The sequence below is a fragment of the Alternaria rosae genome (genome assembly GCF_020736505.1).
Source record: "Alternaria rosae strain MPI-PUGE-AT-0040 chromosome Unknown BKA58scaffold_10, whole genome shotgun sequence".
In the NCBI taxonomy this organism is placed as follows: domain Eukaryota; kingdom Fungi; phylum Ascomycota; class Dothideomycetes; order Pleosporales; family Pleosporaceae; genus Alternaria; species Alternaria rosae.
In genome coordinates, this window is record NW_025763579.1 from 899,737 (window position 1) to 1,011,188 (window position 111,452).

The following is a 111,452-nucleotide window of genomic DNA, read 5'->3' on the forward strand; positions in this document are numbered from 1 at the left end:
GTATGCCTTGACCGGCATCCATCAAAAGCAGGCGTACAAACCTGTGGGTGTTCGGGAGAGGCTTTACTTGTTGATAACAGCATCTCTGATTGCCTCTACACACCACAAATTGCGATGCTTCTTTGCGAACTGTTCAACTAACAGCCTCCGCAGGTATGGTAAACTCTCTTCTCCAGCAGTCGGTCCATCATTATAATGATGATTATTATATTCACGCTGTGTGAGAGGCGGCGTTGTAACGAGCGTCCGTCTTACTGATCACTACAAACACAATCTGATTTAATGAGGTAAGCCTTGATAAAAGCCATCGGTCTTGCAAATATTCGCTAACATGACGCAGGCTGATTCTTGATGGACTCGTACTTGTTCATCCTCTATGGATGTCGCATGTCTGTGTGGACTCACGCTGACACATCGACACCAGTTACCTTCTCATCCTTACATGTCTCTCATGCTGCATCTCTCGGTAAGTTCGATCAACAACCCACCTTCCACGCCGCCCCTAGTATGATGAACAACATGATTCGCTGTGTTCTTTCTTAATTATATTGAAGATAAAATCACCTTGGAGAACTGATACCTACACCTTACTTCCGTCGCTTTATCTCACACATGTGTTGGGCTTGTTGGCTAACCATGAACAGTAAATCATCCCAGTTGGTCGATGTTGAGCAGCTTTGCAATGCTAGAGGTGTACATAGTCAATGCAATCGTACATGAACCATATCTGATTCCTTTTGACGTGACTATGATGGCGCAATGTTTCAGCTACCATGCTATTGGATTGGCGATCCCTGGATGAGTGCATAGATTCTAACGGCCCACGGTGACCGCTTTTCTCACCGCATACCATCCGGTGTACCTCAACATGTTCACTTGCCCGCACCCGCCAGCTCCCCGAGATCAGATTCCCTGTACCGGCATCTACCAGCATCGTGGGTCTTGCGTGCGTCTATGCAAACCACATTGGGTCTGGTTCGCAGTTAAACGCGCATGCGATACGCGACACCTGCATGAAATGGCGGTCAAGGGACAGGATGTCCGCTGTTGTCAAAATCGCTGCAAGAAAGAGCTTAGCTCTGCAGGTACCCACCTGTTGTTTTCCTCTCTCGCCGGTGTGAATTGCTTGCAGTAGCATCTGTTTATCTCCCGAGCAACCAAAGCTTTTCGCACTTGTTCAGAGTTTGCATTCGTGAAGCGGGGAAAGCTTGGAAGCTGAGGCCCGTTTGGGGGTTGGGGTCTATCGGCACTATTGCTATCAGATGGGTGCACGGTTGCTGGGTTTTCACGATATCGACGATGTTTCTCTGCTGCAAGCGAAGGATATAGAGTGTTGGATTTTCGAAGTAGTCACGCGGGTAATGCATTGGAGAAAGCCTGTTCTGGTGTTGATGAAACAGTAGATTGCGTTGTCTCGTATTGTGCTGTCTCTATGCTGTGTTGTCTCGTCTTGTCTTATGAGAAAGAGGTTTAGTTTTGACGCTCTAGAATATTGGTGTGAGATGACGTGGTGCGTGTAGTGTGGGGTGTGCATGTTTCTCGGTTTGTGGCGGACTCGCATCGAGAGACACGACTAAGACGTGCATGTATTGATGAGGCGGGGTTATGACAAAGTTTGATATGGGAGCTGAGGCAGAGATTTGTTTGAGTCTATTGGTGTTGAGCGCTGTAACTTCAGTCACGAGACCGCATGTGAAATGTGATGAGAGCTACATAACGTATGAGTTGTTCAAGTTGCGAGGGGAGATGAAGCAGGTGACGGCAGATCTACGGAACAGACAGTATCTCATGCAGAGGATATGCAAAGATTTGCGGGGGATACATCGGTGGTTCTGCTGTACACAGGTCGTCGGTTGCTCAGCTCACATAAACACTAGCTCGATGGGCCGAGGGCCAAATTGCGATCGCAACAACGGTAGTTCACTCGCAGAAGATTTACATGTCCTGTGTCTGATTCGGTCCGAAGCCTTGCGGAGTCTGTGGAGCTGACGTTGGATGAGTCTCCGATGAGAGATGCCGATAGGCAACGTTCGGAAAGCGGGGAGGCAGTGGTGATCCGTACACTGCAGAGACCCTGAGATGGCGAGATTGATAGAATCGGCGATGATATGGGCAACAAGAGGCTCGTTGGCCGGTTGAACTCTGGTATTCGCCGAAAGCTGGCATCGTCAGCTGAGCGCGCTGCTGATGTACAGGACAGTAGCTGAGATGTTGCGAAACGTGAGTGGCTGTTTCAACGCAATGAAATCAATAAAGACAAATATGACTGCGCAACCTGACTTCCAGGCCGAGTACCACCTACGTCGTCGTGCAGCAACCAGCGCCACAACATGAAGCAACGACAGATTGTTCTATCGTAATCGGGAGAACGGTTGGCTCGAGGCTCAGCTACCGTTGCGCTAGCACGTTTCTTCTACAACATCTGTCTCCTTACTTGTTCCGAGACAAAGATGCTTTTGACAAGAGGCATGGCAGCTGAAACAAAGCAAGTGTGCCGCGATCGAGCGGTGCCATCTCTCTCCTGCGTCAGCGCCCGTCGTTTTGGCCAAGTCGGCGTTGCAGAACGGCCCCAGGAACCAGGTCGTTTAGGTCGGGTGCGCAAGGAGAACCGGTTTTCACGGAGGAGCACAATAGCACGACGTTGTTCACGGGTGACGCAAACGGACACGGGCTGCTCTGAGGTAGGATGCCTCCTATGTTCGTGCCGTGTCGCGTGGGAAGGCTGATAACGATGAGCGTTGCAGACCCTACCGATGCGGAGGGGCAAACGAATGCGGTCTTTACACTGATGACATTTCGGTGTGCGCACCGGATAGGGTACGGAATATGACTTGCGGTGCACCGCACTCGTCTCTGGTGTAAGCTTGCTGGGCTACTGGGGATGGGTGCACGATTGGCTGGGTATTAGGATTTCACAACTGCCTGAATGCAGCGCACTCATAACACGGAGGTTGCCAGATGACATAGCCAACAATAGTTGGCCTGGTGATACTGCCGCGCACAACTATGGGTGGTTGAATAGAGAAAAAGATGGTCGTCAATAAAGCGTGCTAGTCAGACTTTGTCGTACGTCTCTGAGGTGATGGGCGAGCGGGGTGAAAATTCGGAATAGGAGAGCTCGTGTCGGAGATTCTGTGCCCATCTGGCATCAGGCAGCATTCAGGGTGGGCCGGCAATCTACTCAGACAGCCTGTGACATGATCTCAACACGGGAGAAGGATTCTGGAAGAATGAGGGCCCCGTCGTAAATCTTGATGTTCCCTGGGCCCAACAGCTCGCCCAGCGAAAGACGAAACCATCGTCGAGTGCGCATGGACTGCAGTTCTTGGGTGTCACTCAGGGTCCGTCGCTGATAGCGCAGGGACTGACAGGATGAACGACGGAATTGCGCGCGTCGGGAGGGAGCGGCCAGCTTGCAGTGGCCGTCGAAAGTGTGTTTTACTCGTGCAAACTCTCTCGAGGCTCGAATGAGGCGCGGTCTATTGATGGGCAAAAGCAACTTTGCCGCACCTCCGCAAAGGCTCCCGCGCAGAATAGAGTTGGGCCTTGCGCTCGCTGCCGTTTGGTCGATCACAGGAGGTTACACGACGCGTCGGGCACTCCACAACGCGCCGCGCCCTGCATCGTTCTCGAAGACGCTTGAGATGATAGTTTATTGATGATGACATGTGACGCAGCTGCTCATAATCCTGCCTCAGTTTCAATGTTTGGTAGAGTGCGTCCATGGCTGTGGAGGAGCAAATCGCGTGCGCATCAAGGACGGTCCTTTCACTACGCTACTGACTCGAGCAGGGGATGAGCCTGACGGTCTATCTCGCCGTCGTTGTTCCGTGGTGCCGCGGGAGGCTAGAGGCACGCCTCGACAGCGAAACCACGTTGACGGGTGCCCACGGCGGATTCTGCCAATGGCGGCATGCGCTAAGCCCCTGACGGCCAATGGAATAAGGCTGCATGACGGCCATCCAGGAACCTGCCACAAATCAGGAACCGGCGCCGGAGCGAGGATGAAAGGGGTGGAAACGTGGGCCGCAGCGAAATGACAGCTTGATGCTTGCTTGTGCCTGTGACGTTCCTGATGCTCCCTTGGGATCGAGGGCTGGTTGCAGGATGGCTGCAGGCACCCAGGGGGCAGCAGCGCAGGGCAGGCGGCGCGAGGGCAGGCAAACCGCAGCTACTTGAGTGAGGATATTCCGAGAGTGGCTTTGCGGTGTGTGCGCTGTACAGACGTGAGGCTATGTCGCGCGCGCGGTGAATTAGTCGTGGCCGTACATAAGACGCGTGCATGGCTAATGCACATGTATGCGCGCAGGATCAAATTGGCACTGCGCTGCACGTCACGTCACGTGGGGGGGCATAAAGGCAGAATGGCAGCAAAAGTCGGGGCAGGGGGCCCAATGAAGGGCTGCGATAAAAAACATCTTGCAACAAATTCGTGCCATGGGCTGCCCGACAATTGGGCGCTAGGCCGCTCCGGGCAGCCGAACGCTCCTTCCTGCTAAGCTTGGAACCACCTTCGCGCCGTCCTTCACCACTCGCCCCGAGCCTCGACTGTCAGCCCCCGGTGCTCATTTCGCGCCTATTCACTCCACCCCCCCCAGCGCCACACTTGCATCTCCCCCAAAAACAATCGCGTCGCCATGCTTCCTGCGCTGACCGCTCTGCACTTGCTCTCGCCTCCCCCACCACGTCTTGTCGCTGCGCATCGTGTCTCGCCCCAAGCTGCTGCTAACTAAGCCGTCTTTGCCTCTCTCCGCCCAGCTGCCGCCTCGCTGCCAACGCACGCAGCAGCGACCGCTCTCACCATAGCAACAGGCCGGCTGCTGGCCCTCTGACCGCACTTGTCCCGTCTGGGCCGCCCGATCTTCATTGTTACGACTCACAACGCTCCCCGAGCGCCGCTTCCACTCTAATCTCTCGGGCTAGCCTGGCGACCCGTGCAAAGACCCAGTACCGCACCCCTTGCTGTCTCTCATTACACGCGCCGTCCATCAATCACAGCACCCTCCTAAAGCCGGCGTGTTTTCGTTCGTGTGGCTCTGACCTCCATCACATCTCGCTCCCGCTAGATCGCTCCGTCTTCTACTCACCAAGCCGCATCACTGGACCTGGCCAACTTTGACCTTCTTCACGCACCATTCGGAAGTCCACATCCCTACTCCCCCGAGCGCACAGGCACGCTCAAATCTCCCAGCCCGATCATTAAGCCACCTGCGCTATGGTCACAAAGTCATTCCTCTTTCAACCTCACTAGAACATCCTGACCTGCGGAATACTACCCGTCTACCGTGGTCCTGGGCTTGACTCCACACGCCCTCCCAACCGTCGTCTCTCATTTTCTCGACATTCCCGCACCTGCATCAACCTGGACCCTTACTACACGCTCCTATCGCATCTCAAACCCTCGATACGCACTGAACTCCCCCTCCCCCTCAGCTCTCAACCACACCTCCCCTGACGTCTACCTACCAATACCACCCTCTGCAACGCGAATCTTCACATGAGATGAACTAAAGGACCCTCGAGAATCGAGCATCATCGCCCAAGGACTACATCATTGGTAAGCCTCATCACTGCTCCATCATCACGCCTCCTAACGTCAACAGTCCTTCCCATTGGGAGCATCTGCTATAACAGATCTTCAACTCAAAAGGGTACATTCACATCAATATGCATCCAGAATCACAAGCACAGCCGCATGGCTGGGCCTCTCTTGAGGAGAGGTATGAGGTGATGAAAGAGATTGGCGACGGCAGCTTCGGCAGCGTCGCGCTCGCACGCGTTCGAACTGCGGGATCTCACATCGCTCGTCGTGGTACTCTGGTACGTACAACGTTCCACAGGAGCTAAGACATCGAGTCAACTGACGCGTCACAGGTCGCGATCAAGACCATGAAGAAGACTTTTGACTCATTCTCGAGCTGCCTCGAGCTGCGAGAGGTCATCTTTCTACGGTCGCTACCACCGCATCCTCATCTGGTGCCGGCTCTGGACATCTTCCTGGACCCCTACAGCCGAAGGCTTCACATTGCCATGGAGTTCATGGATGGCAACCTGTACCAACTCATGAAGGCCCGGGATCACAAGCCAATGGACGCGCACAGTGTAAAGAGCATCCTCTTCCAGATAATGTCCGGACTGGAACACATTCACGACCGCGAGTTCTTCCACCGCGACATCAAGCCAGAGAACATTCTTGTTTCGACATCTCAACAGAACGACACATCGCATCCCTTCCGCCGATACTCAGCAATGATGACCCCTCCTTCGACACCCCCAGCATACACAATCAAGATCGCCGACTTTGGTCTTGCGAGAGAGACCCACTCCAAGCTCCCCTACACCACGTACGTCTCGACCCGATGGTACCGCGCCCCGGAAGTGCTCCTACGTGCCGGTCAATACTCAGCGCCAGTCGACATTTGGGCAGTTGGTGCCATGGCCGTCGAGATTGCAACCTTGAAGCCCCTCTTCCCTGGTGGAAACGAGGTCGACCAGGTCTGGAGGGTGTGCGAAATCATGGGCAGCCCTGGCGGTTGGGTCAACAAGCACGGCCAACGTGTCGGTGGTGGTGAGTGGAAAGACGGTGTCAGGTTGGCACAGAAGCTGGGCTTCTCATTCCCCAAGGTAAGTCACACGGAAACCATGATATCAGTCCCCAGCTAATGGTCGTCCAGATGGCCCCTCATTCAATAGACACCATCCTGCCATCGCCACAATGGCCTGCCAGCTTGGCACAATTCGTCACATGGTGCTTGCTTTGGGACCCCCGTGCCAGGCCTACTTCCCGGCAAGCCCTCGACCACGAGTACTTCCAAGACGCCGTAGACCCTCTACGGCTGAAGTCCTCATCTTCTCGTTTACTGGGTCGCAAGGGATCCGAACTCTCCGGCACCAACTCCCCAGATGCATCGCCCAAGCTCACATCGAAGACCTCATCGTGGCTCCGTCGATCATTGGTCGCACGTGAAAGCGCACCAGCAGTCCCACAGCACACCACACAGCAGCCGTTGTCGCCTCGACCATCTCCAGCCCACGCAAATTCTGGTGATGTGAGTGGGTCAACCAAGCAGCGTCCTGCTGCCACTAAGCGAGCTACGTGGACGAATGGGGCTTCCAACAACGGAGCTCCTATCCCCATTCTGCCCTCCATCAAGCCGATCTCTCCACTGTCGGCGGAAGTTACTGCACAAGCCAACGTACGTGCTGCGAATGGAGAGCAAGCCGCCGGCAAGATTGGACGACAACTCTCTCTCGCATCACATGGCAACCACTACGCAGACGTGCATCGTCAAGAAGCAGAAAGAGCTCTGAACGGTCAATCAGAAGTCACGTCTCCCTCGAACGGACAGAAAGAAGGTTTCTTCTCACACCTACGGAAACGTGCTCGACGCCTCTCTGGTCGTTACCAGACACCCATGTCACCCAACTCTGACGATATCGAGGCTAACGCTGGATGTGCACCATGGGCTGCCACCAGCGCTAGGCAATCGTTGGTGATGGACCAGTCACAAGGCGCAGCATCCGGTTCTACTTCAGACTTCTCTGAGCTAGACAAGGCATTGCAACATGTCAGGGACAGTGTCGAAGCGCACTCCCAACAGACTGCCTCAACGAAGAGCTCGCGTGTAGCAACTAACCCTATGCTCAAGCGCCACCACTCAGTGCCTCATGGCCCCGAGCCACGGAATGCTGAGAACGGCCCGAATGCACCAATCTCCAGCAGGACACGACGCGCGATGCAGAACAAGTCCAACCCATCGAATCGGTACGAGACGCCTAACGAGGAAGAGGAGTTGCTTAGCGAGGTTCTTGCATCCGCCACAAAGGCTGCAAAGAAGCTTGACAACCCGAAACCACAAGGACCGCGTGGTCCTGCCGCATCCTACCTGACACCATCGTCATCAGCGAACCGCAACAGCGTGGGTTTCGGACAGTCTGACTACATGACACCAAGCAAGCCTATGGACATCTCTCAACATCAGAGCAAGAACGAGCAGCCTGTTTCCAAGTGGCCCACACCACCCGATGATGGCTCCGACTGGGCTTCAAGTGTGGCTGCCAGCCTCATGGCAGCACAGACCCGACACCGATGATATCCAACATCGCGGGACCCATACTTCTTTTCGCCTTGCCTTCGTTGCATGCTCTTGCATCCATATAATTGTAATTTGGGTCACCGCACCCGCTCTTTGTCGCTCCCTATACGACCGTACGACATTGAGCTCTCCCGTCTGGAACGGTGCACGATTACAGAAAGATAGACACAGACGCGACGCGCTGCAAAGCCCTCAAAAGCAAAGCGCACTTTCTGGGACGGTGTTACTGGCGTCATAACACATCATCGTCCTTTTGCGCATCCACCATCGTTTATCATCTCACAACGTTAACGTTGTCGTTTTCCAATATCAGCTCCACATTCGCTCTGTACCACCACCACCACATATTTCCTTTTACTGAATCATCATCTCGGGCGGCATCATACATCATACTTGCGGCGGATCGACGCGAGATCATCGTCTGTTCATCTCGTGGGAAATTGTCGATATCTTGTCATCAAGTTACTTGGGTGTTGCTGCAGGGATAGTCCGTGTTTGGGAAAACCCATGTACACCTTGCTTCTGTTTCAGATTCTCTTTGGCGCGCCTTGTTGGCGCTATCCCGTACTATACTAGACCGAGCTTTTTCCTTTATGTGCTTCATTTCATCGGCGGATACCCCCCAATTTGAGCATTTGGCGACTACATCATACCGTCAGCTTTTATCTCCTCTACTATATATCCTTGTTGGTTAAAAGGGAAGGCTGGTGAAGGAAGGGAGGCAAACCATGTTTTCTTGGGATAAACTTGGTAACAACATGGGAGGTGGGTAGAATAGTTTTTGAGCGATCAACTGGCCCTGTTTCAACTCTTCTCCTTGCGTCCCGTTTTCTACCTGCGTTCTCCTTGCGTACTCTCAACTACTATCTTGACTTTTCTTGCAAATCCCCACACACAACCCGTTGTAATATGTAATAGTACATATAGCCCAGGATGGCTAGTCATTGTATGTTTCTTGCCTCGCGTCCACCCAACGCGTATGGCTCATGGGAAGGAGTTCGATACCACCTGGCTTGTTTTTCCATTACTACCAACAAAGCGATTCTGGCAGTGCCGAACGCGCATCTCCTATGTACCATTAGTTAGTTATCTCCCTACCATCAATGAAAGCTGCTCGCTTGCCTGCCTCCGCCGCGGCACCAGACTGCAAAAAACCATACTACATCTCCGCTCTTCATCTCCATGCCTGATCCTGTGAACCCAATCTACCAGCCTGTTCGATTGCGTGCTCACTCTCCACTGGACACGCAACGCCACTGCGTAACTCGCCTACTCGACCACTTCGACTAGCCAACGCATCACTCCCGCCCCTGCCATGAACCCTTCTTGCGTTCACGAGCAAGCGCACTAGCCACGTCTTCAACTGTTCACAAGCATCTTCCCTCATCAAATCTTCCAACTCAGCTCCGAAAGATCTCCATCGGTCCTACTCGTGATGTTCAACGTGCATGTACATGGCAGTCGTTCCTTACTTGGTCTTGACAGCGTCTTCCCAGAAAGATCGCTGGATACATGGTACTGGAGTGTACAGCGGTGTCCTTGCCCACCATGGCGAGGGATGCAGGCATACGCTGATGGCCAGCCGCAGCGTCGAACAAGTCCATGGCCGTCGTGATCTTCGCCTACACATATCACCTCCTTTGGTACTACACCCAAAGCACAACAGCGCATTTCCACCACTCCGTCTACCCTACCTAAAGCGAGGTGTCTTACAGAGCGGAAATGAAAAGTAGCACGAGCACGGTAAGGCGCGGAGGGGACGGCCCGCCGCATATGCAGGTCTGTGTACATATGCAGCCACCAGCCATAACCACTACGGAAAAGGAGATCGTATGACGTCGGTTGTCGCGATTGAGATTGCGGTTGCGATTACGATCACTAGTACGATTCAGCATGTTCAAGTGAAACTCTTTTTGCTTTTGGGAGTGGCAGGGTTTGGTACGCATTAAAGGGGGGATATTGGGATAGAAAAAGAAAGTATGGGTGGACTTCGATCTCGACGAACATGTACGTCATAGTGTCACTTGACCTAGAAGACTTCCGGGTGATTAATCACGCAATGTTTCAAGCGATGCCACATCTGGTTGATTCAATGAACGATGAAATGTATTGATTCTTGGATTGTCTTTCCAACCCTCTATGGAGGCGATACTGCATAGCCGTCGCAGTAATCCCCATATGTAAAACAACGCCATGCAATGCTCCTTCCGATATCTAATGCTGTCTACTTGTACGCGACGCTTTACCATCCACCACCAGCGGTAACAGCCAACCCAGCAACGCGTTCCATATCACTCGGCTTCTTCTTGCCAACATCGCTTTCGACCTTGATGTACGATGTGTATATCAGCTTCTGCTGATCGACGCCCGTGATATCAGCCCAGTGTGCCATGAGCTGCTTCATGCGTGACCTCGATATTCCATCAACGACATCTTGGTCGGGAGAGTCTCCATTCATCTCCCCATCTGTCGTGTGTTGATCGTCGTCCCCGTCTGTCTTCTCGTCTTCCGAGTCTGTACCCGAGAAGTAGGCTTCATCCACCCTTGCCAGCCACTCTTTTTGCTCCTTTGGGCCGGGCTTGGGCGTGGGCGCATCTACATTCGCCTCTTGAATGCCTTCGTAGACCCGTACTTCGTCTACTTCCTGGACCTTGACCTGTCCGCCGCCGTTTGTGCATCCGCCAGGACAGGCCATGACCTCCACGTACGCATAGTCCTTGACGCCCTCGCCTGCAGCAGCAACTGCACCACCTGGTCTTCTGCTAACTCCCGTCTTGCCGCCAGGTAACCTACTAGCTTTTGCTGGCTTCAGTCGCCGGACCAAGTTCTGGATGTTCCTGAAACCGTAGAATCGTGCTGCCTTGATGATTGTTTCTGAACCGCGAACTACTGAGTATTCTACTACATCAGCATTACGCCCCCGAACGGTTGATATGGAAGATCCTGGGTTTTGAGCTTGGTACGTTTGTACTATGTGGTATAGATATCCACCAGATGGGCCAGCAGCTGCGCTTTGGTTCTTCCGGCGCGAAGGAGGGAATAGGAAAGCATCTAGCTTTGGGTCTGGGAAGGGCGTTCGGTCGGCAGATGGAAGCGGTGTCCGAGGAAGGGAAGCAAAGTTGATGCCACGGGCTGCTGCAAGGTGTAGTAGTTCTCGAGCTGTGATTACGCAGTCGGTGTCGCGAATCTTTTCCTGTGACTGGTCATAGCTAGGTAGCCACGCAGCTGATGTTAGCTCTCCACGGCTAGCTTCAAGCTTCTTATCAAAGCATGGCATAATAGCGAGGTGCCATATCTGAGATGGTGGCACGTTATAACGTTCGCTGAGGACCGACTTGATTAAGGTGCCGGTGAGGGCTTGCGGCGACTTCAGCCGCGAGAGATGCGGGAGGACGTATGGATGCGTCTTTTCGGCATAACATATCCATCCAGGGCAGGCAGATGTAAGTATAGGAGCTTTTGGCGTCGTATCAATTGCGCCCTCAGATCCAGGCTTTGGTGTAATCTTAGATACTTCGGGCGAGAGGGCATTTGTAACCTCGTCTGCTGCGGCAACGAGACAAGCTTCGCGCATTGCGTTGGTGTCGATAATCCACGTGAAGTCGCTTCCTTGATGACCACCAGACCTCAGACCTGAAGGTCCACTAAGAAGCTGTGCGATCATGTTCCCAGCCTCTACCTCGGAAATGTTGAAGACGGCAGCCAGACTTGCGCGTGATTGTGGTGAGACGCTTGCGACGAACAGCTTTCCTTCAGCATTTTGCTCGTTCACATCTTTTTCCAACCCAATACTCGCATGTCCATTCGTTGCTCCATTTGTACCATTGTGTGCCAGCCATGGTGCGCGTAACGACGGGTGAGTATCAAGCGTTGTGAGGACCTCGGTATGCGATTGCAGCGATACCAATACGGCTTCCGCACTTGTCACACATCCTGAGCATGCGAGGCAATCAGTAAGCGATATCGACGCGGGTGGTGGCGGTTCTGAGGCGGCGGCTTTCTCCTCGGTCGTAACTTCGTATGGATTCTAGCATCTGTCAGAATGCGCCCGCGCATGCCGCAACGCGACAATGTAGCATACCGAGTTGTCTGCCTGTTGTACTGGGAGCGTCTCTATAGGCTTTATGCACGCGACGCCCGGCGATATGAAGTCGTTAAGGTCGTCGGCTGAAAGAATGGCGCTCATGTTGCGCCGTGTTCTAGTGGGGGAGGGGTGGCAAGCGGTATTGCGATGTGAGTAAGGAAAGACCACAAAGACAGCAAACACCGAACTATGCAGGTAGAATTCCGAAGAGTTAACGAAGGAAGAATGAAGAGCGCAACGCAATTAGGAAAGTCCAAAACTCCCGCCCCGATGTCGCGGAGAAAGCAGTCACGCAACGCGCCGGCCTATCGATAGGCTCGCATTTCCAAAAGATTCCGATGACAAACCTCCGCGGCGAGTTGCCGCCACACTACCTAGGTATCCACATCTTCTGCGCACCTTTGCTTCTCACGTGCTTACACATGCCGATGTCGAGTGCAACAAGAACACATCCACACGCTTGGGTACATTAGTTGCCGCAATATAGTCGCTCACGGACTATAGGAGCATACAGCATGCGGGGCGCATGCTGTTCGGCAAATCGATTTAGCCTGGCAAACCGCGCATCGAATGGTCGGAGGAAAGGCAACAAACCTGGAAATGACCAACATGAATATAGTATTTTGCTTTACTCCTCAACATGTCGTACCATAGGAGTCTGACTTGCTCATCATGTTTTGCTTCCTTACATCTTCGCAGTGTTGCTACTGCTACGTTCCGCCCGTATGCGACGCATTTCCGTTGATACCTTGGGACTGATGTCTTCCAAGAACGGCACGAAGTTTGAGGTTGCGAGGAGAAGGGGTGGGTGGATCTCGGCGCCTAGATTGCTGACGACGTGTGCCTTCTTTGGTATTTTGTGGCTGTGGTTCAATGTGAGGACGTCTGAAGTTTTGATTCCAGAGGATTCATTCGCCTATGTACAGGACGAGGGTTTGAGAGATATACTGAACACGACTCTAGGGGTACATCATGAAAGCTCTCATACTGTGCTCCAAACTAACACAATCCAAGTTCGAGAAGATTCTCGTCCTCAACCTCCCCTTCCGAACCGATCGCCGCGACGCAATGAGTCTTTCAGCTGCAATCTCCAACACCAAACTCGAGTTCGTGGAAGGTGTAACTGGGGAGAGTATCAAAAACAAGGCCTATCCTCTACCGGAAGAGAACAGGAAGCTTCCAGCAGGTATCCGAGGAAGTTGGAGAACGCACATGAACGCCTTGCAAAAGTGCACGCCCTCCCCCTTTGACCGAATGACGCCACTGAACTAACAACATCCAGGATAGTCGACCAAAACCTAACCACAGCCCTCATCCTCGAAGACGACGTAGACTGGGACATCCGCATCCGTCAAAACCTACAACGCTTCGCCCTCGCCTCCCGCTTCCTATCCTCAAACTACACATCCATTCCTCTCTCGAAACTCACCTCCCACCGAAATACCGAAACAACATACACGGCCTTCAAAATTATCGACACATCCAACCTCGCCAAGAAGCTCATCTCCCTCCCTCTATCCTCCCTCTCGCGCCAATCCCACCTTACCCACACATCATCACCATCACCCTATGGTGGCCCATCAAAATGGGACATACTCTGGCTAGGCCACTGTGGAACCGGTATGCCGCGTCCAGCCCCCAATCAGCAATCCCCAAACTACGACCACGCTGTTCACCGCACGATAACCCTAACGTACCCCAACGACTCCACAGTCCCATCTCCTCACCACCTGAAAGCCCACCCCTTCCAAGGCGATCCCGACGCCCTAGCCACCGCTTTCCCACCACACACACGCATCTACCACCGCGCGACCGGCGGCACCCTCTGTACAGTCGGATACGCCGTCTCGCAACGCGGCGCCCGTCGCTTGTTGCATCAATTCGGAGTGGCGGGGTGGAATGGGATTTTCGATAGTGAGCTGGGGCGGTGGTGCGCTGGGAATGATCCTGATATGGGTCGACAGGCTCAGCATTCTTCGGACGATGCTAAGGGTGGTGGTGGCATAGGTGTGAATGGGGATGAGAGGGTTTGTTTGACGACTCAACCACCGGTCTTCGCACATCATCATCCGAGTGGTGGGGAGAGTGATATTGGCGGGGTGGGAGGCGGGTTCGCGAAGAGGTATGAGACGAAGTATTTGAGATATAGTGTTAGGATGAACTTGGGGGCATTGGTTGGGAGGACGGGAGGGGCGGTTGGAGCGGAGGGTTTGGTGGATCAGTGGCCTGATGGGGGAGAATGAAGGTATGGCTAGGAGACCGGGTTCGTGTATGGGCATGAATGCGGGTTGGACAGGGACGATTGGGTGAAGTGTCATGAGTAGTGGTTGTTCTTCAACTACTCTGCCGTAGCTATTGAGATCCACCTACTGTGGCTTTTCTTTCGCTCTTTAGATCACCTCTCCTACCTCTTCTACCCTCTCCAACCAATGCACCCATCCATTGCCTAACACAAGACTTCCCGGTACCCGCCGAGGCGTTCTTCCTTTCTCCATCCAACCTTGTTATTAAAATAGGAACGAACGACTCGAAGGTATCATGAACAAACAGGCGGCCGTCCCGTCGTGCCCTTCCTTGTAACGCCAATGAAAAGCCAAAACAATGCTCCCTATAAACAATGCACAAGCTCACTGGGTATAATGACCTTGCGCCTTTTGTGTTCAAATAGACCCAATGCGTGCTGTAGATGGTAGCTTCGACATGGCTCCGGGCTCCGCTGGTTGCATGATCGGTATTGCGCCTGTATTATATGCTATCGCCTATGCGCGATCCAGTGCTTTGCGTGCAAAGTGGTGCAAATCGTCTGTCCTGGTCGGGTCGGCTGGTTGCCGGTGGCTTCATGCAACAACGTTTGGTGCTCGAGTCCGTCTCGACCCTCGAATCGCAGAGACAAAACGTGCGGAGTATCGAACACAAGTATCGTACGCATGGCAAAATCGCGTCCCTCAAAATCCTCAATACTTTTGCGCGCCCAGCTCTTCACTCGATCAGCGGTTTCCGTACGCCTCCCACAATTGCGATACCAAGTGCGCGCAAGCCTTCTGGGTCGTTGGATCGAACAATAGTACTGGCGGGCAACATCGGGTTGTCAGGTGTGACGTGTGCGGCGTCCTTGGCTGCCTGCTCAATGGCCTCCATTTCCTCTTTACAGCCTGCATGGTCAAAAGGACATACCACAATAGGCTGACGGAGCAGAATGTCTCGGGCTGACGACATTTGCGCCTGCATTCAGTCAGCATAATTTGCAAGTTGCAATTCACCCAGTCTAGCCTACCTTGACTGTGAGGTAATACTCAATCTTGTATAGAGTACCAGTCGTCGTAAAACCAGTGACAGCGTACATGGGAAACTCCTTCTGCCCTCTCGGAATGACACCTGCGTTGTCCCGTAGATCTTTTGCGGGGAAGACTAGCCCGAGGTTGGTGAAATAGCCCGCTTCGGGCATCCTCACGCCGACGTGTTGCTGCGTTTTTGCCAACGTTTTGACTTTGCGAGTCGGTTCATCTCCTTCGTGGTTGAAGATGATCTCTTCGTCAATGCCGACTGTGATCTTGTTGATTGTGACCTTCTTCGCCTTGCTCAGCCAATCGGGATTAGGACTCAATTTGATGTATACCGAGACTGGATCCATCGGGCCATAACTCCATCTCGGCAGGCTTATCCCAAGGGTGACGAGGTGGTCCGTCACTCGTTCTGCGCTTTCGGGTCGATTGTACATGCCAAAGGTAGAGAGGGTGTCGTATCGTTGTATCGGCACGGCAAAGGGATACTTTTTCTGTTCCTGGGGCCCTTGCTGTACTGTCACGACGAGTTCGTAAAACGTCTCAGCCGTCCGACTCGGTAATTGTAGACTCGCGGGCGGGACTCTCCTCGCTACCTCCTCGCCTCCCCGTCCATACGGTATGAAGATGACGAACGGTAGGTCCATACATAGTATACTCTCATGTTCTCTTCCCGGCGAACATCGGTACAGGAGCATTTCCTTACCGACGATGTCGGTAATCTCTTTGCGCGGGGCTGCCAGATGCTTCTTCGTAACCGAATCGGCGGACGGGTGTATGGTTTCGCGACGGTGTAATGCGATAGTGACGAGGGAGACATTGACAGGCGCCGATACTCCAATGAGTGGCCGTATCTCGACTTTGCCTTCTATTCGAGGCTATTACATGTCAGCAATGGCCAGTACCCTTGTCGAAGGGGAGTCGGTCATTCAGCGACTCCACGCGGCTGGGTGGAGCGCAAGACGTCCACTCATAACGGAAACAGATTGGAGACACGTACTAGTGTTGCTGATATGCCCGGATAGCCAACCAGAAAGTTACTGTTTGGCGGTCCTGAGACGCGAACGAAGGCCGACATGTTCGTTTCTCGCAGCGCAGGCCTGGGAGGGCAGCGGGCGCTGCATGGGCGTGAATGTGGCCTTTCAGAATGCGGTGCCCTCGTCCAAGTCGCGCGTTGGAGGCTCTAGGGTACTGATGCGCCGGGCAGCTATGCCGTGCTGGGAGCTAGGTAGCCTTCCGGGCAGCCAATTGTGGGGTTGAGATGATGTAGGCGCCTCGTATCTCGAACCCGCGGGGCTCAGCGTGGCAGTGAGGCCGGTGGATGCGCGGCGGGCCGACGACTAAGGTTTGCGATGTAGGAATGGGCGTGTCTGCAGTGAATACGCGGGGATACTGTGGTGGATTGCGTCCCGAGCGTCGTAGGGCTGTCGCCGAGTGGAGCTTATGCGGCGGCGCTTATGATGAGGTCCGACGTCTGCCAGTGTCGCGAGCGGAGAAGGCAGCGTGGGCAGCTGGCGGTAGCAATGATGATGACAGCGGATGCAGGGCGATTGCACACAGTAAGCGCAGTCGGATAGACGCGCGATGTTCTAGGCGCGACGAGGTGGAGGTGGATGGGCTCTCGACTTCGAGGGTCCGATTCGTGCGCCATCATCGCTCCTTCCAAACCACAAACACCACTGATCTGCACCCACCACCATGTCCGTCACAGTGAGTCCAACCTCCTGCCTACTTCAAGCCTGCTACTAACAGTGACTAGCTGCATACCACAAAGGGAGATATAAAACTCGAAATATTCTGCGAAGCCGTCCCCAAGACCGCGGAGAACTTCCTCGCACTCTGCGCGTCGGGCTTCTACAACTCTTCACCTTTCCACCGCCTGATTCCCTCTTTCATGGTCCAGACGGGCTCGCCAGCCTCCGACCCAAAGTCCAAGACTTCCACTTCCATCTACGATACGCCAAACCAGCTTTTCGAGGATGAGCTTCGGCCCGCGTTACGACACAATGCGAGAGGCATCTTGAGCATGGCGAACAAGGGAGCAAATTCCAACGGCTCGCAGTTCTTCATCACGTTTGCGCCTGCGCCGCACTTGGATGGGAAGAACACCGTCTTTGGAAAGGTGCTCGAGGGATGGGAGGTACTGGATGATATGGAGGCCGTTCAGGTAGACAAGAAGTCAAGACCGCAGGAGAAGATGGAGATCAACAGTGTTACCATCCATGCAAACCCACTTGCAGGATGAACAATATGTTACTGGGCACAGCGGTAGTAATGCGACATATGTCAAGCTGGAAGCGTAGTGTTTGATTGGAGCCTGAAGGATGTCGCGTCATCTGCAGAAAAAGAAAGCGCGGATCAAGATCTGAAAGAGTGGACCATTCACACTATCGGTGTTGGGCTGAAAGATATCAAGTCGCTATAGGCATCACGAAGCATGGACGCAGCAAAGAGTAGGAAGAAGATCATGTCACACTGATCATGGCTGGCGAGGCCTTGGTATCTACGAGCGCCGACCTAATGCAAGAGTCAAGGAAATCTAAGAGACGTCGAAGTTAGCCCTACGCGCCATTGGTCGTTGTCCCGTTCGCTGCCATGCTAGCCGCATGCTCCTCCTCATAGCCCTCCGTCTTCATGTCGAGCAACCCAAGTTCCTCCTCCTCCGCCTCTGTCCTCTTATAGTCCTCGACCTTAATCTTTGGATCGGGCTCCGGTGCCGTGAAGCTCTGAACGTAGCTGCTGGCGAGAGGGTCTTCGAGAACAAGAGTGAACTTGTCTTCGCCGTTGATGGCTGCAGAGAGGTTGTGGAAGAAGGTGTTCCACTTCTGCTTAGACTCTGAGTCCATGGAGTCTCCTCCACCGCCAGCGTCGAAGATGGAAGATTTCAAGTCATCGCGTACTTGGGTCAGTAGACCTTCGATCGTGGTGAACCTGCCACCAAGAGTACCGGGTTCGACGCTGAGGTTGAGCTCGAGGCAGGACATGGCGCATGATTCGGCCTTGAGGATATCTCGCGATAGATCTTCCTTGCTATCAACGGTGACCGTAATACGACGACCCAGCTCGGGAACTTCGCCTCCGGTTTTGACTTCGTTACTTCGGTCTGCATTGCATTAGCAGGTAAACGTTGATTGTTCCATGATATAAACTTACATCCACAGTGATCGCATACTGTGCTCATCAGTACCACCTGCTTGAAGTGGGGGATGTTGACCATCTTCATGTTTGTGGTACACGACTTGGTACATCCTGGGCAGCTCGCAGGGAACGAGTACACTTGGTTCTCAACGATATCGTCCTCGTCCACATTGTTGACCATAGGGGCATGAGAGGATGGCATCTCTGGGTACATTTGTGAAGCGTGGTACTCTGGTCGGATCTCTGTGGCAGGCGCTTCGCCGCTGGTGTCGCCCAGACCGAGCGCTTCGTTTTGCGCCGCAGTTCGTGGGTATTCGTTGCGAGAGTATTTTCCTGCGCCAAGCACACTGGGAGGTTCGATTGACGAGTTGCCGGCAGGGTCGTCGATTGTGATCTTGAACGGCAGCTTCTCTCCGGTGGCCATCTGCTTGATCGTAGTGATGACTCCCTGCAACTGCTCGTACACCTCTGGCACCACCGCCTTCCTCTCCTCCTGCTTCTGCTCCAGGTCTTGCGCTACCATTGCGAGTATGCCCTCCACATTTGTCAGTTGTCCTCGCCCTTGTGGTATCTCTAGATCGATGTCCTCGATTCGGAACACTGCGGTGTCGCTCTTGATAACCTGACGGCTCAGATCGTCGGCCGTTTCGACTTTGAGAGAGAACTTAATGCCTCGTTGCTGGATCTCGCCAGCGGGTTGAACCTCGGAGTTCTTGAAGTGGCAATGCGGGCATGAGAACGACATGAGAACGATCTCGCGGAAGAAGGGTATTCTCGTGAGGAGGAGACGCGTAGTACCCTTGAAAATGTCAGCAGCTGAATCTATCATCAATTTTCGAATGCACCTACATCTTCGTGACAGTTCATGCACATGCTTTCGATCTCGTCGACAACCTTTGTATCGTCGTTGTCTTCCTGGGCGCTCGCCTCGGCGACCTTGCGGCCCATGTCCTCGAAGAGATCCTTCGCAAGGCTCTGTTGTTGTGCCATGTTTGCAATCGATTAATATTGGTGTAGGGTAGTGTTCGACAAAGTAATTGTGCCTGCGATTGGATTGACTTTCGCAAGTTCTGATGACATAACTTCTCGAAATTTTTGAGCCCCGCGCTTGCATAGCGGGGTGTCCACGGGTCGCTAGGCCCTTCTATGCAGGTGGGCTGCATTCACTCAGCCCTACGGGACTTACAGCGCAAAGTCCATAAAATCGAGTCCGCCTGTGCCCGAGTCTTGTGTCTTCTTCTTGTCAAGCATAGCTTGCAGGCCGCCTTTGCGGGCCCTCTGTCTTTGCTTGCTGCTTGCATTAATGGTCTTTGGAGTTACATCGTCTTCTTTCTTGGTCGTAGTCGGGGCTGCGGACGTTGTGACTGTATCCAACAGAGACTGTGATCTCTTGACCTGTCTGCGAGGCCTTCGCTGAAGCGTTTGACGTGTCTCTCGTTGGCATCGCAAGCAGGTATACCGAACACTTTTCTCGGGCACCGACAGCTTCTTGCCAATGCTTTTGCGCTTGTCTCCGCTCGAAACTTTGCACGACCATCCTGGAATCATGACATTCCCGCATGCGACGCAAATACTTCGTCGGAATGTATCCGTCTCCTTGCTTGAAATATCGACTTCAGCATCTTCGATTAGCTTGTTGCATGCATTACCTAGAAACGCTGCTGTTGTTGGCGAGGGAATTGCGAGGAGATGAGCGGCTTCTCGAAGGAACTTCGCCCTCAGCTCTGTTTGAGTTGCTGAAGCCATGTGTTAGAGGACCTGAATGATCTCTGCGCAGATCTTGGGAAGCTTCCTGCAGGTCCAGTATCTACACGTGCTCGCTAGCTTATCGATAACTCCGACTTCCGACGCTAGTGCTGCAGGGCCGTGCTCTTACTTTCTTCTACGGCAGCATTCATTGCAGTGTTTACTCTGCGCGTATATCGCGATTTCTGCGCTAGTGTACTGCGCAACGAAGCCCTAGTAGCAGTTCTGTGGGCGCGCTGCTAACATTTCCTGCTCTCACTAACTACCAGTTCACCAAACTCCAAGTATGGCCGCCCCAGAATTGGTAGAACAGCAAGGCGTGCGCATAGCAGTCGAAGGTTGCGGCCATGGAGTGCTACACGAGATCTATGCGTCGGTTGCAAAAGCTTGCGAGCTGAAAGGATGGCCAGATGTGGATCTCTTGATTATTGGCGGTGACTTCCAAGTACGTCAAACCATTCATGGTGCTCATGCAGTGACTAACTTTGTAGGCTGTTCGAAACGCGTCCGATCTCAAGGCAGTATCGATGCCCTCCAAGTACTACGCCATGCACGACTTTCACGAATATTACTCAGGCTTGCGCACAGCCCCGTATCTCACCATATTCATCGGCGGCAATCACGAAGCGAGCAACTACATGTGGGAGCTCTACTACGGCGGGTGGGCCGCACCGAAGATATACTACATGGGCGCAGCCAATGTGATACGGCTGGGACCATTGCGCATTGCTGGTCTGTCTGGTATCTGGAAGGGCTACAACTACAAGAAGCCACACTATGAGCGTTTGCCCTACAACAGTGACGACGTTCGGAGCATCTATCATGTTCGAGAACTCGACGTGCGGAAACTGCTTCAAATACGAACCCAAGTTGACATTGGACTGAGTCATGACTGGCCGCGCGGTATGGAGTGGAAAGGCAATTACCGGCAGCTCTTTAGCTGGAAGCCAGACTTTGAGCAAGAGGCTAAGGACGGTACGCTTGGTAGTGTTGCTGCAAAGGTAGTCCTTGAGCGCCTGCGACCACCTCATTGGTTCAGCGCCCATATGCATGCTAAGTTCCCCGCTGTCTGGGACCACGCAGAAATTCCGAATGCTACGCCACCGAAAACAGGTGCTGATGATGTTATCCTGCAAGTCGTAAACGACGGCGAGATTGATCTGGATGTTGCAAATGGCGAGTCGATACCAGCACCTAAGAATGATGCCGAAATTGATCTTGACATGGATTTGGACGACGACGAGGTACTCCCTGTACCCGTCGCAGAGCCTAAGGAGCCTACCCAATCTGCCAATACGGAGAGCGAACCTCAAGTTCCTGAAGACATTCGCAGCCTCTTACCGGAATCATTCTCACGTCCGAAGGCTGAAATAGTACAGACCCTCCCCTTTCCTGAAGACATAACGAACAAGACGACCAACTTCCTCGCACTTGACAAGTGCTTGCCCAAACGGAGTTTCCTGCAATTGCTGGAAATACAACCACATACATCTACAGAATTGCAACGGCCTTTGCAGTTGCAGTACGATAAAGAGTGGCTTGCCATTACTCGTGTCTTCGCCGATCACCTTACTGTAGGGGACCCCTATGCGCAAGTCCCTGTAGACAAAGGCGATGCAGTCTACCGACCTCTTGTGGAAAAGGAGATTGCTTGGATCGAAGAGAACCTTGTCACAGCTGACAAGATGATGATACCTGAGGATTTTACAGTAACTGCGCCGACATACGACCCCGCACTGGGCATCCATGTCCAGGCTACCCCGCAGGAGTACAGTAACCCGCACACTCAGTCATTTTGCAACTTACTGCAGATCCCGAATGTGTTTCATGCGTCAGATGAAGAGCGGGCACAACTAGCGCAAAGCGGTCCGAGACCGGAGCAACAGCGGTCCAATCGAGGCGGGGGAAGAGGCGGAGGTGGACATAGAGGGGGTGGGCGTGGCCAAGGGCATAGAGGACGTGGGAGGGGCGGAAGGGGTGGTCGTGGTCGGGGAAGATGGTGACGACTTAACCATATGCCTGAGCCGATACGAAAGTTTAGATGGTGCGGAGGAAGTCGTCATCCATCCAGCTTATCCAGAGCCACACTACCAAAACTTCAAACAGTCTAGCAGAGTGCGCATTTTTCGTTGACTTGCAATATGCTCCACGACACCAGTGTAGCCTCACGATGGCTCGATGGCCACGACATTGTATACATGACAAGTGCAATTGGTGCCCAAGACTAGCAAATTGCACACGCGGCTAGCGTCGTGTGTCCGCTTGTATCTGCAACTTAACCTCGAAAAGTCGGCTCCGCGCACCACTTGACATGACGGATGGCGCAGAAGTTTGGGGTCTACCGTTGTTACAGCCCCACAAGGGTCCGGGCGTCGGACAGTTTGAATGAGGACCCTGCACGATGATGTCGACTAGCTGCCGAGTATGGCATTTCGCATACACCGCAAACCTAGGCGAGACCCTCTCATTTGAAGCTTGTACAGTTGTCGCAATCGTTCGCTGGCAAGCGGAGCCGGGCGGCGCCATAGACAAGGCCGTGGTTTGGAAACTATAGCCAAAGTGGTGGCTGTAATATTGGATGGCTCTCGTCCTACGTCAGAGGCCGGCCATACTCGCGATGGACGCAGCGGACCCGACGAGAACACCGCATGCGAGCTGCCGTCGTGCGGACACAGTTTCAATATAACTGCTGCGGATAAAGTGCTCAGGCTCGGTCTTGCCTCGCGACTGCCTAGTGATCGTGCTGATCTTAGGCGCGAGTTTATTTGACGCGGCGAGCCGATATTCGCAAGCTGTGGCGAAAGGGTTGCGCGTGCTGAGCAAGAATACCCAAGGCTCACAAGGTCGCCGCTGTCGCGCTGCGCATGACTGGGCAGAGGCTGGAGGCGGCGGGTCGGATGCGCAATCCTGCCAGCAGTCGTGCGAAGACGTTCGTAATCTGGTTGACGCTTTCAAGCGGCTTGGGAGAGCCCTTGCGGATATGTCAGTCCTGCGAGCGGTGCTATTTCCAGTACACTCACCCATGGGACTGTGCGACCTCGACACTTGTCGCACGCGGTTACGCGCCCGTTTTGGCCGCACGAAGACTGTGTGGCTGCCAGCGGAACGCTGTCCAGAACGTTTTGGTACGTCATATCCTGACCTTAGCGCCACCGTTATATGCATCGAGGCTTCGCGATCGGCGGGACAGACCCTGGATCGCATGTAGCAAGTCCCTGGCCTCTTGTGCCGTGGACACACGGACCTCTGTCCACATGCTCGTCCACACACGCCCTGGGACGAGTTTAAAAACCTTTCGCCGCCCTTGCATACCTAGGCTTTGTTCATATTTCCGGCATATATCGTCTACTATCGCTTCTAGCATTCACCCTTTCCACTTTCGCTACTACCCTATATCCGGTCCCCGCGACAGCCTGCTGTCTTGGTATACTATATCCGGACGTTGCCACATCGAAGTCTGGACCATACATCAGAAGCCTCCCGGGACACATCATCCGCAGATCATAACAGCCACTCGAACCTACATATCGATACTGGTGGTATAAAGATCTAGACTTCCCCACTTCTGCTCACACACCGATCGTCCACCCACTACATCACTTCACTACCACTATCGACACGATGGCCTCACGCTTTGTCGAAAACCTCGAAGAGGTCCCGATCAGCCATCCCCACCTCAACGTCTCACTGGACGACATCCTCGCAGAAGAGAGCCGCAAGAGGTCCTCTTCTCAGTCATCCGCTAGCTCAGACCCTCGTCGGTCAGGCAGCAGCTCTACACCAAGCCCTACATCGCCCACTGCCACCGAAAGCAAGCTCAAGCGCGCATTCACTCTGGGCAGCAAGAAGGGCCGCCGCACATCATGATGAATCAAGAACGACGCGCGTTCATCTCTTGAACCAATATCCACATGCCTGTACGAACAACAGTTATCAGACCATTACGACATCACCAAGACTTTCTCGACCAAGCGTTGGAAGAGAATTGTCATTGCCTGACGAGCGCCCAGCCGTCAGTTAACCTTCGCCTAGCCAACATCCGGATGAATATTGAAACGTCATCATCACAACATCCATAGTGTGGTCGCTAGTGCCACGAGAAGCACGCGCCCCATAAGACACGCACCCCATCGTCGTCATCCTTACACCGCCACAATGTGCGCTTAAATGATGGAGAGTTACGATGGGATCAATGCTTGGAATACCTGGTGGTGGAACGGAAATGTCGTCGACGTTATCTTTGTCAGAAGATATATATTCTCATACAAGTCGCTCAATCGCAGCACACATGTACCTTATAATCATACACTTCTTCAACAACCATGTGCTCGATGCAATAGTCTGTCAATCTAGAGACACATGATGAATGCAGACAACTTAATTATGTTGGTCAACCATTCAAAAATAGTCCCACTCTCACAGCTATGTTGGCAGTACCGATGTCTACAGTTGTACTTGCACTTACTGGCAAGTGTCATTCTTACCTCGCCAGCTTGGATCGCAACTACTGAGCACTAAATGCGTGACTCCCTTTTTCAGAAGTCTAGAAGAATGATGCCTCTGATACCTTTATCTATGCCAACCCTCCAAGCCCCGACGTCCTGTATCCGCCTCGACCACCTATCATTATCTAACTCCGTCTAACCACCCACCACCAAGCAGACCTCAAGCCACAATGACCACAACAACACCCGCCTCCCTAATCGCGTCCTTGGAATCCCACCTCGCGCCAACCCTAGTCTTCACTTCCCCACCTACATCACCCAGTCAACCATCCCTCCATCTAATCCCCCCGGCTACCCTCACCAGACTACGCAACCTGGGCCCCGGCCGCGTAAAAGACATGCGTGCGCTCGGCCACTCGAAACAAATCATCAGTCACATTCCCATTGCAGCCGCACCGCCGATCTGCAGCAAGATCAACGACACCATGCATTCGGCGGTCATTATGAACGGGGAGAAGGTCGCTGCGTTGAGTATGTTGCCTACCGAGGGCAAGGAGGCGGCTAAAGAATTGGCGAGGTGTGTAGGTAAGATGAAGTTTATGGGCGGTTGCATTGGGATGAGTCGGAATATCAAGTTGGAAGAGGTGGAGTGGGAGGAACTTTGGGATGTGGCGGAGAGGTATCGAGTGCCCGTTTTGCTGAGGGAGACGTGGCCGGTGGGATCGGAGGTATGCTGCTTTTCTGTCCTTCAGACATCAATAGGAAGAGAAACGATGTAGACTGACATGCGCAGATACCAGATTACCAACACGGTTTCCCTTCTTCGGTGTACGCGCCGCTCCTGACACACATTCACTCGTCGAAAACTACGTCTCCTCTCCCGCTGTTACACCTCTACCTCAGCTGCGTCTTCGACCGCCACCCTGCTCTCCGTCTCATACTCGCGCACCCCGGCGCGCTACCCTCCCTTATTCCACGCATCGAGACGCTCCTCACTACTATCCCCTCCGCTGATAAACCGAAGCGAGGTTTCCTAGACGTCTGGCAACACAACATCTACCTCACAACGGCGGACGCACAAGACATGTCGAGTCTGAGAGCGCTGCTCGAACGGATACCCGTAGATAGGGTGTTGTATGCAAGTAACTACCCGCTTGAAGAACGAGGGAAAGAGTTGATGGAGGAACTCAGGGATAGTGGGTTCTTGACACAGGTAGAATGGGATAGAGTTGCCTGGGGGAACGCAGAGACAGTATTTAATCTGAAAGGAGCGAGTACGAAGACAGGGAGGAGATAGTCTGTGTGTGGAAGATGGGACAACCTAAATTGCAGGTAGCGCGAACGTAGAGAACAGTCACCTGGCATACGCAAAGGTCATTGATAGCTCATTCCTGTGCATTCATGGTATGTGTATATGAACGCCCTGCCAAGTCATGACTCTCAGCCTGTGGTATCTTTCATGTCAAATCGTCGTCGTGCCGCACTGCCGTTTCTCGTCGCTCGATCGCTTGCTCCTGGGTATGTCGGGCGCTTATTTCTTGCCGGACTTCTTGATGCCTTGAGAGCCAGTGTTGAGCGGTCCCTTGCCCTTGCCGACCGTCTTGGCTAGGTCCTCACGCTGCTTCTTCTCTGTACATTGTCAGCACGTCTATCCCTGTCCTTCTGAGCCTTGTGGTGGCGCTTCGGGGCTGGTCGCAGTATAGGCGTTGGAGAGTGGGATGTAGGGCATTACGCACCGGCAGCGAGCTTTTGCTTGTAGGCGAGGTCGTCCTCGTCGAGCTCGACGGCCTTCTTCTTCTTCTGCTTGTTGTGGATGGGGTTTGTACCGGCTGTGGTATTCTGTCAGCCTTGACCCCGCTTCAGTTTGCGCAAAAAGGTATGGCGCTCACCTCCTTGTCCTGAAGGCATCTTGTAGAAATCGGTTTTCTGGTTGGTCCGGTCTTCGGTGTGTAGGTGGAAGGGTGGAGAGATTTGGTCGGAAGCGGCCGTAGAAAACGTTCGGTAGTCGCAGGCGGTGGGAAAGGGTCTCGACGCCCGAAAAAGTGGGATGCGCACTGCCACGGAGCTGTGGCGCATGAGCGACACGTGATACATCACGTGCTGCTCCCAGAGCTGGAGAAGCTGGAGCTCATCTCAGCGCTAATGAGGCTCATGTATCGAGCCGGGATACCGCGGCATGTCATATGCACCTGTAACAATTCATTACCGAGAGACATATGCGCGTCGCGTGGTGTTCACCGAGAACATCTTAGGGGCGTGTTGGCTTAAGCTCGTTCGATCGTTGGCTCCCCGCGTGCCCATCTCTGGAGGATGCGATATGATGGTCACCGCCCGCAACCAATGTGCCGACCCACCCGAACTCCACAGCTGGCTATCAAGCGATACTCTCTAGCATGATTCATGTGACATCTGCTCTCCGCTCACAACATGATGTTGTCCAAAACGACCATTCGCTCTCTCTACGCCTCGACTGTGGCACCGGCGCCACACATGTGGTCCTCACGAACGACTCCCGCAGTATTAAGCATCAATTAATCAGTAAACAAGAGAACCCAGACGGCAGCCAAAAGCTTTGCTCCTCTGCGTCTTCCTTGTCTCTGGACTTGGCATGCTTGCGTCCACGAGGAAATTCTACCCATTATCGACATTGTCGCCGGCAGACCTAGCTACTCACGGGCTAGATGGCGCCCTAAACACCATCTCGGCATGAGTCGGTCTCGCTTCTCCTCAAAACAACGGCGCCTCAACACTTAGCTCGATTACGCCCATTCGTGGAAAAACTCCACGACGCCTCTCCGTCCATCAGATGGACAGAATCTCTCCGTTGACACTCACGTCCCAAGCCCCAGATTCCCCAGATTCAGGGACTACGGAGAACGAAGTCCTAGGCGTGGATACATTTGGCACTAGAGCAAGCTTTCGAGGCGGTCTGGGCATGTTGATTCGTGGTGATATTCTGGATAGAGGCGTCTGGTAGCGGCGTAGGCATCGGATCCTGGGTGCTGGAACTGGCGCTTCCCCGAGCCCATGGGGTTGACATGGGGCAAGATAGTAATCCACAGGGTGGCTTCTCATGTGGCATGTATATATGCCCATCGCAGTCTCCGCTACTTGCTCTCCACTCCAGAGCTCTACGAATCTCTCGCTGTATCCGTTGCGGAGTTCGAGCTGGAAGCCTTTGTCAATCGCTACGAAGTCGATCACTATTTCTACTTTCGTTTTGGGAGAAATCCTAAGTGACTACCGTCAAGATGGTCGACAAAACTAGGGTGTACAACTGGTACATCTCGCTCGTTGCAGCATCATGCATGGTGCTCTACGGTTACGATGCGTCCGTCTTCAACGCATTGCAAAACTCGAAGCATTGGATTGCCTACTTCAACAACCCCGGACCCAACATTATCGGCGCTATCAACACATCATACACAGTCGGTGCTGTCGTAGCTGGTTTCTTCATGGTGCGTCTTATCTTCCATATTATCAGTCCGCAAAACGTATGCTAACTTTGCTTTGCGCAGGCTGGACCACTCGCTGATTTTGCTGGCCGACGAGTTGGTATGGCTGCTGGATCGGTATGCGTCATTATCGCGACTATCATGCAAACATTTGCTCCACGCGGACAAATCGGTGTCTTCATCGCTGGTCGTGTCCTCATCGGTATTGGACAAGGTCTCGCATTGACAGCTGGCTCTATCTACATTGGAGAACTTTCGCCTCCCGAGATCCGTGGAAAGATCATGTCTTTCTGGCAGATGTTCTACTCCGTTGGCTCCTTCATCGCATATTGGATCTCCTTCGGCACCTCCAAGAACCCTCAGAAACTCGGCGAGTGGGACTGGAAGATGGTAGTTATTTTCCAGATGATGGTGCCCATCCTCATCCTCTCCCAGGTCTTCTTCATCCCAGAGTCACCCCGTTGGTACGTTCAGAAGAACCGCAACTACGAGAAGGCTCGCCGCTCGCTTCGCCGCGTCCGTGCCACCGAGCAGGATGTCGAGGATGAGATCACCACCATTCGCGAGGCTATCGAATTCGAAGCGGAAGCAATCTCTTCCGGCTTCTCTGCTCTGTGGAAGGACAAGTCTGTCAGGAAGCGCATGTACATTGCGATGATTGTCAACGGCGGTCAGCAGATCACTGGACAGGGCACGCTCAACTCTTACAGCTCCATCATCTACAAGAAGGTCTTCACAAGCGCCGACACCATTTCCCTGATCAACGCCTTGAATGCCACTTTCAGCATCATCTTCACGCTCAATGCCACCTGGACTGTCGATCGCTTCGGACGCAAGTTCTTGTTCATCGTTGGTGGTATTGGTATGGGCATTTGCATGCTTATCGCTGCTACTGTGGAGACACAGACACCTACCCTACCCAGCGGAGCAAAGTCGCAACCAGTTGGTATCGCGATTGTGTTCCTCATGTTCCTCTTCGCTCTCTTCTGTAAGTCATGCCCTCCCAACGCCACCTCAACACAAACACACGCTAATAACCACCACAGACAAGCCATCTTGGGGCGCAACAGTATGGATCTTCACAGCCGAGATCTTCTCCATGAACATCCGTGCGCAAGCCGTGGGCATGTGCTCGCAAACCCAAAACGTCGTAAACTCCATCGTCCAGCAGTTCTTCCCCGTCTTCCTCAAGAACGAGGGCTTCTACGCCTTCTACATGTTCGCCGCCATCAACATACTACTAGCCGCATTTGTCTGGTTCTTCGTTCCCGAGACTAAGAAGGTCAGTCTCGAGGAGATGGACGCCATCTTTGGTGGTCAGAACCACGTCGTTGAGGGCGCGGCCATTGAGGAGAAAGACCCGGCAAGGCACCACAGTGTTGTTGTGGACAGTGACGCCAAAGGTGCTACTGAGAGGGTCGAAAGGGCTTGAATTGATGATTGATGACTGTTGTTTGTTACGTGGTTGATCCTCATGCTTGGGGAGTCATATAGCACATGGTACTGCGATAGTGTACCAAGGTTGAATAATAATTCTTCAAACCAACACTACCATGGCTGCCTATCGTATAATTCTTCAAAAGACTGTGTCGCTTCTTCTTCTCTTCTTACCATGGTCTACTATCACAAGAGTTTTCGCACAGTCTTCGATATGTCTTCTTGTGCCGAGTCGTTCTTCCCTTCGTGATATCACAACATCATCTCAATTCAACTTTCAGATACATCAACATGTCGAGCGCAGGGAAAGCTGCAGACGCAGCTAGAACTTCCCTCCAACGAGCCAACACATCCAGTCAAAGTCTGGCATCGATATCATCTTCACTAATTCCCCTCGCTGGGCCACAAGACTCCTCCTCAAGCAATCTACCACCACATACAACCTCTTCAAACCCAACTACCTCAATTCAATCTACAAGCCAGCCTCAAATTCGGCACAATAACCCTGCCCCTCCACCCGCAGCGAACCCAAGCACCACAACCACCGTACGTACACCAGTTCAAATTTCTCAACTTCCCCACCGCCAACAACACACATCCTGGCAACTAGTCGCCGCACGTGTACACCACCGCGACGACGACGTACGCGACTACTGTGCGCCCGGAAGTAACGGCTGGGCAGAATGGCAAGAACGACGCGTAGCGGACAGTCAGGTCGAGATTGGCAGGATAGACTACAGTTGGAATGGAGGTGATGTTATTGACTTTGCGGAGAGGCGGAGGGAGGATGGGATGTGAAGGGGAAGAGGAGGGGAAGGCAAAGGTGGAAAATTGGGGAGAGATGGAAATACGTGAGGAAGCTGTCATGTGGCAGGACATTTACGGAACGGAGACAGACTCTGAGACAGACTCTGAAACAGTGAAGGAGAAAGTCTGGAAGGGGAAGGAGAGGGCGATAGAGGAGTCGGAGGAGGATTCGTTCTATAAATGTCTGGAGACGATGGAGAAGACAAAGGGGCAGGAAAATGACGTTTTAAATGAGCGCAAGAGAGAACAGGACGATGAGAACGATGATGACGAAGTGTCACGATCAAGCTCAGAAATATACCCCAAATGGATAGGCAGTTGGAAAATTGTCGTGATGGCGTCTAGAGCACAGGTTGGCAGTCCTGCGTATAGAGCGGCCGAGGAACGGCTCTCTGGTACTAGGCTCTCGTATCATCGCGAGGGCCAGATTTAAGATTTGCAGCCTACACCATATTGAGTGAGCAACAAAATGCGGATACGGGTGTATGTAGCCAGCAAAACAACGTATGACTATTAACTAATACCTGATTTATGCTACCAAAGATGGAGGAATGCCTGAGTAATCGCCAATACCAAGTCATTGGTGTGCGTAATGATGGGTAACGAGCTGATGAAACCGTTGATCATATTGAGTTTGTTGTGTTGTTGCGGGCGTCGTAAACCGAGGGCTTATCCGGGTTGCTGTTGACCTATATATTATCATCATTAGTAGGACGAACTAAAGACCGAATATTGGGTTGCTGCATACAAATTCACGTTCTCCATCTTTCGTCACAGTTAGACGACCTTCGTATCCTAACATCGGGTTGGTCCTGCCGACGCTAGTCAGATTCCAGCCAGCGTTTTGCTCATTGACATGGTCCAACTCGAATGTAGCGATCATGGACGCATTGAAAACGACCTCGTTCACCACTTCGACCCATAGGCCTGCGCAAAGAGTGCATCTGGCGAAGGTGAGGGTTCTAAGGGTGTCCTTGTGTCGGTTGATCAATTCACACAGATCGCGCTCCCTGGCGTATAAGCCTTCGAGCTTCAATGAGCGGAGCTTCCGCCATGTTGCTCCAAGACCAATGAAGTCGACGATGGAGCGTCCCTCTGGAATGTCGCCCCCATCCCACATCAGCGCGTTGAGATACCCCCAGTTTAGTATGCCAAAGGAGAGGTGCCGCAGCTCCCGGGCAGCCTCGAGGACTTTGGCCAGGTTCTCAAGCTGTCGTTCAGGAGGATCGATCTGAGTCATAGGATGCGTCGTCTGACTCTCTATGTTGAGGATAGACAGACTTATGTCTAACTTAACCAAATTTTGAAAGAGATGTTTCCCGGCGCTCAGATCATTGGTGTCTGGGAAACTGAACATATCCAAAGAAAGCTCAGTACGCGGGTGGCCTTCGCGAGGTGCTTCGATCGTGAGCTGTCGGATTCCAGTGTAATCTGACAAAAAGACGGCACCAATAAGTTGGCGGAAAGGGTGATCCGAGCCAGTGGTGCGGTTGTCGGTGAAGGTGCCGGGAAGAGCTCCTCTTGGTAGCAGATCGCGCAGTGTCTTGACCTCCATAGGGATGGTGTGTTGATATGGCGAGTAAACGATGGACGAGATGTTCTGCATGTTCTCAAGGCCTCGTGCGCATGATTGTAACAAGACACCATCTTCCTTCATGCTCTCTTGTTCCTTGTGAAGGTCTTGGTATCTTCTCCACCTGGTTCGCATTGCGTAGAAGGATCCTGATTGAAATTTGCCGCTAGCCTCTTCGGCTCGAGAGTAGTTGCGATGGTCTTTCGCGAGATGCCCATCGTATAGTGTTCCATCGAAGATGATCTCTCTTACATAGCCCGAGTATATCGAGTGTAGTGATACCTGTTCGTGTCATTAGCCAATTTGTCCATGCTCTACCTACTTGATACCAAACCGCGGTCTTGAGATATACATATGGCTTACTACCGACTTTCTCATCACGAAAGATAGTACGGGTACCTTCAGGGTTCGTGTTGAACTTACGTTTTGGAAGGCGCCTAGCGCTTGATATCTTGCACAAGCCACGATACTGCGAAAGAGCGCAGGTGTAGCGTTGTTTCGGAACATTCTACTCACAGCTCTCGCAGATTTGACGTCGGCAGCGTGGAGGTAGTCGAAGATCTGGATTTGGATTTCGGCTGGCAATTGCGTGAATTGGCCCATCTTGGGGCGATAGTGACTGGTACTATTGGGCTGCTAAAAGATTTCTGTTGTGTATGGCCGAGCTTGACGTGCTCACAGTGAGAAGCAGGTCTATCGATGTATCTAAAGGAATGGTGGTTGGGCTGAAGGAGTAAGGCTGAATGTGTTTGCTACCAAGTGAAGTAGGTGCATGTGGGCAGGCTAGGCTGCAGCTGCAGGGCGAGAACCAGAGTGGGGTCACCAATGAGGAGAGAGCGCATGACAGCATGCTGCACATGGAAGTTGTTCGTTGTAGCCCTTGCAAACAACGCTGTATTGATCACAGCGGACTTTAACAAGTGATCGTCTGAAATTGATTGTTGCCCATTCCCGCCACAGGCCAACAGTCTCGCACTTGTGTAAAGTCACATATTGCATTTTCGATACTTTCGCAGGACATTGTTCATTGTTTCCTCAACTTGCTGAGTGCAGCCATGACGCCTTCGCTCATGTTTTCCTCTTCTACCTGCTTCCGCTTCACTGGCGGAGCAGAGGGTTGAGTCTCATTGCCTCGTGGAACTGGACCCAATTCTGCCTCACGAATTGCTTCTTCATCGTCTTGATTGAGATCTTCAGCGATGCGATGATCGGGTCTTTTATCTGCGTCCGACCCTGAAGTTGCAAAAGGAGCGGATCTCTCCAGCTCCAGTGCAAGAGGCCCGGCATCGTCTACCCTGCGGTGTGCTGTGTCATCAGCATCCGCTGTCGGCGGCATCTGGCTTTCGCCTTCTGCCATGGAGATGTCGCGTGACATGGTCGCTGCACTGCTGTCTTGACCGACCGCTCGTCTCGCTGCCTTCTTGACCCTAAAGGGCTCTCTGACGGCGTTGCACCACCGCTGAACCTTCTTGTCACCCCAGCCTGCTATTAGGCCAATTTCTTCAGGCCCGGCGTTGATTGCAGTGCGGATGCTACCAAAATTAGAGACTAAGCCTACTGCATCCGTCTTGTTGATGCTGCGTGGTACGGTGATGAATTCGACCATTTTCTCTGAATAAGTGCCTGCTTGCTGAGCGCGAATGCTGGTGGGTGCAGCATTCTCAAATGTCTTGAAAAGTTCCAGATAGCGACCGGCTTCCGGTGCGCTCCAACATAGCATGACTGTGACGTTGTTGACTAGTGACGTCTTGGATAGCTCCCTCAATGGATCTTCATGGTTTTCAATATCGACCATGGTGAGGAGGATGCGAAGACTGTACTGGCCCTTCAGGTCTCGGATGCGGTTGTAGATATACTCGGGATGCAGACGGTGGTACTTGAGTGACAGGAAGAGCGCACATGTTGTGGCGCCGACGACATAGTCGGCGGGAATGTCAGAGTACTCCCATGCGACGGAGCGCACGCTGTTGAGAATAGGGTTGCCTTTCTGTCGCGGCGAGACCAGGATGGCGCTGGGGCCGGATCGCGATGGCAGAGCTTGGGGTTTCGGCTGCTGGATCTTGGGCGCATTGCTCGGCGCGGGTGGATTCGATGCCTCGGAGCGCGCAGTCGGCGCTGCACCAGGTAAGGCGGCCGCAGCAGAGGCACCGGCGCGCGGCCTGTTGTCATCCATACTGGCCAAAGACTGGCGGTGCAGGCATTGAAGTGCGACGACGCCTTTGTTGCCTTGTTGTCTTGTTGTTGCAGCGTCGATGGATGGTTGACACGCCCTAACAAGAAAGGCGGTTTTAGATGGCGGACCCATGGGCCCCGACACGTCACGTGAGCAGTCGAGACAGCGCTGAGCCCAAACCGCCGGTCAACCCCATCATCTCCTTCACATCTTCGCACCTCCAGCCGCCCACCACCCTCCTGCGCATCCCGCCACGCCCACGCCGCCGCCCATCACCCAAAGCCGATCATCGCCATCGCCGCCGTCCGCTCTCTTCGCATGCGCACCATCGAGTAGCGCGCCCACCTTGCTGCCGCGGTCGACCCGCGCGGAGGACGCCAAGCGCTTCAGTACGAGCCCTCCTCTCACCCACCGCTGCACGCTCCACGCACGCCTACGAGCTTTCCACTCTCGCTCCACCCCCGAAGACGGCCTCTATGTCGGATCACAGCGCAAAACGGCAACGTTTGGACTCGATAGGAAGATTCTCACCCGCCAGCCCGCCCTTTGACGTCGCTGCCAAGGCGAGCGGCCAGACGACAAAGACGCTCATTCACCCTCGAACGCCCACCTCGCCACCCTACTCGATGAATTCGCAATCCAATGGAGGCTTCCCCACGACCAAATCCGCCGTGTCGGACCGCTCACCGCAATCCTCCCTGCCCATGTCCAACTCGCTCTCCCAGTCGGCAACATCGGCATCCACCCAGCACCCCTTCCCGACCCCCGCGAGCACTGCCGGCTTCATGTCGAGCGCTAATATCGACAGCGATGGCGATGCGACGATGGAAGAGAGCGCAGACGATGACATTACGCGGTTGCGTCACCACAGGCTGTCCAACCACAACCGGCAAGCGGAATCGCCATACACCGAAGACGGCCGACTCAAAGCTGCCCAAGGCATTAGCGGCAGCCAATTGTTCAAACTCAGCAACGAGAAGATAGAGATATCACGGCCGCACCCCTCGCAAAATTTCATCTCACTCTACAGGCTCAACCCGCTCGCCAGCTCTGTAGCTCGCAATGACCCGGTAACAGGCGAGAAGATTAACAAGCTTCGCAAGTCCTACGAGGGTCATATCAAGCAGATGCAAATCGCCGGCAAGCCAAAGGCGACTAAGATGGACGGCGTTTTCCGGGATCTGCTGCTAATGCCCGAAGAAATTTGGCAGTCGCAACATGTACAGAACAGAGAGCCCGAGAAGCAGGGATTGACATCAGACGGCACAGCGTTGAGTTCAAACCTCAGCAGACTTCTCGACGACGCCTTCGCCGGCACAGCTCCTGGACCTCTCCCCAGCGCAGATGCTGCCAAATACAAGGCCTATCTCGGCACAGACGATGCCGTAAAACCCAAACCACAAGACATACCACCACAGCGGGCAACATCCTTCACATCCTCTGCGCCAACACCGACCAACCACATGAACAGGGGTGCCGTAAGGCCAGAGCGGTCGAGCTCAAAGCGCGGCTACACAGACGCTGCATTCCAAGGCTACGGCGAAGGTTTTGGAGACGACTATGCAGACTCGACCGGAGGTGAAGACACACCAGGCGGGAACATGGCGAACAAGCGACGAAAGCTCCAATTTGAACGAACATCACACTCGGTCGAAGTAGGCGGCGCACGACGATAGCGACGTCAGTCTTTTCTTTCGCACATATCAACTTAGCAGCATCAGGGTTACGGATCTCTCTCCACAATCGGCGTTTAACGGAAAATTCGGTCACGAAAGCAACGGCGACATTGAGCTCGACTGAACATGCTTCTCTACACCAACCCTCCCTACAACAAACTATTCTTTATTGGCATAATGCGCGGCAGGAGTGAAGCGAGCGATCGAGCGAATTGGGATATGACGACCACGACATTCCTATACCTCTCCTATATACGAGGAACCAGATTGGGGCGCCAGGACGTTTTGAGTTTGTGTCTTTTTTTGTTCGTGTGTCTGCGCGCGCGCGAGTTCTGTCTCGAAGAAAGAAGGGGAGTCTTTTATTTTCCACTACAAATCTTTCGAAGTGTGCATATTTGGGCAGGCAGATCCCTCATGATACCCTTAGGATACCACGCAGCATATGTGGATACCTATATAAAACGAATCGAATCGTAAAGTATAAAATTGCTTTGTCTTGGGAGTGGTGATTGTGTTATATTCGATTATATGTCCAGTTACCTAATACGGCACTACACCATGTCTTGCACTCCTTCCACACTCTCTGTGACCTCCGCGGTGAAGCGATCATGTAGTTCACCAACGACATCAGCACCAGCACCCCGAAGAATGCAGCCCATGGGTACGTTGGTGTGACGAAATCCATGCTGAAGAATGCTGTCGTGAAGAGTAGGGGGAAGGCAACGTACTATGAGGGTCATAGTTAGCTATTAGTGTAGCTGTGTAAGAACGATGGTTTAGTATGGGGTGGCCTACAACGGTCATCTTGGTAAGCATCTTCAGGTCGTCGCCTTGGGTTACTGCAGTCTTTGCTTGGAGGTTCCCTGTTTCTGTTTGGCTGAGACTGGAGACCGTGTGGAGCTGTGTGGCATTAGTTGTCTGGCATGGCATCTGATATTGAACTTACGCTATCGAGTTTGAACTTGAAGCGATCTCGCTTTGTAAGAAGTGTCTTGCGCAGTCGGTCTAGTTCTGCGACGTTTCGCATGATGCTGTTGATATAATTTGGCCACAGCGATCTTTCGGGTATGTAGCTAGTGAAGAGCGACAGCTCAGTCCGATGGAAGGTTTCCCAGGCGTCGACTATAACGCCGAGGCTGTCGATGAAAACCTGTGTCGTTTCGATAACGTCGCTTATTGTTCTTGTATTTGTTCTTTTGTTGTCGTCTTCGAATACGCGTCTAATCGTTTGTGCCTTTAGACATCCTTAGTCATAGTCGTTTGTAATAGATTTGGGCGTCTTACGTATTCGTCCATTCTCTTGTTGAAGGTTTCAATAAGTGTACTGTACTCCGTGACTACTTGTTCAGTCCGAAACTTCAGCTTGAGAAGAAAATACTCTCTTGGGTCAAAACGCGGAGCGGTCATGTGAATGCGACCACCACACGGGGGGTCAAGTCCATCTCCTTCCTGACACCCAGTGAAGTAGGACTTGTGTTTTTCCTCGGAGCCAAAGTATGTGTCTACCAGACATAGCTCCGTCCAAAACCACTCATCAGCACCCCATGAGAGAGAAGACGTCAGCGCCTCATGATAATAGAGATCTTCTTGGTCGCTAGGATGATGTCCAAGTGGTAGAGGTTCTGTCTTGCGGAGACGTTTGTCACCTATCAATCTTGGATCTTCGGTGACCGTAAGTGGTCCGCGACGCATTGCATGGTAGGGTATATGAAACTCGAAGAAGAAGCCCCAAGTCTTAAGCAGTCAGTAAATGGAGAGCATGGCGTAGATGGACGTACCGTCGTCGCGCTGAATACAACCTCCCGTTTAAGATATCTGTGTAAGAAGTCCCGGAGAGTGACCGCTGATCGCTCAGCGACTGTTGCTGCCAAACATACAGCTGCTGCAGACGTGAGGTTGGGTATGAATCTGTGAAAGTCAATACACGTGGTGGCGCTGGTAGAACATGGTCAAGTCGACGATCGTACATTATCCGCTTTTCAGCCTTAAATGTCCTTCTCTATCGTAGCATGAGCGAACGTTTACGTACTACTGTTGCGAGGATCAATTTACCTTTTCCTGCAACCTTGCACAGAGCTCAGGAATGCAAACTGATCTCGAGAAGATAACGCAGTCGTTACAGGGCTTTCCGCTGATCTTTTCGCATCCTTCATGGTTTTGCCGATCATCTAGAAGCGCGATACTATCGTCGCTGCTGTATCTCTCTACGTCTTGCAAGTAGGGGTAAATTCTGCGCGAGGCTGCTGGAATGACTTCACGCAAGAAGTCTCTCAATATTTGCCGTTGGCGTGGAACGACCTGATCTAGGTGAATCTTGTCTCGTTCGGGTGATAAGAACCTCTCAATTACCTGGCTGCTTGTCTGGCCCGGATTACACAGCCTGAGATCGTCTTCGGGGCGATGCCTTTTCTCTTGCCGATAAGTGAACTTCTGCCATCGACTATGCGGATGATGGACGATATGCTCCATGCGTTATCGCTTTGCTGGGGAAGTGTGGATGTCCGGATAGTGTCCTTCAGAAAGCGGTTGTAGATACGGTAATCATCCCGGCGAGGCATTTCGCAACCATAATAGAGCGCGGGGCGAATTACGAGGCTGAACACCGCAGATTCCTATAGGTCTATTGGGCAGCACAGTAGGGCTACGTGCATGTATATAGGTAGGTGCCTTCCAGCGTTGTTCAGGCTCCAGGGCTGATTGATTGGCGCGCTTACCCGATATGTGTCTAGGAGTTAGAGTCAGCAGGTAGGAACCTAAGGCTTCGCTGGACCCGACAGTCATCAGCGACACCTTCGACATAATGCCGAGTGGGTTTCACGATGCCTGCTGCTACCCTTCGTCGTGCGTGGTTAGTTCTGGATGATGAGCTACCCACGATACAGGCTGACTGGCCTAAACTACAGCAGGCGGATCGGATGTGCAGATATCATCTTCACGATACACAAAACTGGAACCAATCAAGTCGAAAAGTCAAGAAAACCGTATGGTCTTCCAAAGACTGCTGCCACAACATTCGAGAACATGGGGAAGTGGTGTGGTATTGCGTAAGTCGACGGCCAGAGATGCTTTGCCGAATCCGAGCTGATCGTGCAGAGCGAATGTGGGGATGGACCAATACCATCGTGGCAAAATTACTGTATATCTTGCGACTATCAGAAATGCAGTGCTTGTAGTTTTGAAAAGCTATGATGGGAGGATCTCAACGATGATGTTGCCATAGCGGAAGATCCAAGCCTTTGTAGATATGACCAGCGACCTAGGGATTGGGTCGCTAACCCAGGGGTTACGACTGTTTATCTAATACTTATTGCAGCACTCATATAGACCAGCAGAGCTGTGCATCGGGTCATTCAATCTCGCCGATCATATTGTACATACCTCAAACTGACTCTATGACGATTTATCTTCCTCAACAGGACCCTTCTCCTTCTCCTCCATATCCATTCTCCTACCCTCAACAGTAAAGTACAAACTCTTGCTCGCGCCCTCCAAAGCACCAGTAAGACTTCCACCAACACCCTGCAGCATATGTACAAGCTGAGCCCGGAGGCCGTCGATACCTCCAGCAATGCCACCAACCCACTTCGTGCCGTCCACATCGAAGACCTTGCCCTCTACCCTCGCACCCAAAAGCATCAGCTTCTGGAGACCAGCTTGGACGGCTGGTTCGTAGTAGTCTGGGTTCGCTTTTCGGCTTGGAGCGGGGAAGCCAGGCTTCGAAGGCGAGAGGATGGACAGGACGGTCTTGAGGTATTGCGGCGCAACATCGGGGAAGGCTACAACGGCAAGGGGACCCGAGAGCAGAGGCTCCAACTCCAACTTCAATTTCCTGTTGTTTGCAATCTCGTATGCGCGTCTCGAGAGACCGTGTGTAAAGCGCTCGTCCTCAGCGTCATTACTCGTGTTCGGTATCTGCGCACTCGTCGGTGTCCGCGGGTCCGTAGGATGTTGTGCGTGATCCATTGTCGAAGTTTCCGGGTTGAAGAATTCGACGACTCGCAGTGCGCTTGCGAAGATGTTCGTCTGGATGACCTGCATCTTAACCTCCTCTGCAAGCGTCTCTTGCCCGTTCTTCGCTCTCTCCGCATCCAGCTTGCGAAGGGCAATGGCTAGCTCCCGCCTTATGCTCATCCATTCTACTGCTTTCACATTGTTGTGCTGGAATATCAGGATCAGAGGGGAGGACCGAAGCAGCGATTGGTATTGGCGGTGGAGTTGTGTTTTGCGGACCTCCGGCGGCTTGTGAGAGGGTGGTTGCGTCGGTGGGTATCGTAGTACTGGCGGTGCGGCTTTGTATGTCTGCTGAATTGGGGGTGCGGGGGTAGTCGCTGCTACTGTGGCGTAGGCTGCGATTGCGGGTAGAAAGATGGGGTGGGTTGGGTTCGAGGTGCAGGCGCGGAGGGCGCGTGGCCTGATGCGTATCCGTGGAGGCATTCTGGATATCAATTAGCACCTTCCTAAGGGACACTGTCCTAGTAAAGTAATTGGAATGCTTACGTGAGATGTGGTCGTGGAGCAATTGAGAGATGGGTTAGATCTCCAAATATTTCCATGCGCTTTGAGATTCGGGGTGGTCTGTGCTCGCCATGTTGGAGGCAGATCTCCCGCTGTCGCGCACCATTTACGGAACATACAACATTTCCACTCTTTCTTTTTCGTCCAAGGGTAACTAGACGACTGCAAGATCTCTGCGTACCTTTGATCAGATACTGTCATTGTGGTGCGCGCATGGCGGCGTATATCCGTAGAGCTGCATGGCAATCGCGAACACAGCGAACACCGATACAAGGCTTTCGATATGCTAGATTTATAGCTGTAAGTCGTCTCAATCAAGATTCACGTTCTTGGTGGCAAGACTGATGTTTGAGTTAGACCGACTCAAGAAATCGATTGTCCAAATTCTGGGCACCAACTGGTGGTATATCACCCCAAGACAGCGAGCAAGGTAAGGATAATGGGGGCAATTTTCACATGTTGATTAACAATTCTTCAGATGAGTCTCACTCTCTTCTCGTTAGGGGTGGCTTTCTACGCCAGGTATATATCTACAACGTCTTGACTCCTAGCACTTGTCTCATCATGCGCAGGCACATTCGGGAGTCTTCCATCTTCTACCCCTAGGTTTACGCGTTCAAAACAAGCTTGAATCGCTAATCGACAAGCACATGAGCTCGATTGGTGCTTCGAAACTTTCGCTCTCCTCAATTACTACGGAATCGTTATGGCGGCAGTCTGGTCGCTACTCCGCGAACTCGGAACTCCTGCGCATCAAAGATAGGAGAGAATCTGGCTTTCTATTATCGCCAACTCATGAGGAAGAAATCACAGCACTGGTAGCTAGTATGGTACATTCGTACAAGGATCTGCCACAGAGGTTATATCAGATCGGACGAAAGTATCGCGATGAACGAAGACCAAGACAAGGACTGTTACGGGCTAAAGAGTTCATGATGAAAGACCTTTACACATTTGATCACTCAACGGAAGCAGCGCTCAAGACTTACGAAGAAGTACGGGGAGCGTACAACAATCTGTTCAACGAGCTCAGACTGCCGTGCCTAGTTGCCGATGCCGATTCTGGTAACATGGGAGGCAAGCTGAGCCACGAGTATCATTTTGTATCTCCGAAGGGTGAGGACAATGTGTGGTCTTGCAACTCATGCGACTACGTCGCCAACGAAGAGCTTGTGGAAAAGAGCAGCCAATCTGTAGCGTCAGGTACCGACAGCTGGTTGACGTACACAGGTATAAGCGTCGATAAAAAGACAAAGATCAATGTGTGGATACCACGTCCATCTGAGAGTGAGATAGATCTGAAACAGAGACATGAGCACGTCAATCTTCACGCTATCAAGAAAGCACTTCCAGAGGAAATCGAGCTGGACACCGGCATCGAAGCCTCATCGCTCTCTACTTTGCTCCAAAAGAGCACAAATACCGTCGACCTCTTCGACCCCTCCCTTACCTTCGACAAGAACGACGGCTCTCTCTCAAACCCTCTGTCTTCCAAACTACATCTCACGCCCGTCGAAATCGGCGATCCATGTCCTCGCTGTTCCAATGGCAAACTCGACGTGCAAAAAGCCATCGAAGTAGGCCACACCTTCCACCTCGGTACCCGCTACAGCAAACCCCTCAACGCGGTCGTTGCGCTACCAGATCAGAATCTCTCTTCTCCAATACAAATGGGCTGCCATGGCATCGGCGTGTCGCGCATTATCGGAGCCGTCGCATCACTTCTCTCAGATGCCAAAGGCCTAAATTGGCCGAGAGCGATAGCTCCTTATGAAGCTATCATCCTCACATCTCCAAAGGTCGATGAGAGCGACGCGTCAGAGGTGTATGACGCGATTTGTGGTGAAGGTCGGTATGGAGATGTGGATCTTGTGTTGGATGATCGAGCAGCAAAGAGCTTAGGGTGGAAATTGAAGGATGCGGAACTCATTGGATACCCGGTCGTCGTCGTACTGGGCAGAAATTGGCAAGACAGGAGAGAAGTAGAGGTTCAGTGCAGGAGATTAGAGTTCAGAAAGGATGTCAGTTTAGGCGATCTGAGGCAAGAGGTCTTGAGACTGTTGGATCAGTTGTAGTATATTTGTACAAGTAAGGTTATAACATCACGACAGGACTGCACAGGAACGCTGGATCACCGTTGTATAAGAGCCCAGACGCAGATCATGTCAATGCTATAAATACCCGCTGCAGCTCGTGCAGATCAGAGGAAGATCTGGTTCGTTCTACTGTTGTTCCAGAATATGCAGCTAAGGCATGCTGATACATCCAAAACACCGCGCTAGTACGTCAGCTCTATACCTCAAGCGCCTACATACACGGATCCTGAACATATCACTTCGAACAACATTTTTAAAACCCTTCAAACGAAGAGTTTCTTTCACTGCATGTCAAGCTCCATCACATTGCAACCAACCGCGATGAGCGATTCTCTCATGCCCATCGTGCCCATCCTACAAGCGATCGCAACCATCGCGCCAGCCATATACACAGGTATATCAGCCTCAAACCCGTCCAGATCGTCCGCTAACAATACAATTCGCCAGGCTTCACGTTTGCATACAGTCATGTCGTCATGCCACCCCTCATCACGCATGCCCCACCAAAACTCCTAGCAAAGCAATGGCTTCAAGCCTACCAATTCGCACCCGTTTTCGTCGCACCTCTCATCATATCTGGCGCTTCAAGTAACGCTCTCGTCGCCTACCTTTCCAGTAACTCTGCTTCTCCCGCAAGGCTGCTGTACGTTTTTGCAGCACTTGCGAATGCTATTATCATCCCGTACACAGCACTGTACATGGAACCTGGGGTGAATGGCGCGGGAAAGTGGAAAGCTCAAGAGCTACTGCGTGACGAGGAATTTGTGCTGAAGGGTATTGGTCAGGGTACGGACAGGGATACGGCAAGTGAAGCTGCGAAGAAGTGGGCTGACAAGGTGGATATGAAGACTATTGCCGAGACATGGGCGAGGACGAATGCGTGGCGATATGTCATTACTGCGGCTGCGACTATAATTAGTGCGACAGCTACAGTTATGCGACGTTAGAACGGTTCATATGTAGTATCTGTTCTCAATTCGTTCTATCAATTCGACCCTCCGCTGCCATCTCCGCATCAATCATCACAGATACTCGCTCGATACTTCTCCACCGCCTCCAACGCCTCATTCTTCCTATATCCCTCTCCAGGCCACCCAAACTTCCGATAAATCCTCTTAAATACCTTCACATGCTCCTCATCATAATCTTCCAAAGACGGGTCCGCTGTCTCGGGCACCGGCCCATCATCCTCCACTTCGGGCACGCCCTCGTAGAACTCGCCTCGCACGGGTACGCACTCCAAACTTCGTAGCTTGTCCTTCATATCGTTGAAGAAGTCTTCTATCCATACGCCAGAAACTAGGTTGCAGCGAACAATATCTTCGTGGATGATGCCCTTGTGCACGTCTAGGAGGAGGATCCGACCGCCTGACTCGTAGCCCATGGATAAGAGAAGGATGTTTTTTATGTCGACATCATCCGGATCGTCACCGTAGTCTTCTTCTTCGTCAGAACTGTAACCTTCGTCATTCGGAGCATCCTCATCGTCGCTATTGGTTTCTTCTTCTTCGCTGCCCTCTTCATCCTCGTTGTTGTTGTTCTCTTCATCTTTATTTGTGTCGTTGTTCTCATCCTCCTGATGATTTTCTTCTTCTTCTTCTCTTCTTCGCTCCTCCATCTCTTCAACGCAAACTTTGAGTCCGTCTTCCCCATACGATACATCATAGCTCTCGAAGTCCTCTGCTGTGTATGTAGAGTAATCTACCACGTCGCTCTTGTAGTGTATGTTTGTGATCATTTCGCCTGATTCTGCCTCATCGATGTACGGCAAATGCTTCATGACCTCAATGACAACAGGCGATTTGTCCAGGTTTATTGTCGCCTCCGCAGTAATGTTTGGCCATCCTCCTGCAGGCGGGTGTTTCAATGCTGAAGACGGTATGTAGAAAGTAGTCAAGAAGGTGTAGTAGTCGTTCATCATGGCGGCTAATTGGGTGGGTGTAAGTCGTGGACGCTTGTGGGATGCCATGTTGAATTGAGTTGTACAAATTTCTTGCGTTGAGGGTTAAAGCGAGGAATATGGCACTTTAGTAGATGTTTCGCTGTGCCGCGGGTAGAGAAGAGGTTAGTACATTCGAGGTTGCCGCCTAATGCACAGACGCGATGCGAACTTAACCAACAACAATTCGTATTGACGCTTGGCGACATGTTCAGTAGCTCATTAATTACTAGTTTCCCGCGAATTTGATCAAGATAGATGCCTTTGCCAGGCTGCAAGACTTCAAGGCAGACGTCAATGGCTCTAGAAGCGGGTAAATGCGGATTTGCATTCCGGATCTCGAAATCGGGACAAATACGTTAAACGTGCTCTTCTAAACATAAATATACAACTGTAAAGGCATCTCTCGCTGAGTTATCATACATTCAGACAAAATTGTACAAATACATCGACATATACACATTAGTGAATAAGCAGCTGGCGTACCTGTGGCCAGGAGCAAAAACAATCATGATTGTTTTGATCGACGACGCGTGCTTCGGTTGGAACGTTTGGAGAATAGCCTCCTTGCAAGTGGGGTGGACGATTCCTCTGGCCTCTGGCAGGAGTCCGAAGATTGCATGTCAGATTCCTCATGAGGTTTCGGTTGAGGGGCGTCGGACGCTTCTGAATCGTTTTGCGTAATGTTCGACATGAACCTGTCCGTGTCCGATTCGAAAAAATCGGATTCGGTAGATGGCTTCTCCGCCAGACCTCCCGTAGCAGAATGGCGTGCATGAGTTGTGCGTCCGGTATGCTGCTGTGATGTTGACGTATCTACGGCATCAGCCGTTTGCCATATGTTGTTATGCGAGTTAAGAATCTCTGTTTCTATTGATTCAACGTCCTTGGTGCGAACTTGTATGTTCTTGTCATCGCCCATCTCTGTGATGGCAGCATCTGCAAAATGGGATTTCTCCGATGAGTCTGAGAGTCCTTGGGCTGGCTTATCGTTGTTCATGCTAGTATCTGGTAGAGGCTCTGCTTTTTCTAGTACAGTGTCTGCTATCTCCAGCATAGGGTATGTATCTTGTCGTGAAGGGTTCGCTTTCGTTGCCGTCGCAGCTGTCGGCTCTGGTGACAGGACCACCGGTGCCTGTGTTGTCTCTTGACTAGGCTTGATCGGAAACTTTGGATCGGCCTGACGATGTGTATCCTCATGTTCTTCTCCTTGGCCTCGGCCTCGAAGCCTTGCTTGCAGGTGGAGAAGCCTCCCCGTTTCTTTCTTTCGGCTTGATATTGAACCAGCATTTACCTTGTCCTGTACCAATCGACTCAATCTATGTGCAAACGTTCCCTCAAAGTCTCTCTTCTCGCCTCTTCTGATGCTGTCGTTGCATTTTAGTACCGCCATGTTCCATGCTCTTCTCATGATGTGTTTATCACTGTCTTTCAAGCCCTCAGATGATTCTATTTCCGCTGGAAACTTCATCGATGCGACGAACTCAGTCGCTTCTTCCACCGGCGATAGTTTGATGCCTCGGGTAATTGCCTTTTTCCGATTCTCGATGCGAGAAACTGGCAAGTTTTGGCCCTCAGAGACCATTGTCTTGCCATCGTGTTCCACGACATCACGTAATAGGTAGCCTTCTTTCGATAGCTTGTTGGCAGCTGCGACAGCACGTCGTTGCATTTTTGCATCTGGTGCCTGACCGGAATTTTGCGATGGCGTTTTCCCCTTCAAGCTTAGACTTTGACGTTGCGAGTCTTGTGCATTAAGTCGATCTAGACCCCTTTCGTTACTCGGGCGACCATGTGTATGATATTCAATCACGGAATCAGCTAGATTTTTTGAGGCCTCCGCATGTGTGAGCGCAACGCTGCTTTTCTTCTTAGTTTGGGGCTGAACTGTCCCCGAGTGCCCGTCGTGTGTTTGACTTTTGGTGGACATGTTGTCTTCTTGCACCTCCTCCCTGGGCTGCTCTGCCATCTGTTTCTCCGCCAGTTTTGCTGCTTCTTTGGTTGCCAGTGCTGCCTCTTTGGCGTGTCTCAGTTGGGCTTTCTTAGTATTGGCAGCTTGGTTCGACATATAATTAGAGTACTGTAGCGCCGCAAGCCTTTTACTGTCCAGTCGATCCTGGGCTGTAACCTGCTCTTCCAACATCTTGTGACTGTCGAGCTTGATTCCGGTGACAACTTCCTTAACGGTTTCTATGTTGTTTCCAGAATCCAAGTAGATAGCACCAAGAACAGCTTCAAACGCCTCAGCAACATGATTGAATGTGCTAGGTTGCCAATCGTGAAGCAGCAGGTTGTCGTGTATACCGAGTGCGTATCCTTTCTTGCTCAAACCAACTCTGCTTTCTATATCCGGCTGCATCAAAGTATATTCCGCTATTCGCTATGTTAGCTCAAACACGAGAGCTATAGGCAGTACATACCAGGAGTATTTCCTGTCTGGAACCAAACATCGCATAGAGCTAAAGAGAGAACTCGATCACCTAGCAGTGCCATGCGGTTGTTTTTGTCTATATGATGAACCACCCCTTTGAAATAAAGCGGTGTAGCCGCCGAAGTGGTCTTGAGCGCTTCGATGCAAATCATCTTGTCTTTGAATTTGTATCCCATAATGCCTTCAATACGGCCCACTCTCGCCGCAGCGTCAAGCAGATCATGATAGGCATACGGTGGGGGCATATGCCATTGCAACCGCTGGGCCTCAAGCGCCAGGTAAACTTGATCTCTCCGATCAAAAAGGTCGGGTATACGAGCTTTTCGACCAAAATGTTCAGGTAGCCGGCTGGGTCGCCCCGATAGCAACTTTTGAATGTTCCACATGCTTTCTGGTCGACGATCGTAGCCTAAGAAAACCCTCAAATGGTTTGTGAATGTGTCGGAGCGGCCAAAGAGCTTTTGAGTTAGATGATGACGAAAACGCCTCAATCGCAGGAAAGGCTTTCGTGGCATTATGGAAGAAGCACGTAGCCTATACTACGGAACGACTGGAGTATGTCAGCAAAGTGCTCTGTTTGGTACGCGACATACTGATTGGACCACAGGACACACGTCACATGGTGCGTACCGGCGCAACGTCAACATATGAATGAACAGCCCATGACCGATTGCTTAAATTCTTAAGCTTTGGAGAGACACGCTCAATATAGGTGAGCTCGGTACTTGGTTCTGATGATATCAATGGAAGGGGTAGTGGAAATCATGCAAGGGTCCCATCGGCGCTGGGGACGAAAATCTTTAGTGCATCGACCGCACAGACAAGCCTTGCCACCTCGTAAAGTCACACATTCCTTAGGCAGCACAGGGTTTCTATCAACAACTCTTGTCATGACAGTAGCAGCATTGATCTTCAACGAAGCCCTGAAAATCAGAACACGTGAATTGTAATATTTGAGGGAGTCGCGTCATCGATGTAGAAGTGGCCAACTTCTACGTCCCAACGCACCGACGCCACCGTTCACGAGATCAGGATCATCAAATCAGTTTTGCGAATAACTTTTCTCAGAAGCAGCAGCGACACCCTTCTGGTTGATCGACGTAATCGTGTTGTCAGAACATCCGCAATACACCCATGTAGGAGCCAGCCTCTGTCGTTCATGCACACTTGGGCAACCAGCAACCGCGACAGCGAAAGGATTTTCAGGTCCCAACCCAACACGACTCAACGTCTGCTCCATCAATCTACTTCTCTCAAAAAATCCAGAACCGCGCGGCTGTAGCAATGATGACCGCAGACGCGCTCAATGCCCTAGCGTTCGCCACAGCGCGCGATGCTTCAGACCCACCGTTACAGCGATTCCTGCTCTTCAACTCCTTTTCTCGGTCAATTCTTTCGCGGCGGTAACATCGATGGGGTGCGACAGGCTTCCTAGGTGGCCTGTCGCCAACCGGTGTCGTGAAGCGGATGTGTCCCTTAGGCATTGCCGACTGTTGATTAGTCACCACTTCTGCAGCGAGGGCGACCATCCGCGTCTCAAATTAAAGGTATTGAACTAGCGAATGTAGTATTTGTATTGCAGGAGAAATTCCTCGTTTTGAGGCGACGATGGGAAGGCAGATCAACGACGTAGCTCATAATATATCTCAATGGTTGGTCCATATCCTCCGTTGCGCATGAGATGACCGGTCACAGTTGTGCTACATTGGGTAATACATATAGTTACATGTCAGTTCTACAGTCCTGTATTTGTACAATACCAAGTATTAGTGCAGAGAAATTGGACCAAAGAAAGCTGTCAAATCGGAAATTGTTAATGACATCGCTCACGTATCACCATACTAATCGCGACATCGTTGCACCCAGCTAGATGTCCAACATCCTGGAAACAGTCTTTATGAGAAGAAAAGTTGTTCCGAGCCTAAGCCTTTGGCCAGGCAGAAACATATCACCAAGCCTTGCCTTCTTATCTATAACACCATTCTCTTCTCCACCTATCTCTTCGCCGGTCGTACACTCTGCGGATTAGAAAACACATCCAACGGATCAACCTCCGCCTTAATTCGCTCCAATCTCTCCACATTACCGCCCCAATACAGACTCGCGCTGTTCTCGCCCAGTGCAGGATCTACATATCCCGCATACGCTCCTTGGTCGTGGTTGGGCAGCGCATCGAGAACGACATTGTTGAAGCCGGTGAGGAAATTGCGAGTCTTGTCGTTGACCTGGGGGATGTTGTTAGTACGCTTGCTAATTTGTTTGAGATATGGTGATGACAGACCTTGCCGAAGAGGTTGACGGCATAAGCTTGATGGTAGAACAGCGCGTCACGATGACCGTAGGCTGTAGCATCAGGCGCGACGTCGTTGATAGCGCCGCCCTCGAGATCCCAAATGATAAACCACAGTGCACCGCCTTTGTCTGCTTCGTCGATGTACTTGAACACCTTGTCGATAGTCTCGTCGGGTATGATATCTTTCTCGGTGTATGAGAGGGATTTTGCGTAGAAGTTGGATGGTATTCCGCCCACGATCTCTAAAGCAATATCTTCGCTCCAGTGGCCTACCACACCCAGCCAGTCTTTGAGTTCTATCGATTCCAGAGCCGAGCCGGTTGGGAGACGGGAGGTGATGTTCAGGCTGTCGAATTCGGCTTGGCTGCCGAAGAAGGTGCCTGTGATGATGGCGCCGAGCTGTTCGGTTAGTATGTACTGGCTCGCAAACTTCCTGGAAAGGTTCGGGTCGGATATCAGCTTCTGCCACTTTTTGAATGCGTCAGCCTTTGACGCAGACGAGCCGCCGTGGAAGTTGTACGAGTAGAGTACTGCTTCGCCAGGCTCGGCCTGTGTGCGCATCTTGAACTCTGTGACTATCCCGAAACCGGCTGCAGCTCCCTTGGTTGCGAAGAAGATGTCTGAGTTTTGCTGTTCCGAAGCACGCACGACTGTCGAATTGGCCAAAACCACTTCCACCTCTTCTACGTGATCAAGTGTGGAGCCCCACATGCGTGAAGTCGGTCCCAGGCCACCTATCGTTGCATGGCCTCCGATTCCAACTTGTGGACAAGTCCCGTGGGCGATGGCGCGTTTGCCGTTGTCGTGAAGTCGCTCAGTGACGTCGCGAAGGAGCGTACCGCCGCCGATTGTGGCTTGCCAGGTAGAATTGTCCATGGCGAATTGCTGGAAGTTCTTCATGTCGACTACAATGGTGTTGTCTTGACCTCCGATACCATAGTTGGCGTAAGAATGTCCGCCGCAACGTGGCTGAATTTTGAGGCTGTTGTCGACTGCGCATTTGACAATCGCGGAGACCTCGTCGGCCGTCTTTGGGTAGGTAACCGCCGCTGGTGTCACCGGAACACCGAGGTTGTAGGGCTTGACGTGTGATATCTGGTAGAGTGGTGTGTTCTTGAAGGCGACATGATCCTTTCCGACAGCTTGCTCCAGACACTGTTGGACGGCGGAACTTTGTTGGTTACCCATCGTTCAGTGGGAGGGGCTGTGGTCAGAGGAGCTACTGCTGGCGGAACCGGACTCCGGTTCGAATGTCAAGAAAGGCAAGTGTTTGCAGGCTAGCACTTGTACATCAATGTGAATGAGCTAAGCCACCACTCTCACCTGCTCCTTAGTTATGTCGCTAACGGAACCTTACGAAACGAGTGTAATGAGTAAAGTGATATTCGGCCGGAAAGGAGATTCTCTAGACATACAGCCAAGTGCCTAGATATTTCAAGTGATACTGCTGACATAGATCGCGGTTCACACGTGCTCATCGTTGCGCTGCTACCGTGCAAACACCGTCCAAATCACCGAAATGGGCAAATAGGACCGTTTGTCAAACCCTTGCTTTACTAAAAATCAGGCACCGGCGGCTTTATCCGTGCTATAACGATCACCAGTATGATCACAATTTGTTTACGAATACTGGGGACCAGGGTACGGTAAGGCCGTTACGGGGGTTGAATGGCCAGCCTTACCGTAGGCGTCTAACGATGAGTGGTAAGGCGTAACGGTGCCAAGAAAGCGTTGCATGCCCCAGCCCCAGCCTGTCGCGCGGACAAGACATGATAGCGAATCCAGCGGTCGGTGATGTGCCGTTATGCGACGACTGAGATGTGCGTTGTCCCTGAAAATTGCGCAAACTTGGAAGTGGCGAATGTTTGGAACGACCCCACCACCTTTGACGTCTCTGCGAAGTGTCCAACTACTGATTCGCACCGACCAGAAAATAATAGGGCGCCCAAGGGTGTTGTTATTCGGTTTCATGTGCACCGCTACTCTTGGCTCTCAATACCATATGCTTCTTGTCCGATGGTGTGGTATGACATCCGCCTCCTCTTTCTCCTTCTCCTTCGCAAGATCATACAGGAAGAAGTCGATGAGAATAGCGTTGACCTTGGCGTCCGGTTTCAGCCTCAGAATCTCCTTGCGGAGAAGTTCTACAGCCCAGATACTACAGCCTCGTATCTGCATCTCCCAGGAGTGGCCAGACTCGATGGTCTCAAGGCGGCGTACCTTGTTCTCGAGAGGCGGGCAGTACCAGATTATGCCTAGTGAGTGTAGCATTTGAGGAATGCGGTAATCTGTAGATGCATCAGTCAGTCAAAATATAGGTTTGGTCAAGGCAAGGCTACGTCATACCTGCGAACATGGTGATTTTGTCAATGTCGTTGAACTCGCCATATCCCTCGCCATCGAACGCAGCCCACAGGTCTGCAACGAAGATTTGGGCTCGCTTCAAGAAGCGCACCTTCTTATTCTCGAACCTACCTTCATCTCTGAAACAGTTGAACTTTTCGGCAATGAGATTCACAAGGCCGGCAGCGGAGTTGTTCGCATCTTCAATAAGTGTGATGACACTACCATCAAATTCCTGCAACGTCAGTCATAAGTTAACTTGCTCTTCTGTGTTGGCGTTTCATCACGAACGCACCTCCTCTAGGATTTGCCCTGCTTCTCTTAAACATCGCATCCTTTGCTCGAACATGGGAATCTCCTCGTCGGTACCAGAAGAGAATACGGTTCGCAGTACTTCATCTGAACACAGTTCTTCGTCGACCCAGAATTCCGGACTAGTGATTGGTATGTCTTGCTCTAACGCTCGTTGTAAGATTGCAACCAGACTCCAGTAGCCAGTCCATCTCTTTCCCTTGTAGACTACTGCGAAGCGCTCCTCGTCACTCTTCTCGCTCCAGAAGCTAAAATTCAGAAGATCCATTGTGAAGATGAAGTTGACAGTGCTCTCGTCTTTTGCTTTGGGATGCAGCTCATGCTCTGACCAGGTTCTGGTGGAATACTCCCGCTTCTCCATCTCGTCAAGAACAAGTTGAGCAGCGACCTTGGTGGAACGCATGTCCAAGGCAACGTCCATACTGTTATCGCAGATGAACTGGGCATTTTCGAGGACTTTTGTTTCTGGCGGACCTTCCTCTTTGGCACCACCACCCCAGTGCTTCCGCATGAGGTCTAGCAGCTCATGATCAACTTCGTCGTCGGACATGATGATGGACGGATGTGTGCGCTAGCTCCGGTTCCGGTAGTCGTGATGAATGGGACTTCTGCGGCGGCTCGTATATGTCGTTAGTAAGCTCCACCAGGTCCTTAGGCAAGTTTTTTGTCGTAGCGAGCAGCGACCAGAGAGTGTCCCGGCAGTTCAGAGGCCCACGATCCACTCATAGGGCGCTCGTTTAGGCGCCAAGCTCCGGAGGCTGAACGCGAGCGGCGCAGGCCCAGTGGAGCGGCGCTACGCAGCTGCACTGACGTCTCTCACCTGTCGCCTTCACCTGAGACGGGCACCTCGCCAACTTTCGCATGTCGTAGCCTCGCCCGCAACACAACCTCGCTTTCGCCTATCCCCACCCCCGAACCCGCAATGGCACGCGACAAGTTTGCTCGACAGAGCCTCGGTGGCACGCTCCATCAGCGCATCAAAGAGGTAGCTGCAACCACGCGCAAACATGGCATAGGGCAGTCGCTAATGCGCTCTAGTCACGCGTCTTGATGGTAGGAGCTGGCGGCATTGGCTGCGAACTCCTCAAGAACCTCGTTCTCACCGGCTTCGGCGAGATACATATTGTAGATCTCGACACCATCGATCTCAGCAACCTCAACCGGCAGTTCTTGTTCCGCAATGAGCATATCAAGAAGTCCAAAGCACTGGTACGGCAGAGGCTACCTCCTCAAATAGGTGAAAGGCCTTGCGCTGACGTCTCGATAGGTTGCGAAAGAGTCGGCCGGCAAGTTCAATCCCGACATCAGCATTGTTGCGTACCACGACAACATCAAGGATGGCCAGTTCAACGTCGCGTGGTTCCAGAGCTTCAGCCTCGTCTTCAATGCGCTGGACAACCTCGATGCGCGGCGACATGTCAACAGGATGTGCCTTGCCGCCAACGTCCCCTTGATCGAGAGTGGCACGACTGGCTTCAATGGACAGGTCCAGGTTATCAAGAGGGTGCGCGACCTCAATTCTACAATGCTGTCGAACTTTTGTGCTGACTGTACTACAGGGCGAAACCGAATGCTATGACTGCACGCCGAAAGCCGCGCCCAAGTCCTTCCCCGTATGCACCATTCGAAGTACACCCTCGCAACCTATCCACTGCATAGTATGGGGCAAGTCATATCTGTTCGCCGAAATCTTTGGCACCTCGGAAGACGAAGCGCCCGAACTAGATCACAGCGAAGACGCCGACAACGCAAGCGAAGTCGCGAACCTGCAGAAGGAGGCACAAGCGCTGAAGCGCATTCGCGATTCCATGGGCTCACAGGATTTCCCACGGCTCGTGTTCGACAAGGTGTTCAAAGAGGACATTGAGCGGTTACGGAGCATGGAAGACATGTGGAAGACCAAACGGGCGCCAGAGGCGTTGGACTACGACGCGCTCATGCAGGAATCGCTGGGTGTGGGCACGGGAATCGCGCAGCAAGACCAAGTCACATGGAATGTAGCCGAGAACTTCGCCGTCTTCGTGGACAGTATCAAGCGACTCAGCACCCGCCTGGAAGAGACGCGCGCAAATGCCGACGTTGGCAATGCGGCACCTATCCTCAGCTTCGACAAGGACGATGTGGATACGCTCGACTTTGTCGTTGCGAGTGCAAATCTGCGCTCACACATCTTCGGCATCGAGATGCGGTCCAAGTTTGACATCAAGCGTAAGGAAGCGCCCACATATGGCTGGAATAGCTGCTAACAGGTTACAGAAATGGCTGGCAACATCATACCCGCCATTGCGACAACAAATGCCATGACTGCCAGTCTCTGCGTCTTACAAGCCTTCAAGGTTATGCGCGACCAGCTCGACAAAGCCAAGATGGTCTTCCTCACCCGCAGCACTGAGCGCGTCATCTCAAGCGAATCACTCCGACCACCGAACCCCCACTGTGCGACCTGTGGTGTATGCTATGCCACCCTGCACGTCGATACACCGCGCGCGAAGCTAAGCGATCTGATCAACATGGTCCTGAAGGAAAAGCTCGGCTACGGAGAAGAGTTCAGCGTCAAGCGCGATTCAGATATACTCTATGACATGGACGAAGACATTCATCTCGACAAGACATTCGAGGAACTCAGCCTGAAGAACGACACTTTCCTCACGATTTCTGACGACTCGGAAGAAGAAACAAAAGTTGATCTAGTGCTCTGCATCATACACACAGAATTCACCGACAACGCGAATCCACTCAGGTTACCCGATGAGATCAAGATTCCGGCCAAACCCAAGGCACCTGCGCCAGAGACCAACGGTCATGCAACTGTCAACGGCACCGCTCCCAACGGTGTCACCAATGGAAGCACGAACGGCGCTGCGAAGCGCACGGCCAGCGAAGCAGGTCTGCAGGATGACCTTATCCGGAAGAAGGGCAAGGTCATGGAGGAGTCGCAGAAGAAAAACGACGGCCACATAACCATTGAGGACGACAAAGACGGAGCGATTGTCATTGATGACGACTGAATAAACCCACAGCAAAAGTTTTGTTGCTGGCCGTATCCTGGCGTATCGTCTTTACCTTGGACCTCCTGATTGTTTTGGCCGTCTACAAACGATTTTTGGAGTATCCGATATGCTTCATTCTTCTTGCCCCGCCATTGGATCATCAGCGCTCAATCGTTCTTGACAGCCATTCTACTCATCCCACCGTATCTCCGCACCTCGAGCACCAGTCCCGCAAACTGCGCGCCATCAAAGCGCAAACGGCATATAGATTTTCTTTTTCTCTTGTACTATACACCAATCAGTCGCATGGAAACGTTTGCAATGGGCGTATTTGGGAGACTCACTGGTTACATACCTCAGTCTGGATCATTTGATGGAAGGAAGCACATCTGGAGAACGCCACAGGGCCGTCTTGCAAGGCCGGAATGGCAGTTGAATGGGAAAGACATCAACAAGTGTAGTAAAGTTAATGCAATCAGACGGCGGATAAGCCGCCATCCAAATTCAACACACAGTTATGTGCATATCGGTTTTCTGCGAGGAACAATGCTGCGTGAGCGATCTCGGAGGGTTTGCCGAAACGATTCAGTGGAATGCGCTGTTCAAGCTCAGCGTTATTCAGATCTGGCTGTGGTTAGAGGAGTCCTTCTTTAACACGATCGTGACTCCACGCACCTTTCGTCATATCCGTTTCCACGTATCCGGGTACAATGGCATTAACCCGCACTTTGTGACTCGCATACTCCGTAGCCAAAGCGCGAGTAAACCCCAAAACACCTGCTTTCGACGCCGCATACGCAACGGCTCCATAACCGCCTTGCAAGCCCAGTAGCGAACTGACATTGATGATGACCGGATCCTCACCTTCATCTTGACTCCTACCTCTCAGATACCCATTTCTGTTCCAAACGTAAACAAGTCAACAAACCGTACATAAAGAAAAGAGACGAACATAACTAGAGTGAACGCAGTTGGGGTTGGCATGCATACCGTAATAGAAACTTGGTCCCCAGCATCATAGAAGTAAGGTTGATCCTAACAATGCCTTCCAGATCCTCTTCATGCAATGCCGAGAAGAGCTTCGCTTGCGTAACACCCGCACAGTTTACCACAACATCGATGCGAGAAGGATGTGTCGGAAACGCCGTGCGCTCTGGCTTGGGTAGACGTGCGATGAAAGGGCGCGAGGGGTGTAAGTGCCAGAAGTTTGAGCCTAGGGATATATCGCCTGCGATGTAGCCGTGTTGGTATGTTGTTGGTTCCGGCGTTTCTGCTTCGGGATGTGGAGGTGTGTCTTGGGATGAGGGGGATGGGAGAGGTGTTAGGCTTGCTACGGCGGCTTTTAGATTGGATTCTGAGCGTGAGATCAAGGTGCAGCGGTAGGCGTTTTTGGAGAAGAGTTGTGCGATTGCGAGACCGATGCCTCGGCTGCCGCCTGTAATGAGGACGTGTCGTGGGCGATTTGCCATGGTGATGGGATAGGGTGACTTTGTGTTTGTGGAATGCGCTCAATTCAACGGTGGGGAGGGAATTGTCTCTGGGTTTGAATCTTCGTTCAGAACTGATCCTCGTACTTGTTCAAGGGATTCGTTCTACGAAGCAAGAAAGTAGAGTTCGATGTAGAAAGATGATGTAAGCCATCCACTCCCAATCTCAACGTTCGCCCACGCGAGAAAACGTGACAGCGCGATCTTTCCCCGCGATATCCACCATCTCTCTCACTCAGCATCCCACTCGACGATCCATATTCAACACCCCGCCTCCGGATCACAACCCCAGAAGCTATCAGACTCGCAGCATATACCGCACACCACAATGGCCGACGACAAACCCACCGAATACGTCACCCTCGTCTCAAACGACGGCTTCGAATTCAAGATCCTCCGCTCAGCAGCCTGTATAGCAGGAACGATCAAGAAAGCACTGGATCCACTGTGTAAGTCGCTCTTCCTCACATATATGATTACACAACCCGACTAACACATGACAGCTGGTTTCCGGGAAAACGCACAGAACCGCGTTGACCTGCCTACGATCAAGTACGTTGCCTCCGACCATGCCTCCCTCCCGTCCCTATGCACCGGCACTCCTTCACCGGATGGTATATCACAAGAGAGTAGGCTAACAGTGGTATGCAGCGGTGTGGTGCTGGAGAAAGTCTGCGAATACCTATACTACAACCAGAAGCACGCAGAGAGTAAAGACGTGTCGGACATGGATATCCCGCCTGAGCTTTGTCTGGAGTTGTTGATTGCTGCGGATTATCTTGATGGTATGTATGCCTACGGAGGAGAACTTGGGAGAAAGCGGATCGTGCTGACGTGTATAGTGTGAGGTTTATGACTGAATAATCCGAGATACGCTTCTATGTCCACGCGCCCAGCGCCTATTTTCGGCGCAAATAAGAGGAGAAGCTTGTGAGGCAATGTTACATGCATCGGCATGAGAGTCGTGGTGGAAGGTTGATCTGAGACGGGCCTGAGAGCTGCCTGGGGCGCTCATGCGCAGGATACTATAGGAAGCGGAGACGTCGAGCACAAGGGCATCTCGAGTGACCCGTACACTGGAAGCAAAGAAAGCAGCACCTTCTCTAGCTGTTGATCCACCTCTCTCTTATTCAAGGAGGTGCTGGCAAGTCTCGAGTAGATGAAAATCATTCGAGTGCTGTCTACAATTAGGAGATCAGGGCTTTGCTGCCACCTCATACAAGACACAAAACTTGAACAGATCTGGGGACTACATCAAGATTAAAAACATGCAAAGTGGGTGACCTAACGTCGATGCAGGCTCCAGGGTGGAGTCTTGACTTGGTAACAGTCGCATAACGAACGTGCTCTAAGTTGGTATTAAACGTGCTAAGCGTGTAAAGAAATGGCGAACAAGGTGAGTGCTCTAGCTGATAGCGAACAAGAAAAGGAAAACAAGGCGCCCGCCCTATGAACAATGAAAAGCATGTTGAATGTTCAGCCGAACCAGCTTTCTCCACTCTCTTGACTCCTCAGCATACCATGGTGGTAAGTTACTCCCTTTCCTACTCTTCCTGCGCCCAAACCTTCTCTCTCAGCACCATACGCTCATTCTCCGTCTCCACCCCGCCATCAAGCGTCTTCTTCCACGCAAAGTATTCGCCCAGCCTTATCTCAGCGTAACTTGCATAGTCGAACTCGATGAGCGAGATCTGCGCCTGGATCAACGCCCAGATGCCCCAATAAAACCCTGGAACCCCACGGAAGCGATCAACTTGCTCAAACAGCATCTCCAGCTCCTCCTCCTTGTAACTTTTATTCTGGTGCGCGCTGAAGCTGCGGAGGTATTCGCGGAGGAAAGCGCGGCGGATGGTGCGTGTGGGCATGGCGGAGTAATCGCAGTCGAAACCGCCCCATTCGGCGAAATGGTTTGCAATGTCAAAGGAAGCAGGAGCAGGAGTTGCGTACTCGTAGTCGATAAAGGACACGCATGCAGCAGCAGTCTCTGGTGAGTCCGACCCGCTCGACGCACTAGAGCGGCGGGAGGCAGAGGCAGAGGACGGTGTAGGCTCGAGAATCACGTTGCCGGAGAGGAGGTCGCAATGGGCGAAGACAAACGGATTCGAGCCGCCCACACCGGGCGTGTCACCCAGCAATGCTACTAAGCTCTCGAGTTCCTGCATGAGCTGGTCGCGCCGCTCGGCCTGCGCCGTTGTGTCGGTCGGCAGCGCGAGGATCCATTTCTGCATTGTTGTCCACACATTCGGGATGGGCTTGCCTGGCGTGAGGGTCGCCATGGCGGCTAGAGACGCACGCTTGTTGTTGTGAGATGTGAGTTGTGCGGGCGCGGGACATGTGCTGCTAATACTCGATATAGGTAATGTGGCATGCCATTCTCCCAGCCTCTGAGCTACTCCTCGCCATACGTCTGGCCGTCGCAAATCTTCAGGCGTACATACGTCGCCTGGAATGTACTTGTATAGGAGACCATTTTCAAACCGCGCGTAGAGAGAGGGTGCGAGATTGTGGCGTGCGAGCAGCGAGTGGGAGCGGGTTTCCTCTAGTTTTCTTGTTTAGTCTCGGGGGTGACGGCGGTGTATGGTCACGTACTCTCGCGGTCTATGAGGACGTCTGTTCCCTTTCCGTATGCTCGCAGCAATATCGCGTCGTCGTCGACCTCGGTCTTGGACAGGCCGGGCAGGTTGTTCACCGCTTTCAGAAGCTATCCGTCGTCTTAGCCATGCGTGTAGAAAGGGGGCCGTTGCCAGTGCATGGCTGCTAATGTATGCATACCGTGTTCGTGATGCCATCGGTAAACCGAACAAACTCAATTGTGTCCTTGGTTTCCTCCCATTCTGGCCGCAGCGCAAGTATGAGGTTGAGGGCCGAGTTCTCCGAGTCCGAGTTGTCGTAGTACTGCGGTATGTTCCGGAGTGAATCGTATGGTGATTGTGCTTTACTCATGATGATGCGTGAACTACGCCATGGTTAGTCTTTTGGTGTAATGTGGTGCTGGCTGGGCGGTGGAAGAGTTGGGAGGTCATGGATAGTGGCTTCGGCGCATGTGAAAGGGTAAATTCTGAACAACAGCACTCGCAGGCCAAAGGAGGAATGACGTACCAATTGGGGATAGCAATGCCTGCGCGCAAAAGAAAAAGGAAGACACCTGCGGCTCTGGGCGGTCGGGATGTCTTGTATGAACGGAGGGTGCAGACTTGAGCATGTGCCGCGATTCGATCGACTACCCACGGGGGTCGCGTGGGCCCTTTTCTCAAGGGCTCTTCCCCTGTTCTAGCCCCGCAAAACCACACCGTCCTCAGACCCTGCCCTTGCACAACTGCTCGCCTCAGCCACACGCCACATGACGTCCCTCGGCCTTCGTCCATCAATGCAATGTACCCCAACGCGCGGTCCAAACCAAGCTTGATCCTGTCCTTCGTTGCTACACGCGGCGATGCAGCCTGCTCACCACTGCCGTCTGCCTAGGCGGATAGCCGGCTCGGTATGTGCGACTTGTGGCTGTCTATGCACATCGACGTCTGCTGCGGGGCTTCCACTGTCGCTATACAAGCTATAGGTGCGCTTCATCCCGCCGATTGGGTGTCGGCAAACCACCTGCTTGATGGAGCATTGCCACAGGTTGATGTACACGCTGGCTCCATGACGTTGAAGTGAAGCCTCCAGTCGCTGCGAATGATCAATCATATAGTACATTGCTAATTTCCCCACGGAGGCCAAGGCCGGAAGAGCCTCACTGAAAACGCCGCGCTTACTGCGCATAGGGTATATCCGTAGTCTAACACCAGAGCTGAAGTTGCACGTAGATCACACCCACCACCCAGAGCCCGAGCCCACCTGTACCGTTACGCCAAACATATGCAAATACTCACTGTACTTTCCTGCCAGTACCTCTGCGGGCCCTCCACTTGTACGACCCAAGGCCAATATCCATTGCGTTACTCTGGAGGTTTGTCAAGCCATCGAACGATTCTTTACCCAAAGTGATAACCTTCACAGTGTTGCCAAAGCCGACGACTACGCTTCGCTTCCCTAGTCTAGTCATCGGGCCAGGATCTGTTACAAAAAGCTCGTCTTCATAAGGGACCACTGTGGTGCCGTCAAGGTTATCCGGAACGAGTGGTCGTGAGCGAAACTCGCCTGTGCTTGAGAGTGTCCAGGCCTCCCATGTGTCGGTGTCGCCAACGAAGCCTCTTCGACTGCCCTTTGCAAAGACCCCCCTTAAGGATTTGGTGGCCTTCGGACTGCCTTGGTTTTGAGCTCGCTGCTTGAGCGCCGACGCGAGCGCCACGGGATCCACGCTTTGACTAGATTCATCCGTGCCTGAAGTCGTGGATGATGGCGTAGGTGATTGTAAACACCTCCTGACCCCCACGACACTGAGCGCATCTGTCGCCTCCCAGGCTCCGACAGGCTCGACATAATACACTGCCTCCTTCGCATGATCAAGCCCCCGGCATCTGTGCTTCTCTCTGTCCAGCGGTTTTCCGAGACATATTTGTGACGACGTGTTGTCGTCGAGGGAGAAGCTCTGCATGATCATGTGGTCTGTGTCCTGCTCTGTGTATGCGACAGCAAGTGAGTTCACTGTTGGAGCTCCACATTGACATGTTCGTCGCATAGGATACAAGACCCTGAAGGAGTGCGGCTTGACGTGACCGATCTGGAAAGAGTGTACGAGCGCTCGGCTCGTGAAGTCGAATATCTCAGCTTCCTCGTCGCGGAGTGCGAAAATAAGGCCTAGACTGGGAACAGCCTCTATGCATCGGATCTTTGCGGGATTGCTGCCTGGAGGTGGCCCGGGGTCGAGACCGGCGACTACCTCGGACATCATATTGCACTCCTCCACAAGCGGCAGGATGTGGACTTCGCCAGGCTTCGTTACGAACACAACGCTGGTGTCGCCCTTGAGTGAGGTGTAAGTTGTGGTGCAGACGATGGGACTGCTTGATATGCGCCTGGTATAGTGGATGCCTGTGCGTGCTTCGAGCCTGGTCAGGTGTCCGTCTGGTGTGATGATGATAAGGTAGAGCTTTTCGACATCTAAACGTGTCTTGAGGTAGGCAAAGGTAAACAAAACGGGCGCCTGTCCACGAATATCGATCTTGGGAAACAGAAGGAACCGTGATGCTGGGATATCCCATAAGCCGACTGACCGGTGTCTGCACAGATCGCAAGGATGTTGCCACCATCGTCCATAGCCGTAGCATATATGGGCCAGAGCTTTGGCTTCATCGTTGCTGTTTGCAGCGTTGTGTGCAAATATCCCCCGCGGCCATGTAGCCACAGTGCGGTACTCCGGTCGAGAGATATACTAGCAAGATGTCCTCTCGAGCAAGAGGCCAATTGCACAACGTCGAGGTTCTGCGGCGTTGGCAATGTCTTGATAGACAATGTGACTTCGTCATCTTCAGTCTCTTCAGAAGTTTTCGGAAGTCCAGTCCAGAGAAGATAGTTCATGAATAATGTTACAGCCGCGATAAACGTAACGACAAGCAAGGCTACCGGAAACGCATGTCCTTGCGCAAAGTGGCGAACTCCATCGGTGAAAGACAGCGGCGGCTGAGGTCGGTCGCGCCCGTATGCCCCTTTCGCAACCACGAGGATGGGGTCGTAGATACGAGCTACGAAGCTCGAAGCACCTGGCTTGATGAAACCAAACAGTTCCCGGGCAGTATTGTGATCTTGGATCCTAAGCCAGTCAGCGGGGGTCCTAGCCTGATTGATTGGTGGTGGGCTCCATGTGCTGTCAGGGGTACGTCTCCGTTTCCTGATTGTGAGATTTTGGCGAAGCGTATCAATGGACAATTGCTTGCCATCACTATCGAAAAAGTGCCAGTTGATAGCGAGAATAATGGAACAGATCGCGACTGTGCCAGCAAAGCGCGTGCTGAGGGGTAGGGTACCTTCCAACAACGCCCCAAGCCAAGACTGTCGTTCTGCTCCCTTCTTGTTATTCTGAGTGAGATCGGCACGGTCCAGTGAGTCCGAGAGTTCCATTCTCTGCACGTCGACGCTGAGAACAGCGACAAAGAAGGTCAAGTGGAAAACAAGGTCGAACACCAGAGTGACGGCAGCAAAGACGCAAAAGTCGGCTACCCAGGGTGAAACTAGGCGGGAACAAATGTACAAGAGGGCCAAATTCTGAAAAGCAATAGCAAGGGATAGGTGACCGACTTCACCAAGCGCATTTCCGATTCGCTGGTGAGGGGGCATCTCCGGGGGTGTCTCGAGGACGACATTGATCAAACGAAATCTAGTCGTGTTAGCCAGGTTAGAGGAGAAGCAACAGTGTACGCACATATTGCCCAATCCAAAACAAAAGACAACTCCAGGAAACCATGGGCGGGGTATTCGCGCTAAATCAATTCCAAGATAGGTACAGAGTGTGAAACTGGCGATGACGCATATGGACATCTGCCCGGTGATTTAGCAGTGGGAGTAGTAACATCAGGAGTGAGCCTACCTTGGCACATATGGTTACAAGCAGACCAAACCAACTCTTGACTGCTCGCAGCTGCATCATTCTCCATATGACATAAACTGCGGTCACTAGGTAGGACGCTGCTAAGAACAAGTCGTCGTTCAAAGTCATCGGCTTGAACCGGAACTCGTAGAGTCGACTTCGCCCGACCTGGCCGTCGGGTGGGAAGATGGACCAGTCTGGAGACAGCTTTTCAGCCAGAAGGCGCGACCGTGAGTCCCAAGTATCTCCCAAGCTCGAGTTGGTCTGGTCGAACAGCGTGATAACCAACGCATCCGCGGCGCGAAGTTTGGTGGCTGAGAAGGATTTGCCGGCAAAGACGGTGCTCGGGCGCAGGGTGACATTGAGTGCCGAGCGAATGCGATTATGGGCGTTAATGGTATCGAGAAGGTTGTCGTCTTTCTCCAGCGCGCCGAGCGAGCAGTTCCAGTACATCAGCGGCGAGTGCCAACCCCACTTCTCTCCAGCGGGTGCGACAAGACAGCCCGGAGCATCGCGCTGGAGCATGTGCTGGTCGTCGTACGCAGCGCTCTCTCGCGTATCCAACCCGCCGTTGATAAGCACTTCCTGGACATGCATAGCTTCGCGCAGCACCGGCAGGGCAATTGCATTCATGTAGTCGCCATGCACCCAGACCTGGCGCACCACGACATCGGCGGGGCGCTCGCCCTCGACCTCGGTGGTCGATGTCCAGACATGCTTGGGCAGATTGCGGAGGGCAGCGGCGGCCGAGCTGTCGGCCTGGAAGACGGCCTGGTAGCAGAGGAGGACGGAGATGGTGATGGTCAGGACAATGGAGAGCAGCCAATGGCGGGCGGTGGCGGTGCCGTGGGCCTGGAAAGCGCGGCGGATGGGGTGCGAGGTGTCGAGCCGTGGTGGTTCAGTGGTACTAGAGATGGGTTTAGAGTCGGACGCGTGTTATGGGGCAGCAGCGACTCACCCACGCAGCGGATAAAGAAGATACCAGATCATGGCATGCCCGGGCTCGGTTGGGAAGACGCCTCAGCTGCGGCCGAGGGTTTGCGACGCACTCTTCGTCGAATGCGATGTGTACGGGTGTGGGGCGGTCTGAGCATCTGTCGGAGCAGGCGCGAGGGACGGCCGGAAAGGGCGCGACTTTTGTGGGTTGGGATCTAAAGGCACCACGTCGGCGGGCGAGGGCGATGGCGCAGCGTCACTTTGGCTTTGCGGCAACTCCCCAGGGCGGTCTTGGTCTCGATGAGCATGATTGATTATTCGTGGCGTTGGCGGCGCCGGCAACGTCGACAGAGCTGCCAAGCGCAGGCCATGTCTCATCCCATCCACCGCACCTTGGTGTTACACCTGGACTGCCCTCGCCAATGGGGGAGCTCCCCTGCAAGCGACTGGCGCACTCGCTCCGCATGCGCCCTGCTGCTACGGGCGACGACGACTCGTCCTACACACACACATTCTGTTCACGTCGCCGATGCGCCTCTGCTTCGCGTTCGCACCTCGAAGCGGGACGCGACCTCAGTAGCTCGCAAAGCGGGGAATGATTGGCGTGTGGCTTCGTCTATTCAGGAGCTGTCACGGCACCACTGACAGCATCCTAGTGCCCATCCTACATAGGTTCGCGGCGGCATCCCACATGCAGGGGCCCCGTCCCACGCTGGTGCTGCCAACTGCCTGCCTCAGGTCGTGCTTCTGCTATCCATCCACGCACCCTGGGTATCAAATAAATCTACACTACATCCAGCTTCTACTGTAAGTACGCTGATATGTCCCAGACACTTGCAGCCCCTACTATTTCAGTTGTGACATCCCAACATTGCTGCCCCTGCTGCCCAATATCCCCAATTTCGGTCCCATTCACAGCGGAGCCGCGTATCGCTGACCAACGACGGCCTCAACACGGCCAAGCCGGTCTGTAACGATATACTTTCCCATTCACGTGCCGTCCATCTTCTCATTGTCGTCATCGTCATCATCATCCATCTCCTCATCCGCGTCTTCCCAGTCCTCATCTTCCTCGCCGGTAGAGGGGCCGAGTACGTCGTTGAGCTCCTTCAATATCTCATCAGCGTGCTCCTTCAGACGCTCGTCCTCCCACTCTAGCATGTTGTAGAGCTTGAGGCAGTTCTCCAGCCAATCGCGACTGGCACGCAGTAGTGATGTCGCAACCTTCTCCTCTCCTTCGGTCTTTTGCTTTCCCGCCAGCAGGTGCAGGCACCAACCGCCCAGATACCAAGCATCGACACTGCCGTCATTCTCGCCCACTAACCGCTCCAACACTTCAATCGCCTCGTCTTCCATCTCAGCTTCCATGAGCAGGCGTGACAGACTGATGCGAGTCGAATAGTCTGGGACCTTGGGATTGTCTGGGTCGAGGTCTTTCCAAAGATCCATGCTCCGTGTCAGTGCGGATTTGGCTTCGTCGGGCTTGAGCTGCGAGATGCGTATTGATGCGAGCGTTTGTAAGGGTTCTGGGTTTTCGGGTGCGAAAAGTAGTGCTTCAGTAACGGCAGCGTTGCATCGCGCCTCGGCATCTTCTTCCCAGGACAGATCCGTCATGTAGACTTCAGCAATACCACAGAGCGAGTTCGCTATCTTTTGCCTTTTCTCTTCTAGCAGCTCCTCGACTTCGTCCTTCTTCACCCGTTTGCCTTCCAGCTCGCTGATCTCCCTCTTCAGCACTTCAATGCCCTTCTCGAACCACCGCACACTCTCAGCGCCTCCCTCCTCGTTTAATTGTGCTAGCCATAGGAATTTCTCAGCGCCATCGTTCGCGCCTTCTGGGTCGATTACAATCGCTGCTTGGAAGGCCTCGCGCGCAGAGTCTGGATCGCCCAGTTCGACATTGATCTCGCCGAGGAGGTTCAGTGCAGGTAGCACTGCAGCAGTGGGTTTCGACGTGCCGGGCTGGAGTAGGTTGAGGGCTCTTCGTGCGGCGACCAGCGCTTCTTCGGGTTGTGATGTTTGTAGAAAGGTAGCGGCTTGAATCAAAAGTTCTTCCGGTGACGCCTTTGGTTTTTTCGACTCTTTTACTGCACCGCTCTTTGCGCTCTTCTTTGCCTTGCGATCGGTAGGTTTCGTTTTCGCCATATTGTGAGATTTGGGTGGTGTGGTGGTTGCAGATGTCGCAGTTCCAGATTCCCAAAAATATTTCTCGCGATCGGCAGTCGGACGGAGCTAACGTGGGGAAAGCGCGCCCCGCCAAAGCAGCCTCAGCGTCACTTGCAGATGCCATCACTCTACTAATTTCCTTACTTGGCTCTACACAATGGGTATCGAAGACCAACAAGAAGAGCGCGAGGTGCTCGAGTCCATCTTCCCCGACGAGATCACAGGTAGCGCTACCTTGCGCAACGACTTCCCACCATGTGTTAACACCTCCGCAGATGTTTCCGAGACAGAATTCCGAATCGCAATAACGCTCGACGATGGCCGCCACGAAGACGATGAAACCGAAGAGGAGCAACGTATGCGACTGCATCATATCTACAGACAGACCTCAACTCACGCCCACCAGCTGTCATCATCCTAAATGTCTCCTATCCGCCCAACTACCCCGACGAAGCCCCCCGACTCGACGTAACACAACCACCCAACGCGCCACGACACCAATACCTAGACATACAAGAAGACAAGCAACGCCTGCTAGACTCGCTCACAGAGACGATAGAAGAAAACCTCGGCATGGCCATGATCTTCACCCTCGTAACCGTCCTCAAAGACAGCGCCGAACTCCTCATAACCGAGCGCCAAAACGCGAAGCAAGCCCTCGCCGACATTGCCGCTGCCAAAGCTGAGGAGGAAGAGAACAAGAAGTTTCAAGGTGAGGCCGTTACACGAGAGACGTTCCTCGCATGGCGAGACAGGTTTCGGAAGGAGATGGAGGATGAGAAGAGGCGGAAGGAAGAGGAGAAGGAGCTGGAGGATAAGAAGAAGAGAATCGTCAAGGAGGAGAAGAAATTGACGGGTAAAGAGCTGTGGCAGCAGGGCTTGGTTGGCAAGGTGGATGATGACGATGATGATGACGATGGTGTGGACGCGGTGGATGTAGGGAAGTTGAAGATTGAAACGAGTTCATAGTGATGGCAGGGCATTGGCATGGCATGTCAGGTCGGATATATACCCATCTTGCAAAGCGCAGGTACAGCAAAATATAAGACAGTATATTGTGCTCATGATTCCGGCTTGATGACTCGTATAGGATGCCTCTTCCTTCCCCTCACAATCGTCTGCCCCTCCTTGAGCGCAAGCTCAGTCTCCATATCTACAATCCTCTGCATCTTCTTCGTCGTCTCTCTATCCTTCCTGATGTCCGCCTCGTGTGCTTCCTGGTTCGCCCTCGCTGAATCATGGATCGCATCGGCCCATTTCACAGTATCTTCGCGCTCCCTCAATTGCGCAGTTATGAGTACGTCCCACACGTCCTCCTGCTGACATATGGGCAGCCACCAATTTTCCAGGAGGACCCTCGTGTCGAAGAGCTCGATCTTGCGTCGTAGTCGTTGTTGGATGACGCGACTTAGCGCTGGAGGTTGCGGCTTCGTGAGGCGCAGGAAGGGCACACCGTTTGCGGAGGCGAGGACAGGGACGCGGCGGGGTCCAGAGGTTGTTGCGTAGGGTCGCACGTTTAGGACGGCTCTCTCGGGTGGAAGGCACGCAAGCCGTTCTTTGGGAAGGTCTGGTAGCGTTGTCTTTTCGTACGGTCTTATTGGAGGGGCGCGTGTTAGACCACGAGGCAATTGGGAGATCAGTTGCGTCAGAGTGCTTGCGCTGGCTGTGTCTCCAGTAGCGGAGGCATCGAGATGGTCGAGCGTCTATACCTTGTCAATTGATGGTGTTAAAGCTGCAGTGGTATAGAAATACCTCATAGCCAGCTTTGAAACTCAGACCTAATTGGTATGGGCTCTGGATCTTTCTGTTCCGCCGAAACTTGTTGCGGATGGCGTTGAATAAAGAGAGACGGTCGTCATCTGGAAGAGGAGCGGAGGAGCATCGCGACAGCAAGGCTCGATAGAGAGCGATTGCTAAGAACGGTGTTAGAGATTATTGGCAGATGACAAAAGGCTCAATGTCTAACCTGCTACACGGTGTTGTGTCGACCGTTTAGGCTGGAGGAATCGGGGCATGCATGAGATGGCTCGGTGGTGGAGGTCCGAGGCCTGCGCCGCAACGCGAAGGATTTGGGCTGCGATGTTACATATCACGTGCGCACCACCTCTTTTCAAGGTACAACATTATACGTATGGACGTCCTCGATGTTTGCCAGTCTAGGAGCACACTTCAACGACTTGCCGCCAAAGCTTCCTCAAAGACTCTGCAAGCCCGACAAAGGATCAAGATGGAGTAAAATATGTTGTTGATAATCCTGGATTCTTGCCAGACTGTATGGCTACGCTAGCAGAACATAACTCCGTTCCATGCGCATTCATGTCCTTCATGCATCATATCCTGTGCCCATATTAATCATGACCAAAATTTCCTTTCTGGTCAGGCTGTCCGCGATTCCTTTAGAACATCGCGCCTTCGGGTGGCTGTGGAAGCTTCTTGTTCTGAGGCAGCGCCATATACCTGATACCCAATTAGTATTGCGTCATTTCAATTGATGAGTGTTCTAACCTTCGAAGCTCTATCAGTATCGTCTCCATGGTGAAATCGCGCTTCCATTGAGCCAGACATGGCAACTTCGACCCATCGACCTGGTATCGTCAGTATCCGTCCAGTATCTACGACTCCAACTATCGCACCTTTCCATTCTGAGGGTTGACGCAGGGTAGGTTGATCTTGGTTGTGAACTTGATCTCCGGAGGAGTGTCAGGGTAGTCAGGGCCGCAGTGGATCGATACGCTGTAAATGCGGTTCTCGTGGACGCTCTGCAACGGGGTCAATATGCAAACTACGACGTGACGAAAAGAGCACATACGTGTGGTGGGCCGAGGATAGTGCCGTTCCAGTCGGACATCAGCAGGTCGTCGCCATTGTCAAGACCATATGAACAGGCCTCTGTAAACTCTCAGTACCCTGTCACCCAAGGCTATACCACGGGTCTACCATACCGGCACCGAGACCTTTCTCGCCCTTCTCAAGCTCCTCCAGCAGGCGGAAGTTGCGCGGAACTTTAGCGCCCATAGTAGCGGTGGTTATGTGTGAAGGCTGAGCAGATGTGTGGCGCGTGAGGAAGTGGGATGGACCCCGCTATGCGATATTGGCAGCTGTTGACGGTTGTGGAGAGTTTTGATTGAGCTTTGTAGCTAATGTAGCTAGAGTGTAAGTTGCTGGCTCTATACTCGTAGTCAGGCGCAATTGTAAAGTTGCTGGGTGACAGCAGGATGGATGTTTGTCCAAACATGCCTGTCGGGCCCACTAGCGTCGATGGCTATGACGAGGCACCCGTGGACCAGGGTCTCACCTGGCACGCGTGAATCGCTTGGCCCGTCGCCCCAGACGCGACAACGTTGCCTTTAGCGATTCGACAGAACAACAACCCAATACCCAACTCTCAAGTCGCTCCTTTGCCTGGAAGGACCGTCCAGATGCTTAGGCTCATAACAAAAGAATGACAGCTCAAATCTTGGCGGCTGAACTAGGCAACCTCATACAGGATGCAAAACGCAAGAATACCGAGCTACGCAATGCTGCAGAAACGGCCTTGAAGGACTTGAAGTCGCTTCCCAATACTTCAGAAGCCCAACTCTCGGCTGGTGAGATGCCTACTGTCACTTGGTCTGCATATGTTGACGGAATCAAGATCTCTCCCGACGACCACATTTCATCTCACCCTTTTTGATTGCCTGCGGAACTCAAAATGCCAAATTTGCATCTACTGGGATATCATGTCTCCAGAGGCTTTGCGTTTCGCGAGCGTTGCCACGAGAACGGCTAACAGAAGTACTTGAAGCGTTCAAGCAATCTGTACCATCAAGTAAAGAAGGCTGAGCATGATGCTTTCGACATAGCTAACGCTGCCAGGCCATGATATCCAGCTGAAGATACTGCAGGCGCTACCTTCACTGCTTCAGAACTATCCCGCAGAAATACGCAGCGAGTCATTATCCGCTGTTCTGCAAATATGTTCAAGTCTCCAAAATGCGAAGAACTTTGCTGTCAGCAACACGGCTGCAGCCACGTTGCAACAATTGGTGATTGTCGTATTCGACAGAGTTGCGTCAGAAGATGGTATTATGCTGAATCAAGCAACAAACATGTTATAGGCTGACCAAATACAAAGAGAAAGCCTTAGAAATCCCTACCGTGACGGAGGTGAAAGGCGATGATGGCCAAGTCTCAGTCAGACCAGCTGCGAACGATGCCTACAAGGTCCGTCATCTCCTTAAATACCAGTAGCTTTACTGATGAGGTTTAGATGTTTACCGATCTCATCGCACTCATTGTTGGAGAGAAGCCAGTCTTCATGCGATTTGCTTCGCTGCCGCCAGCTTCGACGCTGGAGCTGATCGAAGCAATCCTCTCGAACCACAACAAGATTATGACGACGCATCCGGAACAGATTTACATTATGCGAACCCAGTTAATGCCGCTGATCATCCGCTCGCTATCCGATCGCTTATCCTTTGCGGTGACTGTGCGAATCATTCGGATACTACATCTGATCATTCGGTATCACCTTGACACGCTTCCATCCGAATGCGAGATTGCGCTCGGTCTTTTGAACCATATGCTCGATCCTGAGGCCTCTCAGGCATGGAAGAGAGTTCTTTGTCTCGAGGTGTTCCGCAGCATTTACGCCGATTCCAGACTTCTCCTAGCAATCTATGCCCTATTTGATGCAGAAAGCGGAAAGAAGAACATATTTGGAGACAACCTAGCGGCTTTTGTGCGCCTTGCGACTGAAAAGCCAGCGGCGATTGGCTTAGGTCAGCAGTCAACAGCTGCCGCTGGTTTTGAAGAAGAGGTATCGGATCAAGCTGTCGCTGAAGCGGGTGCATTAGCTGGCGTCATAGGTGGTTCTGTGAGCGATACTAGCAATAATGCTCGTCCTTCTGGCATCAGTATGCAATGGAGTTCTCTCAAAACTCCATGCATCGAACACCTCGACAAAACCGACCCGCCTGCATTACCTGAAACGTACATCTACAGCCTGGTATTGACGTGCATCACCAACATTTCTGAAAGTCTAGCAAAATTTGTGCTTCCTCTTACTGTACATCATGAGAGCAGAAGCCGAAAGAAAACCAAAGCCGAAGAAACGAATGAAGACGACACGGATGTCGCATCGCCAGATCGAAACATTCGGAAGCTCTCGAGGACTCACTCTTTCCGTAAAAAGACTATACCAGTCAATCCTCTGGATCTGACCGATCACCCGGCTTACTCGTTCGTGCAGACCTCGACAAACTTGGTCACGGAATGCTGGCCTGCAGTCCTTGCAACCTGCTCAACATTCCTTAATGCTACGCTTGACACGGACTATTACAGGGCTCTAATCCGAGCCATACAAAAATTCACTCAAGTTGCCGGACTGCTAAGACTGTCAACGCCACGAGATGCATTCCTCACTACCATGGGTAAAGCAGCTGTCCCATCGAACTTGCTGCTAGCTAATGCTTCGTCGCCTATTAACGAGAAGCCTGGAATCTTCTCTAATGCGAGAGGAATGCTCAGCGTGGACAGCTTCGTGAGTCAAGCTTCCTCAATGTCCACCGACAAGAACCGGCGTCCTTCACACGATGTTACAGCCCCCACACTGGGCCCTCGAAACTTATTGTGTCTGCGAGCTCTTCTCAATCTTGCAATCGCGTTGGGGCCGACGCTGCAATCAGCCTGGTCTATCGTCTTTGAGACGTTACAAGTAGCCGATCTCGTGATGGCGTTGTCGAGCCAGAACAGCAGTCGCGCATCTGGATCTGGAAGCCGTGCGGATATGGAGACAAATACAGAGAAATTGGAGGCAGAGACTTCAGCTGTCCAGAGTGCTGCGCGTAGACTCTTTGAAAGTACAGTTGACTATCCTAATGAGTCCTTTTCCGAGGTATTACAAGCGCTTTGCTCACTGCTAAACGGGGTATCTTCATCAGAGAGCGGACAAAGAACACCGATTACCTCCGGCCGTCCTCAGGTTTCGCATCGGCGTCTCGGTAGCGCATCAGGAATCGGTCTCAACACAGATGCTAACTCCCGCGACTCGGCATTTGCGTTGAACAAGATTGGGGAGCTGGCGTCATTGAACGAAAGCAGGTTGTCGCAATATGATCCCGCTGATAGTGGATGGGACATCCTGATTCGAGAGGTTATACGCTACTCCACTGACAGTCGAAAAGCGACGCCTACAAGGCTGCTGGCAGCCGACATCTTAGCAAGGACAATTAGGGAGATCGCTGAGCTCTCCATGTCTGACGATCAACGCGAAGAAATACAGGCTCGCATACTTGCTGCACTGCAAAAGCAGATTACCGACGTCCATCATTATGATGGGGTCAACAAAGACACGATCAGCGACACTGATATACGGGTACATCAAATAGCTCTAGAAGCACTTAAGAGCGTGATTGAGCAATGCGGAGAGTCTCTAGTTGCCGGCTGGACCTCTGTTATTGAGAGCTTGATGAGTGTTTTCACACAAAAATTGCCATTAGCGCACGGAAACCCGAAAGACGCCGAGGCCTCTGAAAACAGTCAAGCCACAAGTTCCACTACAGACGTCATTTCAAGATCTCTTGCTCGATCGGCTTTTGTGACGGCCAACCTCGTCTGCTCAGATTTCATGACTGCTGTTCCGGATGCTTGTCTCTCCACGCTTTTAGAACTCTTGCGCAGATTCTGCTCCCAGAGAGAGGACTTGAACATGTCTCTTACCGTGAGTTTCTTCTTTCAAACGCGTGATACGTATCTAACTTGGTACAGGCGATCACCTTCTTTTGGAATGTGTCGGACTACCTACAATCGCGGACTGATCTCTCCTCATTGGTGGAGGTTGTTACTCAGACTAGTGGCAAGAAAGACGTCGAAGATGCCGTAAGCACATATTCACGAGAAGGAAAGACTGCGGCATTGTGGCTTCAAGTTTTGCTCAATCTTTCATCCATCACAACGGATGAACGCATCGAGGTGCGGCACTCTGCGATCCAAACGATACAGAGGATCTTCGAGAACTGTTCAGATCAGTTGTCGTCGGCAGTTTGGTTGCTTTGCCTTCGTACAATCCTGTTCGGTATGGTGGAGGCCAATTTGAACATTCAGAACGATGTTCGGATACAAACTTCACGCAAAGACGACCACAAGGAATGGGATGAGACTACCAAGGTGGTTCTCCAGACCCTCACCGTTCTCAACACCACCTATATGGAAAAACTCGATACATCTCAGCTTGGTGACGCATGGTCAGAGCTACTGGAACTCCTGAATCGCTACTTCGAATACCACTCGCATGCGCTAGGGGCTTCAGTATTCGGCACAATGACAGGTGTTCTCTCCCATGCCGAAAATACTCAGGTGTGGAATACCGATCCTCTTCTCAAGACTGCAGCGGTATGGAGAAGCTACTTTTCCTCTTCAGACGCTTGGCAAGAAGTACACGAAGAGGACAACCAAGACGCTTTCGTGGCGTATGCAGAGGCTTTCAAAGCGATCTACCGCCTCTCGGATCGGCTTCTTGTCAAGGATCTGCCTTTGATGCTTGCGAATCTTGAAGCGTGTGTTGTTAACTCGGATGAAGTCGCTTACTCTTCGGATCTGGACACTATGACCACTCTTCAGAGTCGAGTGATGGAATGCTTAAGGATGGTCAAAACGGAGGAAGACAAAGACATTCCACCATATCTGATACGCATGTTAGGCCGGTTCATTTCGCTACCATACACTTCTTTGGCCAAGTTCCCGGGAAAGCGCGGGCCAACCTTTGTCGCACTTTCAAAAGCCTCAATGACGCTGCTGCAAGACATCATTGTCAAACATGCTGAGCTGAAAGAGATTTACACGACTGATGCACTGTCATTCGCTTTTACCAGTCTGGCACAGCCGATTGAAGAAAAGTACATGTGGCAGCGAGAGGGCCGAGCACCGACCTTATGGCAAAAGGCTACGACAACATCTACAGCTATACTTGAGTCGGCATTGCCACACATCAAGTCAAGTCAGGAAATCTGGACCACCCTTGTTGATATTGCGCATTGCATTACGCGTGCACAGCCATTACCCAATGCCCCGGTCTCTCTGGAGAAGGACGAACAGTTTGACATCCAGTCTTTCACCCAATTCCGCAACCTAATCACCCTACCACTTGGCTCGAATATTCTCCCACATAGTCTCCGGCAAAGCTACGCGCGCAACCTCTTTTCTACATCTCTAGTCCACAGCCCTCTGTCCGGAGAACTACCCGACATCAGCACCTCACCGCTCGAGGGGCTTTACAAAACACGTTTAGGGCAGACTGCTGAGCTGAACTACACCTGGCGGCCAGACATGAGCTATGTTTGCCTTTTCGAGCTCTTCAATCTCGTCGCCGTGAACGACAGTAGTCGCGAACGTATCTGGCTGGCTAAAGCAGCGGCCCCATACCTCATCTTGAGATGCGCACTTCCCCTCAAAACGTATATCGCAGACCAACCACTTCGCGGTCGTATGCCTGCGCCAGAGTCGCAGAGACGCGAGCTGCTCTTTGTATTGGGGCAACTGGGACAGTTGGAGAGCGAGCCGCAGGCTATACCTGATGCCCCGGGAGTCAGGTCACAACATAGGAGGCATTTGCATAGGTTGTACCCATTGCTTCTCAAAGCGACGAGGGTGGCTAGGCAGGATGCTGAGGTGTTCGAACACTTGGCGAAGCTGATTGATCTGGTTGGGGATGAGTTTGGGTTAGACGATGATTGAGGCAGGGTATAGTACCAAATGAGCACTTATACCTTTTCTGAACGCTTCCATGCCCATGTGATATTCTGGCTGTCTTAGCAACTCCGAAGATTTCATATCCAATAGGTAATCTCAAACTAAACCCTGAGAAGAACGTGCTCCTTCGTACTTCGGATAGCAGCCTCGAGCTAAGCGGATCCTTCCATCCCCGCAAAAGCACAGACATCGGAGACATCGACAGCTCCACACATTAACTTCTTGTCGCGGAACACTCGCGCGCAGGCGGAATTAACCATGAGCGCCGCTTCGCCAGCAGACAGGAATAATGCGAGCGATACGATGAGTCCGCCAAACGAATCCGGCAGTAGCGCAAAGCGGAAAAACGAGAATGGCACGCCCGTACAGCGCGCGAAGCGTAAGTAATCCTGTCGTGCACGAGATGGCATGCGACCAGTCGCTGACTTTGTCTACCTGTCTCAGGCAACAGGTATATCAGCATCGCGTGTAATGAGTGCAAAAGGAGGAAGATCAAGTGCAATGGCGAGACACCATGCCAGCGCTGCGGGAATCTCAATCTGGAGTGCGCCTACGCTCCCAACTGCTGCAACTCATTCAAAGACAGCGACGAGTTCAAGCAGATGTCGACGCACATAACTTCTCTCCAGCAGCAAGTCGACGATCTTTTCCAAAACCTCAGCGCGCTCCGGGCCCAGGTCGACGTACAGAGCAACGGCTCAATCGGCACGCCGTTCAATCCGGACTATCAGCAGACGCCTATGCTACCTCCTCCGTCCGCCCGCTCGCGATCGAAATCCTTCAGCAAGCACCCCCGCTTCCACGGACCGACGTCTAACGCATTCAATGTAGGAGTGGCGAGGTCGAGCCTAAAAACCATGGGCATAAACGCTGGCGAGGAAGGCGAGGACGACGGCATCTTGACCCGCGACGCGACACCCAGGGCGTCTCCCCCCATACCCAACGCCATGGTGCCAAAACGTGCCCTACACGCAGACAAAGACCCGATATGGTCCATCTCGAAGCACGAGGCTATCCGCTTGGTGCATGTTTGGCACGAAGAGATGGGCATCATGTACCCCATCCTGGAAGTCGATAGACTGCAGCGCTATGCCGAGATGCTTTTTACCTTTGTGGAAGCAGCGGCCAGGTCGGGTTTGATGCAAGGTGCCCTTCCTGGGTCCGACGCAATGGTGGACGATCAGATCAGCGTGCTGAAGCTCGTTCTCGCTATAACACTGGTTCTGGAAGGTGGAGGAAAGGATCCCCTGGGCGAGAGGCTTTTCGAGAACGTGCATAAGATTGTCGACAAGGCCTTGTCTGAGCCTGTCAGCCTCCATGGGATTAACTTGTTAGTGCTGACAGTGAGTAACACATTCTTGTATGCTTGGATTTTGCTCACAAATCTAGGCTATGTATCACTTCACTCGGGATGATGAAGCCATGGCATGGCGGGTGATTGGCCTGGCTGCAAGACACTGTTTGGAGTTGGGCTTACATCGTCGAGACACATATGTGGCTCTCTTCCCTGATCCTGAAGAGCAAGCGGCAGCGATTCGTACTTTTTGGACTATCTACGTGCTCGATCGTAGGTGGAGCTTTGGCACCGGCATGCCTTTTGCTCTGCAAGACGCGGATATTGATACTAATGTTCCAAAACCGGATATATCAACGCACGAGTCCACGCCGTATCTCAACGCCATGATTCAATACTCTGTCATCGGTTCGAAAGTATGGAAGTCTGTCGCCGATGTAGGACACCAGGATAAGATCAACAAGGACGATATCTCTTTTCTTGACTTCCAGGTTCTGAACTGGCACCGCAGTATACCGGAGACGCTGAAGTTCGTTCACCCCGATAGCGGTAGACGGGTTGACCCTCCTGCACGGGTCATCCATCGTCTACAGGTCGTGCTCTACCTGCGAGCCAACCAGATGCGAATACTCATCTACCGCCCAGTATTACATACCGCAACTACCATCATGGAGAACCTTGACTTTGCACACGTCGTAGTCAAGGTGGCCAAGGACACGATCCGCATACTGACATATATCAACCAAACCTCGGACATCTACAGAAGCCAGCAGACCATGTTCAACTATTTCCTGATATCGGCGTTGGCGGTACTCTTCTTGGCTGTGGCTCACGCGCCGGCCGAGTTCAGCCAACAGTCTCGCGACGAGTTCTACATGGCTCTCGAGCTTGTCCGTGGCCTATCGTCAAACTCGTACGTCTCAAAACGCCTATGGAGGACCATCAAGACGATCAAGGAAGTTGGACCCCGTCTGGGACTTGTCATACGCAACGATGAAACTCACGATGCACACTCTTCCGCTGCTGTCGCAATGGCGGGCCTTGCAGGTCACTCGATGGACGATCTTGCTTTGTTCTCGAATGGCCGTAATGGGCCTAATCTCGATACACCGCATGGCATGGCTAGTGATCTGACGACGTTGTTTGAGGCTGCTGGGGGTATCTTTAATCTTAATGGCTTTGGGGGAGCAGCAGGTGAAATCTCAAATTCAAACGGGGAGTTTGTGAATGGATTCTCACATGAGAATGACGAGCTGGCGAGGATCTTGAGGGACTTGTTCTGATGCCCGGGCATAGCTGTTGGGTTACCATTCTTTTGATATATCATGGACATTTACGTCGCTCTTGTAAAACGCACTACGTCTTTGAAATAATGTTCTGTCGGCATCAGTACCTTCGTGATTCCTCTACCCTACACCTACCACCTGCAAGTTGGCAGGGCCTGGCCAGATCACGTGGTACCCAATCGCTAAGCTCGGGCAACCTGCGATCTTCACCTGCCAAAACACAGCTTCAAACATACACCTGCGACGCCTGAAGATCGGCCGTACTGATAGAGAGGCAAATTCGGCGCAAAGAAACTTTAACGCCCTCCCATCAGGCTCTGCGCTCGCTCGACCCCTCCCCCACCGGCCTCACCTGGATTACGACTTTCGCCGAGCCCTTCCCTGTCCGCTACCCCAACGCCAACACACATGCGATAACAAGGCTGCAAGTGCAGCTTCACAAAAGAAATATACCCTAACACTCAACCGTGCTCTGCTACCCGGCACCCTTCGCTTCTGTCTCGATCGCGAACCATTACCCCCACATTCGCATTTTCGAACCCCTCGCCCTACGTATCCACGCACGCATTGCGGCTGCGCGTCATAACCTGAGCCGCGTCTAGACAGCGGCCCCGACGCCTTTACACCCAAGACAGCATGTCGTCATCTTCGCAGGTGACCGAGTCGTGGATCGCGTCCTTTTGCGGGCTCCTGGGTCACGAGTACTTCGCCGAGGTGTCAGAAGACTTCATCGAGGATGACTTCAACCTGACGGGCCTGCAATCGCAGGTGCCCATGTACAAGGAAGCTCTGGAGATGATACTGGACGTGGAGCCGGAGGACGACGAGGACGAGGAAGACGAGGAGGAAGAAGAGGATGATGAAGATGAGATACTGGGTGATGAGCGAGCACCGGGCTACCGACGGGCTGGCGACCGGAGGCATCTTCGCATAGCCTCTGATCTTAGTGTGATAGAGAGCTCTGCCGAGCTGCTCTACGGGCTCATACATCAGCGCTACATCACCTCGCGACCAGGCATACAGCAGATGGCTGAAAAGTACGAGCTCCAGCACTTTGGCACCTGCCCGCGCGTAAACTGCAACTCCTGCAAAGTCCTGCCAGTCGGCCTCAACGACAGTCCTGGCCACGAGACAGTCAAGCTGTTCTGCCCTTCCTGCTTAGACGTATATACCCCGCCCAACTCGCGCTTCCAGACCGTCGACGGAGCTTTCTTCGGCACGACCTTCCCCTCGCTCTTCTTCATGACCTTTACGGACCTCGACATTGGCGGCGGGCTGCGCAACAACGCGTCAAACACAGTCGATGCACTACAACAATTACAATCGCAAAGCACCGACGGCAAGTCGCGGAATACCACACCCTCAAACGTCACCTCGATCAACGGCGTCGCACCGCACAACCTCGCCCCCGGCCTCGGCACAGGCAGCATCTACGAACCGCGCATCTACGGCTTCCGCGTCAGCGAGCGCGCACGATCAGGGCCGCGGATGAAATGGTTACGGATGCGGCCCACGGACGTAACCGAGCTCGACGAGACGAGAAGATACTGGGAAGAGCACGACGAGGACGCAGACCGGCCGGACGACGACGACCTCAACATGGTCGACGTAGCAGAAGGCGGCAAAGGCGCGCCAGTAGACCGAAGAAAGAAAGCAATCCGCACACGACGACGGCCGACGAACGGCTCAAATGCCGGAGGGGGCAGCCCAATGGACACAAACGGTGTCGGCGCGGCGGCGGGCTAGATGTCCTCGCCGCGTTTTGTCAATCGTGACCCCCCTGTGTGCCGTGTTAAGACATGGTGAATGATATGAAGAGGCCTGATGCCCAGACGGCGGGGAAACATACAATACACATTACTATTGCCTCTGCGGCCCCCGCAAATGAGAAAAAGGGTGCGAGTCAAAAATCGGGAGGGGATATCATGTGCGATTGAGTTTGGCTTAGTTACAAAGAGGCACGTTCTTGTTACCTTTTGTCCCTCTTTCTGTCTTTCTTCATCGTCAGCCACAACTTTCACGCTTTCACACTACAAAGGAAAGGAGCATCGTGGGTTTGGGACTCTTGGGTCGGAGTGTTCGTTTTTCTTGTTGAAGTATTGTTCAAAGACGTATGAGGGTGGTGGAGTGGGGGTTTTATAGCAGATTCTTGGTATGTGAGTCGATGAGCTTGGATGCCGAAATGAGAATCTTAAGAGTTTACCTGCGAGGCTTATTGATATGCGGGATTGGTGCTGTGTGTGATGCTTTGGTGAGGGCAGAATCGCTGGGCATGCTTTGGGAAGCTACTATGCGAGATTGATAGCGCAGGGCATGTATATACGAAGCTCACAGTGGTCACCAGTGTCAACGTAGGACACAGTCGTTAAGAGTGTATTCAACATTTACACAAGTCGGGCTATTACCATCTACCCTCAAGTCATAACTAAAGGCTACCCATCCTCACCAACCCAATTCAATCCAATCATTTACATCATCCATCCGTACCCTCCTTAAATACATACATAGACATACACAGCATGTCAAACCGACGTGCATAGAAACAAAATGGTATAGAGCGATTAACAAGTGAAAACGCAAAGCAACAGCAAAGGCTTTATGCGCGATGAGCCCATTCAGCGAGCTGATTCGCCGAATCAACAGACTCCTGATTCTTCTCGTGGTGGCTCGTCATAGCCATGCCTGCGCCGTGTCCTTCGAGGGAATGCGTCGACATGCCTTCGTCGATGATGTCGTCGTCAGGGATCTTGACTTCGCGCGTGAGCTCAACATAGTCGTACTGTAATGCGTGTTAGTAATGTGTTCTTCAGATACATGCCTTTTCTTGGGGATGTTGAACTTACAGCGAACTCGCCAATCTCAACGTCGTCGATACCGGCGGCTTCTTCTTCTTCCGTCGCACGCAGTCTGAAGGCGGGGATGAAGCGGCCGATGAAGTCGAGGGCTCCGAGGATGAGACAGGTGCCTAGGAACGAGTAGGCGCCGCCGGTGAAGGAGTCGGCGAGTTGGTAACCGAGTTGTACCCAGTGGTGGTTGAGCCAGCCGCCTTCGATAACGGTGTAGCCATCGAGATGCGCTATGTAGTCTCTGTGTGGCTGTTAGTAATGGGTCATTTGAGAATGACGTCGTACATGACTTACGCAGCGAAGAAGGCCGTGAGGATGTTTCCAATGAAACCACCGACGCCGTGAACCGCAAAGATGTCGAGGGCATCATCGCAGCGCAGGAAATACTTGAGCTTAGTCGCGTAGTTGCAAGCAACACCACCGCAGACACCGAAAACCACCGCAGCCCAGGCTGGAACGTATCCGGAGCCAGGAGTAATGCAGACGAGACCAGCGATGACACCAGAGCAGAAGCCAACAGTAGACCACTTGCGTTCGAGACGGTAGTCAACCAGGCACCAGGTAATACCACCGACACAAGCAGCAAGGTTGGTGCATACAGCCGCCATGATAGCGCGAAGGTTAGCAGACAGCGCGGAACCAGCGTTGAAACCGAACCAGCCCACCCAGAGGAACACGGTGCCGATAACGATGTGCGTGACGTTGTGGGGACGGTAGTTGAGCTCCTGGGTACCGTGACCACTTCGCTTTCCAAGCATGTACGAGTAGGCGAGGGCAGCACATCCGGAAGCGATATGGACGGGAGTTCCGCCGGCGAAGTCCAGTCCACCCATCTGGAAGACCCATCCGGATGGGTTCCAGGTCCAGCACGCAATCGGGTCGTAGATAATTGTCGTCCAGACAAACATGTAGATGATGCAAGGTAGCATGCGTCCTCGCTCGGCCACGGCTCCAACAGCAAGTGCGACACTGCATGTCAAGTCAGTCTTCGCCGGTGAGTTGGTCGGAAGTGAACATACGTGATAGCAGCGAACATGCCCTGGTAGACACAGAACATGAGATCGGGAATCCGTGGGCTTCCCACCGAAGGCGCACCCAACACATTCATCAACCCAAAGTTATCCAGCGCGCCGATGTACTTGCCAGCCTTGTGCGAAAAGGCTAGAGAGTAACCCCAGAAGAACCATTGAAAAGAAACGACGGCGGTCGACATGACAGACAACCATAGTAGCGAAAGCGCCGACTTTCTTCGCGCCAATCCGGAGTAAAAGAATCTGCAGTTCTGTTAGACCCATATACATTATAATGAATGTGCAGGGAAGAATGGATTACTGACCCTACACCCGGTATCATGAGAAGCACGAGGGCGGTTGATGTGATCATCCAAGCGATATCGCCGGGCTAGAAACATGACAGGTTAGCCCCGCGTTACTCCAAAACCTTAACAAGTTCCCGTAGCCAGAATAACTCACGTTGTAGAACACATTGAGATTGTATAACCTCGAATCGCCGCCCGTGGCATCTGTGGTGTTACCAAACGGCTCCAGAGGGAGTGTGGGGTCCAATCCCGAAGATACTGGATCCATGATGTCGTGTTTTCCCTCGTGGTGCTTGTCGCTCTTTTGCGATTAAATATGTTTGTCGTAATTCCGATGTGTACGGTATACGCGGTTGATGACAAAAATCCGAAAAGGCGTAGGCGGGATCGATATAAAACTCCAGAAGATGGGTTCGTAGAGAAGGGAAGGGATGATGCGCGTGGGCAAGCAAAGTGAAGATTGGACGATCGCTACACGATCAGGGATCTCCAAGACTGCAGTTGAACCTTGGCGTCCGCCCCAGTATCTGCGTAGCTCGAACAAGCCAAAAAGTAAAGGTGTCGCCGCTGGGAGGAGGAACGCGCAAACAAAAGTTGCATGTGCAAACGGTGCTAAATATGTATTATAGGCGAGAGTGGCTTGGGTGGTGGACACGCTCACGAACCGACAATCAAGGGAACCGAGGGGTCGGTGGTGGACTATATGGGTATGCGTAAGAAAGAAGAGAGCATCCAAGCTTCAGTTGGCTTCCTTCCGCAGTGGAATAGGCGATGCCGCATTTGATAATCTCCCAGCAAACCGGCATGAACATCCCCCTCTCTCCCGAATGCACAAACGCCACGGGCGGTGGGGTGTCTGATAGCTACTGTTGACGGGTGGGCACTGGGATGGGCAATGGCCGCCCCAAGCCAGGCCCTGTCAGCCAATGTCCGACTACGGGTGCGTCGCTAAGCCAAAATGCAGAACTGCAGGGTGCCGCCCACACTTGGGACGGGGCGGAAACGACGGAGGCCCTTGAGAGGCGCTGGGCCTGTTGCGGCTGTCGAACCACACGTGTGGGATGACTTCAGGGCTGTGTGTGATCGATTGCCGCAAGGCCTGGATGCGATCATTTGGTTCCACCACCCTGTGGAGCAGCTCTCGGTGATCTTGTGCCATTGTTTGTTATCTCTTTTCTTGATCGACATGGGATACGCTTGTTCGCTTCATCTTGTCAGACTTACCGAGTTCTGGGGTCACATCAGGCAATGCGTTAACTGAGCCCCCTCAGCACAGCTCGTTCGCTATCAGCGAAATGATTCGAAAACATTGTTCAGAGCTTGGGAGAGCTGCTGCCGCAAGGGTAGTGATAACGTGAGAGCGGCTGATAGGCTGCGTTCACGCTTGGAGTTTAGAAACAAGTCCAGGCCATCCCTGACCTGACATCTTCCGGGGCTGGGCGAGTCCCCTTTCGGTAAGGTGCGTAATTAGCGTAGATATGGCGATCAGAGATACCATGCAGCATGTCGTTCCCGAGTACGGGATAAGGGATATTGGTGTCTTGAGCTTATGGTTTGTGGTGTGATCACTCTGTTAGAGTTTACAAGTGCGATATTCCCAAGTGTTTCAGACTTCAGTCTCCCTAGATGCCGTCGGAAATGGCCTCGAAATCCCTTATCTCTGCCGTTCTCTCAATCCCACGCCCAGTCCTGTCGGCGACGCTACCCACATCCCGCGACTCCCTCCGCAGCCGCCTCCAACATCCATCAGATGCAACATGCAGGTCCAACGGGGATCCTCACCCCTGGCGTCATCTCACCATGTTTATATCCAAGTCTAGAATAGCATCACACCAGGCTGCTGCATTCGTTGTTCGCCTCGTCTACCGCAATCGTCTTGCCTGCATTGAACCATCTTGCTTTTACCTGCGCCATGTGCCGCTATCCCTGAGATTCACCGATAAACGCCGCGGCTGGGTGCAGGCGATGAGGTTGCTCAGCCTGAATTATGGACCCTGTCACTGCTCTATCTGCGCATTTGAGTATTCATATATGGCAGTTGGTAGGGTAAGATATGGCAGCAAAGTACCGAGATCACGGCTATTGGTACGTGAGTGACAGGGACAATGGGCTGAGACTGTTGAGATGTGGGTACAAGGCTTCCAATTGATCTCGTCTGGAAGGTCCTTGACATTTCATTTGAGGAACTTCTCTAGGCATTGTCGCGGAGATGTTTCCATCTCTTCGTCTTGATTGTGCTGCCATCTAATTGCACCGAGTCTCTCGGCTGCCAAATGACCCTCCAATGCTACGGGCTCGGCCGACGCTTTGGCAGCCCAGTAATCAGCAGAACTAACACCGCACGCATGGCTGTTGAAACGTCCGTGTCGACGGCAAAAGGATCATGCCGCCGTGAACTGAACACTGCGTTGAGAGATCTCCCCACATAGAATTGCAAGCGTGCGTGGTATCATAGAGCCACTTGCGTAGGCTAGGCTTCGGAGAACAAAGTATGCTGGCACGGTTTCCGATTCGAAGGGGAAGGCTGTCGTACAGCCGTCCTAGTGGCTCAATACGCCTACCGTCAAAGTCTCCACATTCCCCATGAACGTGGGCAAATTTGCGTCTTTCGGTGGAACTAGCCTGCGCCACGGGCCGGGGAGTGTAGCAAATATGCATACGCGTCTGAGAAAGGTGTAACGCGGTAAATCATGAGATCTGGTGGGATGTATTCCAGATCCACGGGCAGTGTCTCAAGCATGTAGTGGAGTACCAGATCCTACAGGAGTGTTTCCCCCTGGTGTTGCAGAATCCGTCCCGGCCTTCTTCTTCTTTTTCTTTTTCCGTGGTATCAATGCCGGCGGGTTCATGACAGCACTGCGCAGGGATAGATAGGAGCCGCAGGTCAGGCATAGGTTATCAGGAAGATCAGGATTGCAGAAGACTGGTCGAGATTAGCATTCTGTTGAGTGGGATGGCATGTTCGATTTGGCTTACTGCTCAAGCACACACTGCAGACAAACCCGATGTCGACAACCCTCCTGTGGCAGAAACACGCCGCACGGAAATCAACACCACCGGCGCTAGGAACTACGAGGCTTGTCCGCGCTGTTACATCTGGTAAGAACGCCATCATCAGATACTGAAGCAGGCCCTCTGGGCGGTCCGGCTTCATATATACGCCTCCCGTCGCATCGCTTGCTTGCTGCAGTAGCACAGTGTCGCCAGCCAGTTTCAAGATATCTATGGGTATCCGCTTTCTTTGGGCGGCAAATATGGAGTTCATAACGGGTATGTACTGGTTCGCAAGGTCGCCGGATACGGATACGATGAGGATGCGAGATGTGAGGGGCACGCGGTCGACGTGCGTGTTCTCCGAGTCGGCGAGTGCCGCAAGAGATGTGCTCTCAGCGGAGGCGGCCGTGGGAGCATGGAGGATGGTCTGCTTGTTGATGTGGGTAAGGGCCATGGAGAGGGCGCCACCGATGAGCGTCGTAGGTGTTGCTTCCAGATGGCTCTCTTTGGTCTCGTTGAGTAGTTTCGTGAAGTTGCGTAGGATAGCACTTTCTACGACTGCGAATGGTCGGTACTTGTTCGCACTCTCTGCCAGGTGACCTTCCCTGTCCTTTCCATGTCCATTCGTTTGCGCGTGCCCATTTGTATCCCCATCCCGTAATTGAGGCTGCGGGTCTGCTGGAGTCGGGTAGAGGAATGTCGTCTTGTGTGAATGTGAAGCTATCACGGCAACTTCATTGGCGTTTCCCGAGGCCAAGTGCGCATTGATGAAGACGAGGATGTTGGCTAGGGCGGCCGAAAGTGAGAGCGTCGAGGAGAGATGCGCCCAAGCATGCGGGTTGGTATCGAGCACGATCGCAAGCAATGACGGCGGAGGGGCTGGGAATCATTAGTCGTGTTCGCGGTAGCTGAGGTCTTCCAGCGGCATGCCTTCTTCTGTCTTGACGTGACGGTCGGAACCGTCGATGGTATTCATTGCGCTGAAACGTCCTTCTCTCCGCAGATTCGAGGAGACAACTTCCTATTCAAGGACGGCACATGGTTCAGAAAAGCGAACAAGTCTTACTCAACAGGTCCAACTTGTTGGTGTAGAGAACCTAGCTGTCGCTGAACTCAGTTGATGAGGTCAATCGGAAGTTCGCGACCGCCTAACATAATATGCCCGTGCGCTACCCGCGTCAGCACGTGAGAGCGTTACACCTGGGCTGGCAAGACCTCCTGCTTGTTTGTGTAGTTATTCCGCACCGCTACATGCATGGAAGACAGCCTGTAGAGATCTCTGTCCAAGAGAACGATCATCGATCTTGTTCTGGAAAATGCGTCTTTTCATTGGTGAGATGTCAGCCAGCGGCGCAGCCATAGACTTGTGGCTTGTAGACCCATATATTGTTCAGCCTCATTGCATACATAAACACCATGACTTCCTGCCTTGGCCGAACCTGTTGATGTGTTATGTTTGACGAACTACAATGTTCACAGCGAAATTCCCTCATTCCTGACTCGAGAGCGCTGCTATCCAACCTTGGGAGGATCCATACGTATTCATTCGCTGACCTATCGGCTATGCAACCTTCCACAAAGAGACGGAATTGAATTTCAGCTCGTGTTGGAATTGGCTCATGAACATGTGGATTCGTCAGTGTCAGGACGAATCGCGGGATACCAAGGTGGCCGATACGTCCGTCGTTACGTGACGTGACATTCGCAAAGCTAACGCGTTCATGCCAGTCTACCGAGGCTCAGGGGAATAGGTTCGCCCCACGCGATGCACCATGGAGGACGAACATCCCGTCTATTGGCAAGATGATTCTCCATCAGATGAATGCTGTCATATCAGCTTCATCTTCACATGCCATCGGCTCTCCAAAGTCTTCAACTGCTCGACCATCGATTAAGGCACCCGGCTAAAGTTTAGTTTCGACGAAGCCATCGTCGACTTCAAAATCACGCTTCGTACGCTGCGCCGAAACTTAAAGCGAACCTTCGGACGTCTGCGTATACAACCTTTCAGCAACCTGGTTACTTGCGAAGATGATCACCGAATCGATAAGACGGGTCAATGGCTATGAGAAGGATGCCTACACATATTACCCTGTCATCGTTGTCGGTGCAGGCGCATCTGGCATTGCCATGGCATGCCAGCTGAAGCAGCAACTCGGATTTGATCAGTTTCGCGTATTCGATCGCCAAGCAGGCATCGGAGGAACGTGGTGGATCAATCGGTACCCCGGTGTCGCTTGGTAAGTCCGCAATCTCCCCGAAGACATGCAGGTGGTCATAATCAGGGCCTTTGCATATAGCCGCCACCGTGCCACGCACGTACAAGGCTAACAACCGCATAGCGATATACCCGCCGTCTTCTACTCCTTCAGCTTTGCCCAAAATCCCAGTTGGTCCTCGTTCCACCCGCCCGGCAAAGAAATCGTACGCTACTACCACGAAGTATGCGAGAAATACCGCATCACGGACAAGTTCGAGCTCAACACGGATATTGAAGGTTGCAGATGGCTAGAAGACGAGCAGCTATGGCAGGTTACTCTCCGTCGCATGGTGTCAGGCATGGGCGACTTGTCAGCAAAGGATCGCATGAAGATCGCGCAAGAAAAAGGCGAGCATGCCGTATACTCCGAGACAGAACTTGTGAAAGCCAAGGTTGTGCTCAGTTGTGTGGGAGGATTGGTCGAACCCAGGGGTTGGCCTGACGAAATTAAAGGCATCGAGAATTTCAAGGGCAAGGTGTTCCACTCGGCAAGATGGGACGAAAGCGTCGACTTTACAGACAAGAATGTTGTCGTTGTCGGCACCGGGTGCAGCAGCGCGCAACTCGTTCCTCCTCTACCTCACGCGCCATACAACGCCAAAAAGGTCACTCAACTGATGAGATCTCCACCATGGGTAACTCCAGCCGTCCACGCGCCCGGTGGAGACGAGTGGTGGGAGAAGAACGGTCCTAAGCTGATGAAGAACGTACCGGGCCTCAAAGAGCTATTGCGTTTCCTCATCTTCGCCAGCGCAGAATCAGGTTTCCTCAAGCTCTTCCCCAACACACCATACGCTCAGAAACAGCGGAAAATTTACGAGGAGAAGGTTCTCCAGAATATGCGCAAACGCACTCCAGAAAAGTACTGGGAGATCCTAACACCAGACTACGGCGTCGGTTGCAAACGACGCATCTTCGACAAGCGATGGCTACGCAGTCTAAACGACCCAAAGATCGAACTGACTACCCAGCCGATGAACAGAGTCACAGAGCATGGTGTTGTCATCGGCCCCGGCGCAACATACCCAACCAACGCAAAGGAAGAAGACTACCCTGAGCGAGAAATCCCCGCCGATGTCATCGTCCTCGCCAACGGCTTCGACACAACGCGCTGGCTTCACCCCCTCAAAGTCATCGGCAAAGGCGGGAAAGACCTCGTCCAAGTAATGGAGGAACGAGGAGGCGCCCAAGCCTACCAAGGCACAGCCGTTGACGGCTTCCCCAACTTCATGATGATCTTCGGTCCTAATACCGCGACTGGGCATTCCAGCGTCGTCATGGCAAGCGAGAGTACGTCTTTGCCCTCTCCACTAACTCTTACCATATGTTTGTTCCAAGAACCTTTACTAACACAACCCCCAGACATGGTAAACTACTCCCTAAACTTCATCCGCCTCCTCCTGCACAACGAAGCCCGCACAATCGACGTCAAGCACTCCGCCGAAGTCGCCTACACCGCAGAAATGCAACGCGCTCTCAAAAACACCGTCTGGCAGAGCGGCTGCTCAAGCTGGTATTTCACCGGCGACGGCTGGAATTCGACTGTGTATCCTTACACTCAGATTGACTTTTGGCGGAGGTGTACGTTTGTCAGGTGGAATGATTGGAACATAGAGTACACGCGCAAGGGAATTGCGAGGATGAGGGCGAGGAGGCTGGTTAGGGCGTTGGCGGTTGTGCTGGCGGTTGGGGGTGCGTGGAGGTTTTGGCGGAGTGGGTTGGGGGTTAGGGATGTTGGGGCACTGGTGAGAGGGGTTGTTGAGGGGGGTGTCAGGAATGCGAGGGAGGTGGGGGATATGGTTAGGAAAGCTGCTTTGGCTTGATGCGGTCGTGTGGATAGACGTACAGGGCTGGATCGTCTGGCATGGATGATGCTAAGAAGAAGAAGGTGTTCGAGAACTTTGGTGCGTCGAGTCATAGAATTGTTGGGCAATTTTAATGTAATCAACAGTATTTCATTAGCAGAGTTACGCCTCTCCATGTCTTCCGCTTCCAACAAAATCATGTCTCTAGCGACAGCCTAAATGAAGGACAAGGCGATTGATCCAGTCTCAAGGCTCATCGTCACTGGAGATTGCCTCGCCAGTAGCTTCCGGCTGCACGTCCTCCAGGTCCTGGCTACATAAGTTTTCGAATTCCATGCCACGCGCAACTCGACCATCCAATGCGTCAATAAACACGAGCTTTTCTTCAGTGCAGGGCCAGTCATAATCATATAGAGCCCCAGCCCACATCCAGAAGCCACGTGCGCAGACGATGTGAATCTCCTCGACACTAACAAACTCCATGAGTTGACATGATTCATCCGAGTCATCTCGCTCAAACTTGAGGCGCTTGACTGCTGATGCGATGGAACTATAATCGCAGAACTCAGAAGCCCCAATGTCCAGCACATCGATGTGGAAATCCAACCAGACATACCGCTGTTCCGTCTTGGGGGAAACTATCTTCTCGGGCTCTTCTTCTCCCTGCCCATCTGGCGTGAAGAATTTCTCGATGAGGACTTCAGGCGCGTGGTGATTTTCAAATCTCTTTACTACATCAACCTCGAAGAAGACTCGTTCGTAGAGTCCAAGGTTGCGGGCTTCCCGGCAGGACTGTAGTATGGCTGGTATGGGCGTAGACGAGAGCAGCTGGCCATGGCGTTGAGACCACCTGTCTCGAACACGCCGGACGTCGACGGTGCGCGGTGAGACGGTGTCCTTCCAGATCTGCTCTCGCAGCTCCAGAGGAAGCCGTGGGAAGGGATGGAAAGTGATCATGGTGTAGGATGGTGATGTACAGGACTTGGAGCGCAGCCCGCGCGCAATTTCCACTACCCAGAATCAGGCAACCGTGGCATCACGGGACTAGCATTTGGAGTTTAGTTGCCTTCGCTACTACTGAACGCATAATTATTGATTGTGTCTCGAACAACTCATAATATACCTCTTGTAGCATGTCGACTGAGTATACCAGCGCTACCGCTGGTACATCTGTAGATAGTTTGGAGAGCAGTGCCCAGATAGTAACACGTATTGCTGGTTTACCAGTAGTAATCTATACTACTGTACATGTACCTATATTTATCAATCTCATAATACCAGCAAAACTACTTCCATGCAATTGCTATTGTATGCCGCATCATCCCGACACCACAAACGTCACTCCGATATTCCATCCCCGGACTTTCCTCCGAAGAACGAGAACCTGGGGTCTAGCTCCCTTCCCTCGCGAATAGACTTCTTCCGACGCGCGATTTTAGTCTACCATATCCGATTACTAGTCCGCGGTGGAACGGGACCGGACCAGGCTCCGCCGGCCTTTCAGATATGGTGTGCCATTGTGCATTAGACATGCATATCAAACGGTGGGTGTGATGGGCTAGGTAGAGTATAAGCATCGTGATTCACAGTCACCTGCATGGTCAAGAAAGCTTGAAACGAGAAATCATGTGGGTGTGTAGTTCTATTCATAACGTCATGCTGGATAACATGTTCCAGGAGCAACGTCTTTCCTGATCGTTGTCAACCGTGTTTTCCCAATTCAATCCAACCCAATCCCCTTGGTCATTATCTGATAGAAAGACATACGCAGAAGCAGAGGACAAGGAAATGGATATCTTCGCAGAGAACAAGGCCAGAGATCCAATGAAATCCCGTGATAATACTTTTCCGTTCCGTGAAAGAAAATCGTGACATCATACTCGATGATGATCGAGGCGAACACATTATGCCTCAGCGGTAAGATCGTTACCAGTGTTCAGCCAGTCTACGTCTCCTAGTCCGCCTGAGATGCCCATGTTGGCGTCAAGAGCTGAGTCGTCGAAGTTGAACGCCTCGCCGACTGCATCCAAGTTGAGCAGCTGATCAAAGTCGCCGTCGTCGAACTCGTTGTTTAGTGGCAAGCTGGAGAACAGCATCTCGTCATCCTGGTGGTGGTTGATGTTGTTGGTAAATGGATTCGCAGGAAGGTCCATTGTACTCCACTTGTTGAAAGCCATCGAGTTCATGTTATCTTGTGTGTGCAAGTCCGACGCAGAAGCCGTGATGCCGTCCATGTGTGACTCGTCGGCGATGGTGATACTGGGCATATGCTCGTGATCGGACTCTGGTGGCGTAGATGCGAGGAATGTTTCGAGACGCCGAGCGACTTCCTCATCGGTGACATTAGGCTGGCCGTGCTGCTTCTCGAGAGCGTGCATGTTGGTGGTACCGTTATCAGGCGGCGGTGTCAATGTTGAGGGACGTAGGTTCTGTGTTCCTGTAGACGCGTTGTTGACCATCTCCATTCGCCTTCCAGCGTCTACAAGATCTTCGACTGTAGTGACGGGCGAAGGCTTGGGCATTGGCGCAGCTGGAGCGGCTGCTACAGGAGCGACATGAATGCCTGCCTTGCGGATGGCGGCTTCCAGGAAGGCTACTGAGTAGTCGGCGGCGGCGTAGAGATCCCGCAGCTTACCCATAACGGCCATGCACTGGCAGAAGCCACGTAGAGAAGTTCGACGAGTCTCCTCCTCTGGGGCCTTGATGTCAAGTAGGTGGATGATGATTGCTGGTAGCAGAACCGTGACACCTGTGGTTGGCAGGTATTTGACAAGACCGCCAACATCTAGACGCTGCGCTATCGATGTGATTGCTGAAGCAGCCCGACGGACATTACGGCGCGAGACATCGAGCAGTTCAGATTCGACATTCTCCTTTGTCGGGGCACTAGCTGGACCGCCTTGTGAGTTTGGTAGAACCTGGGGCCGATGCAACGCTGATAACGTGGTAAAGAAGACCATGTGCAGTAGAGACCTTGCAAGATCGATAGCTGCTTCGCCGCTGGGCGTGTCTGTGTACTTGGCTTCTTCTGGAAGCTCTGATACCCATTTTTGGAGCTCTTCATCGCAGGCCTTGACCTCACTAGTCTCGGGATCTAGTTTCTTCGGGAGCAACATCATGGTTGTACGGTCATTTTGTAGGCCGTGGTTGTTGTTTAATACGCAGTATTGCTTGGAAAGCACATGAGATATGCACAGACACAGCCTAGCCTTCTCAATGCACATGATAGCTAGTTGTCGCTGCGCGTCCACATCCCTCGCAATACGACAGTCAGCTGGTAGGCAAGTGATCGAATCCGGAAGAGGTGCAATCTCAAAGTCATCCAACGTCAGCATGGGCACGTCGAAGTCCTCGGTCTTTATCCTTGTAGGGCGTCGCATGCCAAGTGCAATAAGTCGGTCACGCATGTAGGTTGACCACCATATCCGCTTCCACAATTTAACGCGCTTGGTATCCAGGTTGGTATTGTCCGGATTGCGATGTAGTCCAATGGTGTGAGCAACCGATGTGGCGACGCCCATCCAATGCCAGGTGTCTTTCTGGTCATCGGGAGTTTCGTAATAGTACGTCAGCAACAACAGTGCTTGGACTAGTGAAACGCGATCGGACTCATAATCAAAATCGTACAAGATCTGGTGGCAGAGTTAGCACGGTGTTCACATGTTATCGGCCCATTGTAGGTCCGTCGATTTTCACATGTCGGCATGTTCTCGGAAAATCGGTGTGTCCGAATCACCCCGATAGTGTTTGGGACTAGTCGGCCAAAGCCCATGACTTGCCAAGGCATCCGAAGAAGGGTCTCAACTTACTCTAGTCTTCTGGAAGAAGTCCTTGCGCGCGTCTTTCCGAGTAGCGTAGCCCGCCGTGCGCAAATGTTCCATATCAACAAACGCCGATCCGGCGAACATGACGGCCTGGAACAGGATCAAGCTAACTTTGCCTTTGCTTCCGTCTCGTTTGTCCACCATCGTCAGGAAATCGTGCAGATCCAGAAGTGGCATATACGGATGGACAAATTCGACGTATGCGCGAAGCATTTCACCACGGAGATTTCCCTTTGGTACGGTCAGAGCGCCCTTCTTCTCCAGATAGGCGATCTCGTCAGGTCCGATTTTCGCCGGCAGCGGTTTGATGAATCGGGGTAGCTCGCCAGGGGCAGGTTTCTGTGGTATGCTGCCAAAGAAGGGTGCTCGAGGTTCATTGGAGAATGGCGAAAACGGTAGTGTAGGCAAGCCATTGATCTGTGACGTGATGGAAAGTCGGCGCTGGATATCTGAGATACTGGCGACAGAGTTGATGCGATGGCCATGACTTTGGTCTGTATTGCGATTAGCCCAGTACGACAGATGCAGTGATTCAGTGATCATACATATCGAGTGAGGTACATGCTCGTCTCTCCTTGATTCCGCCTCGTGTGATCCTCGCGACGAGCTTCGGTTCAAGGTTTGCGCACCGTCCAGCGCATCACGCGATGCGATCTTGCGCGTAGCAGGTGCAGTTGCGCTTGCGTTTTCTGTGGCTTGGTCGTCATCTTTGCTCCATTTCCTGCAGCTGTCAGTAGTCGTACGAGGCGCACATATGGTGTGGGTGCATCAACAGCCATTGGCTGGAATGCTTTCGGTGATTGTGATAGGTGCAGCGCAGCACAAGTGGCTAGGCCAGAAATACCGAGCTCCCAGCCGACGTTGCATGACGAAATCGATGGAACATGCCATATCGAAATTGTTGATCAAACGATAAAGCGTTTTGTTTGTGGAGACGTCGGATATTGCACGGGAATGTGGAACTAACTTTTTGCGCCTGCTCTCCGACACAATGCACTCGACTTCGTCCAGTCTGCAGTTCGTGCAAGGAGCGCCGTGCTCTGTGACATTGCATCGCACTTTGCGAGATCGACAACATTGGCACGCTTTCGAAGCCCTCCTCTTTACTGAACGTCCGGTTCCATGTCCGTCGAGGCCGGCCGCGGTGGCTTTTCGTTTCGGTGCTTGGATTTCGTTGTGATGGTCGGACGGAGATGCAGAGTAATCAGACATGGCTGCAAGATGTAGATGTCTGGAGTCTGCGTTGGAAGCACAATGGGTTGCAGATAGCGTTGACAATTCCTACCACACGCGAGGGGTCTGGGGGCGCCCGAAGATTTTAAAGACCACAATTCGCGAGAGTGGATTGCATGCCAGGGCTAGTCGTGTGCTAAGACACACAGACAAGCCGCGCTTCACATGGTGCGTTTTAACGCTCATGACGCCGCCTCCGTCCCCACTGGGGATCGTTAGTTAGTACCCCAGTCCCCCAGATGCGGCTGGTCGGCGCTTTATCCTTGGCGACTAAGACGCCGATGCCTTTCGGATGTCATCGGGACAAAGCCCGCTCCTGGATACAAACGCGTTTTGGCAACGTCAGCTGCTTGACCAGCCCTGGTGCACGGGCAAGATGCCGCGGTTCTTGCATTCGCTCAGGCCTGCACGACTGGCAGCCTGTGAGTGCCAAGAGCACGCTTGATCTGACTGCTACGGACATATGGCACGCGAGTTGCCATGTCTTTGACATCCAAGCTCGAGTCATGATTGTTGTGGGGTGCACGGCACTTTCGATTCACGTTGCGTCCCACAAACGCAAGGACGAGCCAGGCGTAGGATCATCGCTGTAGAGTGCGGAAATGAATATCCCAGGGACGGCGCGATTGGTGTCTATGAGCGGAATGCCATGACCAAGCCAGACAGCTCTGGATCCTATAGCCGAAGTGCTAGCCGTCTCGGGTGCACGTGAGGACACATAGGCGTCCAGGTATGTTTGCGGCTTTTTGCCAATCGTACGGACAGGTCCATTGCCCCGACGCACTGCCCCAGCGCACCCCAATAAAATCTGCATCGTGAACCTTAGTGGGCACGGTGCTTGCCGTCTTTTTTGATCTGCTGAGAGCTGGCTGACCGCTCTGACAACAAACACAACGCTCGGTGCACGGGAATACATCGCGATGGATGACGTGAACGCAAACTGTAAGAGGCTGAGTATCATGCAGTCGGCGCTCGGAGCAAAGGCTCTTCCAGCTGCGTGGTCAGTGGTCGCGGTAAAGGTGTCAAAAATGGCACGAGTAGCGAACGACTGGAGGTTGATCTCTGGGCGTGCCAAAATTGCGGGGAACACGCCCTTTCCCCTCTCGGTGAAGTCTCGGACGACGCCATGCCGTTGCATGAGGCAGAGAACGCAACCACCAATCTGCAGTGATGCACACGTTCCATCCTTCCAGATTGCCCCTAGATGCTCGGCATCCTCATGCACCTCCCGCTCAATTTTTTCTCTGCATCGCGATCGTGATCGAGCGTCCGCGGCCGCAGCCCGAGCCTACCCGTCGGTACCTGTAACTTTCCCGATCACTCAAACACCTGGGGGGCATTATACCCGTCATCCTTACTACTACGTTGGAAAGAAGCGAAGACCAGGTCAAGCCTTGATGTGCACGTCTAACGAAACCATTTTAGCGGTCCCACGCGACATGATCTGCAGGGAAAGTAACCGTCGCACGACAAGGTCTGGTTCGTGAGCGTTCTCACGGCTGAGGCTCAAAGTCTCTGCATGTACCAACCGTGTCATCACTGCAGAGTCAGATCTTGCTGCCCCCTCCAGCTCCTTTGTTCGATGCGGGGTTTACCGCCACATCAGCATTCTTGGGAAAGGCATGTGTTGCAGGCGTGATTAATATTCACCATCCAATCCTCGTGCGAGCTTTCGGCCGTTGGGGCGGAATCAATATCCGCTCAGGTCGTCGGAAAAAGGCACTCAAATACAGCTAAAGAGGCTATGTCATGTCGGGCGACTAAAGCTGCAGGACAGCCACTACACGGAACCACTAAGCTTTGAGATCCACTTTGAGAATCTGGAGTGAAGATCCCAAGGTCGGTGCATCATCGGTGCGGTAACTAGCAAAATAAGCTGGCCGGTTCACACTTCAGATAGAGGTAGCGTGGATGGTCTCATCGATCAAAAGAATACAAGCTGGAAACACAAGGTGGTCTGAATTTGGCAAGAAACCAACAAAACGCCTGTCCATCCTATGTGTCTTACTTCCATCCAAGTATCACATGGCAAACATAACCAAATCTCATCCAACACGATCCAATCACGACTCTGACCCACCACCATAGATGAGCTCACATTCCTGCCCAGCATCAGCAAGTGCGCGCACAACATCATCTCAATGAAACCGCCGATTAGTCACTTACAAGGTCGCTCGTACAAGTACCATGGTCTCCTCTGGTCGGGTAGCACCGATCCAACCGTGCCTGTTTGCATTCGCATTCCTGTCAGGCCGTCAGCAAAGAACAATCACATCCCATCAGCACAACATTGTACATACAGCCTTCAATTCCAGCGGGCAGATCGGTGGCCGCGAACCACACGAGCAGATAGGTAGACCGGACGGAGCTGGCGCTGGCGCTGCTAGAGAGACGGCCGCGAAGAGCGCGGAGACGATGAGAACGGACTTCATTTTGGAGATGCAGAGAAAGCAGATGTGAAGGTAGTTTCGAGGCGTAGTTGTAGAGCTTCAAATGTCCAACGGATGAGGAGTTTATATGTCAACCAGCTCTACTCGGGGCTTCACTGTCTGACGTGATACTGGCTCAAGTTCGGAGAGGCGTGTGAGACATTCAGCGAGAGCTGAGCAAACCTTGAACCACTGGTACGAACAGAAGGCCATCTCTGGGCCCTGGGCTGCGGCATGGAACTTGAATAGGAAAATGCGTTCTTCCAAGAGCGCTGTGTAAGATACTGTGGCTGGCGAGAAGGGTAGCATACGAACGGGATTATCTTGCGACTTTTGACGGATATTAGTAGGAAGCTGCTAATGGATACGTGAGCGGGAACTCGAGCAACAGCTGATGTACCCGTAGCCAAATCCCGATGGTAGTAATTGAAAAGAATGTTAGATTGTTGTCTAATTCTTAATGCTTCTAATGTTCACGACGTCTACAGCTTCGACGATCCCTTCGGTCTCTCCATCGCCTTAGTCTTACTCTTGAAATTCTTAACAAGCTGTCTCACACCCAAATCCAGCATTACATCTTCCGCACCACCTGGTATCCTTATACCCGGGACCTCGCGGTATATTCCTGCTCGCATGTTAGTTACCGCCTGCAATACCATGATACTCGTTCCACTTACTCTCGATCAACTCTCCTTGTCCACTCTTTGTGTATCCATTTCCGCCAAAAAGCAGTTGCGCCGTTTGAGCGCATTCGTTCAGCACGATGCCACTTTGTGCTTTGACCATGGCGGTCAGGCCGCCCAACTCGATGTCTGCTGACGCCTTCGGTAGGTGTACCATTTGGTATACGAATTGCTCGACCCATGCCCATTGTGACTCTAGTAGAGCACCAGCTTTCGCTAGGCGGTGGCGCACGACGGGCTGTTCAACGAGTGGCTTGCCGAAGGCTTCGCGTTTGAGGACGTATTCCATGGCGGCGGAGAGGGCGACACGCGCTTGACGGGTTGCGCCAATGGCAATGCTGAGCCGTTCGTGGTTGAAGTTGGTCATGCTGTGAAGGTTGCCGTTAGCTAGAGTGTTTCCCGAACCCCAGGGGAATCTTACATGTACTTCATGCCCATACCCTCTTCTCCAATGAGATTCTCAACTGGTACTTTGACATCGTCAAGTTCTATGAAGGTCGTTCCTGCACTGACTTGACCGCCAACCTTCAGTCGGCGCATGTTGACTCCCGGGTTTCCTTTCAACGGCACGACCAACATGGACAGACCTGTGGGTCCAGGGCCACCAGTCCTGACGGCCATCGAAGAGTAACTTGACCAAATTCCGTTTGTGATCCACTTCTTAGTTCCGTTGACAATGTAGTGTTTTCCATCGGGTGTCTTCGTAGCGGTCGTTGTGATGTTTGCGACGTCTGATCCGGCTTCGGGCTCGGTAATGGCGATGCAAGTTCGCTTCTTGCCGGTGAGGAGTTCGGGAAGGTAGCGCTCTTGGAGCTGCTTGCTGCCGTATTTGATGATAGGCGGTACACCGAAAGACATGCCTGTTGTGAGAGACCCAGCCGGTCCCGCGAGGCCAGTCCGCGCCATCTGGTGCGGCTGTTAGCTGCGCTCAAATCGGGTGTTGGCAAATCCTACCTCATCGGCATAGATCATGGTGTGAATGTAATCCCATTCCTCGACCTTCACAACGCCAAGGATGTCATGGATTCCAAGCTTCTTCAACCATTCCACTGGCAACGGAGCCGGTAGCGTCGGAAGCAGCATGCCTGCTTTCGCGAACGTCTCAAAGACATGCTCAGGCACAGTCTCTTCCGTGTCCCATGCTAGGGAATTCTCTAGGAGATGCTCATCCACAAATCTGCGACACGCTTTCTGCCATCTCAGATGCGTCTCCTTGTAGTATGGGGATGGTAGGCCGACGATGTAGGGCGGTTCCGAAAACGGGACGAAAGCTGTGGAAGACATGGCGATGTTGTCGAGGCGAGCCGAAGATAGAGTGGAAGACTTGAGCGACGGGGCTCTGCTACGTGTGGACTACATGATGGTGTTGCGCTCGGTATATGGAGAGGAGAAGTGGAGTCCGGGGTAGCTTCAGGTGAGCCGAGGTTCGCCAGGATTACACGCTTCTGACATGTCATGAACCGACAACTACCAGGTCGAGGCGCAAGCCACGTTACTTGGGTTGAGAATGGTAAGCAGTTGCAACCAGCACTAAAGCGATAGCCGGAAAGACTATTTCGGTCTGCGCTTACATACGAACTTCGGTTTCCGAGGGATTGGACATTGGTGTTGCGCGCTGCTTGGCATGTAGGATGAATCAGGCAGGTTGCCAAAAGCCGTCGATTGCAGGTAAAATAGCGAAATAGTAACGATATAGTAACGTTACTAAATTTCCCCCATCATTGTCAGAACGGAGCATGACACGATGTAGGCACCGAGGAAGGCGCAAATCCCTCCACGGCATATGCCTCGGAAACTGCGAGTTCCATCATACAAACACGGGAACTCTATCCTCACAGGCCGGCAAGCATCGTGTTCGTTATGAAGTCTGTTCCTCGTTCAGTAGAGTATCTACAGTTTCGACTCAACAACCAAATAGCGAATTGAGATATCACTCCAACAGAGCTGGAGTTTGCTTGTTGGTAATAACTACGATCACTTCATACAGCATGGACATCAATCATTTCAGATGCTATCATCTTTCATCACCATCGAAGCAGGCCATTGCTGCTGATATCAGAACGTACATCAAACATATGGTAGTCCAAAGATCATAGAAACTGCTGGTATCCTAGCTATTTATTTTTTTGAACGCACTCTGCTAGGTGATTATGGTATAATACTCTCAAGCTATTGATGTAGTGGTATCAACGTAGCCGAGTAATCGAATGAATGTCAGAGAAACAAGGTACCGTGACTTACTCACATGTAGGTCCAGTTGTTGACTGGCTGGGGACGGTGAAAAGTCGCCTGTGTCCTACGAGACGGGTGAATCAGCGAGAACTTCTAATCCTCCTCGATTTCACCTTCCTCGCTTCCACTGCGGAGGGCGCGGTCTTCTTCTTCCTTCTTGACCGTGCTGGCTGACTCAGGAACAGGTGTCTTAGACTTGCGGTCAGGGCGGGGAGAGTAGCGAGCACGCTGTGACGAAGTTAGTGTCGTGTTCTTGATATACATGGGGCGTAGTTTTGCGGACCTTAGTCTCACGATCGCGCTTGGAAGAGCTCTCGTCGCTTTCCCGACGGCGTCGTGCTGATGACGTGCGACCACCGCTGTCGCCGTAGTCTAGCAGACTGACAGTGGCCTCACGGGGATCGGCCCTGCTGACATAGGATCGCTCGCGTTCGGCTTCACGCTCGCGACGCTCACGTACGTAGTGATCACCGCCAGGGCTGCGACGAGAACGCTCGTAACGATCGTCGTCTCGGCGCTCACGGCGCGGGGGAGGAGATAAGCCTGTGCTGTCGTTGTTCCTGTAGCGCGCCTCCCTGTCCTGCACCGCGCGACGGCGCTCTGCAGCATACGGGTCATGTTCAGGTGAGCGAGTTCGTGTACGATGACGACGATGAGAGTCAGAATGACCATTGCGATACTCACGATCTCGGTCACGCCTGTCCCTACTACGGTCGCGGCCATCGCGCCTGCTTCGGTCCCTGCGGTCGCTCTCCTTCTCCTTCAAGCGGGACATGAACTTCTCGAAAGCGGATTCGCGGAGGGTATCTGATTTCAGTGCGCGATACTCGTCTGTCTTTTCAACGCGGGGACGTACCACTTCCCAGGTGTCTGACAGCGACACTGGCGGATCAAGATGCTTGATGACCGAGCGAAGCTTGTCCACAGTTGAGCGCTCGTTGTATTCTTCGTCCTGGCGTTCTTGCTCTTCGCGCTTCTTGACCTTTGCAAGGACGTAATTGTAGATGCTATGCATGGACTGTTCGTCAATATCAGCGGTGCGAGGATCTTTTCGCATAATGTTAAGGAAGTCTTCCACAGGGGTCGACGTGGTAACCTCGAAGCGTTGTTGCTAGTAGCACAGTTAGTCCAGTTCTAGTGGGGAGTTGGGGTCCAACATACCTCTAGTACATCAAGCGCCCTTCGGCGCAGAGTGCGGAACTTGCCCTCTTCCTCCTCCAGAGCATCTCGGAATAGATCGAGTGGTGAGGATCCGCTCTGCCCAAGCATGGCCGTGTAGCGCGGTTCGTTCTCGATGTGACCGTGAATGTCCTTCCACTTAGTACCTGCACGAAGCGTACCGTCCCTCCTAAGCTCGTCTAGAAGCTCGAGGAATGCGTCACGGTTCTTGCGCTCGACGCGGTGCTTCTTGCGTCGCTCGGCTTGGACTTTGTCGTTGTGTTCGCGCTGGAGCTGTCTGATGTGCTTCTCGAATTGGTTCAAGACATCCATTCGAGTCAGAGTTTCGAACTTCTCGCTGTTAAACTCGTTGTTCTGCTCCAACTTTTCTTCGGCTGCCTGCCAACGCGTAAACGGCTCCAGATCCAAGCCCTTCAGCAGATCCATGACCTCGTCGAGTGCAGAACGCCTGCTCTCTGCCTCTTCCTCTTCGTGCGCCTTCTTCAAGGAGATGATGTATTCTTCAAACAAGGCCCTTCGCTCGTTGTCGTCCTTGGCTGAGCGGAAGATGGTTTCCTCTTCGATGATGGGCAGAGCAGTCTTCCAGCGTGTGTAGTACTTGATCTCGGGGTGCGAGCGCAGCATGGCGGTGAAGTCGGATCGTAGCTTGGCCTGGCGATCCTGCTCCTTGTGCTTCTCCTGGGCGCGCAAGTCTTCGCAGTACTTCTTGAATGCCTCCTCGCGCTTCTCTGGCTCGGGGATGGCGCGCCAGTTGGGATCGTGGATACCGGCGCGGACGGCCTGCTGCCAGGTCCAGTCAGGCTGCACCTTCATCTGCCTGAGCACCTTCATGAAAGCAGCCTCGGCCTCTTGCGGAGTAGAGAACTGCAGCTCGGTGCCGGTCGTGAAGCTGATATTGGGGCGGTCGCCGCCAAAGCCAGATTCACGGTCGCGCTCGCGATCACGGTCACGGTCATCGCGGCGGTCGTGTCGGTCGGGGCGGTACTCGTCGCGTTCGGGGCGTCTGTTGTCGTATGAGGGCCCGCTCGAGGCTGGTCCAGTTGGCCATCCCGCAGGACCGGCAGGGGGCGGGCGCTGGTTCTGCAGGCTCTGCCTGTACTCGTCGATCTTCTTCTGGACAACCTCGGGAATCTCCCACGTGGTCTCGGTCGTGCCAGCCTTTGCGAAGTATCGCCTGCCGTTTGCTACGTGCGCAGTCCAGCCGGTGCCAGGGATTGCGCGCTTTTTAGCGTTAGTATGGTCTCGCTGTCGAATGATCATGAGATCAAGTACCTCTACATCGTCCTTGAGCTCGTCGGGTTTTTCCCACGTGGTTTGGTTGGTGGCCTTGTTGAAGTAGTACTCCTTGCCATCGGCTGCTGTCGCGACTGACCATACAGAAGCTTGAGCCATTGGCGGCGCGTAAGGTGGGCCGTTCATTGCGCCGGTTGTCGATGGTTGCGCGTGGGGATGGGTAGAGTGAGAACGCTTGTCGGCAAAGAAGTTGTGGAACTTGTTCGCGCACGGACGGCTTAACTAGCACGAAAGCTGGACCCCTACCGTAGTTCAGGCACCGCATTCACGTGCTCCTTCACATCTACCTTCACTTCGACAGTCCTGTGGGTAATCATGGCAGACGAGGAGGTGATACCACGCAGGAGCCTTGAGTTTGCAGAGAGCTCAGTGCTGGAAGCTGTGGTGCCTGCAAGTACCGACATCGACATCAAGAGCGAGATCGACTCTTGGGATGGTGCAGCAGACGACAATGGTTCCATATTGCCGTTCCTAGCACAACGAAATGTGCTACTTCTCGGTACGTCTCGAACAGTCCCATACAATCAGCACGTCTCTTACTCATGCACAGGCCTTTAGATGAACTCCTGGCCGTATGTGTTGTTTTCCAAACGCCGCTGTTAGACGAAGCGACCTTGAAGTCGTACCTTGCAAGACTGGTGATCAACGTTGAGGCTTTTGCATTCAGTACGGTTCCCCCGTCTGATCAGGATCCAAAAGCTACGCCTCCCAAAGAAGTCATCTTCTCAGGTACCGTTAATCACACAGATGAACCTACGGTTGTCAACCATGGTGAAGGGGACAGTGCTCATACTTATGTCATCTGGAAGGTGGATGTCTTCATAGGTGAGCTTACCAGTTGATTCATCATACATTGTGTCTAATGAGCAGCAGCTCGTCCTCAGGGCAGATTTCACAAGCCCGCAGTATACTTCCAACCCACAGCATCCTTTAAGCCAGAAGAAAAGCCTCAAAAAGACGCGTCGGAGGATGACTACCTTCCAAGCGGCGTGCCAACACCATTGAATCTGCTGCAGTCATTCGAGAATGATCCCGCTCTTGTTGGTGTCCACCCACGACTTTCAGCAATGCGTATCAGCAAGGTCACTCCGACTGCCCCTGCTGCAAAAGAAATGGCTCGACCGATCCGAAACGGACAAAGACTACTATTTCGTGTGCTGCCGCCTTTGATATGGAGGATACGTTATTCGAGGATTCAAACATCAATAAGCGACTTGTCTTTGATGGCCTCTTTGGATCTGGAAGTCGCCCAATTCGCTACCTACGACGTCAGAATCAAGAAGGTCAGCCTGGCTCTGCATGGAGGCAAGGTTCAAGAGTTGAACGACGTGCTGGATACCGCGACGAGCCACAAGCCTGGTGACCAGCTGACGTTTCTGTATAAGATTCGGCCTGATATCGGTACCGATGGAACACCAGCACTCGGGAGCAAGGGTCATTACTTGACGTTGAATGTTGAGGCAAATGTCACAATGTCTGATCATTGCCATCCAGATATTGCTATCGAGTGGAAGACGCCCGTTGACTTTCCGTCAGAACAAGCGCTCAACCTGGCCAAGGCTAGTCACCGGCAGAGTAGCTCCACAACACAGAGCGCGAACGCAGTCAATCCTGACGCTCTTGTCCCCCAAGATGCACAAGATCAACCGGAGCAGGACGCTTCAACCAACGACGTCAATGTCACTCTGACAGTATCTGGGCCGCCCAGTGTCAAGGTTGGCGAGATCTTCACCTGGGATGTGTTTATAGTCAACCGATCGGACAAAACGCGAAGGCTGGCAGTTCTGGTCATCGCGAAAAGACCGAGAGACTCGGGGAAGCACAAATCACATCCATCCGTCTCTTCTGTAGGCGGACCTCGAGCGGACAAGAAGGAGTTGTTTGGGACGGCGGTAGTTGACGAAAACGTCGTGTACGCTAAGCAAAAGAGTGCGAGGACCGATACAGCGGACTTGATCTGCTTGACAACCGACATACGGCTCGGGTAAGTCGGAGTAAGTAGAAGGGTCACAGAACGAAGGGCTAACGTGCTCAGGCAACTCTCACCCGGCTCCTGCTACACAGCCGACCTCAAGTTTCTTGCGCTTTCTGCAGGAGTTTTGTTCGTGGAATCGATACGAGTCGTCGATCTGGTCACCAACGAAGCTGTTGATATTCATGATTTACCAAGTATCATTGCTGTAGCCTCGTGAGCTCGCAACACCTCCTATAGCTTAGACTATCTTTAGTCAATGAAGCGTGCAATGCAGATACTCCACTACTTCTCTTCTTGATGTTGCGCTGGTGCTTACAGTAGACCATCGACGGGGTCGTGCTTGACGCTGAGACACACTGTGCAGCTCACCAGGCACTCAGCAGAGCAGAGCACAGATGCTACCACAAAATTTGGTCAACAAGAAAGTGCTAGATGCCCGGGCTCTCAACTTGGGTCTTGGACATGGCTCAATAGTACGAGCCATAGCCGCGCGGAACCAGGCTGATGCCAGTCATCGCTGATGTCTGAAACTCGTCATTGGTCCCGGGCCGTGAAACTCTCGCCACTGTTGCAGCACCTCCGCACTGGACCCCGGGCTGCGGCTGCGGATCGCATGCCTCTGCTACACTTCCTACAACAAACCGCTCTTAATCACGACAGTATTGTCGCCTGCCCTATTCCCTTATCGCGCTTTTGAGTCGCCATAGATAGGACCACTTATAGCCGCACACGGGCCTGCGGCTACGTTTCATCAACGTCATCGCGATCTTCGAGCAACGCTACACCTAGAGCTTTTCACAGGACCCATACTAAACATGAACAGCACCAGACACAGACTGCTTTACCAGCTAAACAGCCGCTGGATTTACGGGAAGATTGTAAGCCACTGCCCTGATATTATTTGATGACCTACTAATTATTTCCAGCCGCTGCTGCATTCCATAGTATTCCTGCTCCAAATGGCGGCCGTCAGCATGCTCACGCGCAAGTACAACCAGTACTATGCGGCGCGGCCAGTCCTCACTACAATGATCACCAACGCCGTACGTGATCCCTTGCTCTAAACATTATGCGCATCTCGAGTGGCATGTCGTGCGTTCGCCACACCGCATATTGCGACTTCTGCGCCGAACCCGACATATCTCAGACATGACGAAATAGGGAGGCTAACATCATCTGCAGGTGTTGGGTGGTATCGCGGACACAGTAGCGCAGACGCTCACTGCTGTACGGGAGCGCGCAGTACGCAAGAAGGGCGGCCCAGGCAAGGACGACTTCCTGGCGATTGAAATCCACGAGCTCGACAGACGGAACCCGTTCAACGAGAACGACCTCATCCCTGACTCGAAGATACTCCCCCCGCCCTTCGATTTCGAGCGAACCACGAGATTCATGTCCTACGGTTTCCTCATGTCGCCAATTCAGCACAGGTGGTTCCGCTTCCTGTCCAACACTTTCCCCGTTTCAAAGACTGCTACATGGCTGCCGGCACTCAAGCGCGTGGCTTTTGATCAGTTCTTGTTCGCCCCGGCTGGTCTGGCTGCCTTTTTCACCTTCATGACTGTTGCCGAGGGCGGCGGCAAGCGTGCTGTGCAGCGCAAATTCCAGGACGTATACGTGCCTGCGCTCAAGGCCAACTACATGGTCTGGCCGGCCGTGCAGCTCATCAACTTCCGAGTCATGCCCATTCAATTCCAGATTGTGAGTATTTTGCTCCAGGTTATAATGCTAGCGACTAATGTATGCCAGCCATTTGTATCTACCGTGGGTATTGCTTGGACAGCTTACCTCTCTTTGACGAACTCGGCCGACGAAGCTTAAGCCTAAGCCTATCCAATTATGCGAACGAATTCCCATGTTTAAATATCATACGTACACATAAGGTCAGGTCATGGTGGTATCGGGTGATTCCCCTTGAGCGTCTCGCGTTAGCATGTTTGGTTGGGCATTTGCACGGCGTCCGGTTAGTCGACTTTGATACAGTTCATGTGTTTACGTACAGCCTTGAATTTTGATCAGAATGAAACTATTGCTATACATAGACATTACTTGCTTTACGTATGTTCCTGCACAGTATGTTTTACTAAGTCTCTACAAGGGCAGAGGTCATGCGAGACGCGTTCCAACGATACCCTAACACCACCGAGTACTCTCGGCCGCGGGATATGTCGACCTTGGCTGCCCACTTTGTCCAACGCCAGGACGCGCGGGCAGCAAAATGTGTTTTACATCAGCTAATTTCTCTAGCCCGGTCACGTCAACTTGCTTTTTTGTGGTTCGATAAGGAGCGCGAAGCTTTGCATGCAGGAGAACCCGTGGATTGCCCCGCTACACCCCACCAAGCCTGCCCATGACGATCTGAAGCTCGACAACAAACATTGAACACCTCCCACGCTTCTTCTTTTCTCCAACTCATTGACGTAAGTGGACTTTTACTTGAGGTATATAGCTAGCAGCTGTATGCTTTGGTTGATACATCTAGAGCTTCATTAAACTCACACCATCACAGTACTACCAACTACCCATTATGTCTCTCTCTAACAAGCTGTCAATCGCCGACGTTGACCTCAAGGGCAAGCGCGTCCTTATCCGAGTGAGTATATCCAGGACTTATGTGTGAAGCACGAACATGGATCTAATCGCGACACACCAGGTCGACTTCAACGTCCCTCTCGACTCCGACAAGAACATCACCAACAACCAGCGCATCGTCGGCGCCCTTCCCACAATCAAGCACGCTGTCGACAATGGCGCAAAGGCCGTCATCCTCATGTCGCATCTTGGCCGCCCAGACGGAAAGCCAAACGCAAAGTACAGTCTCAAGCCGGTTGTTCCCGAACTCGAGAAGCTCCTCGGCAAGAGCGTAATCTTCACAGACGACTGCGTCGGCAAGGCGGTCGAGGACACCGTCAACGGCGCTAGCGGCGGCCAGGTCATCCTACTGGAGAACCTGCGCTTCCACGCTGAGGAGGAGGGCAGCTACAAGGATGACGAGGGCAAGAAGCAGAAGGTTGACAAGAGCAAGGTTGAGGAGTTCAGGAAGGGCCTGACTGCTCTTGGTGACATTTACATCAGTGAGTGGCTTCGTAGTACTACAAGTAGGTGGAAAGTACTAATCAGTTATAGACGACGCCTTCGGCACTGCCCACCGCGCACACAGCTCCATGGTCGGCGTCGATCTCCCACAAAAGGCATCTGGCTTCCTTGTCAAGAAGGAGCTCGACTACTTTGCACAAGCGCTCGAGGAGCCGAAGCGCCCCTTCCTCGCCATCCTCGGTGGCGCCAAGGTCTCCGACAAGATCCAGCTGATCGACAACCTGCTCGGCAAGGTCAACAGCCTCATCATCTGCGGTGGCATGTCATTCACCTTCAAGAAGACACTCGAGGGCGTCAAGATCGGTGACAGCTTGTTCGACGAGGCCGGCAGCAAGACCGTCAAGGACCTTGTTGAGAAGGCGAAGAAGAACAACGTCAAGATTGTCCTGCCTGTTGACTACATCACCGCCGACAAGTTCGACAAGGATGCCAACACTGGCTACGCTGAGGACAAGGACGGTATTCCAGACGGCTGGATGGGTCTCGACTGCGGTGACAAATCAATCAAGCTGTACAAGGAGGCTATCGGCGAGGCGCAGACCATCCTCTGGAACGGTCCCGCCGGTGTATTCGAGTTTGAGAAGTTCGCCAAGGGCACCAAGGCGACGCTCGATGCTGCCGTTGATGCTGCGCAGAGCGGCAAGATTGTCATCATTGGTGGTGGTGACACAGCTACTGTTGCTGCCAAGTACGGCGTAGAAGACAAGCTGTCCCACGTCTCGACTGGTGGTGGTGCGTCGCTCGAGCTGCTTGAGGGCAAGGACCTGCCCGGTGTATCCGCCCTGTCAAGTAAGTAGACCAGTCACTCATAGAAGTGAACGGCAGCTTAAGATGAGGTAAGGTATATCTTCGAAGTTATGATTGTAGCTATAGCTCTTTTCGGTTCAATAAAGATACCGTATTCCACCTCGTGGCCTATGGACGTGATGCGTGGAGTCTTTGGGCTCACTTTCTCAACCGTGTATGTGTCTCGAGCTAGCCATATCCTCATTCGTCTGAAGGGTCGTCATGTCTTCCGTTCGAATCGCGTCTCGTTCGTGTCGACTGTCAGGTGTTGCTCATTTGCCCAGCTTCTTAAGCTCCTCCCTATATATTGTCAGTACTATCCCAGTCTCCAATGAATAAGCGTCCTCACCTCAGCTGAACCGCAAAGTCGTCATTCGTGTCATCATCATCCCAGCTCTCTTCCCAGAGATGTGTGTTGCCGTTGGGGATCTGTGTCTCCTCCTCAGTCCAGTCTGTAGACACGTTAGCTTGATGCATCCCCCTTGAATCGTTCCAACATACCCTCTACAGGAAAGTCCTCAAACTCGTCATCCTCCTCTAGCTGTGTCGCGGGCTTCTTCTCGGGCGCCAGTGGTTGCTCGCCGTTCTTGGAGTCGCTGACGACGGCCTTCTTCATATCGTTGCTGCCTTGTGCTGAGCCGGACATTGTGGCGGTTTCGGAGATGCGATCGGCGATGTGTTATGGTACGGTTGGGTGAGTTGAGTTGTGATTACGCGGTGTTGTGGCTTCCGTAAGCTTTGGTGATGCGGCTCTAACAGCGGAGGAGAGGCGGCGATTGTCCGCAAGGCTTAGCGCGACGTCACGTGGGCACACCTGGAAACTGGGTTCGCGGGGTACGAGTCCGTCGAGGTCGCTGCTTGGCTCCGAGAAAGGTCCATGTGATGCATATGGGTGGTGTACTATTGCCTTCTTACCTTTTTCACGCTTCTTCAAGGCGAACCCGGAGTGCATTGGAGGGTAAAGTACGGATAATGAACATGACGTACACGTACTTTAGCTCCGAGTAGCCGGACGAAGCTGTAAGCACCGCCCGTTCTGGTGGACTTTAGTAGGTGTCTAGACACGCGCTCAGTATTTTAGCTGGCGTATCCGCTTTACGCTGTCGTTTGAATATACTTACCTCTTCTTTTCATTCGATCTTTCTCTTCCCTTTCTCTTTCTCAGCCTCTTCTGGTCAACCTTGTCCCGCCAGTCTCTCCTCAACGCTAGATTTCTTTATACGGCATGTTCAAAGTCGGCGGTTGGCTCAAGGGCCATACGCCTGGGCATTCCAAGAGCTTGGATTCCTTGAGCGAAATTGCACAGAGTGAGTTAAAAGATGTGTGGGGTCAGGCAGTTGCTAATGCAAAACAGTTGAGGATGCCATGAGCGGTACGAACTCTCTACTACTCAATGTAGCGCCATGTCTAATCACACGCGAGCACAGCCGTCACCTATATCATGGCCGATGATATCGAAAGCGCCGAAGCCCACCTTAGCAAAGGTTCCAGTCCATTCCACCAGGTACACACCTACCTTCCAGCCCCCGGGCCTATAGTTCGGTTCTAGTCTTATATCGTGTAGCTCGGAGCGGGAGTGTGTGTCTTCATACGGGCAACGTTAGGTTTCGAGCCGGAAATTGTACGCGAAGGTCTGATTACGTATTCAACATGGTATCAAGGACATGCACTGACTGACATGGTCAACAGCTGCCAATGCCCTATCAGTGGCCGAGAACTCTGCTTACGAACACCAACGCCGTGTTAGCAAAGATCCGAACGCGTATAAATCACCCATATACCCTCCAGGCACTGAATATGCGGTATGTCAGGCAGAGGCACAGTTGATGAGTGCTGTTGTCGGTGTGCTCAATGAGAGCTTGACGGAAGCTATCAAGAGCTTTTATAAGTTGAGGAAGGCATACCTTGCGCTGGAGGGCGTGATGGAGAATGAGAAGAAGTTTCTGGCAGAGAGGAGTACGAGCAGCGTCAACTCAGTGGGATCACGCGGCTCTTCGAGAGGCTCGGTCCGGTCAAATGTGACAGGCAGTGCACTGAAGAGCTCTCAAGGTCCTACGTCTACCGGGCCGTCCGTTGCAGCGTCAACTTCTAGTCTGAAGCAGACTACTACAGTGACTGAAGTGACTGAACCGGCTGCGAAGAAGGCCGCAGATGACGACGATGACGATGCCGACTTCGTGGATGCTCCAGAGGATCACACTAGCGGTGAAACGCCTGTGGAATACATGGGGCATCTCAACGTCACCGCTGATAAGGGCGCTACTGTCGAGCTAAACAATGCTCAGAAGAAGGTCGATATCGCAGCAAGCTCGGCCCCAGGACTTCCCACCATGAACGACAACCCATCCAACTCGCTACCGGACGCTATTGAGTACTTTGAGAAGCTTACCTTGAACGATGAGGGTGATGCCGATGCAGACATCGCGTCATTCAGCAAACACCCAGTCGATGTCTTCATCCTCTCCGGATCGAACTTTTGTTTCGGCATGCTATTACTCATTCTCTCGTTCATTCCACCGTCATTTGCTGGATTACTGAAGATCGTTGGCTTCAAGGGCGATAGGGAGAGAGGAATGCGAATGCTGTGGCAAGCGACTAAATTCCACAACATTCACGGTGCCATGGCTGGAGTTGTGCTTATGGGATACATTAATGGCTTCACCAACTTCTGCGACATACTTTCTACCAAGGGCGAGGGTGCATACCCAAAGGAGAGGTGTCTGGCTTTGCTTCGCTACATGCGCGCGAGATACCCCAAGAGTCATCTCTGGCTACTTGAGGAGTCCAGGATGCTCGCCTCTGATAAGAAGTTGGAAGAGGCTGTTCAATTCATGCACGAAGTGGGCGAGTCAAAGCTAAAACAGCTCGAAGCGCTTACATGGTTTGAACGCAGCTTGAACAACATGTACATGCACGACTACGAAGCTACTGCTTTCGCTTTCGAGAAGTGCATTGGCCTCAACAACTGGTCCCACGCGCTGTACTACCACATCATCGCCGCCTCATACGTCGAACTATACCGAAAACACAAGACGACCGACCCAACAAAGGCAAAGGAATACGGTACAAAAGCGGAGGAGTACATGAAGAAAGTCATGCCAAACGTCGGAAAGAAGAAGTTCATGGCACGCCAACTGCCCTTCGACATTTTTGTCGCACGTAAGATCCAGAAATGGGAAGCACGCGCCAAGGAATGGAACTGCGACCTCGTCGACGCCGTCGGTGTCTCCCCTCTCGAGGAAATGATCTATTTCTGGAACGGATACAAGCGCATGCGAGACGACCACCTCCAAGTCTCTCTCGCCAACCTCGCCTGGAGTGAATCACCAGCCAACCCACACTGGGACAAAGAGGGCGTAGATGAGAAATCCATTCTCCACGTCTTGCGCGCCGCTACACTCCGTAACATGGACCAAACGGCTGAAGCCAAGGCCATCCTAGAGAAAGAAGTCTTGCCTGTTGACAAACTACTCATCACGGGTAACTTTAAAGATAACTGGACTGCGCCTTGTGCGCGCTACGAGATGGCCGCGAATATCTGGCGCGAGGCTGATGCTGATGGGCATCCGGAGAAGAATCCGCAGTTGTTGGTGCAGTGTAAGGATTGGTTGGATGAGGTTACGAAGATGGGTGGGTTTGATTTGGATGCTAGGTATGTGACTCCTTGATCGATGTGTGGTGTTTGTGGCTAACTCGTGGGTAGGATTGGTATGAAGATTACGACGGGTAAGGAGACGTTGCGGAAGCTTGGGGTACAGTGTTAGAGAATGGTCGCGGTGGTGGTTATTGGGCAAGAGGGGAATACACATGAATGGTATAGAGGTAGAGAAACACGGCAGGATGGAGGGAATGCGTCGCACGATTATATCTCTTGTGACTATGCCTCAAACTAGCATCGTTAATGCTCCATACAGAATACTATGAGGAGTGAGTAAGCACAATCTTAGATACCACTCTACCCCTGAAACCCTAGGCGCGTACAAAGATTCAAATGCTTCGTTATATACACCACCACTCACCTGTCCTTTCACATACGACCATAGGATCTTGACACCAGCGCTTCCCGTTCGCTCAGCGGTACTTAAGCAAGATACCGGCGGATTAGTAGTTAGGTGGGTGACCACTAGCGAATCCCCGCTGTTGTATGTTTTTGAAGTTTTGATGAGGTTTTTTTTGCATGTGGAGCGGCCGCACATATTGCAGAACCCCAGTTAAGGTCTACGTCTCCGTATATATTATTGCTATATCGATAGAAGATACTGCGACTACCTCTAGGACAGCCGGCCTCCCACACGGGTTTTCATGTATTC

The 111,452-nt window shown here is 52.6% G+C and overlaps 46 protein-coding genes across 46 annotated transcripts; 22 read left to right on the plus strand and 24 right to left on the minus strand.

Moving 5' to 3' along the window:
• Window positions 1-5,177: 5,177 nt before the first annotated feature.
• BKA58DRAFT_42873 (serine/threonine-protein kinase MAK) lies at window positions 5,178-8,133 on the plus strand. Its single transcript, XM_046173024.1, has 4 exons — window positions 5,178-5,557; window positions 5,604-5,820; window positions 5,875-6,624; window positions 6,675-8,133. The coding sequence occupies exons 2-4, from the start codon at window positions 5,668-5,670 to the stop codon at window positions 8,091-8,093; spliced, it is 2,322 nt and encodes a 773-aa protein (XP_046021369.1). The 5' UTR covers window positions 5,178-5,557; window positions 5,604-5,667; the 3' UTR covers window positions 8,094-8,133.
• Window positions 8,134-10,190: 2,057 nt separating this feature from the next.
• BKA58DRAFT_432008 (iron hydrogenase) lies at window positions 10,191-12,564 on the minus strand. Its single transcript, XM_046173113.1, has 2 exons — window positions 12,178-12,564; window positions 10,191-12,123 (listed from the first exon to the last, which is right to left on the minus strand). Exons 1-2 carry the CDS (start codon window positions 12,280-12,282, stop codon window positions 10,339-10,341), a joined length of 1,890 nt encoding a protein of 629 aa, XP_046021370.1. The 5' UTR covers window positions 12,283-12,564; the 3' UTR covers window positions 10,191-10,338.
• A 27-nt stretch (window positions 12,565-12,591) lies between these two features.
• Window positions 12,592-14,423, plus strand: BKA58DRAFT_448742 (uncharacterized protein; the record flags this gene model as incomplete). The annotated part of the gene is made up of 3 exons (XM_046174287.1): window positions 12,592-13,145; window positions 13,195-13,409; window positions 13,463-14,423. Exons 1-3 carry the CDS (start codon window positions 12,906-12,908, stop codon window positions 14,421-14,423), a joined length of 1,416 nt encoding a protein of 471 aa, XP_046021371.1. The 5' UTR covers window positions 12,592-12,905.
• Window positions 14,424-14,791: 368 nt separating this feature from the next.
• On the minus strand, window positions 14,792-16,660 carry BKA58DRAFT_42928 (arrestin domain conatining protein). Its single transcript, XM_046173034.1, has 3 exons — window positions 16,462-16,660; window positions 15,455-16,339; window positions 14,792-15,402 (listed from the first exon to the last, which is right to left on the minus strand). The coding sequence occupies exons 1-3, from the start codon at window positions 16,537-16,539 to the stop codon at window positions 15,160-15,162; spliced, it is 1,206 nt and encodes a 401-aa protein (XP_046021372.1). The 5' UTR covers window positions 16,540-16,660; the 3' UTR covers window positions 14,792-15,159.
• A 499-nt stretch (window positions 16,661-17,159) lies between these two features.
• On the plus strand, window positions 17,160-17,706 carry BKA58DRAFT_414317 (cyclophilin-like domain-containing protein; the record flags this gene model as incomplete). Its single annotated transcript, XM_046172478.1, has 2 exons — window positions 17,160-17,171; window positions 17,221-17,706. The coding sequence occupies 2 exons, from the start codon at window positions 17,160-17,162 to the stop codon at window positions 17,704-17,706; spliced, it is 498 nt and encodes a 165-aa protein (XP_046021373.1).
• A 158-nt stretch (window positions 17,707-17,864) lies between these two features.
• On the minus strand, window positions 17,865-19,744 carry BKA58DRAFT_42942 (ZPR1 zinc-finger domain-containing protein). The gene is made up of 3 exons (XM_046173038.1): window positions 19,449-19,744; window positions 18,615-19,398; window positions 17,865-18,564 (listed from the first exon to the last, which is right to left on the minus strand). The coding sequence occupies exons 1-3, from the start codon at window positions 19,587-19,589 to the stop codon at window positions 18,023-18,025; spliced, it is 1,467 nt and encodes a 488-aa protein (XP_046021374.1). The 5' UTR covers window positions 19,590-19,744; the 3' UTR covers window positions 17,865-18,022.
• Window positions 19,493-20,386, minus strand: BKA58DRAFT_42923 (uncharacterized protein). The gene has a single exon (XM_046173032.1). It carries the CDS (start codon window positions 20,343-20,345, stop codon window positions 19,782-19,784), a length of 564 nt encoding a protein of 187 aa, XP_046021375.1. The 5' UTR covers window positions 20,346-20,386; the 3' UTR covers window positions 19,493-19,781.
• A 134-nt stretch (window positions 20,387-20,520) lies between these two features.
• Window positions 20,521-22,469, plus strand: BKA58DRAFT_43089 (lariat debranching enzyme). Its single transcript, XM_046173076.1, has 2 exons — window positions 20,521-20,790; window positions 20,837-22,469. The coding sequence occupies exons 1-2, from the start codon at window positions 20,632-20,634 to the stop codon at window positions 22,346-22,348; spliced, it is 1,671 nt and encodes a 556-aa protein (XP_046021376.1). The 5' UTR covers window positions 20,521-20,631; the 3' UTR covers window positions 22,349-22,469.
• Window positions 22,470-23,040: 571 nt separating this feature from the next.
• On the plus strand, window positions 23,041-24,201 carry BKA58DRAFT_43091 (uncharacterized protein). Its single transcript, XM_046173078.1, has one exon. It carries the CDS (start codon window positions 23,210-23,212, stop codon window positions 23,888-23,890), a length of 681 nt encoding a protein of 226 aa, XP_046021377.1. The 5' UTR covers window positions 23,041-23,209; the 3' UTR covers window positions 23,891-24,201.
• Window positions 24,202-24,859: 658 nt separating this feature from the next.
• Window positions 24,860-26,360, plus strand: BKA58DRAFT_43093 (uncharacterized protein). The gene is made up of 2 exons (XM_046173079.1): window positions 24,860-25,518; window positions 25,584-26,360. Exons 1-2 carry the CDS (start codon window positions 25,021-25,023, stop codon window positions 26,085-26,087), a joined length of 1,002 nt encoding a protein of 333 aa, XP_046021378.1. The 5' UTR covers window positions 24,860-25,020; the 3' UTR covers window positions 26,088-26,360.
• Window positions 26,322-26,698, minus strand: BKA58DRAFT_443727 (uncharacterized protein; the record flags this gene model as incomplete). Its single annotated transcript, XM_046174006.1, has 3 exons — window positions 26,322-26,419; window positions 26,527-26,619; window positions 26,680-26,698. The coding sequence occupies 3 exons, from the start codon at window positions 26,696-26,698 to the stop codon at window positions 26,322-26,324; spliced, it is 210 nt and encodes a 69-aa protein (XP_046021379.1).
• Window positions 26,699-27,749: 1,051 nt separating this feature from the next.
• Window positions 27,750-29,825, plus strand: BKA58DRAFT_43105 (sugar transporter). The gene is made up of 3 exons (XM_046173087.1): window positions 27,750-28,248; window positions 28,309-29,233; window positions 29,292-29,825. Exons 1-3 carry the CDS (start codon window positions 28,042-28,044, stop codon window positions 29,675-29,677), a joined length of 1,518 nt encoding a protein of 505 aa, XP_046021380.1. The 5' UTR covers window positions 27,750-28,041; the 3' UTR covers window positions 29,678-29,825.
• Window positions 29,826-30,977, plus strand: BKA58DRAFT_43064 (uncharacterized protein). Its single transcript, XM_046173067.1, has one exon. It carries the CDS (start codon window positions 29,974-29,976, stop codon window positions 30,478-30,480), a length of 507 nt encoding a protein of 168 aa, XP_046021381.1. The 5' UTR covers window positions 29,826-29,973; the 3' UTR covers window positions 30,481-30,977.
• A 4-nt stretch (window positions 30,978-30,981) lies between these two features.
• On the minus strand, window positions 30,982-34,235 carry BKA58DRAFT_368230 (uncharacterized protein; the record flags this gene model as incomplete). Its single annotated transcript, XM_046168936.1, has 5 exons — window positions 30,982-31,178; window positions 31,238-32,344; window positions 32,486-32,623; window positions 32,951-32,954; window positions 33,103-34,235. The coding sequence occupies 5 exons, from the start codon at window positions 34,233-34,235 to the stop codon at window positions 31,113-31,115; spliced, it is 2,448 nt and encodes an 815-aa protein (XP_046021382.1). The 3' UTR covers window positions 30,982-31,112.
• Window positions 34,236-34,433: 198 nt separating this feature from the next.
• Window positions 34,434-36,398, plus strand: BKA58DRAFT_392503 (Rox3 mediator complex subunit-domain-containing protein). The gene has a single exon (XM_046171006.1). It carries the CDS (start codon window positions 34,712-34,714, stop codon window positions 35,909-35,911), a length of 1,200 nt encoding a protein of 399 aa, XP_046021383.1. The 5' UTR covers window positions 34,434-34,711; the 3' UTR covers window positions 35,912-36,398.
• On the minus strand, window positions 36,399-38,659 carry BKA58DRAFT_392517 (uncharacterized protein). Its single transcript, XM_046171007.1, has 9 exons — window positions 38,642-38,659; window positions 38,261-38,571; window positions 37,964-38,209; window positions 37,879-37,910; window positions 37,690-37,819; window positions 37,196-37,645; window positions 36,858-37,145; window positions 36,707-36,811; window positions 36,399-36,638 (listed from the first exon to the last, which is right to left on the minus strand). Exons 2-9 carry the CDS (start codon window positions 38,378-38,380, stop codon window positions 36,426-36,428), a joined length of 1,584 nt encoding a protein of 527 aa, XP_046021384.1. The 5' UTR covers window positions 38,381-38,571; window positions 38,642-38,659; the 3' UTR covers window positions 36,399-36,425.
• A 642-nt stretch (window positions 38,660-39,301) lies between these two features.
• BKA58DRAFT_405402 (uncharacterized protein) lies at window positions 39,302-40,627 on the minus strand (the record flags this gene model as incomplete). The annotated part of the gene is made up of 2 exons (XM_046171898.1): window positions 39,302-40,346; window positions 40,608-40,627. The coding sequence occupies 2 exons, from the start codon at window positions 40,625-40,627 to the stop codon at window positions 39,302-39,304; spliced, it is 1,065 nt and encodes a 354-aa protein (XP_046021385.1).
• Window positions 40,628-40,882: 255 nt separating this feature from the next.
• On the plus strand, window positions 40,883-42,501 carry BKA58DRAFT_323876 (uncharacterized protein; the record flags this gene model as incomplete). The annotated part of the gene is made up of 2 exons (XM_046167934.1): window positions 40,883-40,948; window positions 40,999-42,501. The coding sequence occupies 2 exons, from the start codon at window positions 40,883-40,885 to the stop codon at window positions 42,499-42,501; spliced, it is 1,569 nt and encodes a 522-aa protein (XP_046021386.1).
• A 342-nt stretch (window positions 42,502-42,843) lies between these two features.
• On the plus strand, window positions 42,844-43,469 carry BKA58DRAFT_414328 (uncharacterized protein; the record flags this gene model as incomplete). The annotated part of the gene is made up of 2 exons (XM_046172479.1): window positions 42,844-42,916; window positions 42,970-43,469. The coding sequence occupies 2 exons, from the start codon at window positions 42,844-42,846 to the stop codon at window positions 43,467-43,469; spliced, it is 573 nt and encodes a 190-aa protein (XP_046021387.1).
• Window positions 43,470-43,480: 11 nt separating this feature from the next.
• Window positions 43,481-44,541, minus strand: BKA58DRAFT_43214 (uncharacterized protein). The gene has a single exon (XM_046173117.1). The coding sequence runs from the start codon at window positions 44,489-44,491 to the stop codon at window positions 43,538-43,540; it is 954 nt and encodes a 317-aa protein (XP_046021388.1). The 5' UTR covers window positions 44,492-44,541; the 3' UTR covers window positions 43,481-43,537.
• A 278-nt stretch (window positions 44,542-44,819) lies between these two features.
• On the minus strand, window positions 44,820-47,670 carry BKA58DRAFT_43223 (uncharacterized protein). Its single transcript, XM_046173122.1, has 2 exons — window positions 46,882-47,670; window positions 44,820-46,834 (listed from the first exon to the last, which is right to left on the minus strand). Exons 1-2 carry the CDS (start codon window positions 47,405-47,407, stop codon window positions 44,970-44,972), a joined length of 2,391 nt encoding a protein of 796 aa, XP_046021389.1. The 5' UTR covers window positions 47,408-47,670; the 3' UTR covers window positions 44,820-44,969.
• Window positions 47,671-48,797: 1,127 nt separating this feature from the next.
• On the minus strand, window positions 48,798-50,681 carry BKA58DRAFT_43329 (uncharacterized protein). Its single transcript, XM_046173172.1, has 2 exons — window positions 49,174-50,681; window positions 48,798-49,117 (listed from the first exon to the last, which is right to left on the minus strand). Exons 1-2 carry the CDS (start codon window positions 50,371-50,373, stop codon window positions 48,887-48,889), a joined length of 1,431 nt encoding a protein of 476 aa, XP_046021390.1. The 5' UTR covers window positions 50,374-50,681; the 3' UTR covers window positions 48,798-48,886.
• Window positions 50,682-50,775: 94 nt separating this feature from the next.
• On the minus strand, window positions 50,776-52,529 carry BKA58DRAFT_43388 (uncharacterized protein). Its single transcript, XM_046173229.1, has 3 exons — window positions 51,824-52,529; window positions 51,532-51,763; window positions 50,776-51,473 (listed from the first exon to the last, which is right to left on the minus strand). The coding sequence occupies exons 1-3, from the start codon at window positions 52,388-52,390 to the stop codon at window positions 51,178-51,180; spliced, it is 1,095 nt and encodes a 364-aa protein (XP_046021391.1). The 5' UTR covers window positions 52,391-52,529; the 3' UTR covers window positions 50,776-51,177.
• Window positions 52,530-52,576: 47 nt separating this feature from the next.
• BKA58DRAFT_43300 (uncharacterized protein) lies at window positions 52,577-54,992 on the plus strand. The gene is made up of 5 exons (XM_046173153.1): window positions 52,577-52,825; window positions 52,879-53,049; window positions 53,108-53,344; window positions 53,400-54,048; window positions 54,097-54,992. Exons 1-5 carry the CDS (start codon window positions 52,763-52,765, stop codon window positions 54,846-54,848), a joined length of 1,872 nt encoding a protein of 623 aa, XP_046021392.1. The 5' UTR covers window positions 52,577-52,762; the 3' UTR covers window positions 54,849-54,992.
• Window positions 54,993-55,305: 313 nt separating this feature from the next.
• BKA58DRAFT_323004 (3-oxoacyl-reductase) lies at window positions 55,306-56,299 on the minus strand (the record flags this gene model as incomplete). The annotated part of the gene is made up of 3 exons (XM_046167890.1): window positions 55,306-55,454; window positions 55,506-55,729; window positions 55,821-56,299. The coding sequence occupies 3 exons, from the start codon at window positions 56,297-56,299 to the stop codon at window positions 55,306-55,308; spliced, it is 852 nt and encodes a 283-aa protein (XP_046021393.1).
• Window positions 56,300-56,445: 146 nt separating this feature from the next.
• On the plus strand, window positions 56,446-57,581 carry BKA58DRAFT_392537 (BTB/POZ protein). Its single transcript, XM_046171008.1, has 4 exons — window positions 56,446-56,766; window positions 56,821-56,869; window positions 56,969-57,102; window positions 57,160-57,581. Exons 1-4 carry the CDS (start codon window positions 56,646-56,648, stop codon window positions 57,162-57,164), a joined length of 309 nt encoding a protein of 102 aa, XP_046021394.1. The 5' UTR covers window positions 56,446-56,645; the 3' UTR covers window positions 57,165-57,581.
• A 280-nt stretch (window positions 57,582-57,861) lies between these two features.
• On the minus strand, window positions 57,862-59,260 carry BKA58DRAFT_323083 (kinase-like domain-containing protein; the record flags this gene model as incomplete). The annotated part of the gene is made up of 3 exons (XM_046167897.1): window positions 57,862-58,856; window positions 58,907-59,018; window positions 59,090-59,260. The coding sequence occupies 3 exons, from the start codon at window positions 59,258-59,260 to the stop codon at window positions 57,862-57,864; spliced, it is 1,278 nt and encodes a 425-aa protein (XP_046021395.1).
• Window positions 59,261-59,981: 721 nt separating this feature from the next.
• Window positions 59,982-65,861, minus strand: BKA58DRAFT_448769 (uncharacterized protein; the record flags this gene model as incomplete). The annotated part of the gene is made up of 5 exons (XM_046174288.1): window positions 59,982-61,444; window positions 61,471-62,570; window positions 62,616-62,731; window positions 62,781-63,687; window positions 64,711-65,861. 5 exons carry the CDS (start codon window positions 65,859-65,861, stop codon window positions 60,183-60,185), a joined length of 4,536 nt encoding a protein of 1,511 aa, XP_046021396.1. The 3' UTR covers window positions 59,982-60,182.
• A 142-nt stretch (window positions 65,862-66,003) lies between these two features.
• On the plus strand, window positions 66,004-66,937 carry BKA58DRAFT_392542 (RWD domain-containing protein). The gene is made up of 3 exons (XM_046171009.1): window positions 66,004-66,106; window positions 66,158-66,238; window positions 66,289-66,937. The coding sequence occupies exons 1-3, from the start codon at window positions 66,040-66,042 to the stop codon at window positions 66,849-66,851; spliced, it is 711 nt and encodes a 236-aa protein (XP_046021397.1). The 5' UTR covers window positions 66,004-66,039; the 3' UTR covers window positions 66,852-66,937.
• BKA58DRAFT_392546 (uncharacterized protein) lies at window positions 66,938-67,912 on the minus strand. The gene is made up of 3 exons (XM_046171010.1): window positions 67,849-67,912; window positions 67,635-67,795; window positions 66,938-67,585 (listed from the first exon to the last, which is right to left on the minus strand). Exons 1-3 carry the CDS (start codon window positions 67,895-67,897, stop codon window positions 66,944-66,946), a joined length of 852 nt encoding a protein of 283 aa, XP_046021398.1. The 5' UTR covers window positions 67,898-67,912; the 3' UTR covers window positions 66,938-66,943.
• Window positions 67,913-68,015: 103 nt separating this feature from the next.
• BKA58DRAFT_432028 (ubiquitin-conjugating enzyme E2 variant 2) lies at window positions 68,016-69,219 on the minus strand. The gene is made up of 5 exons (XM_046173114.1): window positions 68,825-69,219; window positions 68,692-68,771; window positions 68,516-68,641; window positions 68,388-68,467; window positions 68,016-68,339 (listed from the first exon to the last, which is right to left on the minus strand). Exons 1-5 carry the CDS (start codon window positions 68,895-68,897, stop codon window positions 68,279-68,281), a joined length of 420 nt encoding a protein of 139 aa, XP_046021399.1. The 5' UTR covers window positions 68,898-69,219; the 3' UTR covers window positions 68,016-68,278.
• Window positions 69,162-74,643, plus strand: BKA58DRAFT_43599 (uncharacterized protein). The gene is made up of 6 exons (XM_046173384.1): window positions 69,162-69,469; window positions 69,517-69,690; window positions 69,738-69,944; window positions 69,997-70,085; window positions 70,132-72,582; window positions 72,630-74,643. The coding sequence occupies exons 1-6, from the start codon at window positions 69,325-69,327 to the stop codon at window positions 74,592-74,594; spliced, it is 5,031 nt and encodes a 1,676-aa protein (XP_046021400.1). The 5' UTR covers window positions 69,162-69,324; the 3' UTR covers window positions 74,595-74,643.
• Window position 74,644: 1 nt separating this feature from the next.
• BKA58DRAFT_43529 (fungal-specific transcription factor domain-containing protein) lies at window positions 74,645-77,506 on the plus strand. Its single transcript, XM_046173327.1, has 3 exons — window positions 74,645-74,988; window positions 75,054-75,952; window positions 75,999-77,506. Exons 1-3 carry the CDS (start codon window positions 74,868-74,870, stop codon window positions 77,184-77,186), a joined length of 2,208 nt encoding a protein of 735 aa, XP_046021401.1. The 5' UTR covers window positions 74,645-74,867; the 3' UTR covers window positions 77,187-77,506.
• Window positions 77,507-79,365, plus strand: BKA58DRAFT_43544 (casein kinase II subunit beta). The gene has a single exon (XM_046173336.1). It carries the CDS (start codon window positions 77,826-77,828, stop codon window positions 78,933-78,935), a length of 1,110 nt encoding a protein of 369 aa, XP_046021402.1. The 5' UTR covers window positions 77,507-77,825; the 3' UTR covers window positions 78,936-79,365.
• A 420-nt stretch (window positions 79,366-79,785) lies between these two features.
• BKA58DRAFT_414341 (ammonium transporter AmtB-like domain-containing protein) lies at window positions 79,786-81,621 on the minus strand (the record flags this gene model as incomplete). Its single annotated transcript, XM_046172480.1, has 6 exons — window positions 79,786-79,968; window positions 80,033-80,276; window positions 80,330-81,004; window positions 81,055-81,309; window positions 81,372-81,436; window positions 81,508-81,621. The coding sequence occupies 6 exons, from the start codon at window positions 81,619-81,621 to the stop codon at window positions 79,786-79,788; spliced, it is 1,536 nt and encodes a 511-aa protein (XP_046021403.1).
• Window positions 81,622-82,767: 1,146 nt separating this feature from the next.
• BKA58DRAFT_43619 (uncharacterized protein) lies at window positions 82,768-83,567 on the plus strand. The gene has a single exon (XM_046173394.1). The coding sequence runs from the start codon at window positions 82,980-82,982 to the stop codon at window positions 83,448-83,450; it is 471 nt and encodes a 156-aa protein (XP_046021404.1). The 5' UTR covers window positions 82,768-82,979; the 3' UTR covers window positions 83,451-83,567.
• Window positions 83,568-83,933: 366 nt separating this feature from the next.
• BKA58DRAFT_43621 (TFIIH subunit Tfb4/p34) lies at window positions 83,934-85,461 on the minus strand. Its single transcript, XM_046173396.1, has 3 exons — window positions 85,278-85,461; window positions 84,330-85,226; window positions 83,934-84,276 (listed from the first exon to the last, which is right to left on the minus strand). The coding sequence occupies exons 1-3, from the start codon at window positions 85,321-85,323 to the stop codon at window positions 84,086-84,088; spliced, it is 1,134 nt and encodes a 377-aa protein (XP_046021405.1). The 5' UTR covers window positions 85,324-85,461; the 3' UTR covers window positions 83,934-84,085.
• Window positions 85,462-86,378: 917 nt separating this feature from the next.
• Window positions 86,379-88,430, plus strand: BKA58DRAFT_323359 (uncharacterized protein; the record flags this gene model as incomplete). Its single annotated transcript, XM_046167911.1, has 3 exons — window positions 86,379-86,587; window positions 86,690-87,897; window positions 87,970-88,430. The coding sequence occupies 3 exons, from the start codon at window positions 86,379-86,381 to the stop codon at window positions 88,428-88,430; spliced, it is 1,878 nt and encodes a 625-aa protein (XP_046021406.1).
• On the minus strand, window positions 88,367-89,497 carry BKA58DRAFT_392561 (uncharacterized protein). The gene has a single exon (XM_046171012.1). It carries the CDS (start codon window positions 89,367-89,369, stop codon window positions 88,659-88,661), a length of 711 nt encoding a protein of 236 aa, XP_046021407.1. The 5' UTR covers window positions 89,370-89,497; the 3' UTR covers window positions 88,367-88,658.
• A 466-nt stretch (window positions 89,498-89,963) lies between these two features.
• BKA58DRAFT_392563 (cutinase transcription factor 1 alpha) lies at window positions 89,964-93,667 on the minus strand. The gene is made up of 4 exons (XM_046171013.1): window positions 93,204-93,667; window positions 92,782-92,957; window positions 92,222-92,730; window positions 89,964-92,044 (listed from the first exon to the last, which is right to left on the minus strand). The coding sequence occupies exons 1-4, from the start codon at window positions 93,446-93,448 to the stop codon at window positions 90,317-90,319; spliced, it is 2,658 nt and encodes an 885-aa protein (XP_046021408.1). The 5' UTR covers window positions 93,449-93,667; the 3' UTR covers window positions 89,964-90,316.
• A 2,657-nt stretch (window positions 93,668-96,324) lies between these two features.
• Window positions 96,325-98,314, minus strand: BKA58DRAFT_368284 (short-chain specific acyl-CoA dehydrogenase mitochondrial precursor). The gene is made up of 5 exons (XM_046168938.1): window positions 98,153-98,314; window positions 97,536-98,076; window positions 97,003-97,487; window positions 96,576-96,949; window positions 96,325-96,523 (listed from the first exon to the last, which is right to left on the minus strand). Exons 2-5 carry the CDS (start codon window positions 97,863-97,865, stop codon window positions 96,381-96,383), a joined length of 1,332 nt encoding a protein of 443 aa, XP_046021409.1. The 5' UTR covers window positions 97,866-98,076; window positions 98,153-98,314; the 3' UTR covers window positions 96,325-96,380.
• Window positions 98,315-98,437: 123 nt separating this feature from the next.
• Window positions 98,438-101,445, minus strand: BKA58DRAFT_346221 (U1 snRNP-associated protein Usp104). Its single transcript, XM_046168424.1, has 4 exons — window positions 101,265-101,445; window positions 99,975-101,213; window positions 99,097-99,924; window positions 98,438-99,041 (listed from the first exon to the last, which is right to left on the minus strand). Exons 1-4 carry the CDS (start codon window positions 101,409-101,411, stop codon window positions 98,907-98,909), a joined length of 2,349 nt encoding a protein of 782 aa, XP_046021410.1. The 5' UTR covers window positions 101,412-101,445; the 3' UTR covers window positions 98,438-98,906.
• A 110-nt stretch (window positions 101,446-101,555) lies between these two features.
• BKA58DRAFT_392569 (TRAPP trafficking subunit Trs65-domain-containing protein) lies at window positions 101,556-103,542 on the plus strand. The gene is made up of 4 exons (XM_046171014.1): window positions 101,556-101,784; window positions 101,844-102,110; window positions 102,159-103,269; window positions 103,321-103,542. The coding sequence occupies exons 1-4, from the start codon at window positions 101,601-101,603 to the stop codon at window positions 103,475-103,477; spliced, it is 1,719 nt and encodes a 572-aa protein (XP_046021411.1). The 5' UTR covers window positions 101,556-101,600; the 3' UTR covers window positions 103,478-103,542.
• A 2,115-nt stretch (window positions 103,543-105,657) lies between these two features.
• Window positions 105,658-107,243, plus strand: BKA58DRAFT_392576 (phosphoglycerate kinase). The gene is made up of 4 exons (XM_046171015.1): window positions 105,658-105,718; window positions 105,770-105,853; window positions 105,914-106,334; window positions 106,387-107,243. Exons 2-4 carry the CDS (start codon window positions 105,788-105,790, stop codon window positions 107,151-107,153), a joined length of 1,254 nt encoding a protein of 417 aa, XP_046021412.1. The 5' UTR covers window positions 105,658-105,718; window positions 105,770-105,787; the 3' UTR covers window positions 107,154-107,243.
• BKA58DRAFT_472771 (DSS1/SEM1 family-domain-containing protein) lies at window positions 107,244-108,087 on the minus strand. Its single transcript, XM_046175293.1, has 3 exons — window positions 107,644-108,087; window positions 107,492-107,594; window positions 107,244-107,442 (listed from the first exon to the last, which is right to left on the minus strand). The coding sequence occupies exons 1-3, from the start codon at window positions 107,786-107,788 to the stop codon at window positions 107,415-107,417; spliced, it is 276 nt and encodes a 91-aa protein (XP_046021413.1). The 5' UTR covers window positions 107,789-108,087; the 3' UTR covers window positions 107,244-107,414.
• Window position 108,088: 1 nt separating this feature from the next.
• BKA58DRAFT_392580 (outer membrane protein Iml2/Tetratricopeptide repeat protein 39) lies at window positions 108,089-111,227 on the plus strand. The gene is made up of 6 exons (XM_046171016.1): window positions 108,089-108,449; window positions 108,497-108,514; window positions 108,570-108,646; window positions 108,707-108,773; window positions 108,832-110,794; window positions 110,846-111,227. The coding sequence occupies exons 1-6, from the start codon at window positions 108,368-108,370 to the stop codon at window positions 110,904-110,906; spliced, it is 2,268 nt and encodes a 755-aa protein (XP_046021414.1). The 5' UTR covers window positions 108,089-108,367; the 3' UTR covers window positions 110,907-111,227.
• Window positions 111,228-111,452: the final 225 nt, after the last annotated feature.

Excerpts from the sequence above, each read along its gene's own strand:
- BKA58DRAFT_42928 (XM_046173034.1), bottom strand. The coding sequence starts at position 16,539 with ATGTCGGCCTTCGTTCGCGTCTCAGGACCGCCAAACAGTAACTTTCTG. Across the intron at positions 16,340-16,461 it reads CGGGCATATCAGCAACACTA|CCTCGAATAGAAGGCAAAGT; the intron begins GTACGTGTCTCC and ends GACATGTAATAG. Across the intron at positions 15,403-15,454 it reads AGTATTACCTCACAGTCAAG|GCGCAAATGTCGTCAGCCCG; the intron begins GTAGGCTAGACT and ends GACTGAATGCAG.
- BKA58DRAFT_43105 (XM_046173087.1), top strand. The coding sequence starts at position 28,042 with ATGGTCGACAAAACTAGGGTGTACAACTGGTACATCTCGCTCGTTGCA. Across the intron at positions 28,249-28,308 it reads TCGTAGCTGGTTTCTTCATG|GCTGGACCACTCGCTGATTT; the intron begins GTGCGTCTTATC and ends TGCTTTGCGCAG. Across the intron at positions 29,234-29,291 it reads GTTCCTCTTCGCTCTCTTCT|ACAAGCCATCTTGGGGCGCA; the intron begins GTAAGTCATGCC and ends TAACCACCACAG.
- BKA58DRAFT_43544 (XM_046173336.1), top strand. The coding sequence starts at position 77,826 with ATGTCGTCATCTTCGCAGGTGACCGAGTCGTGGATCGCGTCCTTTTGC.
- BKA58DRAFT_368284 (XM_046168938.1), bottom strand. The coding sequence starts at position 97,865 with ATGTCTTCCACAGCTTTCGTCCCGTTTTCGGAACCGCCCTACATCGTC. Across the intron at positions 96,950-97,002 it reads GGTATGGGCATGAAGTACAT|CATGACCAACTTCAACCACG; the intron begins GTAAGATTCCCC and ends CAACCTTCACAG. Across the intron at positions 96,524-96,575 it reads ACAAGGAGAGTTGATCGAGA|GAATATACCGCGAGGTCCCG; the intron begins GTAAGTGGAACG and ends ACATGCGAGCAG.
- BKA58DRAFT_43621 (XM_046173396.1), bottom strand. The coding sequence starts at position 85,323 with ATGAATACCATCGACGGTTCCGACCGTCACGTCAAGACAGAAGAAG. Across the intron at positions 85,227-85,277 it reads TCACGTCAAGACAGAAGAAG|CCCCTCCGCCGTCATTGCTT; the intron begins GCATGCCGCTGG and ends AATGATTCCCAG. Across the intron at positions 84,277-84,329 it reads CTGCAGTGTGTGCTTGAGCA|TCTTCTGCAATCCTGATCTT; the intron begins GTAAGCCAAATC and ends AATCTCGACCAG.
- BKA58DRAFT_43089 (XM_046173076.1), top strand. The coding sequence starts at position 20,632 with ATGGCCGCCCCAGAATTGGTAGAACAGCAAGGCGTGCGCATAGCAGTC. Across the intron at positions 20,791-20,836 it reads TTATTGGCGGTGACTTCCAA|GCTGTTCGAAACGCGTCCGA; the intron begins GTACGTCAAACC and ends CTAACTTTGTAG.
- BKA58DRAFT_392569 (XM_046171014.1), top strand. The coding sequence starts at position 101,601 with ATGGCAGACGAGGAGGTGATACCACGCAGGAGCCTTGAGTTTGCAGAG. Across the intron at positions 101,785-101,843 it reads ACGAAATGTGCTACTTCTCG|ATGAACTCCTGGCCGTATGT; the intron begins GTACGTCTCGAA and ends ACAGGCCTTTAG. Across the intron at positions 102,111-102,158 it reads GAAGGTGGATGTCTTCATAG|CTCGTCCTCAGGGCAGATTT; the intron begins GTGAGCTTACCA and ends AATGAGCAGCAG.
- BKA58DRAFT_392546 (XM_046171010.1), bottom strand. The coding sequence starts at position 67,897 with ATGCCCCGATTCCTCCAGCCTAAACGGTCGACACAACACCGTGTAGCA. Across the intron at positions 67,796-67,848 it reads GACACAACACCGTGTAGCAG|CAATCGCTCTCTATCGAGCC; the intron begins GTTAGACATTGA and ends CACCGTTCTTAG. Across the intron at positions 67,586-67,634 it reads GTTTCAAAGCTGGCTATGAG|ACGCTCGACCATCTCGATGC; the intron begins GTATTTCTATAC and ends GACAAGGTATAG.
- BKA58DRAFT_42873 (XM_046173024.1), top strand. The coding sequence starts at position 5,668 with ATGCATCCAGAATCACAAGCACAGCCGCATGGCTGGGCCTCTCTTGAG. Across the intron at positions 5,821-5,874 it reads TCGCTCGTCGTGGTACTCTG|GTCGCGATCAAGACCATGAA; the intron begins GTACGTACAACG and ends GACGCGTCACAG. Across the intron at positions 6,625-6,674 it reads TGGGCTTCTCATTCCCCAAG|ATGGCCCCTCATTCAATAGA; the intron begins GTAAGTCACACG and ends ATGGTCGTCCAG.
- BKA58DRAFT_43599 (XM_046173384.1), top strand. The coding sequence starts at position 69,325 with ATGACAGCTCAAATCTTGGCGGCTGAACTAGGCAACCTCATACAGGAT. Across the intron at positions 69,691-69,737 it reads CAAGCAATCTGTACCATCAA|GCCATGATATCCAGCTGAAG; the intron begins GTAAAGAAGGCT and ends TAACGCTGCCAG. Across the intron at positions 72,583-72,629 it reads ACTTGAACATGTCTCTTACC|GCGATCACCTTCTTTTGGAA; the intron begins GTGAGTTTCTTC and ends AACTTGGTACAG.
- BKA58DRAFT_43064 (XM_046173067.1), top strand. The coding sequence starts at position 29,974 with ATGTCGAGCGCAGGGAAAGCTGCAGACGCAGCTAGAACTTCCCTCCAA.
- BKA58DRAFT_392580 (XM_046171016.1), top strand. The coding sequence starts at position 108,368 with ATGTTCAAAGTCGGCGGTTGGCTCAAGGGCCATACGCCTGGGCATTCC. Across the intron at positions 108,647-108,706 it reads GTTCCAGTCCATTCCACCAG|CTCGGAGCGGGAGTGTGTGT; the intron begins GTACACACCTAC and ends TATATCGTGTAG. Across the intron at positions 110,795-110,845 it reads GGGTTTGATTTGGATGCTAG|GATTGGTATGAAGATTACGA; the intron begins GTATGTGACTCC and ends ACTCGTGGGTAG.
- BKA58DRAFT_346221 (XM_046168424.1), bottom strand. The coding sequence starts at position 101,411 with ATGAACGGCCCACCTTACGCGCCGCCAATGGCTCAAGCTTCTGTATGG. Across the intron at positions 101,214-101,264 it reads AGCTCAAGGACGATGTAGAG|CGCGCAATCCCTGGCACCGG; the intron begins GTACTTGATCTC and ends AACGCTAAAAAG. Across the intron at positions 99,042-99,096 it reads AGCGCGATCGTGAGACTAAG|CGTGCTCGCTACTCTCCCCG; the intron begins GTCCGCAAAACT and ends ACTTCGTCACAG.
- BKA58DRAFT_43329 (XM_046173172.1), bottom strand. The coding sequence starts at position 50,373 with ATGGGTAACCAACAAAGTTCCGCCGTCCAACAGTGTCTGGAGCAAGCT. Across the intron at positions 49,118-49,173 it reads CCGTCAACCTCTTCGGCAAG|GTCAACGACAAGACTCGCAA; the intron begins GTCTGTCATCAC and ends AACATCCCCCAG.
- BKA58DRAFT_42942 (XM_046173038.1), bottom strand. The coding sequence starts at position 19,589 with ATGGCACAACAACAGAGCCTTGCGAAGGATCTCTTCGAGGACATGGGC. Across the intron at positions 19,399-19,448 it reads GCATGAACTGTCACGAAGAT|GGTACTACGCGTCTCCTCCT; the intron begins GTAGGTGCATTC and ends GACATTTTCAAG. Across the intron at positions 18,565-18,614 it reads AGTATGCGATCACTGTGGAT|ACCGAAGTAACGAAGTCAAA; the intron begins GTAAGTTTATAT and ends AATGCAATGCAG.
- BKA58DRAFT_43300 (XM_046173153.1), top strand. The coding sequence starts at position 52,763 with ATGGCACGCGACAAGTTTGCTCGACAGAGCCTCGGTGGCACGCTCCAT. Across the intron at positions 53,050-53,107 it reads TCAAGAAGTCCAAAGCACTG|GTTGCGAAAGAGTCGGCCGG; the intron begins GTACGGCAGAGG and ends ACGTCTCGATAG. Across the intron at positions 54,049-54,096 it reads GTCCAAGTTTGACATCAAGC|AAATGGCTGGCAACATCATA; the intron begins GTAAGGAAGCGC and ends AACAGGTTACAG.
- BKA58DRAFT_472771 (XM_046175293.1), bottom strand. The coding sequence starts at position 107,788 with ATGTCCGGCTCAGCACAAGGCAGCAACGATATGAAGAAGGCCGTCGTC. Across the intron at positions 107,595-107,643 it reads TGAGGACTTTCCTGTAGAGG|ACTGGACTGAGGAGGAGACA; the intron begins GTATGTTGGAAC and ends ACGTGTCTACAG. Across the intron at positions 107,443-107,491 it reads GACTTTGCGGTTCAGCTGAG|GGAGGAGCTTAAGAAGCTGG; the intron begins GTGAGGACGCTT and ends GACAATATATAG.
- BKA58DRAFT_43214 (XM_046173117.1), bottom strand. The coding sequence starts at position 44,491 with ATGGCATCCCACAAGCGTCCACGACTTACACCCACCCAATTAGCCGCC.
- BKA58DRAFT_392563 (XM_046171013.1), bottom strand. The coding sequence starts at position 93,448 with ATGTCTGATTACTCTGCATCTCCGTCCGACCATCACAACGAAATCCAA. Across the intron at positions 92,958-93,203 it reads TCGGAGAGCAGGCGCAAAAA|GAAATGGAGCAAAGATGACG; the intron begins GTTAGTTCCACA and ends TGACAGCTGCAG. Across the intron at positions 92,045-92,221 it reads ACTTCTTCCAGAAGACTAGA|ATCTTGTACGATTTTGATTA; the intron begins GTAAGTTGAGAC and ends CTCTGCCACCAG.
- BKA58DRAFT_42923 (XM_046173032.1), bottom strand. The coding sequence starts at position 20,345 with ATGGCTTCAGCAACTCAAACAGAGCTGAGGGCGAAGTTCCTTCGAGAA.
- BKA58DRAFT_43223 (XM_046173122.1), bottom strand. The coding sequence starts at position 47,407 with ATGCCACGAAAGCCTTTCCTGCGATTGAGGCGTTTTCGTCATCATCTA. Across the intron at positions 46,835-46,881 it reads CCAGACAGGAAATACTCCTG|CGGAATATACTTTGATGCAG; the intron begins GTATGTACTGCC and ends CATAGCGAATAG.
- BKA58DRAFT_432028 (XM_046173114.1), bottom strand. The coding sequence starts at position 68,897 with ATGGGCGCTAAAGTTCCGCGCAACTTCCGCCTGCTGGAGGAGCTTGAG. Across the intron at positions 68,642-68,691 it reads CTATCCTCGGCCCACCACAC|AGCGTCCACGAGAACCGCAT; the intron begins GTATGTGCTCTT and ends ACCCCGTTGCAG. Across the intron at positions 68,468-68,515 it reads TCAACCCTCAGAATGGAAAG|GTCGATGGGTCGAAGTTGCC; the intron begins GTGCGATAGTTG and ends TGACGATACCAG.
- BKA58DRAFT_43091 (XM_046173078.1), top strand. The coding sequence starts at position 23,210 with ATGACTGGGCAGAGGCTGGAGGCGGCGGGTCGGATGCGCAATCCTGCC.
- BKA58DRAFT_43619 (XM_046173394.1), top strand. The coding sequence starts at position 82,980 with ATGCCGTCGGAAATGGCCTCGAAATCCCTTATCTCTGCCGTTCTCTCA.
- BKA58DRAFT_392537 (XM_046171008.1), top strand. The coding sequence starts at position 56,646 with ATGGCCGACGACAAACCCACCGAATACGTCACCCTCGTCTCAAACGAC. Across the intron at positions 56,767-56,820 it reads GAAAGCACTGGATCCACTGT|CTGGTTTCCGGGAAAACGCA; the intron begins GTAAGTCGCTCT and ends AACACATGACAG. Across the intron at positions 56,870-56,968 it reads GTTGACCTGCCTACGATCAA|CGGTGTGGTGCTGGAGAAAG; the intron begins GTACGTTGCCTC and ends AGTGGTATGCAG.
- BKA58DRAFT_43388 (XM_046173229.1), bottom strand. The coding sequence starts at position 52,390 with ATGTCCGACGACGAAGTTGATCATGAGCTGCTAGACCTCATGCGGAAG. Across the intron at positions 51,764-51,823 it reads CAGGGCAAATCCTAGAGGAG|GAATTTGATGGTAGTGTCAT; the intron begins GTGCGTTCGTGA and ends CTGACGTTGCAG. Across the intron at positions 51,474-51,531 it reads CAAAATCACCATGTTCGCAG|ATTACCGCATTCCTCAAATG; the intron begins GTATGACGTAGC and ends ATGCATCTACAG.
- BKA58DRAFT_392542 (XM_046171009.1), top strand. The coding sequence starts at position 66,040 with ATGGGTATCGAAGACCAACAAGAAGAGCGCGAGGTGCTCGAGTCCATC. Across the intron at positions 66,107-66,157 it reads CTTCCCCGACGAGATCACAG|ATGTTTCCGAGACAGAATTC; the intron begins GTAGCGCTACCT and ends ACACCTCCGCAG. Across the intron at positions 66,239-66,288 it reads TGAAACCGAAGAGGAGCAAC|CTGTCATCATCCTAAATGTC; the intron begins GTATGCGACTGC and ends CACGCCCACCAG.
- BKA58DRAFT_392576 (XM_046171015.1), top strand. The coding sequence starts at position 105,788 with ATGTCTCTCTCTAACAAGCTGTCAATCGCCGACGTTGACCTCAAGGGC. Across the intron at positions 105,854-105,913 it reads GCAAGCGCGTCCTTATCCGA|GTCGACTTCAACGTCCCTCT; the intron begins GTGAGTATATCC and ends GCGACACACCAG. Across the intron at positions 106,335-106,386 it reads TCTTGGTGACATTTACATCA|ACGACGCCTTCGGCACTGCC; the intron begins GTGAGTGGCTTC and ends AATCAGTTATAG.
- BKA58DRAFT_392517 (XM_046171007.1), bottom strand. The coding sequence starts at position 38,380 with ATGGAGCATATCGTCCATCATCCGCATAGTCGATGGCAGAAGTTCACT. Across the intron at positions 37,646-37,689 it reads TTGTATTCAGCGCGACGACG|ACTTGGGGCTTCTTCTTCGA; the intron begins GTACGTCCATCT and ends TGACTGCTTAAG. Across the intron at positions 36,639-36,706 it reads TGCTTACCAAGATGACCGTT|TACGTTGCCTTCCCCCTACT; the intron begins GTAGGCCACCCC and ends TGACCCTCATAG.
- BKA58DRAFT_43093 (XM_046173079.1), top strand. The coding sequence starts at position 25,021 with ATGACCACAACAACACCCGCCTCCCTAATCGCGTCCTTGGAATCCCAC. Across the intron at positions 25,519-25,583 it reads CGTGGCCGGTGGGATCGGAG|ATACCAGATTACCAACACGG; the intron begins GTATGCTGCTTT and ends TGACATGCGCAG.
- BKA58DRAFT_432008 (XM_046173113.1), bottom strand. The coding sequence starts at position 12,282 with ATGAGCGCCATTCTTTCAGCCGACGACCTTAACGACTTCATATCGCCG. Across the intron at positions 12,124-12,177 it reads TACAACAGGCAGACAACTCG|AATCCATACGAAGTTACGAC; the intron begins GTATGCTACATT and ends GACAGATGCTAG.
- BKA58DRAFT_392503 (XM_046171006.1), top strand. The coding sequence starts at position 34,712 with ATGTCGGATCACAGCGCAAAACGGCAACGTTTGGACTCGATAGGAAGA.
- BKA58DRAFT_392561 (XM_046171012.1), bottom strand. The coding sequence starts at position 89,369 with ATGATCACTTTCCATCCCTTCCCACGGCTTCCTCTGGAGCTGCGAGAG.
- BKA58DRAFT_43529 (XM_046173327.1), top strand. The coding sequence starts at position 74,868 with ATGAGCGCCGCTTCGCCAGCAGACAGGAATAATGCGAGCGATACGATG. Across the intron at positions 74,989-75,053 it reads GCCCGTACAGCGCGCGAAGC|GCAACAGGTATATCAGCATC; the intron begins GTAAGTAATCCT and ends TACCTGTCTCAG. Across the intron at positions 75,953-75,998 it reads TTAACTTGTTAGTGCTGACA|GCTATGTATCACTTCACTCG; the intron begins GTGAGTAACACA and ends TCACAAATCTAG.